Source organism: Chiloscyllium plagiosum, unplaced genomic scaffold (genome assembly GCF_037043375.1).
Source record: "Chiloscyllium plagiosum isolate Xiang-an unplaced genomic scaffold, Cpla_swu_hap1 HiC_scaffold_46, whole genome shotgun sequence".
Lineage (NCBI taxonomy): Eukaryota > Metazoa > Chordata > Chondrichthyes > Orectolobiformes > Hemiscylliidae > Chiloscyllium > Chiloscyllium plagiosum.
The window spans coordinates 23,512,628-23,652,088 of record NW_028270184.1 but is presented as its reverse complement, the minus strand read 5'-3'; the positions used below and the strand labels follow the sequence as shown (position 1 = coordinate 23,652,088).

General features: G+C 51.3%; 1 long non-coding RNA gene across 1 annotated transcript; it reads left to right on the top strand.

Annotated features, from left to right (window-relative positions):
• Window positions 1–24,479: 24,479 nt before the first annotated feature.
• Window positions 24,480–117,721, top strand: LOC148136300 (uncharacterized). Its single transcript, XR_015754539.1, has 3 exons — window positions 24,480–24,610; window positions 115,284–115,940; window positions 117,247–117,721. It is a non-coding gene; the product is annotated as an uncharacterized LOC148136300 (long non-coding RNA).
• Window positions 117,722–139,461: the final 21,740 nt, after the last annotated feature.

The window sequence follows — 139,461 nt, the reverse complement described above, 5'->3', positions numbered from 1 at the left end:
GGAGAGGCTGAACAGGCTGGGGCTGTTTTCACTGGAGTGTCGGAGGCTGAGGGGTGATCTTATAGAAGTTTATAAAATCGTGAAGGGGCATGGATGGGATCAATCGACAAAGTATTTTCCCTGGGGTGGGAGAGTCCAGAACTAGAGGACATAGGTTTAGGGTGAGAGGGGAAAGATAAAAAAGGGACCTAAGGGGCAGCGTTTTCACACAGAGGGTGGTGCTTGTATGGAATAAGCTACCAGAGGATGCGGTGGAGTCTGGTACAACTACAGCATTTAAAATGCATCTGGAATGGGTACATGACTAAGAAGGGTTCAGAGGGATATGGACCAAGGTGCTGGCAAGTGGAACTAGATTAGGTTAGGATATCTGGTTGGCATAGATGAGATGGACCAAAGGATCTGTTTCCATGCTGTACATCTCTATGACTCTGAGTAGCCAAAGAGTGTGGTACAGATTGGTATGAATAATATAGGCAACCCCTCTGGGGTTCACATCTCGGGATTACTCCACGTGCCAGTGAGGCGAGGAATAGGAAGATAGTGCAGTGAAAAACATTGCTAAAAGGCTGTCGGATGGAGGGCTTCCAATATGTGGATCGTTGGAATGTCCTCCAGGGCAATTGGGACCTCAACAAGAAGGAAGGATTTAACGCAAATTGGAGAGGCGCCAATATCCTGGCAGGGAGGTTTGCTGGTGTCACTCGGTAGGTGTTTAAAGCAGGTGGGAGAAAGGGAGGACTGCAGATGCTGGAGATCAGAGTCGACTGTGGTGCTGGAAAAGCACAGCAGGTCAGGTAGCATCTGAGGAGTAAGAGAGTCAACGTTTCAGTCATAAGCTCTTTATCAGGAATGGGGCTTGTGGGCCAGGGGTCTGAGAGATAAATGGGAGAAGGCTGGGGCTGGGGGGAAATGTAACTGGAAATGTGTTAGGTAGGTGAAAGTGGCAGGGAAAGGTGATAGGGTGGGGTGGATAGGTGGGAAGGAAAATGGACAGGTCAAGAGGGTGGTGCTGAGTTAGAGGCATGGGATTGGGATAAGATGGAGGGAGAGGAAATGAGGAAACTGGTGAAATCCATATTGATCCTGTGTGGTTGCAGGGTCCCAAAGTGGAAGATGAGGTGTTCTTCCTCCAGGTGTCGGGTGGTTTGGGTTTGGTGATGGAGGAGGCCCAGGACCTGCTTGTCCTTGGTGGAGTGAGAGGGGGAGTTAAAGTGTTCGGGGGGGGTGGAGTTGGTTGGCGCTGGTGTCCCAGAGATATTCTCTGAAACAATCAGCAAGTTGGCGTCCTGTCTCCCCAATGTCAAGGAGACCACATCGGATGCAACGGATACAGTCGATGACGTGTGTGGAAGTACAGGTAAATCTCTGTCAGATGTGGAAGGATCCGTTGGGGCCTGGGATAGAGGTGGGGGGGGAGGTGTACGTGGGATCGATGTGGATTTCACCAGTTTCCGCATTTCCCCTCCCCTGCACATTATCACAGTCTCAACCCTCCAACTCGGCACCACCCTCCTGATCTGTCCATCTTCCTTTTCACCTATCTGCTCCATCCTCCTCTCCGACTATTACCTTCCCCCACCCCCCCCCACATTCACCTACTTATCATATTCCCCCATTCCCCCCAGCCCCACACCCCTCCCATTTATCTCTCAGCCCCCCTGAACTACAAGCCTGATTCTTGATGGAGGGCTTTTGCCTGAAACATCGAGTCTCCTGCTCTTCGGATGCTGCCTGACCTGCTGTTCTTTTCCAGCAGCGCACTTTCAGTGAAGTAGAAGAACAAACAGGAAGAGGTTACTGAACACTGCAGGACTGGCGATCTGAAGTGAATTTGTTCTAATGCAAGGATTATGACACATTAAACAGATGAACTTAGGGCTTGGATTCATGCATATAACTATGACATTGTAGCTATTACTTGGTTCAAAGAAGGAAAAGAATGGTAGCTTAATGTTCTATATTTTATCATGCAAAATAGAGAGAGATATAAAAGATGTTGAGGATTATTGATTAGGGAGAATATCACAGGTTTACTGAGGGAGGACATCTTGGAGGGCTTATCCAGTGAGTTCATATGGGTAGAGCTCAGGAATAAGAGGGCTGAAAACCTTTTCAATGGGTTTGTATTACAGGCTTCCCAACAGCCAGTGGGAGACAGAGGAACATATCCATGGAGAGTCAATGGAAAAATGTGAAAACACCAGGTTTGTGGTGATGTGTGATTTTAACATTCTAGAAATTGACAAGGACTCTCTTAAGGAAAGGAGCTTTTGTGTGGGTAGGGGTAGAATGTGTTAGTTGAGTCCAAGAGGATTTCTTGAAGCAATATGTCTCTAGTCCAATTGAGGAAGGGAAATACTTCACCCGGCATTAAGGAGTGAGCCCAGTCACGTGATCAAAGTTTCAGTGGAAGAACATTTTGGGAACACTGACCATAATTCTGCAAGTTATACATTACTTATGATGAGGATAAAAGTGGTTCCTGGCAAAATTGGGAGAAGCTAGTGATGGCGATATTAGTCACAAACTGGAGCATATAGATGGGAGTAGCTGTTTGCAGATAATATGAGACTCTTTTAAAGGCTCGTGAATTCCAGACCAACGTTTCCTGTGAAAGTGAAGGATAATGATGGCTAGATTCAAGTGCTTTGGATGACAATTGGTTAAGCTACTTTTGGAATACTGTGTGCAATTCTGGTCTCTCTCAATATGTTGTGAAACTTCAAAGGGTGCAGTAAAGATTTACAAGGATGTTGTTAGGGTTGGAGGCTTTGAGCTACAGGGAGAAGCTGAATAAACGGAAGCTATTTTCCCTCTAGCATTGGAGGCTGAGGGGTGGCTTTATAGAGTTTTATGAAATCATAAGGTACATGTATAGGGTGAATAGTCAATGTCTTTTTCCCAGGGTATGAGAGTCCAATGTCAGAAGGCATAGGTTTAAGATGAGAGAGGAAAGGTATAAAAGGGACCTCAGGGGCAATGCTTTCACACAGAGGGTGGTGCATGTCTGGAATGAACTGCCATTGGAAGGGATGGAGGCTGGGACAATTAGAACATTTAAAAGGCATCTGGATAGGTACGTGTATAGGAAGGGTTTAGAGGGATATTGGCCAAAGCTGAAAAATGTGTTGCTGGAAAAGCGCAGTAAGTCAGGCAGCATCCAAGGAACAGGAGAATCGACGTTTCGGGCATAAGCTCTTCTTCAGGAATGAGGAGGGTGTGCCAAGCAGGCTAAGATAAAAGGTAGGGAGGAGGGACTTGGGGGAGGGCGGAGGGAATGCAATAGGTGGAAGGAGGTTAAGGTGAGAGTGATAGGCCGGAGAGGGGGTGGGGGCGGAGGCGGAGAGGTCGGGAAGAAGATTGCAGGTCAAGAAGGTGGTGCTGAGTCCGAGGGTTGGGACTGAGATAAGGTGGGGGAGGGGAAATGAGAAAGCTGGAGAAATCTGCATTCATCCCTTGTGGTTGGAGGGTTCCTAGGCGAAAGATGAGGCGCTCTTCCTCCAGGCATCGTGTTGCCATGGTCTGGCGATGGAGGAGGCCAAGGACCTGCATGGCCTTGGCGGAGTGGGAGAGGGAGTTAAGGTGTTCAGCCACGGGGCGGTTGGGTTGGTTGGTTGGTGTGGGTGAGGGAAAAGCCAGGTCCAGTTGAGGACAAAGAAGGAAATTTCTGCATGAAGCCAGAGGATGTGGGTGAGGACCTTAGTGAATAGTTTGCATGGGTATTCAAAAGAAGTGGACATGGTGAATCTAGACAAGAGTATGTTGATAATTCTAGGGCATGTCTATAAAAAGAAATAAGGAAGTGTTGGGCTTTTCAAAAATCCATGAGGTTACAAGTTCCCAGGAGCTGATGGTGGCTATACTAGGGAGGAAATTTCTGGGTCCTTGTACAAAATCTTTAAATCCTCTTTAGTTACAGGAGAGATCCAAGAGGACTGGAGAATAGCCAGTGTTCTTCCCTTGTTTCAGAAGGGCAACACAGATAATATGGGAAATGCAGTGAACCTTATGTCAGTGGTAATTTAACATACCTGGTCAGTATGGATGGGTTGGACCGAAGGGCCTGTTTCCTTGCTGTACAACTCCATGACTCTATACCGCCAAGCCAAGAGATCTTGGAGAAGATTCTTAGGGCCAGGATTTACTCACATTTGGAAAAAAAAAGGACTAATTAGTGACAGGCAGCAAGGCTTTGTGTGGAGAAGGTCATGTCTCACAAACTTGATTGAGATTTTTGAGGAAGTGGCAAAGATCCCTGAAGAGAGCAGAGTGGCAGATATTGTCTCACTGGATTTTAGCAAGGCCTTTGTCAAGGTCTGTCATGGTAAGCAGATACTGGGGGTGAAGTCATATGGCCATATGACCAGTATTGTTGCACAGGGATCAGTATTGAGACCCCTCATTTGTTTATAAATAATTTGGAGGAGAATGTCCATCGTCTGATCAGTAAGTTTGCCGATAACACAAACATTGGGGGCGCTGCGGATAATGTGGAGGATTGCCAGAGGATACAGGAGGATTATAGATAATCTGGAGATTTGGGTGAAGAAATGGCAGATGGACTTTAATCTGGAAAAATATGAGCTGATACATTTGGAATTCCAATGCATAAGGGAAGTTACACAGTAATTGGCAGAACCCTTAGAAGCTTTAAAGTACAGGGGCTTGAAGCATACAGGTCCACAGTTCCCAGAAAGGGACAATGTCAGTGGATGAGGTAGTCTCGAAGGCATATGGCATGCTTGCCTTCATTGTTTAGGACACAGAGTATAAAAATTGGCAAGCCATGTTGCAGAGCGTTAGCAAGGTTGCATTTGGAATATTGTGTACAGTTCTGGTCATTGCATCATGACCAGAAACATGTGAGAGCATTGGAGAGGGTACAGAAAATGTTCTCCAGGATTTTGTCTGGTTTGGGAGGTATTATCTGTGAAGGAGATTGGACAAGATTGGTTTTTACTTGAACACCAGAGGCTGAAAGGCGGCCTGATAGAGATTTACAAAATTATGAAAGGCATGGATAGAATGCAGTTTTTTTTTTCCCCAGGATAGAAATCTCAATTACTAGCGGACATCGATTTAAAGGTAAAGGGGGAATGATTAAAGGAGGTGGGAGGGGCTATTTCTTTTTCCACAGAGGGAACTTCCTGAGGAAGTGGTGGATGTGGGTGTAATTACAATGTTTAGAAAGAGATGAGAGAAGTACATGAATAGGAAAGGTTTGGAGAGTTGTAGGCCAGGAGCAGGCAGGTGGGGCTAGTTTACTTTGGGATTATGCTCGGCATGGACGGGTTGGACTGAAGGGTCTGTTTCCGTGCTGTATGACAATATGACTGACTCAATGTGCCTGGAATGCGCTTTCAGAGAAAGTGGTCGAAGCAGACATTATAGCAACGTCTATTTGACAGACATGATTGGCAGGAAATAAAAGGATACAGACAATACAATATACAATACTGTTCACCTCCATCAACATCGACCTGGCAAAGGAAACACTTACCACACTTTTAGAAGAGACCATCTCATACACCGCAACCACCATCCAATCACATTACCAACGAAAACATGATGAAGCTCGTGGACGTGTGCCTCACCACCCACTTCACCTTCAACAACATAATCTACAAACAAACCAGCGGCACACCCATGGGATCTCCGCTATCAGGATTCATAGCGGAAGCGGTAATGCAAAGACTACAACAAACAGCCCTACCAACCATCGAACCAAAAATCTGGGTCCGCTACACAGGTGACACCTTTGTCATCACAAAATGAAACAAGATAGAAGAGACATTTAACATCATCAACAACACCCTCACAGGAATAAAGTTCACCAAGGAGGAAGAAACCAACAACAAACTCGCATTCCTGGACGTCACAGTCGAAAGAAAGGACAACAGAGAACTACAAACCTGCGTATACAGAAAACCGACAAACACTGACCAAATACTTAACTACACCAGCAACCATCCCAACACACACAAACGAAACTGTATCAGAACACTATTCCAACGAGCCGCCACACACTGTAGCACAGACGAACTTTGGAAAACAGAGGAGAACCACCTATACAATGTATTCAAGAAGAACAGATACTCAAAAAATACAGTCCGCAGATTCCTCGAACAAACCACGACAAGCAGACCAAATACAGCCAGAAACCCTAACCACCTTACCATACATCAAAGAAGTTTCAGAAATGACAGCCAGACTACTAAGACCCTTCGGAATCCTAGTAGCACACAAACCCACCAACACTCTCAAACAAAAACTAACAAACTTAAAAGACCCAGTACAACCCATGGACAAAACCAACGTCATCTACAAAATTCCATGCAAGGACTGCCACAAACACTACGTAGGACAAACAGGAAGAAAGTTAGCCACCAGGATACACGAACACCAGCTAGTCACAAAAAGACACGACCCTCTCTCCCTCGTAGCCCTACACACAGATGAAAAAACCACCAATTCCACTGGGACAAAACATCTATCCTGGGACAGGCTAAGCAAAGACATGCCAGAGAATTCCTAGAAGCCTGGCACTCCAACCACAACGCCATAAACAAACACACAGATCTAGATACCATCTATCAACCCCTCAGAAAAAGAACAGGAAATGACATCACCACAAATGTCAGGAACCCCATCCAGGACAAACATATAAATAGAAAGCAGGAGACAACAGCTTCGCTTCACTTGGAGGTCACCACTGATGATGTTACCGAGCCAGGTAATGCAACGTTTGGATATCAAACCTACAGCTCAGCGAGCAAACCTACACCTCAACCTGAACTACAAACCTTCACAAACCTTGCACATACAATACTAGTCCGATTAAAACACCCCTAATTAAGATTTACAAAAAAAAAACCAAAACTTCTTATCTCAAAATCAGACAGCTTTTGTTCTTCTCTGTATTTCAGTCTTCTTTCAGTCTCCTTGGGGATATTGCGTCACAGGTTACTGATCGATAAAGGGACCTTTGAAGAGAGCTATTTTGCTGGGCAGTGTGCAGATGCTGTAGCAGTTGAGAAGATGCTCCTCCCAACTGTTCAAATTTCCCTGGTCTTATACCCCGAAAGCACTGGATTGTATCATTTTAAGGTTGTCAATATACCAAATTCAAACTGGATTGGAGTTTGGTATTTTTTTGGGGTATAATTTAAACTGATTGGCCTAATTCGATTCTGTTTTGTCGTTTCCTGGCAACCAGCTACCCTAGCTACACCAGTAGCTGGGGCACGTTACATTATCTTCTTTCTGTCAGGTAGTTCTGTAGCTTTTAACTCTCTTAAAGTATAGTACACCCCACATCTTCACAACACTCACCCAAAATTAACTTGTTGGATAAATTAATTTTGTACTTATGGATGCTTCTTAAACTCGCATTCAGATGCGTTGTGGCACAGCTCTGAAGTAGATGGGTTTTAAACAGAGGCCTCTGGGCTAGGGGAAGCAATGGCCTAGTGGTATTGTCACTAAACTGTTAACCAGGGATGCTGGTAATGAGCCTGGTCCCCAAGTTCAAATTCTACCGTGGCAGCTGGTGGAGTTTGCATTCTGTACAAAATCAGGAATGAAGAGTCTCACAATGACTGTGAATCTATTGTTGACTTTTGGGAAAAGCCCTCCTGGTTCACTGATGTTCTTTAGGGAAGGAAACTGCCATCCTTACCTGGTTTGGCCTACATGTGACTCCAGACCACCTGGTTGAAACTTTATTGCTGGAACAGCACAGCAGGTCAGGCAGCATCCAGGGAACAGGAGATTCGACGTTTCGGGCACAGGCCCTTCTTCCTGAAGAAGGGCCTGTGCCCGAAACGTCGAATCTCCTGTTCCCTGGATGCTGCCTGACCTGCTGTGCTGTTCCAGCAATAAAGTTTCAACTTTGATCTCCAGCATCTGCAGACCTCACTTTCTCCTCCAGACCACCTGGCTAATGTGACTCAATCACAACTGGCCTCTGGGCAATTAGGGAGGTGAATTAAATGCTTCCTGAGCCAGCAAAGCCTTTCTCCTGTGAATGAATACAAAAACCCAGCCAAAAGAGTCTCTAAATATTTCAATCAATCTGTTCAGACCCATCATTAGAGAAGCTGGGTCTTGAACCCAGGGCTCCTGGGCCAGAGGTAGAAGTATCGCAAGAGCCCAATTTTGCTCCCGTGTTGAATATTGGGAGTAGCAATCTAAATTATTCACAAGTACTTAAAGGGTGAGGTGCAATGTTACTAAGCGTAATGTGCCTTCAGAGGCATATTGTGCAGTGGTAATGTCCCCATCTCTGAGTCAGGTGGCCAGAGTCAGAGTCTTGCCTGCTCCAGAGGTACGCAATAATATTTCTGAAAAGTTGCTTTGCGGAAAGTAAAATGAACAGAATGGTTAGTTTTCAACCATCATTTATTGGTGCCCTGTTGCTCAGAAATTGAAATGCCCATTTTTAGGATGGTGCTTTTGCCTCCAAGGCAGAAACATATGGGATCCTGCTCCCAAGACCTGCTCCAGGTGGATGCTTGTTTTATAATAATAATGGAAAGTCACTCATCATCTGCGACATTCTCTGGAAATTTAAAACTCCATTACAGGAGCCAGATGAGTGCCATGTCTCTAGGAATTCCCTGGCTGTTCTCTGTTTGGCTTGTCCTATAATAGTAGTGTTGTCCGAGTTGAATTCATGTTGCTTGTCATCTGCGTGTGTGGCTACTAAGGATAGCTGGTTGTAACGTTTCGTGGCTAGTTGGTGTTCATGGATGCGGATCGTTAGCTGTCTTTCTGTTTGTCCTATGTAGTATTTTGTGCAGTCCTTGCATGGGATTTTGTACACTACATAGACAGCTAATGATCCGCATCCATGAACACCAACTAGCCACGAAACGACACGACCAGCTATCCTTGGTAGCCAAACGCAGATGACAAGCAACATGAATTCAACTCGGACAACACTACTATTATAGGACAAGCCAAACAGAGAACAGCCAGGGAATTCCTAGAGACATGGCACTCATCCACAGATTCAATCAATATGCACATTGACCTGGACCCAATATACCGACCACTGCAGCGGACAGCTGGAACTGACAATCGGAAGCGGCAGATTCAAACCACTACAAATGTCAGAGGAAAGATCACAGAAGCGCTTCACAGGAGGCTCCCAAGCACTGAGGATGTCACCTAGACAGGGGACGAAAAGTCTGCAACACAAATTCCCAGCTCGGCGAACAGAACCACAACAATGTGAAAGGATACTCAAATAGTGTCGTGTTTAGGGATGACAAAAGATTAGGTATAGCAGCTTAGGATTTGGGTTTTGTTTGGCTTAATGGCAAATAGAAGTGCCGTGGCAATGTATGCTCCAACTGCAGTCATGTTTATAATTGTTTGAAGTAGTCACTATCAAATAAAAATTGAAAGAACCAGGGATGCTGGAAATCAGAAACAAAAACAGAAATTGCTGGAAAAGCTCAGCAGGCCTGGTCACATCTGTGGAGCGAAATCAGACAATGTTTGGGATTCAGTGACCTGTCCTCAGAACTATTCTCTACTTCTCTTTGTTACAATAATTTCAAAAGGATCCCCTATACAGTGTAAAACATTCTGAGGGAGGATCACTAGACCCGAACCGTTAACTCTGATTTCTCTGCACAGTTGTTGCCAGACCTGCTGAGCTTTTCTAGCAATTTCTGTTTGTTTCAGTCACTATCAAATATCCTTCCATTTAACACTGAGACTCTGGTAATAGCTGCAGATTCAACCACATCAATATCTGGCTTGGGAAATTAATGTGATCAATTTTCCATCTTCTCTGCTGAGCTTTTTCTGACAACTTGCTTAGGAAGGAGGCTGCAAAGAGCAGAGGACAAGTCTGACCGTCTGTGAAAATACCCGAAATAGATAACACTCCCATTTATTCTTATTTCGAAACAAAGTGACGCAGTAATCAGACTGATACCTCAAGCTGTTGTTTTTTACTCAAATTAGTGGGACAAGTAGAGTTTTACTGGAATGGTGGTGTTTAGAGCCATGCTTCATTGATTTTGTTCCTACCTCATAACGAGCACTGTGCAAAGTGACACAATTGGATGTATACAGTATCATGTTAACCACACAGCCTAACCAAAGGCCACTGATTGAGAGTCTTCCTCCCGTCCTTACAGTCAATTTGTCTCACTCTCTGGTCAAAGTTGAGACTCCGATTACAATTACCAAGGGTGACTCAATCTGATAAGCACTAGTTTTTATTGATTTGTAATTAAAATTGTTGATAGGAAGCCATCAGTTTACGATCTATCATTGCAAGTCCCGAACAAAGGTTACACAAACGGGCTTCAATCTTTCAACTTTGAGGGCAGGTTACATGCAAAGGAAAAAGTTTAATGATTGATCAGGTCACGTGAGAAGGCTGTGGTGACAACTATTTTTCCTCAGTCAAGAATTATTTCTAGATACCTGTAACGGTTACGGACAGTTAAAAACAAATGTTTCTGTGGCAGCAATCGAGACACCAAAGTGGTGTGTTGCCTTCCTGGTGCCAGGGTCAGGGACATCCCTGAGTGGTTGCATGAAATTCTTAAGGGAAGCGTGAGCAGTCATTGTACATATTGGTACCAACTGCATGGGTAGGAAAAGGGATTAGGTCCTGAACAGTGATAGTAGGGAGTCAGGCAGAAGGTTAAAATGTGGGACCTCGAGGGCAGTAATTTCTGGACTACTTCCGGTGCCATGTGGAAGCGGGAGTAGGAATAGGAGGATTTGGCTGATGAGTGCGTGGCTTGAGAGATGGGGCAGGTATTCAGGTACTTGGATCATTGGGATCTCTTCTGGCATAGAGATGATCGGAACTGGAGGTTGGGAGACCTGCTGGAGCCACAAGAGATGGATGAGATCCTAAATGAATATGTCTTGTCAGTATTTACTGTTGAGAAAGGCATGGATGCGAGGGAATTTGGGGAAATAAATTGTGATGTCTTAAAGACAGTCCAAAGTACAGAAGAGTAGGTGCTTGAAGTCTTAACGTGAATTAAGGTTCAATCCCCAGGACCTGATGAAATGTCTTCCTGGACTGTGAGAGGCTAGGGAGGATACTGAGAGATCCCTGGTGGAGATATTTGTATCATCGACTGCCAGGGATGGAATGCCCGAAGATTGAAGAGTTACTAATGTTGTACTATTATTTAAGAAAGGTTGCAGGGAAATGCGTGGGAACTTTCCACCATTGAGCTTACCATCTGTGTAAGTTGCTACAGGGGATTCTGAGAGACAGGATTGAAGGTATTTGGAAAGGCAACGATAGTCTGGGATAGTCAGCATAGCTTTTTGCATAGGAAATCGTGTCTCATGAATTTGACTGAGTTTTCGAAGAGGTGATCAAGAAAGTAAATGAGGGCAATGTAGGAGATGTTGTTTATGTGGACTTTAGTGAGGCTTTTGACAAAGTACCACCTGGTAGATTGTTGAGTAAGGTTAAAGCTCCTGCGATTCAGGGAGAGCTAGCCAACTGGATCCAAAATTGGTTTGACAGAGGGTGGTGGAGGTTGTGTGTCTACTGTTATTCATCATTTATTTAAATGATTTGGATGTGAATTTAGTAGGAATGGTTAACCAATTTGTGAATAAGACCAAAATCGATGATATAGTGAATGGTAAAGAATGTTATCTGGGAATACAGCGAGATCTTGATGAACTGGTCCACTGGACCAAGGAATGGCAGATGGAGTTTAATTTAGACAGGTGCAAGATATTGCATCTTGGTAGGGCAAACTGGGGCAGGAGTTACAGTCATGGGCCTCTGGGGAGCGTTATATAACAACAAGATCTGGGGATACAGGTTCATAGTTCCTTGAAAGTGGAGTCACAGGTAGACAGGGTGGTAAAGAAAGCTTTCGACATGCTAGCTTTCATTGGTCAGAACACTGAATACAGGGATTGGGGCGTTTTGTTGCAGCTGTACAAGACATTGGTGAGGCCACATTTGGAGTACTCCATGCCGTTCTGGTCACCCTGCTATAGAAAGGATATTATTAAACTAGAAAGAGTGCAGAAAAGATTTACGAGGATGCGACCTGGACTGGAAAGTTTGAGTTATACAGAAAAACTGGATAAGCTCGAACTTTTCCTTGAGGCGTCGGAGAAGGAGGGGTCCCCTTATAGAGGTCTATAAAATGAGAGGCACAGATAAGGTAGATAGCCAACTGCTTTTCCTCACGGTTGGGGAGTCTAAAACTAGACAGCATAAGTATAAGGTGAGAGGGGGAGAGATACTAAAGGATCCAGCGGGGCAAATTTTTTTCACACCGAGGATGGTGTCAGGAAGGAGCTGTCAGAGGTCGTGGTGGAAGTGAGGGCAATTTCATTATTTGAGAAACATTTGGCAGGTACGTGAATGGGATAGGTATGGAGGGATATGGACTAAACGGCCTGTTTCTATGCTGTAAAACTCAGTAACTAGGAATGGCAGATGTGCACAATTTCCTCATGACTTTTCCTAACCATCCCATATTTTTTCCATATGACTTTATCCCAAATAATTGTTCCCCATAGTTAAACTGACAAGGTTGTAATCGCCAGGATTAGCCTTAGGTTTTCAACCCTTTTTAAAACAAAGCTGTAATGCTGGCAACCCTCCAGTCTCCTGACACTTCCTCCCAGTCCAGGGGAGACTGTAATGTTATAATGTTTATGGGCAGCACGGTGACACGGTAGTTAGCACTGCTGCCTCACAGCGCCAGAGACCCGGGTTCAATTCCCACCTCAGGTGACTGAATGTGTGAAGTTTTCACATTCTCCCCGTGTCTGCGTGGGTTTCCTCCCACAGTCCAAAAATGTGCAGGTTAGGTGAATTGGCCATGCTAAATTGCCCGTAGTGTTAGGGGCAGGGGTAAATGTAGGGGAATGGGTCTGGGTGGTTTGCGCTTCGGCGGGTCAATGTGGACTTGTTGGGCCGAAGGGCCTGTTTCCACACTGTAAGTAATCTAATCTAACCATAAGAAGTAGGAGTGGAAGTAAGGCCATTCGGCTCATCGAGGCCACTCCATCATTCAATCATGGCTGATGGGCATTTCAACACCACTTACCCGCACACTCCCTGTATCCCTAATTCCCTGCAAAATTAACAATTTATCAGTCTCTGTCTTGAAGACATTTAACGTCCCGGCCTCCACTGTGCTCCGTGGCAATGAATTCCACTGGCCCATCACTCTCTGGCTGAAGAAATGTCTCCTCATTTCCGTTCTAAATTGACCCTCTCTAATTTTAAGGCGGTGCCCATGAGTCCTAGTATCCCTGCCTGACAGAAACAATTTCCCAGCATCCACCCTTTCGAAGCCATGCATTATTTTGTAAGTTTCCATTAGATCTCCCTTCAACCTTCTAAATACTAATGAATACAATACCAGAATCCTCACCCATTCATCGTACATTAGGCCTACCATTCCAGGGATTATCTGTGTGAATCTCCACTGGACACGCTGCAGTGTCAGTATGTCCTTCCTGAGGTGTGGGGCCCAAACCTGGACATAGTATTCTAAATCAGGCCGAACCAGAGCTTTATAAAGTCTCAGTAGCACATCACTGCTTTTACATTCCAACCCTCTTGAGATAAATCACAACATTACATACTTTCTTAACCACGGACTCAACCTGCAAGTCAACCTTTAGAGAATCCTAAACTAGCACTCTCAGATCCCTTTGTACTTTGGCTTTATGAATTTTCTCACTGTTTAGAAAATAGTCCGTGCCTGTGTTCTTTTTCCCAAAGTGCAAGACCTCACATTTGCTCAGATTGAATTTCATCAGCCATTTCTTGGACCATTCACCTAAACTGTCTAAATCTTTCTGTAGCCTCCCCACCTCCTCAGAACTACCTGCCTGTCCACCTAACTTCATATCATCGGCAAACTTCACCAGAATGCCCCCAATCTCTTTGTCCGGATCATTTGTGTAGGAAGTGAACAGCTACAGCCCCAACACTGAACCCTGCGGGACACCACTTGTCACCAATTGCCATTCTGAAAAAGAACCTTTTATCCCAACTCTCTGCCTTCTGTCAGACAGTCAATCCTCAATCCATGCCACTAGCTCACCTTGAACACCATGGGCCCTCACCTTACTCAGCAGCCTCCTGTGAGGTACCTTATTAAAGGTCTTTTGGAAGTCTAGGCAGATAACATCCACTGGGTTTCCCTGGTCTAACCTGCTTGTTACCTCTTCAAAGAATTCTAACAGGTTTGTCAGGCATGACCTCCCCTTACTAAATCCATGCTGACTTATTCTAATTGATACTACACTTCCAAGAATTTAGAAATCTCATCCTTAACGATGGATTCTAGAATTTTACCTGCAACCATGGTTAGGCTAATCATTTATAATTTTCCATCTTTAGTCTTGATTCTTTCTTGAACAAGGGGGTTACAACAGCGATTTTCCATTCACCTGGGACTTTCTCTGACTCCAGTGATTTTTGAAAGATTATAACCAATGCTTCCACTATTTCTTCAGCCACCTCCCTCAGAACTCTAGGATGTAGCCCATCCTAGCCAGGAGATTTATCACTTTTTAGACCTTTTAGCTTTTCAAGTATTTTCTCTTTTGTAATGGCTACCATACTCAACTCTGCCCCTTGACTATTGTTGGGATATTACTCATGTCTTCCACTGTGAAGACTGACACAAAGTATTTGTTAGGTTGTTCAGCTATTTCCTTATCTCCCAGCACTCGCCTTCCTGCATCAATTTGGAGCAGCCCAATCTCTAATTTTGCCTCTCATTTGTTTCTTATGTATTGAAAGAAACTTTCATTCACATTTCTAATATTACTGGCTAGCTTACCTTCATATTTGATCCTCTCCTTCATTATTTTTCTCTTTGTTATCCTGTTTGTTTTTGTAGTCTTCCCAATCTTCTGATTTCCCTGTGCTCTCAGCCACTTTATAGGCTCTCTCTTTTTCTGAGTTCCTTCATCAGCCATGGATGTCTAATGTTGAGGGCAGAGGTGCAGGACATGGCTGAAATACATTGGAGGGCATTTTCAACCACACGGGAGGAGACATCACGGTCTTTAAAGAAGGAGGCCATCTGGTGTCTTCTCTGGTGGAATTGGTTTCTATTTCCCCTCCCCAAACTTTACTCCAGTTCCAACCTTCCAGTCAGCACTGTCCCCATGACCTGTCCTACCTGTCAATCTTCCTTCCCACCTACCTGCTCCACCCTTCTCTCTGACCTATCACCTTTATCCTCACCTCCATCCACCGATTACACTCTCAGCTACCCACCCCTCTTCCATTTATCTCTCCATCCCCGAGGCTCCCAGCCTCATTCCTGACGAAGGGCTCCTGCTCGAAAGGTCGATTTTCCTGCTCCTCGGATGCTGCCTGACCTGCTGTGCTTTTCCAGCACCACTCTAATCTTGACACCGTGAGAGTCCTCAGGGCGGGCCTTGGTTCTCCATCCCACTCTGATTGGTTAGAAAGTCTGTCCATCTCGAGCTTATAGCCAACAGGAAGTGCGGTCCCACCTTGGGAATGTCGTCTGGATGTGAATGTGAATGAAAAGAGAAATCACTTGAGAAACTCAGCAGGTTTGGCAGATTCTGTTGAGTTAAAGCAGAGTTAACGTTTCAGATCCAGTAATCCTTCATGGTAACTGATAGGAGCGAGGAAAAGGTGCAGATGGGGGGGGTTGGGGGGTGAGGCATCTCACTGCTGCAATAGGTGGAGATGGAGCCCAGAAAGAGACAGAAGAGCAGTCAGACAGATAAAGGGGCAGGGAGAAAGGAAAAGCTGATGAGGCGGTGACAGATGAAAATGGGGTTGACTGAGCCTCCATTTTGACAGAGCGGCAAGGAGAGAAGGTGGAGTGAAGCGAGGGCTGCCTGGAAGATAAGGGCTTAATTTATATTTGGGCAGTGGTTAAACCCGAGATACTACACGTGTAGTATCTCCCTCCTGCACATCCCCCCACCCCCCCCACCTTGAACCGGAAGAAAAAGATTCTGTAAGATAAAGCTTTTATTTTTCCTTTATCTTTCTTTTTCATATATTTAAGGGCATTGTTTGGATTTAGTTAGTTGATATAAAGCTAAGCCTACAATGGCAGGGGACCTCAGACCCATGCCCCTTGCTTGATGAGGGAGCTCAGGGATGTGTCTGACATTCCTGACCCTTACACTTACAAGAATTATGTCCAGCTGCAGCTCTTGTTTGACCGTACAACGGCTCTGGAGCTGCAGATAGACTCACAGTGGAGCATCCGCGGTGCTGGGGAGGTCGTGGATAGCACGTTTAGTGAACTGGTCACATGCAGGTTAGGATTGCTGAGGGAGACCAAAAGGCAGAGAAAGAGTAGGAAGGCAGTGCAGGTGTCCTCTGAGCTCATCTCCCTCCAAAACAGGTATATCATTTTGGATACTGTTGGGGGAGATGGCCGACCAGGGTAAGGCAGCAGTTGCCAGGATCACGGCACCGTGGTGGGCACTGCTGTTCAGAATGGCGGGAAAAAGACTCATAGGGCCATAGTCATTGGGGATTCTACTGTGAGGGGAGTAGATCTGCAGTTCTGTGGCCGAAAACGGGACTCCCGGATGGTATGTTGCCTCCCAGGTGCTCGGGTCAGGGAAGTTACCGATCGGCTGCAGAGCATTCTAAAAGGGGAGGGTGAAAGCCAGTTGTCTTGGTGCATACAAGCACCAATGATATAAGTAAAAAACAAGATGAGGTCCTGAAAGCAGAATTCAGGGAGCTAGGAGAGAAGTTAAAGAGAAGGACCTCAAAGATAGTGATCTCGGGATTACTACCAGTGCCACGTGCTAGCCAGCGTAGAAATGAAAAAATAGGCAGGATGAACATGTGGCTTGAGAGATGGTGTAGGAGGGAGGGGTTCAGATTTGTTGGACATTGGGACCGGTTCTGGGGAAGGTAGGACTATTACAAAATAGACGGTCTACGTCTGAACCAGACTGGAACCAATGTCCTTGGGGGAGGTTTTGCTACCGCTGTTGGGGAGGTTTTAAACTAATGTGACAGGGGACTGGGAACAAGGAGGCAGTGAGGTGGAGACTGGAGACGGTAAGAATAATGAAGATAACATTAATAAAGGGAAGAGTAGGCAGAGACCAGATGAATGCAAAAAAAACTGGTGGCCTGAAATGTATCGAATTTAATGCAAGGAATATTTTGTATAAGGCAGATGAACTTAAGGGCTTGGATTGGAGCCTGGGAGTATGACATTATTGTGATCACAGAGACTTGGTTGAAGAAAGGGCATGATTGGCATGTTCCAGGATATAGATGCATCAGACAAGACAGCAAGGGAAGTCAAAGTGGGGGTGGGGTCGAGTTGCATTGTTGGTCAGGGATGATACCACGGCTGTGCTAAAGGAGGACACTATGGAGGGCTTGGGTAGTGAGGCAAGATGGGTGGAGCTGAGAAATAAGAAGGGTGCAGTTACATTGTTGGGGCTGTATTACAGGCCTCCCAACAGTGAGCGTGAGGTAGAAAACAAATAAGTAAACAGATTATAGAAAGATGTAGAGGCAATAGGGTAGTGGTGATGGGAGATTTTAATTTCCCCAACATTGACTGGGATACACTTAGCGTCAGAGGTCTAGATGGAGTAGAATTTGTACAAAGCGTCCAGGAGAGTTTTCTAGAGCAGTATGTTAATAGTCCGACGATGGAAGGGGCCATATTGGACCTGGTACTGGGCACTAAGCCAGGACAGGTGGTAGAAGTTGCAGTGGGGGATTTCTTTGGGAACAGTGACCACAATTCTGTAAGTTTTAGAATACTTGTAGATAAAGATGAGAGTCGTCCTAAGGAATGAGGACTAAACTGGGCCAAGGCCAAGTAGATCAAAATTAGACAGGAGCTGGGAAATGTGGATTGGACACAGCTATTTGAAGAGAAATCCACATTTGAGGTGTGGGAGGCTTTCAAAGAGAGGTTAAAGATGGTGCAGGGTAGGCACGTCCTATTGAAGGCAAAGGATAGGAAGGGCAAGATTGGTGAACCATGGATGACAGGAGAAATTGTACAACTAGCCAGGAAAAGGGAAGTGTACATAAGGTCTAGGCAGCTAAGAACAGAATGGGCCCTGGAAGAATATCGGAAGAGTAAGACCAGTCTTAAACGAGGAATCAAGCCGGCTAAAAGGGGTCATGAAATAGCTTTAGCGAGCAGAATTAAAGAGAATCCCAAAGCATTTTATTCTTATATGAAAAGCAAGTGGGTAACTAGAGAAAGGATTGATCCACTAAAAGATAATGAAGGAAGGCTGTGTGTCGAACCTGAGAGAATGGGTGAGATTCTGAATGATTACTTTACATCAGTGTTCACTGAGGAGAGGGACATGATGAATGTTGAGATTAGAGATAGAAGTTTGATTAGTCTGGATCACGTTGACATAAGTAAGGAAGATATGCTGGGTAGGCTAGAGGTTAGTAAGGTGGACAAATCCCCAGGACCAGATGGGATTTATCCCACGTTGCTGAGGGAGGTGAGACAGGAAATAGCTGGGGCCTGACAGATATCTTTGCAGCATCCTTAAACACAGGTGAGGTGCCAGAGGACTGGAAGGTTGCTTAAGTTGTCCTCCTGTACAAGAAAGGTAGAAGGGATATTCCAGGTAACTACAGACCAGTGAGCCTGACATCAGTGGTGGGAACGTTGCTGGAGAAGGTGCTGAGGGATAGGATCTATTTATATTTAGAAAAGAATAGGCTTATCAGTGATAGGCAACATGGTTTTGTGCAGTGGATGTCGTTAGATGAAGGAAGGCCTGTTGATGTCATATACATGGAGTTTAATAAGGCATTTGATAAGATTTCCCATGGTAAACCAATAAAGAAAGTGAAGTCACATGGTGTGCAGGGTGTTCTAGCGAGGTGGATAAAGAACTGGTTGAATAACAGGAGACAGAGAGTAGGAGTTGAAGGGAGTTTCCCGAAATGGAGAAAGGTGACAGTGGTGGTCCACAGGGGTCAGTGTTGGGGCCACTGTTGTTTGTAATATACATAAATGATCTGGAAGAGGGCACTGTTGGTATGATCAGCAAGTTTGCAGATGACACGAAGATTGTTGGAGTAGCAGAAAGCATAAGATACTGTCAAAGAATACAGGAGAATATGGATAGACTGGAGAGTTGAGTGGAAAAGTGGCAGATGGAGTTCAATCCAGACAAATGTGAGTTGATGCATTTAGGCAAGACTAATTCTAGAGTGAATTATACAATGAATGGAAGAGCCTTAGGAAACGTTGATGAGCAGAGAGATCTGGGAGTGCAGGTCCATTGTGCCCTGAAGGTTGCTGCACAGGTGGATAGAGTGGTCAAGAAGGCATATGGTATGTTTGCCTTCATCAGACGGGGTATTGAGTATAAGAACTGGCAAGTCATGTTAAAATTGTACAAGACATTGGTTCAGCTGCATTTAGAATACTGTGTACAGTTCTGGTTGCCACATTACCAAAAGGATGTGGACGCTTTGGAGAGGGTGCAGAGAAGGTTTACGAGGATGTTGCCTAATATGGAAGGTGCTAGCTATGAAGAGAGGTTCAGTAGGTTAGGTTTATTTTCATTAGAAAAAAGGAGATTGGGGGGGGACCTGATTGACGTTTACAAAATCATGAAGGGTACAGACAGGGTGGATAGAGACGAGCTTCTTCCCAGGGTGAAGGATTCAATAATAAGAGGTCGTGCTTTGAAGGTGAGAGGTGAAAAGTTTAATGGGGATACACACAGCAAGTACTTCGCACAGAGGGTGGTGGGTGTCTGGAATGTGTTGCCAGCAGAGGTGGTAGAGACAGGCACGATAGATTCATTTCAGATGCATGAGTAGGTGGGGAGCAGAGGGATACAGATGCTTATCAATTGGGCGACAGGTTTAGACAGTGGATTTGTATCGGCTCAGGCTTGGACGGCTGAAGGGCCTGGTCCTGGGCTGTAAATTTTCTTTGTTCTTTGACTTTGAAATGTGTCTGCAAGAAGTTAAAAATCACACTACACCAGGTTATAGTCCAACAGAATTGTTTGGAAGCACTACCTTTTGAAGTGCTGCTCCTTTATCACAACCACCTGATCAGGAACAGTGCTTCGAAAGCTAGTGCTTCCAAATAAACCTGTTGGACTATAAACTGGTGTTATGCGATTTTTAATTTTGTCCACTCCACCCCAGTCCAACACCGGTACCTCCAAATCATGTCTGCAGGATGAGATTCAAGAGAGAGTGCAGATTTTCAAATCCACAGCGACTCCCATCCAACTAAATCACAAATCTCAAGATTAAATCAAACATCTTTTTTAAAGCTAATGAGGAGTATTGGGCACCATGGCCACATGCTGAGAATTGTTCGCATCTCTGCAAGCTCTTGAGATTGGCACCCTTGGCAATGTTGGTGGAATTGAGGGTAATGATGATGTGAAGCAGGGCATCATCTCTCCACAATGCCTTCCCCTCTAATCCTCACCATCAGACTCCTCTCCTGCCCTACTCTCTCACAGGGAGCTCCACTTCAATCAATCTCTCTCCAACTCAATTTCTGACCCGTCTTCCTCCCAGTCACATGCATTGAGGGCTCTCATTAAACTGTTGGCACATCAGTTCTCTACTGAACAATTTTTACTACCCTTAGTGCTTTTCTAAACGATGAACAGAGGGATTGGCCTAGGTACGAGGAGAAGGGTGGCATTTGGGACAGTTTCTGTCCCTCATTAAGAATCAGTTCTGTGTATCTCACCGGTTTCAATAAGCCCGAAGCTTTCTCAGAATAAATCTCTAGAGCATTACTCCCCAGTTACCCCCAAATCCTCAGTCAGTGCAAGAGGAAGAATTTTACACTAACCTTTTTTAGGGCAGCACGGTGACTCAGTGGTCAGCACTGCTGCCTCACAGCACCAGGTCCCAGGTTCGATTCTAGCCTCGGGTGACTGTCTGTGTGGAGTTTGCACATTCTCCCAGTGTCTGCGTGGGTTTCCTTCAGGTGCTGCGGTTTACTCCCACAGTCCAAAGATGTGTGGGTCAGGTGAATTGGCCACGCTAAATTGCCTGTAGTGTTAGGTGCATTAGTTAGAGGGAAATGAGACTGGGTGGGTTACTCTCCAGAGGGTCGGTGTGGACTTATTGGACCGAAGGGCCTGTTTCCACACTGTAGGGAATCTAATCTAATATCTAAAAAAAACTTTCAAACTTCCCCATCTTCTGCCTGATCAGATTGCTGATGGTGTTTTCAAAGCTTTGTTTTCTCTTTGTAAAGTCCAGCTGTTTTGATGATCTCTCTGATCATATTCACTCCCAGACAGATCAGCCCGAGACACGGTCAGTGCAGTGACCTAGCCTTCCCTGTGTTTCCTGACACAGCCTCGTATCTCAGTTGAAGCCAGTTTACAAACCAGTTGTGATGTCAGAACTCTCTCTGTGATGTACATGGTGAGGTCACACTTGTTCTGTGAGGTCACACTTTGACCTGTCCAGTTCAAGTGGCCTCACTGCGATCAAACAGGGAGTAAGCCGGGGAGGACCGAAACCCTCACCTTTCTTAGGTTACAATGTGTTCATATTCCAGAATATACAAAGCAATTCTAGACATAGACATTAGGGTGTACAGGTGATGCTCAATGACACGGAGTCAGAGACACACAGATACAGATTGAAACTGCCCTGGAGATGTCTCAGAGCTGACTCTGAGACACACACGATCTGTACGGCAGCAGCTGGGGATGAATCATTCTTTGTTCCCTGCAGTGTACTGGGCATGCTCAGTGAAGAAACCCAAAACAGCTGACTGATGATGGAGCAGTTTGAAGGGGGATGGAGGGGTGAGGCCAGGGAGGGTATGGGTCTGGGCCCACTATATAGAGAGGTGTGGGTTTCACTCCTTGTCTGTCATATCCTCTTGCCTTCACTGTCTACATCAGTCTGCAGCCTTGTCCACTGTGGCATTTCAAAATATCATTCATATAATTCTGAATTGTCTTCAGGGTTCACACCTCTACCACTCATTTAGACTGCGCTTTCCAGCTCTTTCTCTTATCCTCCAGCCATTTAGTTGTTGACACGCTACTCCTCCTTCAACTAAAGGGTTCCATTTCCTTCACTTAAATCTATGCCCCGGTCCTTAATCCCTCCATCCATGGGAAATGTTCTCTTCCTGTATACCCTACGCCCATCATAGTTTTATACATCTCAGTCCTGTCTCCTCTCCATTGCCTCTGCTTTAATGAAAACAATCCCAGTCTGTCCAAACTCTCTTCAGAACGAAAACTCTCCAAGCCCAGGGATCATCCTGGTCAATCCCCTCTGCACCCTCTCCACTGCACTCGCATCCCTTCTAGAATGTACAGAACTCTGTTGGCCAATATTTCAAGTGAGTTTGAGAACGGTTATGTCGAACCTTAGACATCGCTGGTAGCATCATGGACAGTTCTAGAGTGTTCTGTTCTGGATGGAATTCAATTGGTCAGAATGTTGAGCTTTCCACAAAACACACTTAATTCTTACACCACAATTAAAATGCAAACAATGAAAAAAAACACAACTTGAACCTGTTGGAATACAGAACAAAATAATATATTATTTAATTCTACCCATCAACTGTTCCAATACAGCCACATCCTATAAAGAGACCTATAGTAAAGGCAAATTCAGCAAAACAGATTTCCCTCACTTACTATCTCCTCCAATCCAAAAGATGGGAACACCAAAACAAACAATCTCACAGCAGGGAGAGAGTTCAAGCTTTTTTCCTACAGCAGAGAGAGGTGACAGCTGTGACTAATAGCTTCAACACCAAATAATGCAACTTCAGTAACTGAAAGCAGCACTGAGCCCCTGGATCAGTGAGAGCCAGAGTCCACTTCCTCATGCTGCTTTGGTCATAATTTAAGAAAACCCAAAGTTATTTACTCTGCTTTCCATGGAACATACACCTTGGCACCAGGTTGATAACATCCCTCATCAAGAAAAACAGAACACATCCTCCTTAAAGGGACAAGGTATCAGTCTGCTCTCCTTAGATTACTTACAGTGTGGAAACAGGCCGTTCGGCCCAACAAGTCCACACCGACCTGCCGAACACAACCCACCCAGACCCATTCCGCTATATTTACTCCTGCACCTAACACTACGGGCAATTTAGCATGGCCAATTCACCTGACCTGCACATTTTTGCACATCCTTGGAGTCAGTGATACAGACACAGTGGGGTCAGCCTTCCCTCCCTGGGGACAGTGACACAGACACAGTGGGGTCAGCCTTCCCTCCCTGGGGTCAGTGATACACAGTGGGGTCAGCCTTTCCTCCCTGGGGTCAGTGACACAGACACAGTGGGGTCAGCCTTCCCTCCCTGGGGTCAGTTTAACAGATACACAGTGGGGTCAGTCTGCTCTCCCCTATGTCAGTGACACATAGTGGGGTCAGTCTGCTGTTGCCTGGGTCAGTGACACAGACACAGTGGGGTCAGTCTGCTTTCCACTGAATCACTTCCATCTAGAAGGACAAGGGCAGCAGATACATGGGAACACCACCCCTGCAAGTTCCCCTCCAAACCACTCACAATCCTGACTTGGAAATATATCGCCGTTCCTTCAGTGACAATGGGTCAAAGTCCTGGAATTCCCTCCCTGAGGGGCACATTGTGGGTCTACCTACATCACATGGAGTGCACTGAGTTCAAGAAGACAGCTCACCATCACCTTCTCAAGGGGCAACAAGGGACGGGCAAATAACACTGGCCCAGCCAGTGCTGCCCATATCCCACGGGTCAATGAAAAATATCATTCCACAGTCTGGGAACAATGGGACCATCCCTTTGGCTTCAATGAAGAGTTTTATTTATTCAGAAGGTAATGAATCATGTAGCCAGAGGTTTTACTGTGTTACTGATCTTCCCTCTGAACGTAGACAGCGTTGCTGCATAAATAAATCTGTTTGTACAACAACGTAACCTCTGCAGCATGTAACCAACAACACTGAACACTAACAGAAACGGTAGATAATCATCAGGATTGATGTCTCGAATGACATAATCTCAGAAATCTACAACATTGATGAACCACGGGAGGGTGAAGCTCCCAGAGATGGTGAAGAGCAGAATCACAGCCTTCCTTCTGCTCTCCATCTCTGGGTCTCTGCGGGTCTCTCCTTTGCTCTCACCCTTCAGCCTTTTAGTGATCAGCTGGTCGCTAAAATAGAACATCATACATTACAGCACAGTACAGACCCTTTGGCCCTCACTGTTGCGTCGACCTGTGGAACAAATCTGAAGCCCATCGATCTTACACTATTCCATTTTCATCCATATGTTTATCCAATCACCATTCAAATGCCCGTAAAGTTGGTGAGTCTCTAACTGTTGTAGGCAGGGTGTTCCATGCCCCAACTACTCTGACATCAGTCCTATATCTATCACCCCTCAATTTAAAGCTATGTCCCCTCGTGCAAGCCATCATCATCCGAAGAAAAAGGCTCTCACTGTCCACCCTATCGAACTCCCTGATTATCTTGTATGTCTCAATTAAGTCACCTGTCAGCCTTCTCTCTAGGATTGTGACAGAGGGATACCAAAGGAATTGCACAATTCAAAAGGCTATTCTGTCTTGGAGAGAGGGAGAGAGACAACTGATGGTGAGTTTAACCAAAGTACCACCTCCCCTTTCTATATCTCACACCAACCATCCAGCTAACTGAGCCCCTGCAGCAGTGGGGGCTGGACGGCTGGTTTGTGATGTAGAGTGATACCAACATCCAATGTTGGATTTGGTGCTGGGCAACGAACCAGGCCAGGTGTCAGATCTCTCAGTGGGAAAGCATTTTGGTGATAATGATCATAACTCCATGACCTTCACTATAACCATGGAGAGGGATAGGAGCAGATGGTCTGGGAAAGTATTTAATTGGGGGAGGGGGAATTAAAATGCTATCAGGCAGGAACTGGGGCATCTAAATTGGGAACAGATGTTCTCAGGGAAATGCACGACAGAAATGTGGAGATTGTTTAGGAAGCACTTGCTGATAGTCCTGGACAGGTTTGTCCCACTGAGGCAAAGACAGGATGGTGGGGTGAAAGAACCTTGGGTGACAAGGGATATGAGGAGAAAGTGAGGTCTGCAGATGCTAGAGATCAGAGCTGAAAATGTGTTGCTGGAAAAGCGCAGCAGGTCAGGCAGCATCCAGGGAACAGGAGAATCGACGTTTCGGGCATAAGCACTTCTTCAGGAGAAGAAGGGTTTATGCCCGAAACGTCGATTCTCCTGTTCCCTGGATGCTGCCTGACCTGCTGCGCTTTTCCAGCAACACATTTTCAGCTCTGACAAGGGATATGGAACATCTAGTCAAGAGGAAGAAGGAAGCTTATTTAAGGTTGAGGAGGCAAGCATCAGAAGGGCTCTAGAGAGTTACAAGGTAGCTGGTAAGGTACTGAAGAATGGACTTAGAACATCTCGGAGGGTGCATGTAAAGGCTTTAGGAGGCAGGATGAAGGAAAACCCTAAGGCGTTCTACACTGATGTGAGGAAAAAGAGGATGGTCAGAGTGAGGGTAGGGCCAAACAGGGACAGTGGAGGGAACTTGTGCCTGGAGTCGGAGGAGGAGGTAGTGTTGGTCCTCAATGAATACTTTGCTTCATTATTCACTACTGAGAGGGAACTTGATGTTTGTGAAGATAGAATGAAACAGGCTGACATGCTCAAACAGGTTGGTGTTAAAAAGGAGAATGTGCTGAAAGTTTTAAGAATAGCTAACTCCCCCCGGCAGGAAGGAATATGCGCAAGGTTACTACAGGAAGCGAGGGAAGAGATTGCTGTGCCTTTGACGTAGTGCCAAATAATTGGAGGGTGGCAAATATTATTCCCTTATTCATGATAGGGAATAGGGTCATCTTAGGAATTACAGACCAGTCAGTTTTATGTATGCGTTGGGCAAATTATTGGAGAGGATTCTGAGAGACAGGATTTATGATTAATTGGAAAACCACATCTTTTTTTTTAGATTACTTACAGTGTGGAAACAGGCCATTCGGCCCAACAAGTCCACACCAACCCGCTGAAGCGCAACCCACCCATACCCCTACACTTACCCCTTACCTAACACTACGGGCAATTTAGCATGGCCAATTCACCTGACCCTGCACATCTTTGGACTGTGGGAGGAAACCAGAGCACCCGGAGGAAACCCACGGAGAGAATGTGCAAACTCCACACAGTCAGTTGCCTGAGGTGGGAATTGAACCCGGGTCTCTGACGCTGTGAGGCAGCAGTGCTAACCACTGTGCCACCGTGCTCCCACATCTTGGTTAGAGATAGTCAGCATGGCTTTGTGAGGGCAGATCATGCCTCAAAAAACCTTATTGACTCCTTTGAGGATGTGACAAAATGCACATCTTGAGGAAGGTAGAGCAGTGGATGTGGTGCACATGGATAAATCCCATTCAACCCAAGGGACTTATCTATTTTCACACTTTCCAGAATTGCTAACATTTCCTCCTTATGAACCTCAATCACGTCTTGTCTAATAATCTGGATCTCAGTATTCTCCTCGACAACATTGTCTTTTTCCAGTGTGAATACGAATGAGAAGTATTCATTTAGCACCTTTCCTATCTCCTCGGACTCCACACACAACTGCCCATTATTGTCCTTGACTGGTCCTAATCTTACTTTAGTCATTTTTTATTCCTGATATACTGATAGAAAGCTTTCAGGTTTTTCTTGATGCGACCTGCCAAAAACTTCTCATGTCCCCTCCTGGCCCTTCTTTGCTTTCTCTTTTGGTCCTTCCTGGCAAATTTGTAACTCTCAAGCACCTAACTGAGCCTTCATGTCTCATCTTTACATAAGCAGCATCCAAGGAGCAGGAGAATCGACGTTTCGGGCATAAGCACTGCTTCAGGAATCCTGCTCCTTGGATGCTGCCTGACCTGCTGCGCTTATCCAGCAACACATTTTCAGCTCTGATCTCCAGCATCTGCAGTCCTCACTTTCTCCTCGAAGATTTTAACCTACTGCGAATCCTCTTGCAAGGATGCCTTCCTTGAAGAAGCTCTCTTCCTCAAACTAAAGCTTCTTGGATGCTGCCTGACCTGCTGCGCTTTTCCAGCAATACATTTTCAGCTCTGATCTCCAGCATCTGCAGTCCTCACTTTTTCCTCATCTTTACATAAGCCTTCTTTCTCTTGACAAGATATTCAACTTCTTTAGTAAACCACGGTTCCCTCGTTCCACCACCTCCTCGCTGCCTGACAGGTACGTACTTATCAAGGACATGCAGTAGCTGATCCTTGAAAAAGCTCCACATTTCAATTGTGCCCATTCCCTGCAGTTTCCTTCCCATCCTATGCATCCTAAATCTTGCCGAATCACGGCATAATTGCCTTTCCCCCAACTATATCTTTTTCCCTGTGATATCCCTATCCCTATCCCTGTCCATTGCTAAAGTAAATGTAACTGAATTGGGGTCACTATCCCCAAAGTGCTCCGTCCTTCCAAATCAAACACCTGCCTGAGTTCATGACCCAGTACCAAATCCAATGTGGCCTCGCCCCTTGTTGGCCTGTCTATATACTGTGTCAAGAAATACTCCTGCACACATTGGACAAAAACTGACCCATCTAAAGTACTCGAACTACAGTGTTTCCAGTCAAAATTTGGAAAGTTAAAGGCCCCCAGAACAACGACCCTGTTACTTTCTCTCCTATCAAGAATCATCTTTGCAATCCTTTCCTCTATATCTCTGGAAGGCTACAGAAAACTCCCAACAGGGTGACCTCTGCTTTCCTGTTTCTAACCTCAGCCCATTCTACCTCAGTGGACCAGTCCTTATCAAATGTCCTTTCTGCCACCATAATACTGTCCTTGACTAACATAGCCCCACCTCCCCCTCTTTTACCACCTTCCCTGTTCTTACTGAAACATCTAAACCTCGGAACTTGCAACAGCCATTCCTGTCCTTGCTCGATCCAGGTCTCTGAAATGGCCACAACATCGAAGTCCCAACCCATGCTGCAAGGTCACCCACCTTATTCTGGATGCTGCTGGCGTTGAAGTAGACACACTTGAAACCAACTTGCTGCCTGCCGCTGCATTCCTGCAACCTTGAAACCCTATTCAGGACCTCATTGCTCTCAACCTCCTGTGCACTGATGCTACAATTCAGGTTCCCATCTCCTGCTGAATTAGTTTAAACCCTCCCAAAAAGCATTAGCAAACCTGCCCCCAGGTTAGTGTACCTCTCTGGTTCAGGTGTAGACCATCCTGTTTGTAGAAGACCTACCTACCCCAGAATAAGCCCCAATTATCCAGGTATCTAAATCCCTCCCTCCTGCATCATCCCTGTAGCCACATGTTCAACTGTTCTCTCTCCCTATTCCTTGCTAGCATGTGGCATAGGTAACAAACCAGAGTTGAACATCTGTTTGTTCCAACTCTAAACTGCCAGAATATCTGCTTTAAAACCCCATCCCTTTTCCTACCCATGTCGTTGGTGCCGATGTGGACCAGGACTTGGGGCTGCTCCCCCTCCACCTCAAGGATCCCGAAAACACGATCTGAGACGTCATGAATCCTGGCACCTGGGAGGCAGTACATCAACCCTGATTCTCTAGCGTTCCCACAGAAACTCCCATCTGTCCCCTCACTGTGCACCTCCTATCTGTCCCCCTCACTGTGCCCCTCTGATCTGTCCCCTCACTGTGCCCCTCTGATCTGTCCCCTCACTGTGAACCTCTGATCTGCCCCCTCACTGTGAGCCTTCTATCTGTCCCCTCACTGTAAACCTCCTATTCGTCTCCCTCACTGTGAACCACCTATCTGTCCCCTCACTGTGAACCTCCTATCCGTCTCCCTCACTGTGAACCTCCTATCTGTCCCCTCACTGTGAACCTCCTATCTGTCCCCTCACTGTGAACCCCCTATCTGTCCCCTCACTGTGACCCTCCTATCTGTCCCCCTCACTGTGACCCTCCTATCTGTCCCCCTCACTGTGAACCCCCTATCCGGCCCCTCACTCTGACCCTCCTACCTGTCCCCTCTCTGTGAACCTCCTATCTGTCCCCTCACTGTGACCCTCCTATCTGTCCCCTCACTGTGACCCTCCTATCTGTCCCCCTCACTGTGACCCTGCTATCTGTCCCCTCACTGTGACCCTGCTATCTGTCCCCTCACTGTAAACCTCCTATCTGTCCCCTCACTGTGAACCTCCTATCTGTCCCCCTCACTGTGAACCTCCAATCTGTCCCCTCACCATGAATCTCCTATCTGTCCCCTCACCGTGACCCTCCTATCTGTCCCCCTCACTGTAAACCTCCTATCTGTCCCCACACTGTGAGCCTCCTATCTGTCCCCTCACTGTGAACCCCCTATCTGTCCCCTCACTGTGACCCTCCTATCTGTCCCCCTCACTGTGACCCTCCTATCTGTCCCCCTCACTGTGAACCCCCTATCCGGCCCCTCACTCTGACCCTCCTATCTGTCCCCTCTCTGTGAACCTCCTATCTGTCCCCTCACTGTGACCCTCCTATCTGTCCCCTCACTGTGACCCTCCTATCTGTCCCCCTCACTGTGACCCTGCTATCTGTCCCCTCACTGTGACCCTGCTATCTGTCCCCTCACTGTGACCCTGCTATCTGTCCCCTCACTGTAAACCTCCTATCTGTCCCCTCACTGTGAACCTCCTATCTGTCCCCCTCACTGTGAACCTCCAATCTGTCCCCTCACCATGAATCTCCTATCTGTCCCCTCACCGTGACCCTCCTATCTGTCCCCCTCACTGTAAACCTCCTATCTGTCCCCACACTGTGAGCCTCCTAACTGTCCATTCACTGTGAACCCCCAATCTGTCCCCTCACTGTGAACCCTCCTATCTGTCCCCTCACTGTGACCCTCCTATCTGTCCCCCTAACTGTGAAGCTCCTATCTCTCCCCTCACTGTGCACCTCCTATCTGTCCCCTCACCGTGACCCTCCTATCTCCCCCCTCACTGTGAACCTCCTATCTGTCCCCTCACCGTGACCCTCCTATCTGTCCCCCTCACTGTGACCCTCCTATCTGTCCCCTCACTGTGACCCTCCTATCTGTCCCCTCACTGTGAACCTCCTATCTGTCCCCCTCACTGTGAACCTCCTATCTGTCCGCACACTGTGAACCCATTATCTGTCCCCTCACTGTGAACCTCCTTTCTGTCCCCCTCACTGTGAACCTCCTATCTGTCCCCCTCACTGTGAACCTTTTATCTGTCCCCTCACTGTGAACCTTTTATCTGTCCCCTCACTGTGACCCTCCTATCTGTCCCCCTCACTGTGACCCTCCTATCTGTCCCCCTCACTGTGACCCTGCTATCCGTCCCCTCACTGTAAACCTCCTATCTGTCCCCCTCACCATGGCCCTCCTATCTGTCCACCTCGCTGTGAGCCTCCTATCTGTCCCCCTCGCTGTGAGCCTCCTATCTGTCCCCTCACCGTGACCCTCCTGTCTGTCCCCCTCACTGTGAACCTCCTATCTGTCCCCTCACCGTGACTCTCCTATCTGTCCCCCTGACTGTGAACCTCCAATCTGACCCCTCACTGTGAGCCTCCTATCTGTCCCCACACTGAGCCCCTCTGATCTGTCCCCTCACTGTGAACCTCCGATCTGTCCCCTCACTGTGAGCCTTCTATCTGTCCCCTCACTGTGAACCCCCTATCTGTCCCCTCACTGTGAACCCCCTATCTGTCCCCCTCACTGTGACCCTCCGATCTGTCCCCCTCACTGTGAACCCCCTATCTGTCCCCTCACTCTGACCCTCCTATCTGTCCCCTCACTGTGAACCCCCTATCTGTCCCCTCACTGTGACCCTCCTATCTGTCCCCTCACTGTGAACACCCTATCTGTCCCCTCACTGTGACCCTCCTATCTGTCCCCCTCACTGTGACCCTGCTATCTGTCCCCCTCACTGTGAACCTCCAATCTGTCCCCTCACCATGAATCTCCTATCTGTCCCCTCACCGTGACCCTGCTATCTGTCCCCTCACTGTAAACCTCCTATCTGTCCCCTCACCGTGACCCTCCTATCTGTCCCCCTCACTGTAACCCTCCTATCTATCCCCACACTGTGAGCCTCCTATCTGTCCCCTCACTGTGAGCCTCCGAACTGACCCCTCACTGTGAACCCTCCTGTTAACCTCCTATCTGTCCCCTCACTGTGAACCCACCTATCTGTCCCCTCACTGTGACCCTCCTATCTGTCCCCCTAACTGTGAACCCCCTATCTATTCCCTCACTGTGAACCCCCAATCCGTCCCCTCACTGTGAACCCCCTATCTATGCCCTCACTGAAACTCCTATCTGCCCCCTCACTGTGCACCTCCTATCTGTCCCCTCACTGTGCACCTCCTATCTGTCCCCTCACTGTGCACCTCCTATCTGTCCCCTCACCGTGACCCTCCTATCTGTCCCCCTCACTGTGAACCTCCTATCTCCCCCCTCACTGTGAACCTCCTATCTGTCCCCTCACTGTGAACCTCCTATCTGTCCCCTCACCGTGACCCTCCTATCTGTCCCCCTCACTGTAAACCTCCTATCTGTCCCCTCACTCTGACCCTCATATCTGTCCCCCTCACCGTGAACCCCCTATCTGCCCCCTCACTGTGACCCTCCTATCTGTGCCCCTCACTGTGACCCTCCTATCTGTCCCCCTCACTGTGACCCTCCTATCTGTCCCCCTCACTGTGAACCTCCTATCTGTCCCCTCACAGTGACTCTCCTATCTGTCCCCTTCACTTTAAACCTCCTATCTGACCCCTCACAGTGACCCTCCTATCTATCCCCTCACTGAACCTCCTATCTGTCCCCTCACTGTGACCCTCCTATCTGTCCCCCTCACTGTAAACCTCCTATCTGTCCCCTCACTGTGAACCCCCTATCTGTCTTCTCACTGTGAACCTCCTTTCTGTCCCCCTCACTGTGAACCTCCTATCTGTCCCCCTCACTGTGAACATCCTATCTGCCCCATCACTGTGACCCTTTTATCTGTCCCCTCACTGTGACCCTCCTATGTGTCCCCCTCACTGTGACCCTGCTATCCGTCCCCTCACTGTAAACCTCCTATCTGTCCCCCTCACCATGGCCCTCCTATCTGTCCCCCTCACTGTGACCCTTCTATCTGTCCCCCTCACTGTGAGCCTCCTATCTGTCCCCTCACCGTGACCCACCTATCTGTCCCCCTCACTGTGAACCTCCTGTCTGTCCCCTCACTGTGAACTTCCTATCTGTCCCCTCAACGTGACTCTCCTATCTGTCCCCCTCACTGTGAACCTCCTATCTGACCCCTCACTGTGAGCCTCCTATGTGTCCCCACACTGTGAACACCCTATCTGTCCCCTCACTGTGACCCTCCTATCTGTCCCCTCACTGTGACCCTCCTAATTGACCCCTCACTGTGAACCTCCTGTCTCCTCTCACCGTGAGCCTTCTATCTGTTCCCCCTCACTGTGAACCTCCTATCTGTCCCCTCACTGTGAACCTCCTATCTGTCCCCTCACTGTGAACCTCCTATCTGTCCTCTCACCATGACCCTCCTATCTGTCCCCCTCACTGTGAACCTCGTATCTGTCCCCCTCACTGTGAACCTCGTATCTGTCCCCCTCACTGTGAACCTCGTATCTGTCCCCTCACTGTGAACCTCCTATCTGACCCCTCACTGTGAGCCTCCTATCTGTCCCCACACTGTGAACCTTCTATCTGTCCCCCTCACTGTGAACGGCCTATGTGTCCCCTCACCGTGACCCTCCTATCTGTCTCCCTCACTGTGAACCTCCTATCTGTCCCCTCACTGTGAACCTCCTATCTGTCACCCTCACTGTGAACCTCCTATCTGTCCCCCTCACTGTGAACCTCGTATCTGTCCCCTCACTGTGAACCTCCTATCTGTCCCCACACTGTGAACATCCTGTCTCCTCTCACCGTGAGCCTCCAATCCGTCCCCCTCACTGTGAACCTCCTATCTCTCCCCTCAATGTGATCCTCCTATCTGACCCCTCACTGTGACCATCCTAACTGACCCCTCACTGTGAACCTCCTAACTGACCCCTCACTGTGAACCTCCTGTCTCCTCTCACCGTGAGCCTCCTATCTGTCCCCCTCACTGTGAACCTCCTATCTGATCCCTCACTGTGAACCTCCTATCTCTCCCCTCAATGTGATCCTCCTATCTGACCCCTCACTGTGACCATCCTATCTGTCCCCCTCACTGTGAACCTCCTATCTGATCCCTCACTGTGAACTTCCTATCTGTCCCCTCACCGTGACCCTGCTATCTGTCCGCCACACTGTGAACCCCCTATCTGTCCCCTCACTGTGAACCCCCTATCTGTCCCCTCACTGTGAACCCCCTATATGTCCCCTCACTGTGAACCCCCTATCTGTCCCCTCACTGTGAACCCCCTATCTGTCCCCTCACTGTGAACCCCCTATCTGTCCCCTCACTGTGAACCCCCTACCTGTCCCCTCACTGTGAACCCCCTACCTGTCCCCTCACTGTGAACCTCCTATCTGTCCCCCTCACTGTGAACCTCCTATCTGTCCCCCTCACTGTGAACCTCCTATCTGTCCCTTCACGGTGACTCTCCTATCTGTTCCCTTCACTGTGAACCTCCTATCTGTCCCTTCACGGTGACTCTCCTATCTGTCCCCTCACTGTGAACATCCTATCTGTCCCCTCACTGTGACCCTCCTATCTGTCACCTCACTGTGACCCTCCTATCTGCCCCCTCTCCGTGAGCCTCCTATCTGTCCCCCTCACTGTGAACGTCCTATCTATCCCCTCACTGTGACCCTCCTATCTGTCCGGGGAGAAAGTGAGGTCTGCAGATGCTGGAGATCAAAGTTGAAACTTTATTGCTGGAACAGCACAGCAGGTCAGGCAGCATCCAGGGAACAGGAGTTCTCCCCTCCTCCAAGTCCCTCCTCCCTACCTTTTATCTTCTCCTGCTGAACACTCTCTGCTCATTCCTGAAGAAGGGCCTGTGCCCGAAACGTCGAATCTCCTGTTCCCTGGATGCTGCCTGACCTGCTGTGCTGTTCCAGCAATAAAGTTTCAACCCTCCTATCTGTCCCCCTCACTGTGAACATCCTGTCTGTATCCCTCACTGTGAGCCTCCTATCTTCCACCTCACTGTGATCCTCCTATCTGTCCCCCTCACTGTCACCCTCCTATCTGTCCCCCTCACTGTGACCCTCCTATCTGTCCCCCTCACTGTGAACCTCCTATCTGTCCCCCTCACTGTGAACCTCCTATCTGTCCCCTCACCGTGACCCTCCTATCTGTCCCCCTCACTGTAAACCTTGTATCTGTCCCTTCACTGTGACCCTCCTATCTGTCCCCTCACTGTGAACCTCCTATCTGTCCCCCTCACTGTGACGCTCCTATCTGTCCCCCTCACTGTGACGCTCCTATCTGTCCCCCTCACTGTGACGCTTCTATCTGTCCCCCTCACTGTGAAACTTCCTATCTATCCCCCTCACTGTGACCCTCCATCTGTCCCCTCACTGTGAGCCTCCTACCTGTCCCCTCACTGTGACCCTCCTAACTGACCCCTCACTGTGAACCTCCTTTCTCCCTCACTGTGAACCTCCTATCTGTCCTCTCACCATGAGCCTCCTATCTGTCCCCCGCACTGTAAACCTCCTATCTGTCCTCCTCACTGTGACCGTCCTATCTGTCCTCCTCACTGTGACCCTCCTATCTGTCCCCCTCACTGTGAACCTCCTATCTGTCCCCCTCACTGTGAACCTCCTATCTGTCCCCCTCACTTAGAACCTCCTATCTGTCCCCCTCACTGTGAACCTCCTACCTCTCCCCCTCACTGTGACCCTCCTATCTGTCCCCCGCACTGTGACCCTCCTATCTGTCCCCCGCACTGTGACCCTCCTATCTGTCCCCCTCACTGTCAACCTCCTATCTGTCCCCTCACTGTGAACCTCCTATCTGTCCCCCTCACTGTCAACCTCCTATCTGTCACCACACTGTCAAACACCTATCTGTCCCCCTCACCGTGACCCTCCTATCTGTCCCCCTCACCGTAACCCTCCTATCTGTCCCCTCACCGTGACCCTCCTATCTGTCCCCCTCACCATGACCCTCCTATCTGTCCCCCTCACCATGACCCTCCTATCTGTCCCCCTCACCGTAACCCTCCTATCTGTCCTCTCACTGTGAACCTCCTATCTCTCCCCTTCACTGTGACCCTCCTATCTGTCCCCCTCACCATGACCCTCCTATCTGTCCCCTCACCGTGAACCTCCTATCTGTCCCCCTCACTGTGAACCTCCTATCTGTCCCCCTCACTGTGAACCTCCTATCTGTCCCCTCACCGTGAACCTCCTATCTGTCCCCTCAGCATGACCCTCCTATCTCTCCCCTCACCGTGAACCTCCTATCTGTCCCCCTCACTGTGAACCTCCTACCTCTCCCCCTCACTGTGACCCTCCCATCTGTCCCCCGCACTGTGAACCTCCTATCTGTCCCCTCACCGTGACCCTCCTATCTGTCCCCCTCACTGTAAACCTCCTATCTGTCACCACACTGTCAAACTCCTATCTGTCCCCTCACCGTGACCCTCCTATCTGTCCCCCTCACCGTAACCCTCCTATCTGTCCCCTCACCGTGAACCTCCTATCTGTCCCCCTCACTGTGACTCTCCAATCTGTCCCCCTCACTGTGAACCTCCTATCTGTCACCCTCACTGTGACCCTCCTATCTGACCCCTCACTGTGACCCTCCTAACTGACCCCTCACTGTGAACCTCCTTTCTCCCTCACTGTGAACCTCCTATCTGTCCTCTCACCATGAGCCTCCTATCTGTCCCCCGCACTGTGACCCTCCTATCTGTCCCCCTCACCATGACCCTCCTATCTGTCCCCCTCACTGTGAACCTCCTATCTGTCTCCTCACTGTGACCCTCCTATCTGTCCCCTCACTGTGACCCTCCTATCTGTCCCCTCACTGTGACCCTCCTATCTGTCCCCTCACTGTGACCCTCCTATCTGTCCCCTCACTGTGAACCTCCTATCTGTCTCCTCACTGTGACCCTCCTATCTGTCCCCTCACCGTGATTCTCCTATATGTCCCACTCTCTGTAAACCTCCTATCTGTCCCCTCACCGTGACTCTCCCATCTGTCCCCCTCACTGTGAACCTCCTATCTGTCCCCCTCACTGTGAACCTCCTATCTGTCCCCCTCAGTGTGAACCTCCTATCTGTCCCGCTCACTGTGAACCTCCTATCTGTCCCGTCACTGTGACCCTCCTAACTGACCTCTTACTGTGAACCTCCTGTCTCCCTCACTGTGAACTTCCTATCTGTCCCCTCACCGTGGCCCTTCTATCTCTCCCCCACACTGTAAACCTCCTATCTGTCCCCACACTCTGAACCTCCTATCTGTCCCCCTCACCGTGACCCTCCTATCTGTCCCCCTCGCTGTGAACCTCCTATCTGTCCCCTCTCTGTGAACCTCCTATCTGTCCCCTCACTGTGAGCCTCCTATCTGTCCCCCTCACTATGAACTTCCTATCTGACCCCTCACTGTGAACCTCCTGTCCCCCTCACTGTGAACCTCCTATCTGTCCCCTCACTGTGACCATGCTATCTGACCGCTCACTGTGAGCCTCCTATCTGTCCCCAAACTGTGAACCCCCTATCTGTCGCCTCACTGTGAACCTCCTATCTGACCCCTCACTATGACCCTCCTATCTGTCCCCCTCTCTGTAAACCTCCTATCTGTCCCCACACTGTGAACATCCATTTGTCCCCCTCACCGTGACCGTCCTATCTGTCCCCCTCACTGTGACCCTCCTGTCTTTCCCCTCACTTTGAACCTCCTATCTGTCCCCCTCACTGTGACCCTCCTATCTATCCCCCTCAGTGTGAACCTCCTATCTGTCCCGCTCACTGTGAACCTCCTATCTGTCCCCTCACTGTGAACCTCCTATCTGTCCCCCTCACTGTGAGCCTCCTGTCTATCCCCCTCACTGTAAACCTCCTATCTGTCCCCTCACTGTGACCCTCCTAACTGACCCCTTACTGTGAACCTCCTGCCTTCCTCACTGTGAACTTCCTATTTGTCCTCTCACCATTAGCCTCCTATCTGTCCCCCTCACTGTGAACCTCCTATTTGTCCCCTCAATATGAAGCTCCTATCTGTCCCCTCACTGCGACCCTGCTATCTGACCCCTCACTGTGAGCCTCCTATCTGTCCCCACACTGTGAACCCCCTATCTGTCCCCTCACTGTGAACCTCTTATCTGTCCCCTCACTGTGACCCTCCTAACTGATCCCTCACTGTGAACCTTCAATCTGTCCCCTCACTGTGACCCTCCAATCTGTCCCCTCACTGTGACCCTCCAATCTGTCCCCCTCACTCTGAACCTCCTATCTGTCCCCTCACTGTGACCCTCCAATCTGTCCCCTCACTGTGACCCTCCAATCTGTCCCCCTCACTGTGAACCTCCTAACTGTCCCCTCACTGTGAGCCTCCTATCTGTCCCCTTCACTGTGAGCCTCCTATCTATCCCCCCTCACTATGAACCTCCTATCTGACCCCTCAATGTGAACCTCCTGTGCCCCTCACTGTGAACCTCCTATCTGTCCCCTCACTGTGACCATGCTATCTGACCGCTCACTGTGAGCCTCCTATCTGTCCCCACACTGTGAACCCCCTATCTGTCGCCTCACTGTGAACCTTCTATCTGACCCCTCACTGTGACCCTCCTTACTGACCCCTCACCATGAGCCTCCTATTCGTCCCCCTCACTGTGAACCTCCTATCTGTCCCCGCACTGTGAACCTCCTAACTGATTCCTCACTGTGAACCTCCTATCTGTCCCCTCACTGTGAACCTCCTATCTGTCCCCTCACCGAGACCCTCCTATCTGTCCCCACACTGTGAACCCCCTATCTGTCCCCACACTGTGAACCCCCTATCTGTCCCCTCTCTGTGACCCTCCTATCTGACCCCTCACTGTGACCCTCCTAACTGACCCCTCACTGTGACCCTCCAATCTGTCCCCTCACTGTGATTCTCCAATCTGTCCCCCTCACTGTCAACCTCCTATCTGTCCCCTCACTGTGAACCTCCTACTTGTCCCCTCACTGTGACCCTCCTATCTGACCCCTCACTGTGAACCTCAATCTGTCCCCCTCACTGTGAACCTCCCATCTGTCCCCTCACTGTGAACCTCATATCTGAACCCTCACTGTGACCCTCCTATCTGTCCCCTCACTGTGACTCTCCTAACTGATCGCTCACTGTGAGCCTCCTATCTGTCCCCAGACTGTGACACTCCTAACTGACCCCTCACTGTGAACCTCCTGTCTCCTCTCACCATGAGGCTCCTATCTGTCCCCCTCACTGTGAACCTCCTATCTGTCCCCTCACTGTGACCCTCCTATCTGACCCCTCACTGTGAGCCTCCTATCTGTCCCCTCACTGTGACCCTCCTATCTGTCCCCTCACTGTGACCCTCCTATCTGTCCCCTCACTGTGACCCTCCTACCTGTCCCCTCACTGTGAACCTCCTATCTGTCTCCTCACTGTGACCCTTCTATTTATCCCCTCACTGTGACCGTCCTATCTGTTCCCTCACCGTGAGCCTCCTATCTGACCCCCTCACTGTGACCCTTCTATCTGTCCCCCTCACTGTGACCCATCTATCTGTCCCCTCATTGTGACCCTGCTATCTGTCCCCTCACTGTAAACCTCCTATCTATACCCCTCACTGTGAACCTCGTATCTGTCCCTTCACTGTGACCCTCCTATCTGTCCCCCTCACTGTAAACCTCCTATCTGTCCCCACACTGTGAACCTCCTATCTGTCCTCCTCACTGTGACCGTCCTATCTGTCCTCCTCACTGTGACCCTCCTATCTGTCCCCCTCACTGTGAACCTCCTATCTGTCCCCCTCACTGTGAACCTCCTATCTGTCCCCCTCACTGTGAACCTCCTATCTGTCCCCCTCACTGTGAACCTCCTATCTGTCCCCCTCACTTAGAACATCCTATCTGTCCCCCTCACTGTGAACCTCCTACCTCTCCCCCTCACTGTGACCCTCCTATCTGTCCCCCGCACTGTGACCCTCCTATCTGTCCCCCTCACTGTGAACCTCCTATCTGTCCCCCTCACTGTCAACCTCCTATCTGTCCCCTCACTGTGAACCTCCTATCTGTCCCCCTCACTGTCAACCTCCTATCTGTCCCCTCACTGTGACCCTCCTATCTGACCCCACATTGTGAACCCCCTATTTGTCCCCACACTGTGAACCCCGTATCTGTCCCCTCACTGTAACCCTCCTATCTGACCCCTCACTGTGACCCTCCTAACTGACCCCTCACTGTGAACCTCCTGTCTCCTCTCACCATGAACCTCCTATTTGTCCCCCTCACTGTGACCCTCCTATCTGACCCCTCACTGTGAACTCCTATCTGTCCCCACACTGTGAACCCCCTATTTGTCCCCTCACTATTACCTACCTATCTGACCCCTCACTGTGACCCTCCGAACTGACCCCTCACTGTGAACCTCCTGTCTCCTCTCACCGTGAGCCTCCTATCTGTCCCCCTCACTGTGAACCTCCTATCTGTGCCCTCACTATGAACCTCTTATCTGTCCTCTCACCATGACCCTCCTATCTGTCCCACCCACTGTTAATCTCCTATCTGTCCCCTCACTGTGAACCTCCTATCTGTCCCCTCACCGTGACCCTCCTATCTGTCCCCCTTACTGTGACCCTCCTATCTGTCCCCCTCACTGTGATCCTCCTATCTGTCCCCTCACTGTGATCCTCCTATCTGTCCCCTCACCGTGACCCTCCTAACTGACCCCACACTGTGATCCTCCTATCTGTCCCCTCACTGTAAACCTCCTATCTGTCCCCTCACTGTAAACCTCCTATCTGTCCGCCTCACTGTGAACCTCCTATTTGTCACCTCACTGTGACCCTCCTATCTGACCCCTCACTGTGAACCTCCAATCTGTCCCTCTCACTGTGAACCTCCCATCTGTCCCCTCACTGTGAACCTCATATCTGCCCCCTCACTGTGTACCTCCTATCTGTCCCCTCACTGTGACCCTCCTATCTGTCCCCTCACTGTGACTCTGCTATCTGTCCCCCTCACTGTGAACCTCCTATCTGTCCCCTCACTGTGAACCTCCTATCTGTCCCCCTCACTGTGAACCCCCTATCTTTCCCCCTCACTGTGAACGTCCTGTCTGTCTCCTCACTGTGACCCTCCTATCTGTCCCCCTCACTGTGACCCTCCTATCTATCCCCCTCACTGTGAACTTCCTGTCTGTCCCTTCCCTGTGAGCCTCCTATCTGTCCCCTCACTGTGACCCTCCAATCTGTCCCCTCACTGTGACCCTCCAATCTGTCCCCCTCACTGTGAACCTCCTATCTGTCCCCTCACTGTGAACCTCCTATCTGTCCCCCTCACTGTGACCCTCCTATCTGTCCCCCTCACTGTGACCCTCCTATCTGTCCCCTCACTGTGACCCTCCTATCTGACCCCTCACTGTGGACCTCCAATCTGTCCCCTCACTGTGAACATCCTGTCTGTCCCCCTCACTGTGAACCCCCTGTCTGTCCCTTCACTGTGAGCCTCGTATCTGTCCCCTCACTGTCAGCCTCCTATCTGTCCCCTCACCGTGAGCCTACTATCTGTCCCCCTCACTGTGAAACCCCAATGTGTCCCCTTACTGTTAACCCCCTATCTGTCCCCTCACTGTGAACCCCCTATCTATCCCCTCACAGTGAGCCTCCTATCTGTTCCCCTCACTTTGAACCCCCTATCAGTCCCCTCACTGTGAACCTCCTATCTGTCCCCCTCACTGTGAACTTCCTGTCTGTCCCCTCACTGTGAGCCTACTATCTGTCCCCTCACTGTGACCCTCCTAATTGACCCCTCATTTTGAACCTCCTGTCTCCCTCAATGTGAACCTCCCATCTGTTATCTCACCATGAGCCTCCTATCTGTCCGCCTCACTGTGAACGCCCTATCTGTCCCCTCACTGTGACCCTCCTATCTGACCCCTCACTGTGACCCTCCTAACTGACCCCTCACTGTGACCCTCCAATCTGTCCCCTCACTGTGACCCTCCAATCTGTCCCCCTCACTGTGAACCTCCTATCTGTCCCCTCACTGTGAACCTCCTATCTGTCCCCTCACTGTAAACCTCCTATCTGTCCCCTCACTGTGACCCTGCTATCTGTCCGCCTCACTGTGAACCTCCTATTTATCCCCTCACTGTGACCCTCCTATCTGTCCCCTCACTGTGACTCTCCTAACTGATCGCTCACTGTGAGCCTCCTATCTGTCCCCAGACTGTGACACTCCTAACTGACCCCTCACTGTGAACCTCCTGTCTCCTCTCACCATGAGGCTCCTATCTGTCCCCCTCACTGTGAATCTCCTATCTGTCCCCTCACTGTGACCCTCCTAACTGACCCCTCACTGTGTACCTCCTGTCTCCTCTCACCGTGAGCCTCCTATCTGTCCCCCTCACTGTGACCCTCCTATCTGACCCCTCACTGTGAACTCCTATCTGTCCCCACACTGTGAACCCCCTATTTGTTCCCTCACTGTTACCTACCTATCTGACCCATCACTGTGACCCTCCTAACTGACCCCTCACTGTGAACCTCCTGTCTCCTCTCACCGTGAGCCTCCAATCTGTCCCCCTCACTGTGAACCTCCTATCTGTGCCCTCACTATGAACCTCCTATCTGTCCTCTCACCATGACCCTCCTATCTGTCCCACTCACTGTTAACCTCCTATCTGTCCCCTCACTGTGAACCTCCTATCTGTCCCCTCACCGTGACCCTCATATCTGTCCCCCTTACTGTGACCCTCCTATCTGTCCCCCTCACAGTGAACCTCCTATCTGTCCCCTCACTTTGAACCTCCTATCTGTCCCCTCACTGTGACCCTCCGAACTGACCCCTCACTGTGACCCTCCTAACTGACCCCTCACTGTGAACCTCCTATCTGTCCCCGCACTGTGAACCTCCTATCTGTCCCCGCACTGTGACCCTCCTATCTGTCCCCCTCACTGTGAACCCCCTATCTGTCCCCTCACTGTGAACCTCCTATCTGTCCCCTCACTGTGAACCCCCAATCTATCCCCTCACTGTGAACCTCCTATCGGTCCCCTCACTGTGAACCTCCTATCGGTCCCCTCACTGTGACCCTCCTAACTGATTCCTCACTGTGAACCTCCGAACTGACCCCTCACTGTGAACCTCCTATCTGTCCCCTCACCGAGACCCTCCAATCTGTCCCCTCACTGTGACCCTCCAATCTGTCCCCCTCACTGTGACCCTCCTATCTGTCCCCTCACTGTGAACCTCCTATCTGTCCCCTCACTGTAAACCTCCTATCTGTCCCCTCACTGTAAACCTCCTATCTGTCCGCCTCACTGTGAACCTCCTATTTGTCCCCTCACTGTGACCCTCCAATCTGTCCCTCTCACTGTGAACCTCCAATCTGTCCCTCTCACTGTGAACCTCCCATCTGTCCCCTCACTGTGAACCTCATATCTGCCCCCTCACTGTGAACCTCATATCTGCCCCCTCACTGTGAACCTCCTATCTGTCCCCTCACTGTGACCCTCCTATCTGTCCCCTCACTGTGACTCTGCTATCTGTCCCCCTCACTGTGAACCTCCTATCTGTCCACTCACTGTGAACCTCCTATCTGTCCCCTCACTGTGAACCCCCAATCTATCCCCTCACTGTGAACCCCCTATCTGTCCCTTAAAAATGAGCCTCCTATCTGTCCCCCTCACTGTGAACCCCCTATCTGTCCCCCTCACTGTGAACGTCCTGTCTGTCTCCTCACTGTGACCCTCCTATCTGTCCCCCTCACTGTGACCCTCCTATCTATCCCCCTCACTATGAACTTCCTTTCTGTCCCTTCCCTGTGAGCCTCCCATCTGTCCCCTCACTGTCAGCCTCCTATCTGTCCCCTCACTATGACCCTCCTATCTGACCCCTCACTGTGACCCTCCTAACTGACCACTCACTGTGACCCTCCAATCTGTCCCCTCACTGTGACCCTCCAATCTGTCCCCCTCACTGTGAACCTCCTATCTGTCCCCTCACTGTGAACCTCCTATCTGTCCCCTCACTGTGACCCTCCTATCTGTCCCCCTCACTGTGACCCTCCTATCTGACCCCTCACTGTGGACCTCCAATCTGTCCCCTCACTGTGAACATCCTGTCTGTCCCCCTCACTGTGAACCCCCTGTCTGTCCCTTCACTGTGAGCCTCGTATCTGTCCCCTCACTGTCAGCCACCTATCTGTCCCCTCACCGTGAGCCTACTATCTGTCCCCCTCACTGTGAAACCCCAATGTGTCCCCTTACTGTTAACCCCCTATCTGTCCCCTCACTGTGAACCCCCTATCTATCCCCTCACAGTGAGCCTCCTATCTGTCCCCCTCACTTTGAACCCCCTATCAGTCCCCTCACTGTGAACCTCCTATCTGTCCCCCTCACTGTGAACTTCCTGTCTGTCCCCTCACTGTGAACTTCCTGTCTGTCCCCTCACTGTGAGCCTACTATCTGTCCCCTCACTGTGAACCTCCTATCTGTCCCCTCACTGTGAACATCCTGTCTGTCCCCCTCACTGTGAAACTCCTATCTGTCCCCTCACTGTGACCCTCCTAATTGACCCCTCATTTTAAACCTCCTGTCTCCCTCAATGTGAACCTCCCATCTGTTATCTCACCATGAGCCTCCTATCTGTCCCCTCACTGTGAACATCCTGTCTGTCCCCCTCACTGTGACCCTCCTATCTGACCCCTCACTGTGACCCTCCTAACTGACCCCACACTGTGACCCTCCAATCTGTCCCCTCACTGTGACCCTCCAATCTGTCCCCCTCGCTGTGAACCTCCTATCTGTCCCCTCACTGTGAACCTCCTATCTGTCCCCTCACTGTGAACCTCCTATCTGTCCCCTCACTGTAAACCTCCTATCTGTCCCCTCACTGTGACCCTGCTATCTGTCCGCCTCACTGTGAACCTCCTATTTGTCCCCTCACTGTGACCCTCCTATCTGTCCCCTCACTGTGACTCTCCTAACTGATCGCTCACTGTGAGCCTCCTATCTGTCCCCAGACTGTGACACTCCTAACTGACCCCTCACTGTGAACATCCTGTCTCCTCTCACCATGAGGCTCCTATCTGTCCCCCTCACTGTGAACCTCCTATCTGTCCCCTCACTGTGACCCTCCTATCTGACCCCACATTGTGAACCCCCTATTTGTCCCCACACTGTGAACCCCGTATCTGTCCCCTCACTGTAACCCTCCTATCTGACCCCTCACTGTGACCCTCCTAACTGACCCCTGTGAACCTCCTGTCTCCTCTCACCGTGAGCCTCCTATCTGTCCCCCTCACTGTGACCCTCCTATCTGACCCCTCACTGTGAACTCCTATCTGTCCCCACACTGTGAACCCCCTATTTGTTCCCTCACTGTTACCTACCTATCTGACCCATCACTGTGACCCTCCTAACTGACCCCTCACTGTGAACATCCTGTCTCCTCTCACCGTGAGCCCCCAATCTGTCCCCCTCACTGTGAACCTCCTATCTGTGCCCTCACTATGAACCTCCTATCTGTGCCCTCACCATGACCCTCCTATCTGTCCCACTCACTGTTAAACTCCTATCTGTCCCCTCACTGTGAACCTCCTATCTGTCCCCTCACCGTGACCCTCATATCTGTCCCCCTTACTGTGACCCTCCTATCTGTCCCCATCACAGTGAACCTCCTATCTGTCCCCTCACTGTGACCCTCCTATCTGTTCCCCTCACTGTGACCCTCCTATCTGTCCCCTCACTGTGAACCTCCTATATGTCCCCTCACCGTGACCCTCCTAACTGACCCCTCACTGTGACCCTCCTAACTGACCCCTCACTGTGAACCTCCTATCTGTCCCCGCACTGTGACCCTCCTATCTGTCCCCCACACTGTGACCCTCCTATCTGTCCCCATCACTGTGACCCTCCTATCTGTCCCCCTCACTGTGACCCTCCTATCTGTCCCCCTCACTGTGACCCTCCTATCTGTCCCCCTCACTGTGAACCCCCTATCTGTCCCCTCACTGTGAACCTCCTATCTGTCCCCTCACTGTGAACCCCCAATCTATCCCCTCACTGTGAACCCCCTATCTGTCCCCTCACTGTGAACCTCCTATCTGTCCCCTCACTGTGACCCTCCTAACTGATTCCTCACTGTGAACCTCTTATCTGTCCCCTCACTGTGACCCTCCTAACTGATTCCTCACTGTGAACCTCCTATCTGTCCCCTCACTGTGAACCTCCTATCTGTCCCCACACTGTGAACCTCCTATCTGACCCCTCACTGTGACCCTCCAAACTGACCCCTCACTGTGACCCTCCAATCTGTCCCCTCACTGTGAACCTCCTATTTGTCCCCTCACTGTGACCCTCCTATCTGACCCCTCACTGTGAACCTCCAATCTGTCCCCCTCACTGTGAACCTCCCATCTGTCCCCTCACTGTGAACCTCATATCTGCCCCCTCACTGTGACCCTCCTATCTGTCCCCTCACTGTGACCCTCCTATCTGTCCCCTCACTGTGACTCTGCTATCTGTCCCCCTCACTGTGAACCTCCTATCTGTCCCCTCACTGTGAACCTCCTATCTGTCCCCTCACTGTGAACCCCCAATCTATCCCCTCACTGTGAACCCCCTATCTGTCCCCTCACAGTGAGCCTCCTATCTGTCCCCCTCACTGTGAACCCCCTATCTGTCCCCCTCACTGTGAACGTCCTGTCTGTCTCCTCACTGTGACCCTCCTATCTGTCCCCCTCACTGTGAACTTCCTGTCTGTCCCTTCCCTGTGAGCCTCCTATCTGTCCCCTCACTGTCAGCCTCCTATCTGTCCCCTCACTGTGACCCTCCTATCTGACCCCTCACTGTGACCCTCCTAACTGACCACTCACTGTGACCCTCCAATCTGTCCCCTCACTGTGACCCTCCAATCTGTCCCCCTCACTGTGAACCTCCTATCTGTCCCCTCACTGTGAACCTCCTATCTGTCCCCTCAATGTGACCCTGGTATCTGTCCCCCTCACTGTGACCCTCCTATCTGTCCCCTCACTGTGACCCTCCTATCTGACCCCTCACTGTGAACCCCCTGTCTGTCCCCTCACTGTCAGTCTCCTATCTGTCCCCTCACTGTCAGTCTCCTATCTGTCCCCTCACCGTGAGCCTACTATCTGTCCCCCTCACTGTGAAACCCCAATGTGTCCCCTTACTGTTAACCCCCTATCTGTCCCCTCACTGTGAACCCCCTATCTATCCCCTCACAGTGAGCCTCCTATCTGTCTCCCTCACTTTGAACCCCCTATCAGTCCCCTCACTGTGAACCTCCTATCTGTCCCCCTCACTGTGAACTTCCTGTCTGTCCCCTCACTGTGAACCTCCTATCTGTCCCCTCACTGTGAACATCCTGTCTGTCCCCCTCACTGTGAAACTTCTATCTGTCCCCTCACTGTAAACCTCCCATCTGTTCTCTCACCATGAGCCTCCTATCTGTCCGCCTCACTGTGAACCTCCTATCTGTCCACTCACTGTGACCCTCCTATCTGTCCCCTCAATGTAAACCTCCTATCTGTCCCCCTCACTGTGAACCTCCTATCTGTCCCCCTCACTGTGACCCTCCTATCTGTCCCCCTCACTGTGACCCTCCTATCTGTCCCCCTCACTGTGAACCTCCTATCTGTACCCTTCACTGTGAGCCTCCTATCTGTCCCCCTCACTGTGAACCTCCTATCTGACCCCTCACTGTGAACCTCCTGTCTCCCTCACTGTGAACCTCCTGTCCGTCCCCTCACTGTGAGCCTCCTATCTGTCCCCTTACTTTGAACCTCCTCTGTCCCCACACTGAACCTTGTATCTGTACCCTCACTGTGACCCTCCTATCTGACCCCTCACCGTGAGCCTCCATTCTGTCCCCACACTGTGAACCCCCTATCTGTCCCCTCACCGTGAGCCTCCTATCTGTCCCCCTCACTGTGACCCTCCTATCTGTCCCCCTCACTGTGACACTCCTATCTGTCTCCCTCACTGTGAGCCTCCTAACTGACCCTCACTGTGAACCTCCTGTCTCCTCTCACCGTGACCCTCCTATCTGTCTCCCTCACCGTGACCCTCCTATCTGTCCCCCTCACTGTGACACTCCTATCTGTCTTGGTTGAAACTTTATTGCTGGAACAGCACAGCAGGTCAGGCAGCATCCAGGGAACAGGAGATTCGACGTTTCGGGCACAGGCCCTTCTTCAGGCATTCCTGAAGAACCTCCTGTCTCCTCTCACCGTGAGCCTTCTATCTGTCCCCCTCACTATGAACCTCCTATCTGTCCCTTCACTGTGACCCTGCTATCTGACCCCTCACTGTGAGCCTCCTATCTGTCCCCACACTGTGAACCCCCTATCTGTCTCCTCACTGTGAACCTCCTATCTGACCCCTCACTGTGACCTCCTTACTGACCCCTCACTGTGAACCTCCTGTCTCCTCTCACCGTGAGCCTTCTATCTGTCCCCCTCACTGTGAAATTCCTATCTGTCCCCTCACTGTGACCCTCCTATATGTCCCCTCACTGTCAACCTCCTAACTGACCCCTCACTTTGAACCTCCTGTCTCCCTCACACTGAACCTCCTATCTGTCCCCCTCACCATGAGCCTCCTATCTGTTCCCTCACCGTGACCCTCCTAACTGTCCCCCTCACCGTGACCCTCCTATCTGTCCCCATCACCGTGACCCTCCTATCTGTCCCCATCACCGTGACCCTCCTATCTGTCCCCCTCACTGTGACCCTCCTATCTGTCCCCCTCACTGTGACCCACCTATCTGTCCCCCTCACTGTGAACCTCCTATTCGTCCCCCTCACTGTGACCCTCCTATCTGTCCCGCTCACTGTGAGCCTCCTATCTGTCTCCTCACTGTGAGCCTCCTATCTGTCCCCCTCACTATGAACCTCCTATCTGTCCCGTCATTGTGAACCTCCTATCTGTCCCGTCATTGTGAACCTCCTATCTGTCCCCTCACTGTGAACCCCCAATCTGTCCCCTCACTTTGAACCCCCTATCTATCCCCTCACTGAACCTCCTATCTATCCCCTCACTGTGAACCTCCTATCTGTCCCCCTCACTGTGAACCTGCTATCTGTCGGCACACTGTGAACCTCCTATCTGTCCCCTCACCGTGAGCCTCCTATCTGTCCCCCTCACTGTGACCCTCCTATCTGACCCCTCACTCTGAGCCTCCTATCTGTCCCCACACTGTGAACCCCCTATCTGTCCCCTCATCGTGAGACTCCTATCTGTCCCCTCACCGTGAGACTCCTATCTGTGCCCCTCACTGTGAACCTTCTATCTGTCCCCTCACTGTGACCCTCCTGTCTGACCCCTCACTGTGACCCTCCTGTCTGACCCCTCACTGTGACCCTCCTGTCTGACCCCTCACTGTGAGCCTCCTAACTGACCCCTCACTGTGAACCTCCTGTCTCCTCTCACCGTGAGCCTCCTATGTGCCCCCTCACTGTGACCCTTCTATCTGTCCCCCTCACTGTGACCCTTCTATCTGTCCCCCTCACTGTGAGCCTCCTATCTGACCCCCTCACTATGATCCTCCTATCTGACCCCTCACTGTGAACCCACAATCTGTCCCCTCACTTTGAACCCCCTATCTACCCCTCGCTGAACCTCCTATCCGTCCCCTCACTGTGAACCTCCTATCTGTCCCCCTCACTGTGAACCTGCGATCTCTCCGCACGCTGTGAACCTCCTATCTGACCCCTCACTGTGAGCCTCCTAACTGTCTCTCACTGTGAACCTCCTGTCTCCTCTCACCATGTCCCTCCTATCTGCCCCCCTCACTGTGATGCTTCTATCTGTCCCCTCACTGTGACCCTCCTATCTGTCCCTTCAGTGTGAACCTCCTATCTGTCCCCTCACTGTGAACCTCCTGTCGCCCTCACTGTGAGCCTCCTATCTGTCCCCCTCACTGTGACCCTCCTATCTGTCCCCCTCACTGTGAATCTCCTATCTGTCCCTTCACTGTGAACCTCCTATCTGTCCCCTTCACTGTGAGCCTCCTATCTGTCCCCTCACTGTGAGCCTCCTATCTGTCCCCTCACTCTGAACCCCCTTTCTATCCCCTCACTGTGAACCCCCAATCTGTCCCCTCACTGTGAACCACCTATCTATGCGCTCACTGAACCTCCTATCTGTCCCCCTCACTGTAAACCTCCTATCTGTCCCCTCACTGTGAACCCCCTATCTGTCTTCTCACTGTGAACCTCCTATCTGTCCCCTTCACTGTGAGCCTCCTCTCTGTCCCCTCACTGTGAGCCTCCTATCTGTCCCCTCACTCTGAACCCCCTTTCTATCCCCTCACTGTGAACCACCTATCTATGCGCTCACTGAACCTCCTATCTGTCCCCCTCACTGTAAACCTCCTATCTGTCCCCTCACTGTGAACCCCCTATCTGTCCCCCTCACTGTGAGCCTCCTATCTGTCCCCTCACTGTGAGCCTCCTATCTGACCCCTCACTGTGAGCCTCCTATCTGTCCCCACACTGTGAAGCCGCTATCTGTCCCCTCACTGTGAAGCCCCTATCTGTCCCCCTCACTGTGACCCTCCTATCTGACCCCTCACTGTGACCCTCCTAACTGACCCCTCACTTTGAACCTCCTATCTGTCCCCCTCACCATGACCCTCCTATCTGTCCCCCTCACTGTGAACCTCCTACCTGTCCCCTCACTGTGAACCTCCTATCTGTCCCCTCACCATGACCCTCCTATCTGTCCCCCTCACTGTGAACCTCCTATGTCTCCCCTCACCGAGACCCTCCTATCTGTCCCCCTCACTGTGAACCTCCTATCTGTCCGCTCACTGTGACCGTCCAATCTGTCCCGCTCACTGTGAACGTCCTGTCTGTCCCCTCACTGTGACCCTCCTATCTGTCCCCTCATCGTGACCCTCATCTCTGTCCCCCTCACTGTGAACCTCCTATCTGTCCCCTCACCATGACCCTCCTATCTGTCCCCCTCACTGTGAACCTCCTATGTCTCCCCTCACCGAGACCCTCCTATCTGTCCCCCTCACTGTGAACCTCCTATCTGTCCGCTCACTGTGACCGTCCAATCTGTCCCGCTCACTGTGAACGTCCTGTCTGTCCCCTCACTGTGACCCTCCTATCTGTCCCCTCATCGTGACCCTCATCTCTGTCCCCCTCACTGTGAACCTCCTATCTGTCCCCTCACTGTGAACCTCCTATCTGTCCCCTCACTGTGAACCTCCTATCTGTCCCCTCACCGTGAGCCTCCTCTCTTTCTCCCTCACTGTGATCCTCCTGACCCCTCACTGTGAACCTCCTAACTGACCCCTCACTGTGAACCTCCTAACTGACCCCTCACTGTGAACCTCCTGTCTCCTCTCACCGTGAGCCTCCTATCTGTCCCCCTCACCGTGATCTTCCTATCTGACCCCTCACTGTGACCCTCCTGACGCCTCACTGTGAACCTCCTAACTGACCTCTCACTGTGAATCTCCTATCTGTCCCCTCACTGTGAGCCTCCTTTCTGTCCCCACACTGTGAACCTCCTATCTGTCCCCTCACCGTGACCCTGCTATCTGTCCCCCTCACTGTGAACCTCCTATCTGTCCCACCACTGTGAACCTCCTATCTGTCCCCCTCACTGTGAGCCTCCTCTCTGCCTCCCTCACTGTGAACCTCCTATCTGTCCCCTCACCATGACCCTCCTATCTGTCCCCCTCACTGTGAACCTCCTATCTGTCCCCTCACTGTGATCCTCCTATCTGATCCCTCACTGTGACCCTCCTATCTGTCCCCTCACTGTGAACCTGCTATCTGTCCGCCTCACTGTGAACCTCCTATTTGTCCCCTCACTGTGACCCTCCTATCTGTCCCCTCACTGTGACTCTCCTAACTGATCGCTCACTGTGAGCCTCCTATCTGTCCCCAGACTGTGACACTCCTAACTGACCCCTCACTGTGAACCTCCTGTCTCCTCTCACCGTGAGCCTCCTATGTGCCCCCTCACTGTGACCCTCCTATCTGTCCCCCTCACTGTGACCCTCCTATCTGTCCCCTCACTGTGAACCTGCTATCTGTCCGCCTCACTGTGAACCTCCTATTTGTCCCCTCACTGTGAACCTCCTATCTGTCCCCTCACTGTGAACCTCCTATCTGTCCCCTCACTGTGAACCCCCAATCTATCCCTTCACTGTGAACCCCCTATCTGTCCCCTCACAGTGAGCCTCCTATCTGTCCCCCTCACTGTGAACCCCCTATCAGTCCCCTCACTGTGACCCTCCTATCTGTCCCCCTCACTGTGACCCTCCTATCTATCCCCCTCACTGTGAACTTCCAGTCTGTCCCTTCCCTGTGAGCCTCCTATCTGTCCCCTCACTGTCAGCCTCCTATCTGTCCCCTCACTGTGACCCTCCTATCTGACCCCTCACTGTGACCCTCCTAACTGACCACTCACTGTGACCCTCCAATCTGTCCCCTCACTGTGACCCTCAAATCTGTCCCCCTCACTATGAACCTCCTATCTGTCCCCTCACTGTGAACCTCCTAACTGTCCCCGCAATGTGACCCTGGTATCTGTCCCCCTCACTGTGACCCTCCTATCTGTCCCCTCACTGTGACCCTCCTATCTGTCCCCTCACTGTGACCCTCCTATCTGTCCCCTCACTGTGACCCTCCTATCTGACCCGTCACTGTGGACCTCCAATCTGTGCCCCTCACTGTGAACCTCCCATCTGTCCCCTCACTGTGAACCTCATATCTGTCCGCTCACTGTGAACCTCCTATCTGTCCCCTCACTGTGAACATCCTGTCTGTCCCCCTCACTGTGAACCTCCTGTCTGTCCCTTCACTGTGAGCCTCCTATCTGTCCCTTCACTGTCAGCCTCCTATCTGTCCCCTCACCGTGAGCCTACTATCTGTCCCCCTCACTGTGAAACCCCAATGTGTCCCCTTACTGTTAACCCCCTATCTGTCCCCTCACTGTGAACCCCCTATCTGTCCCCACACTGTGAACCTCCTATCTGTCCGCTCACTGTGAACCCCCTATCTGTCCCCTCACTGTGAAACCCCTATCTATCCCCTCACAGTGAGCCTCCTATCTGTCCCCCTCACTGTGAACTTCCTGTCTGTCCCCTCACTGTGAGCCTACTATCTGTCCCCTCACTGTGAACCTCCTATCTGTCCCCTCACTGTGAACATCCTGTCTGTCCCCCTCACTGGGAACCTCCTATCTGTCCCCTCACTGTGACCCTCCTAATTGACCCCTCATTTTGAACCTCCTGTCTCCCTCACTGTGAACCTCCCATCTGTTCTCTCACCATGAGCCTCCTATCTGTCCGCCTCACTGTGAACATCCTGTCTGTCCCCCTCACTGTGAACCTCCTATCTGTCCACTCACCGTGACCCTCCTATCTGTCCACTCACCGTGACCCTCCTATCTGTCCCCTCACTGTAAACCTCCTATCTGTCCCCCTCACTATGAACCTCCTATCTGTCCCGTCATTGTGAACCTCCTATCTGTCCCGTCATTGTGAACCTCCTATCTGTCCCCTCACTGTGAACCCCCAATCTGTCCCCTCACTTTGAACCCCCTATCTATCCCCTCACTGAACCTCCTATCTATCCCCTCACTGTGAACCTCCTATCTGTCCCCCTCACTGTGAACCTGCTATCTGTCGGCACACTGTGAACCTCCTATCTGTCCCCTCACCGTGAGCCTCCTATCTGTCCCCCTCACTGTGACCCTCCTATCTGACCCCTCACTCTGAGCATCCTATCTGTCCCCACACTGTGAACCTCCTATCTGTCCCCTCACTGTGACCCTCCTATCTGACCCCTCACTCTGAGCCTCCTATCTGTCCCCACACTGTGAACCCCCTATCTGTCCCCTCACCGTGAGACTCCTATCTGTCCCCTCACCGTGAGACTCCTATCTGTGCCCCTCACTGTGAACCTTCTATCTGTCCCCTCACTGTGACCCTCCTGTCTGACCCCTCACTGTGACCCTCCTGTCTGACCCCTCACTGTGACCCTCCTGTCTGACCCCTCACTGTGACCCTCCTGTCTGACCCCTCACTGTGAGCCTCCTAACTGACCCCTCACTGTGAACCTCCTGTCTCCTCTCACCGTGAGCCTCCTATGTGCCCCCTCACTGTGACCCTTCTATCTGTCCCCCTCACTGTGACCCTTCTATCTGTCCCCCTCACTGTGACCCTTCTATCTGTCCCCCTCACTGTGAGCCTCCTATCTGACCCCCTCACTATGATCCTCCTATCTGACCCCTCACTGTGAACCCACAATCTGTCCCCTCACTTTGAACCCCCTATCTATCCCCTCGCTGAACCTCCTATCCGTCCCCTCACTGTGAACCTCCTATCTGTCCCCCTCACTGTGAACCTGCGATCTCTCCGCACGCTGTGAACCTCCTATCTGACCCCTCACTGTGAGCCTCCTAACTGTCTCTCACTGTGAACCTCCTGTCTCCTCTCACCATGTCCCTCCTATCTGCCCCCCTCACTGTGATGCTTCTATCTGTCCCCTCACTGTGACCCTCCTATCTGTCCCTTCAGTGTGAACCTCCTATCTGTCCCCTCACTGTGAACCTCCTGTCGCCCTCACTGTGAGCCTCCTATCTGTCCCCCTCACTGTGACCCTCCTATCTGTCCCCCTCACTGTGAATCTCCTATCTGTCCCTTCACTGTGAACCTCCTATCTGTCCCCTTCACTGTGAGCCTCCTATCTGTCCCCTCACTGTGAGCCTCCTATCTGTCCCCTCACTGTGAGCCTCCTATCTGTCCCCTCACTGTGAGCCTCCTATCTGTCCCCTCACTCTGAACCCCCTTTCTATCCCCTCACTGTGAACCCCCAATCTGTCCCCTCACTGTGAACCACCTATCTATGCGCTCACTGAACCTCCTATCTGTCCCCCTCACTGTAAACCTCCTATCTGTCCCCTCACTGTGAACCCCCTATCTGTCCCCCTCACTGTGAACCTCCTATCTGACCCCTCACTGTGAGCCTCCTATCTGTCCCCACACTGTGAAGCCGCTATCTGTCCCCCTCACTGTGAAGCCCCTATCTGTCCCCCTCACTGTGACCCTCCTATCTGACCCCTCACTGTGACCCTCCTAACTGACCCCTCACTTTGAACCTCCTATCAGTCCCCTCACCATGACCCTCCTATCTGTCCCCCTCACTGTGAACCTCCTACCTGTCCCCTCACTGTGAACCTCCTATCTGTCCCCTCACCATGACCCTCCTATCTGTCCCCCTCACTGTGAACCTCCTATGTCTCCCCTCACCGAGACCCTCCTATCTGTCCCCCTCACTGTGAACCTCCTATCTGTCCGCTCACTGTGACCGTCCAATCTGTCCCGCTCACTGTGAACGTCCTGTCTGTCCCCTCACTGTGACCCTCCTATCTGTCCCCTCATCGTGACCCTCATCTCTGTCCCCCTCACTGTGAACCTCCTATCTGTCCCCTCACTGTGAACCTCCTATCTGTCCCCTCACCGTGAGCCTCCTCTCTTTCTCCCTCACTGTGATCCTCCTGACCCCTCACTGTGAACCTCCTAACTGACCCCTCACTGTGAACCTCCTAACTGACCCCTCACTGTGAACCTCCTGTCTCCTCTCACCGTGAGCCTCCTGTCTGTCCCCCTCACCGTGATCTTCCTATCTGACCCCTCACTGTGACCCTCCTGACGCCTCACTGTGAACCTCCTAACTGACCTCTCACTGTGAATCTCCTATCTGTCCCCTCACTGTGAGCCTCCTTTCTGTCCCCACACTGTGAACCTCCTATCTGTCCCCTCACCGTGACCCTGCTATCTGTCCCCCTCACTGTGAACCTCCTATCTGTCCCACCACTGTGAACCTCCTATCTGTCCCCTCACCGTGAGCCTCCTCTCTGCCTCCCTCACTGTGAACCTCCTATCTGTCCCCTCACCATGACCCTCCTATCTGTCCCCCTCACTGTGAACCTCCTATCTGTCCCCTCACTGTGATCCTCCTATCTGATCCCTCACTGTGACCCTCCTATCTGTCCCCTCACTGTGAACCTGCTATCTGTCCGCCTCACTGTGAACCTCCTATTTGTCCCCTCACTGTGACCCTCCTATCTGTCCCCTCACTGTGACTCTCCTAACTGATCGCTCACTGTGAGCCTCCTATCTGTCCCCAGACTGTGACACTCCTAACTGACCCCTCACTGTGAACCTCCTGTCTCCTCTCACCGTGAGCCTCCTATGTGCCCCCTCACTGTGACCCTCCTATCTGTCCCCTCACTGTGAACCTGCTATCTGTCCGCCTCACTGTGAACCTCCTATTTGTCCCCACACTGTGAACCTCCTATCTGTCCGCTCACTGTGAACCCCCTATCTGTCCCCTCACTGTGAAACCCCTATCTATCCCCTCACAGTGAGCCTCCTATCTGTCCCCCTCACTTTGAACCCCCTATCAGTCCCCTCACTGTGAACCTCCTATCTGTCCCCCTCACTGTGAGCCTACTATCTGTCCCCTCACTGTGAAGCCCCTATCTGTCCCCCTCACTGTGACCCTCCTATCTGACCCCTCACTGTGACCCTCCTAACTGACCCCTCACTTTGAACCTCCTATCAGTCCCCTCACCATGACCCTCCTATCTGTCCCCCTCACTGTGAACCTCCTACCTGTCCCCTCACTGTGAACCTCCTATCTGTCCCCTCACCATGACCCTCCTATCTGTCCCCCTCACTGTGAACCTCCTATGTCTCCCCTCACCGAGACCCTCCTATCTGTCCCCCTCACTGTGAACCTCCTATCTGTCCGCTCACTGTGACCGTCCAATCTGTCCCGCTCACTGTGAACGTCCTGTCTGTCCCCTCACTGTGACCCTCCTATCTGTCCCCTCATCGTGACCCTCATCTCTGTCCCCCTCACTGTGAACCTCCTATCTGTCCCCTCACTGTGAACCTCCTATCTGTCCCCTCACCGTGAGCCTCCTCTCTTTCTCCCTCACTGTGATCCTCCTGACCCCTCACTGTGAACCTCCTAACTGACCCCTCACTGTGAACCTCCTAACTGACCCCTCACTGTGAACCTCCTGTCTCCTCTCACCGTGAGCCTCCTATCTGTCCCCCTCACCGTGATCTTCCTATCTGACCCCTCACTGTGACCCTCCTGACGCCTCACTGTGAACCTCCTAACTGACCTCTCACTGTGAATCTCCTATCTGTCCCCTCACTGTGAGCCTGCTATCTGTCCCCCTCACTGTGAACCTCCTATCTGTCCCACCACTGTGAACCTCCTATCTGTCCCCTCACCGTGAGCCTCCTCTCTGCCTCCCTCACTGTGAACCTCCTATCTGTCCCCTCACCATGACCCTCCTATCTGTCCCCCTCACTGTGAACCTCCTATCTGTCCCCTCACTATGATCCTCCTATCTGATCCCTCACTGTGACCCTCCTATCTGTCCCCTCACTGTGAACCTGCTATCTGTCCGCCTCACTGTGAACCTCCTATTTGTCCCCTCACTGTGACCCTCCTATCTGTCCCCTCACTGTGACTCTCCTAACTGATCGCTCACTGTGAGCCTCCTATCTGTCCCCAGACTGTGACACTCCTAACTGACCCCTCACTGTGAACCTCCTGTCTCCTCTCACCGTGAGCCTCCTATGTGCCCCCTCACTGTGACCCTCCTATCTGTCCCCTCACTGTGAACCTGCTATCTGTCCGCCTCACTGTGAACCTCCTATTTGTCCCCACACTGTGAACCTCCTATCTGTCCGCTCACTGTGAACCCCCTATCTGTCCCCTCACTGTGAAACCCCTATCTATCCCCTCACAGTGAGCCTCCTATCTGTCCCCCTCACTTTGAACCCCCTATCAGTCCCCTCACTGTGAACCTCCTATCTGTCCCCCTCACTGTGAGCCTACTATCTGTCCCCTCACTGTGAACCTCCTATCTGTCCCCTCACTGTGAACATCCTGTCTGTCCCCCTCACTGTGACCCTCCTAACTGTCCCCTCACTGTGACCCTCCTAATTGACCCCTCATTTTGAACCTCCTGTCTCCCTCACTGTGAACCTCCCATCTGTTCTCTCACCATGAGCCTCCTATCTGTCCGCCTCACTGTGAACATCCTGTCTGTCCCCCTCACTGTGAACCTCCTATCTGTCCACTCACCGTGACCCTCCTATCTGTCCCCTCACTGTAAACCTCCTATCTGTCCCCCTCACTGTGAACCTCCTATCTGTCCCCCTCACCATGACCATCCTATCTGTCCCCCTCACTGTGAACCTCCTATCTGTCCCCCTCACTGTGAACCTCCTATCTGTCCCCTTCACTGTGAGCCTCCTATCTGTCCCCCTCACTGTGAACCTCCTGTCTCCCTCACTGTGAACCTCCTGTCCGTCCCCTCACTGTGATCCCCCAATCTGTCCCCTTACTTTGAACCTCCTCTCTGTCCCCACACTGAACCTTCTATCTGTACCCTCACTGTGACCCTCCTATCTGACCCCTCACCGTGAGCCTCCATTCTGTCCCCACACTGTGAACCCCCTATCTGTCCCCTCACCGTGAGCCTCCTATCTGTCCCCCTCACTGTGACCCTCCTATCTGTCCCCCTCACTGTGACACTCCTATCTGTCTCCCTCACTGTGAGCCTCCTAACTGACCCTCACTGTGAACCTCCTGTCTCCTCTCACCGTGACCCTCCTATCTGTCTCCCTCACCGTGACCCTCCTATCTGTCCCCCTCACTGTGACACTCCTATCTGTTTCCCTCACTGTGAACCTCCTATCTGTCCCCTCACTGTGACCCCCCTCATGGATCCCTCACTGTGAACCTCCTATCTGTCCCCTCACTGTGAACCTCCTAACTGTCCCCTCACTGTGACCCTCCTATCTGTCCCCCTCAATGTGACCCTCCTATATGTCCCCTCACTGTGAACCTCCTATCTGTCCTCTCACCGTGAGCCTCGTATCTATTCCCTGTCACTGTGAACCTCCGATCTGTCCCCTCATCGTGACCCTCCTATCTGTCCCCCTCACCGTGACCCTCCTATATGTCCCCTCACCGTGACCCTCCTTTCTGTCCCCTCACTGTGAACCTCCTATCTGTCCCCTCACCATGACCCTCCTATCTGTCCCCCTCACTGAGAACCTCCTATCTGTCCCCTCACCGTGACCCTCCTATCTGTCCCCCTCACTATGAACCTCCGATCTGTCCCTTCACTGTGACCCTGCTATCTGACCCCTCACTGTGAGCCTCCTATCAGTCCCCACACTGTGAACCCCCTATCTGTCCCCTCACTGTGAACCTCCTATCTGACCCCTCACTGTGACCTCCTTACTGACCCCTCACTGTGAACCTCCTGTCTCCTCTCACCATGAGCCTTCTATCTGTCCCCCTCACTGTGAAATTCCTATCTGTCCCCTCACTGTGACTCTCCTATATGTCCCCTCACTGTCACCCTCCTAACTGACCCCTCACTTTGAACCTCCTGTCTCCCTCACTCTGAACCTCCTATCTGTCCTCTCGCCATGAGCCTCCTATCTGTTCCCTCACTGTGACCCTCCTATCTGTCCCCCTCACCGTGACCCACCTATCTGTCCCCCTCACTGTGAACCTCCTATCCGTCCCCCTCACTGTGACCCTCCTATCTGTCCCGCTCACTGTGAGCCTCCTATCTGTCTCCTCACTGTGAACCTCCTATCTGTCCCCCTTCACTGTGAGCCTCCTATCTGTCCCCCTCACTGTGACCCTCCTATCTGTCCCGCTCACTGTGAGCCTCCTATCTGTCCCGCTCACTGTGAGCCTCCTATCTGTCCCCTCATTGTGAACCTCCTATCTGTCCCCTCACTGTGAACCCCCAATCTGTCCCCTCACTTTGAACCCCCTATCTATCCCCTCACTGAACCTCCTATCTATCCCCTCACTGTGAACCTGCTATCTGTCCCCTCACTGTGACCCTCCTATCTGACCCCTCACTCTGAGCCTCCTATCTGTCCCCACACTGTGAACCCCCTATCTGTCCTCTCATCGTGAGACTCCTATCTGTCCCCTCACCGTGAGACTCCTATCTGTGCCCCTCACTGTGAACCTTCTATCTGTCCCCTCACTGTGACCCTCCTGTCTGACCCCTCACTGTGACCCTCCTGTCTGACCCCTCACTGTGACCCTCCTGTCTGACCCCTCACTGTGAGCCTCCTAACTGACCCCTCACTGTGAACCTCCTCTCTCCTCTCACCGTGAGCCTCCTATGTGCCCCCTCACTGTGAGCCTCCTATGTGCCCCCTCACTATGAACCTCCTATCTGTCCCCTCACTGTGAATCTCCTATCTGTCCTCTCACCATGAGCCTCCTATCTGTCCCACTCACTGTGAACCTCCTATCTGTCCCCTCACCGTGACCCTCCTATCTGTCCCCCTCACTGTGAACCTACTATCTGTCCCCTCACTGTGACCCTCCTATCTGTCCCTCTCACTGTGAACCTCCTATCTGTCCCCTCACTGTGAATCTCCTAACTGACGCCTCACTGTGAACCTCCTGTCTCCCTTCACTGTGAAACTCCTATCTGTCCTCTCACCGTGACCCTCCTATCTGTCCCCCTCACTGTGAACCTCTTATCTGTCCCCTCACCGTGACCCTCCTATCTGTCCCCCTCACTGTGAACCTCCTATCTGTCCCCCTCACTGTGAACCTCCTATCTGTCCCCCTCACTGTGAACCTACTATCTGTCCCCTCACTGTGACCCTCCTATCTGTCCCTCTCACTGTGAACCCCCTATCAGTCCCCTCACTGTGAACCTCCTATCTGTCCCCCTCACTGTGAACGTCCTGTCTGTCTCCTCACTGTGAACCTCCTATCTGTCCCCTCACTGTGAACCTCCTATCTGTCCCCTCACAGTGAGCCTCCTATCTGTCCCTCTCACTGTGAACCCCCTATCAGTCCCCTCACTGTGAACTTCCTGTCTGTCCCTTCCCTGTGAGCCTCCTATCTGTCCCCTCACTGTCAGCCTCCTATCTGTCCCCTCACTGTGACCCTCCTATCTGACCCCTCACTGTGACTGTCCTAACTGACCACTCACTGTGACCCTCCAATCTGTCCCCTCACTGTGACCCTCCAATCTGTCCCCCTCACTGTGAACCTCCTATCTGTCCCCTCACTGTGAACCTCCTATCTGTCCCCTCAATGTGACCCTGGTATCTGTCCCCCTCACTGTGACCCTCCTATCTGTCCCCTCACTGTGACCCTCCTATCTGACCCCTCACTGTGGACCTCCAATCTGTGCCCCTCACTGTGAACCTCCCATCTGTCCCCTCACTGTGAACCTCATATCTGTCCGCTCACTGTGAACCTCCTATCTGTCCCCTCACTGTGAACATCCTGTCTGTCCCCCTCACTGTGAACCTCCTGTCTGTCCCTTCACTGTGAGCCTCCTATCTGTCCCCTCACTGTCAGCCTCCTATCTGTCCCCTCACCGTGAGCCTACTATCTGTGCCCCTCACTGTGAAACCCCAATGTGTCCCCTTACTGTTAACCCCCTATCTGTCCCCTCACTCTGAACCCCCTATCTGTCCCCACACTGTGAACCTCCTATCTGTCCGCTCACTGTGAACCCCCTATCTGTCCCCTCACTGTGAAACCCCTATCAATCCCCTCACAGTGAGCCTCCTATCTGTCCCCCTCACTTTGAACCCCCTATCAGTCCCCTCACTGTGAACCTCCTATCTGTCCCCCTCACTGTGAACTTCCGGTCTGTCCCCTCACTGTGAGCCTCCTATCTGTCCCCCTCACTTTGAACCCCCTATCAGTCCCCTCACTGTGAACCCCCTATCAGTCCCCTCACTGTGAACCTCCTATCTGTCCCCCTCACTTTGAACCCCCTATCAGTCCCCTCACTGTGAACCTCCTATCTGTCCCCCTCACTGTGAACGTCCTGTCTGTCCCCTCACTGTGAACCTCCTATCTGTCCCCTCACTGTGACCCTCCTGTCTGACCCCTCACTGTGACCCTCCTGTCTGACCCCTCACTGTGAGCCTCCTAACTGACCCCTCACTGTGAACCTCCTGTCTCCCTCACCGTGAGCCTCCTCTGTGCCCCCTCACTGTGACCCTCCTATCTGTCCCCCTCACTGTGACCCTTCTATCTGTCCCACTCACTGTGAACCTCCTATCTGTCCCCTCACTGTGAATCTCCTATCTGTCCTCTCACCATGAGCCTCCTATCTGTCCCACTCACTGTGAACCTCTTATCTGTCCCCTCACCGTGACCCTCCTATCTGTCCCCCTCACTGTGAACCTCCTATCTGTCCCCCTCACTGTGACCCTCCTATCTGTCCCCCTCACTGTGAACCTACTATCTGTCCCCTCACTGTGAACCCCCAATCTATCCCCTCACTGTTAACCCCCTATCTGTCCCCCTCACTGTGAACGTCCTGTCTGTCTCCTCACTGTGACCCTCCTATCTGTCTCCCTCACTGTGACCCTCCTATCTATCCCCCTCACTGTGAACTTCCTGTCTGTCCCTTCCCTGTGAGCCTCCTATCTGTCCCCTCACTGTCAGCCTCCTATCTGTCCCCTCACTGTGACCCTCCTATCTCACCCCTCACTGTGACCGTCCTAACTGACCACTCACTGTGACCCTCCAATCTGTCCCCTCACTGTGACCCTCCAATCTGTCCCCCTCACTCTGAACCTCCAATCTGTCCCCCTCACTGTGAACCTCCTATCTGTCCCCTCACTGTGAACCTCCTATCTGTCCCCTCAATGTGACCCTGGTATCTGTCCCCCTCACTGTGACCCTCCTATCTGTCCCCTCACTGTGACCCTCCTATCTGTCCCCTCACTGTGACCCTCCTATCTGACCCCTCACTGTGGACCTCCAATCTGTGCCCCTCACTGTGAACCTCCCATCTGTCCCCTCACTGTGAACATCCTGTCTGTCCCCCTCACTGTGAACCTCATGTCTGTCCCTTCACTGTGAGCCTCCTATCTGTCCCCTCACCGTGAGCCTACTATCTGTCCCCCTCACTGTGAAACCCCAATGTGTCCCCTTACTGTTAACCCCCTATCTGTCCCCTCACTGTGAACCCCCTATCTGTCCTCCTCACTGTGAACCTCCTATCTGTCCCCCTCACCATGACCATCCTATCTGTCCCCCTCACTGTGAACCTCCTATCTGACCCCTCACTGTGAACCTCCTGTCTCCCTCACTGTGAACCTCCTGTCCGTCCCCTCACTGTGAACCCCCAATCTGTCCCCTTACTTTGAACCTCCTCTCTGTCCCCACACTGAACCTTCTATCTGTACCCTCACTGTGACACTCCTATCTGACCCCTCACCGTGAGCCTCCATTCTGTCCCCACACTGTGAACCCCCTATCTGTCCCCTCACCGTGACCCTCCTATCTGTCCCCCTCACTGTGACCCTCCTATCTGTCCCCCTCACTGTGACCCTCCTATCTGTCCCCCTCACTGTGACACTCCTATCTGTCTCCCTCACTGTGAGCCTCCTAACTGACCCTCAGTGAACCTCCTGTCTCCCCTCACTGTGACCCTCCTATCTGTCTCCCTCACTGTGACCCTCCTATCTGTCTCCCTCACTGTGACCCTCCTATCTGTCCCCCTCACTGTGACCCTCCTATCTGTCCCCCTCACTATGAACCTTCTATCTGTCCCCTCACTGTGACCCTCCTGTCTGACCCCTCACTGTGAGCCTCCTAACTGACCCCTCACTGTGAACCTCCTGTCTCCTCTCACCGTGAGCCTCCTATGTGCCCCCTCACTGTGACCCTCCTATCTGTCACCCTCACTGTGAACCTCCTATCTGACCCCTCACTGTGACCGCCCTCACGGATCCCTCACTGTGAACCTCCTATCTGTCCCCTCACTGTGAACCTCCTATCTGTCCTCTCACCACGAGCCTCCTATCTGTCCCACTCACTGTGAACCTCCTAACTGTCCCTCTCAATGTGACCCTCCTATATGTCCCCTCACTGTGAACCTCCTATCTGTCCTCTCACCGTGAGCCTCGTATCTATTCCCTGTCACTGTGAACCTCCGATCTGTCCCCTAATCGTGACCCTCCTATCTGTCCCCCTCACTATGACCCTCCTATATGTTCCCTCACCCTGACCCTCCTATCTGTCCCCCTCACTGAGAGGAGAAAGTGAGGTCTGCAGATGCTGGAGATCAAAGTTGAAACTTTATTGCTGGAACAGCACAGCAGGTCAGGCAGCATCCAGGGAACAGGAGATTCGACGTTTCGGGCACAGGCCCTTCTTCAGGAATGAGCAGAGAGTGTTCAGCAGGAGAAGATAAAAGGTAGGGAGGAGGGACTTGGAGGAGGGGAGTTGGAAATGTGATAGGTGGAAAGAGGTCAAGGTGAGGGTGATAGGTCGGAGTAGGATGGAGGCGGAGAGGTCAAGAAGAAGACTGCAGGTCAGGAAGGCGGTGCCGGGCTGGAGGGATCCGGCTGAGACAAGGTGGGGGGAGGGGGGATGAAGAAACTGGTGAAGTCCAAGTTCATCCCCTGCGGTTGGAGGGTTCCCAGTCGGAAGATAAGACGCTCCTCCTCCGACCGTCGGGTTGTTGTGGTTTGGCGGTGGATGAGTCCAATGACCTGCATATCCTCGGTGGAGTGGGAGGGGGAGTTGAAATGCTGTGCCACAGGTTGGTTGGGTTGGTTCGTCCGGGTGGCCCAGAGGTGCTCTCTGAATCGCTCCGCAAGTAGGCGGCCTGTCTCCCCAATATAGAGGAGGCCACACCGGCTGCAGCGGATGCAGTAGATGATGTGGGTGGAGGTGCAGGTGAATCTGTGGCGGATATGGAAGTTTCCCTTGGGGCCTTGGAGAGAAGTGAGGGGGGAGGTGTGGGCGCAAGTGTTGCACCTCCTGCGGTTGCAAGGGAAGGTGCCGGGAGTGGAGGTTGGGTCGGTGGGGGGTGTGGATCTGACAAGGGAGTCGCGGAGGGAGTGGTCTCTACGGAAAGCTGATAGGGGAGGGGAGGGAAATATATCCTTGGTGCTGGGGTCTGTTTGGAGGTGGCGGAAGTGACGGCGGATGATGCGCTGTACATGGAGATTGGTGGGGTGGTAGGTGAGGACCAGTGGGGTTCTGTCCTGGTGGCGGTTGGAGGGGCGGGGCTCAAGGGCGGAGGAGCGGGAAATGGAGGAGATGCGGTGGAGGGCACCGTCGACCACGTCGGGGGGGAAATTGCGGTCCTTGAAGAAGGAGGCCATCTGTGTTGTACGTATTTTGAACTGGTCCTCCTGGGAGCAGATGCGGCGGAGACGAAGGAATTGGGAGAATGGGATGGCGTTTTTACAGGGGGCAGGATGGGAGGAGGTGCAGTCCAGGTAGCTGTGGGAGTCGGTAGGTTTGTAGTAGATGTCCGTGTTGATTCGGTCGCCTGAGATAGAAACAGAAAGGTCTAGGAAGGGGAGGGAGGAGTCCGAGACTGTCCAGGTGAATTTGAGGTCGGGGTGGAAGGTGTTAGTGTAGTGGATGAACTGTTCAACCTCCTCGTGGGAGCACGAGGTAGCGCCGATACAGTCATCAATGTAGCGAAGAAAAAGATGGGGGGTGGGGCCAGTGTAGTTGCGGAAGATGGATTGTTCCACATACCCTACGAAGAGGCAGGCATAGCTGGGGCCCATGCGGGTGCCCATGGCTACTCCTTTTGTTTGGAGAAAGTGGGAGGATTGGAAAGAAAAGTTGTTCAGGGTGAGGACCAGTTCGGTCAGTCGAAGGAGGGTGTCGGTGGAAAGGTACTGGGTGGTACGGCGGGAAAGGAAGAAGCGGAGTGCTTTGAGTCCTTCGTGATGGGGGATGGAGGTGTACAGGGACTGGATGTCCATGGTGAAGATGAGGCGCCTCACTGAGAACCTCCTATCTGTCCCCTCACCGTGACCCTCCTATCTGTCCCCCTCACTATGAACCTCCTATCTGTCCCCTCACTGTGAGCCTCCTATCTGTCCCCACACTCTGAACCCCCTATCTGTCCCCTCACTGTGACCCTCCTATCTGTCCCCCTCACTGAGAACCTCCTATCTGTCCCCTGACCGTGACCCTCCTATCTGTCCCCCTCACTGAGAACCTCCTATCTGTCCCCTCACCGTGACCCTCCTATCTGTCCCCCTCACTATGAACCTCCTATCTGTCCCTTCACTGTGACCCTGCTATCTGACCCCCTCACTGTGAGCCTCCTATCTGTCCCCACACTGTGAACCCCCTATCTGTCCCCTCACCGTGACCCTCCTATCTGTCCCCCTCACTATGAACCTCCTATCTGTCCCCTCACCGTGACCCTCCTATCTGTCCCCCTCACTATTAACCTCCTATCTGTCCCTTCACTGTGACCCTGCTATCTGACCCCTCACTGTGAGCCTCCTATCTGTCCCCACACTGTGAACCCCCTATCTGTCCCCTCACTGTGAACCTCCTATCTGACCCCTCACTGTGACCTCCTTACTGACCCCTCACTGTGAACCTCCTGTCTCCTCTGACCGTGAGCCTTCTATCTGTCCCCCTCACTGTGAAATTCCTATCTGTCCCCTCACTGTGACCCTCCTATATGTCCCCTCACTGTCACCTTCCTAACTGACCCCTCACTTTGAACCTCCTGTCTCCCTCACTCTGAACCTCCTATCTGTCCTCTCACCATGAGCCTCCTATCTGTTCCCTCACAGTGAACCTCCTATCTGCCCCTCACCGTGACCCTCCTATCTGTCCCCCTCACCATGACCCACCTATCTGTCCCCCTCACTGTGAACCTCCTATCCGTCCCCCTCACTGTGACCCTCCTATCTGTCCCGCTCACTGTGAGCCTCCTATCTGTCTCCTCAATGTGAACCTCCTATCTGTCCCCCTTCACTGTGAGCCTCCTATCTGTCCCCCTCACTTTGAACCCCCTATCTATCCCCTCACTGAACCTCCTATCTATCCCCTCACTGTGAACCTCCTATCTGTCCCCCTCACTGTGACCCTCCTATCTGACCCCTCACTCTGAGCCTCCTATCTGTCCCCACACTGTGAAGCTCCTATCGGTCCCCTCACTGTGACCCTCCTATCTGACCCCTCACTCTGAGCCTCCTATCTGTCCCCACACTGTGAACCCCCTATCTGTCCCCTCATCGTGAGACTCCTATCTGTCCCCTCACCATGAGACTCCTATCTGTGCCCCTCACTGTGAACCTTCTATCTGTCCCCTCAGTGTGACCCTCCTGTCTGACCCCTCACTGTGAGCCTCCTAACTGACCCCTCACTGTGAACCTCCTGTCTCCTCTCACCGTGAGCCTCCTATGTGCCCCCTCACTGTGACCCTCCTATCTGTCCCCCTCACTGTGACCCTCCTATCTGTCCCCCTCACTGTGAACCTTCTATCTGTCCCCTCACTGTGACCCTCCTGTCTGACCCCTCACTGTGAGCCTCCTAACTGACCCCTCACTGTGAACCTCCTGTCTCCTCTCACCGTGAGCCTCCTATGTGCCCCCTCACTGTGACCCTCCTATCTGTCCCCCTCACTGTGAACCTCCTATCTGACCCCTCACTGTGAACCTCCTGTCTCCCTCACTGTGAACCTCCCATCTGTCCCCTCACTGTGAACCCCCAATCTGTCCCCTTACTTTGAATCTCCTATCTATCCCCACACAGAACCTTCTATCTGTCCCCTCACTGTGACCCTCCTATCTGACCCCTCACCGTGAGCCTCCTATCTGTCCCCACACTGTGAACCCCCTATCTGTCCCCTCTCCGTGAGGCTCCTATCTGTCCCCCTCACTGTGAACCTCCTATCTGTCCCCTCACTGTGACCGTCCTATCTGACCGCTCACTGTGAGCCTCCTAACTGACCCTCACTGTGAACCTCCTGTCTCCTCTCACCGTGACCCTCCTATCTGTCTCCCTCTCCGTGACCCTCCTATCTGTCTCCCTCTCCGTGACCCTCCTATCTGTCCCCCTCACTGTGACACTCCTATCTGTCTCCCTCACTGTGAACCTCCTATCTGTCCCCTCACTGTGACCCCCCTAACGGATCCCTCACTGTGAACCTCCTATCTGTCCCCTCACTGTGAAACTCCTATCTGTCCTCTCACCATGAGCCTCCTATCTGTCCCACTCACTGCGAACCTCCTATCCGTCCCCTCACTGTGAACCTCCTAACTGTCCCCTCACTGTGACCCTCCTAACTGACGCCTCACTGTTAACCTCCTGTCTCCCTCACTGTGAACCTCCTATCTGTCCTCTCACCGTGAGCCTCGTATCTGTTCCCTGTCACTGTGAACCTCCTATCTGTCCCCTCATCGTGACCCTCCTATCTGTCCCCCTCAGTGAGAACCTCCTATCTGTCCCCTCACCGTGACCCTCCTATCTGTCCCCTCACTGTGACCCTGCTATCTGACCCCTCACTGTGAGCCTCCTATCTGTCCCCTCACTGTGACCCTGCTATCTGACCCCTCACTGTGAGCCTCCTATCTGTCCCCACACTGTGAATCCCCTATCTGTCCCCTCACTGTGAACCTCCTTACTGACCCCTCACTGTGACATCCTTACTGACCCCTCACTGTGAACCTCCTGTCTCCTCTCACCGTGAGCCTTCTATCTGTCCCCCTCACTGTGACCCTCCTATCTGTCCCCTCACTGTGACCCTCCTAACTGACCCCTCACTTTGAACCTCCTGTCTCCCTCACTGTGAACTTCCTATCTGTCCCCTCACCGTGACCCTCCTATCTGTCCCCCTCACCGTGACCCTCCTATCTGTCCCCCTCACCGTGAACCTCCTATCCGTCCCCTCACTGTGAACCTCCTATCTGTCCCTCTCACTGTGAATCTCCTATCTATCCCTCTCACTGTGAATCTCCTATCTGTCCCCTCACTGTGAACCTCCTATCTGTCCCCTGACCGTGACCCTCCTATCTGTCCCCCTCACTATGAACCTCCTATCTGTACCCTCACTGTGACCCTCCTATCTGACCCCTCACTCTGAGCCTCCTATCTGTCCCCACACTGTGAACCCCCTATCTGTCCCCTCACCGTGAGACTCCTATCTGTGCCCCTCACTGTGAACCTTCTCTCTGTCCCCTCACTGTGACCCTCCTGTCTGACCCCTCACTGTGAGCCTCCTAACTGACCCCTCACTGTGAACCTTCTGTCTCCTCTCACCGTGAGCCTCCTACGTGCCCCCTCACTGTGATCCTCCTATCTGCCCCCCTCACTGTGACCCGTCAATCTGTCCCCCTCACTGTGACCCTCCTGTCTGACCCCTCACTATGAGCCTCCTTTCTGTCCCCACACTGTGAACCTCTTATCAGTCCCTTCACTGTGACCCTTCTATCTGTCCCCCTCACAGTGAACCTCCTATCTGTCCCCTCACTGTGAACCTCCTATCTGTCCTCTCACCATGAGCCTCCTAACTGACGCCTCACTGTGAACCTCCTGTCTCCCTCACTGTGAACCTCCTATCTGTCCACTCACCGTGACCCTCCTATCTGTCCCCCTCACTGTGAACCTCCCATCTGTCCCCTCACTGTGAACCTCATATCTATCCTCTCACTGTGACCCTCCTATATGTCCCCTCACTGTGACTCTCCTAACTGATCGCTCACTGTGAGCCTCCTATCTGTCCCCACACTGTGACCCTCCAAACTGACCCCTCACTGTGAACCTCCTGTCTCCTCTCACCATGAGCCTCCTATCTGTCCCCCTCACTGTGAGCCTCCTATCTGTCCCCCTCACTGTGAACCTCCTTTCTGTCCGCTCACTATGAACCTCCTATCTGTCCTCTCACCATGAGCCTCCTATCTGTCCCACTCACTGTTAACCTACTATCTGTCCCCTCACCGTGACTCTCCTATCTGTCCCCCTCACTGTGACCCTCCTATCTGTCCCCCTCACAGTGAACCTCCTATCTGTCCCCCTCACAGTGATCCTCCTATCTGTCCCCCCACTGTGAACCTCCTATCTGTCCCCTCACCGTGACCCTCATCTCTGTCCCCCTCACTGTGAACCTCCTATCTGTCCCCTCACTGTGACCCTCCTAACTGACCCCTCACTGTGAACCTCCTATCTGTCCCCACACTGTGAACCTCCTATCTGTCCCCGCACTGTGACCCTCCAATCTGTCCCCCTCACTGTTAACCTCCTATCTGTCCCCTCACCGTGAGCCTCCTATCTGTCCCCCTCACTGTGAACCTCCTGTGTCTCCCCTCACCGTGACCCTCCTATCTGTCCCCCTCTCTGTTAACCTCCTGTCTGTCCCCTCACCGTGAGCCTCCTATCTGTCCCCCTCATTGTGAACCCCCAATCTGTCCCCTTACTGTGATCCTCCTATCTGTCCCCTCACTGTGAACCTCCTATCTGTCCCCCTCACTGTGAACCTATATCTGTCCCCCTCACTGTGAACCTCCTCTCTGTCCCCCTCACTGTGAACCCCCGATCTGTCCCCTCACTGTGAACCTCCTGTCTGTTCCCTCACTGTGAACCCCCAATCTATCCCCTCACTGTGAACCCCCTATCTGTCCCCTCACAGTGAGCCTCGTATCTGTCCCCTCACTGTGATCCACTATCAGTCGCCTCACTGTGAGCCTCCTATCTGTCCCCCTCACTGTGAACGTCCTGTCTGTCCCTTCACTGTGACCCTATCTGTCCCCTGACTGTGACCCTCCTATCTGTCCCCTGACTGTGACCCTCCTATCTGTCCCCTGACTGTGACCCTCCTATCTGTCCCCCTCACTGTGACCCTCCTATCTGTCCCCCTCACTGTGAGCCTCCTATCTGTCCCCCTCACTGTGAACCTCCTATCTGTCCCCTAACTGTGAGCCTCCTATCTGTCCCCTCATTGTGAACCCCCTATCAGTCCCCTATCTGTCCCCCTCACTGTGAACGTCCTGTCTGTCCCCTCACTGTGACCCTCCTATCTGTCCCCCTCACTGTGAACTTCCTGTCTGTCCCTTCACTGTGACCCTCCTATCTGTCCCCTCCCTGTCAGCCTCCTATCTGTCCCCTCACCGTGAGCCTCCTATCTGTCCCCCTCACTGTGAAGCTCCTAACTGTCCCCTAAATGTGAGCCTCCTATCTGACCCCTCACTGTGAACATCCTGTCCGTCTTCCTCACTGTGAACCTCCTATCTGTCCCCCTCACTGTGATCCTCCTGTCTGTCCCCTCACTGTCACCCTCCTAACTGATCCCTCACTGTGAACCTCCTATTTGTCCCCTCACTATGAACCTCCTATCTGTCCTCTCACCATGAGCCTCCTATCTGTCCCACTCACTGTTAACCTACTATCTGTCCCCTCACTGTGAACCTCCTATCTGTCCCCTGACCGTGACCCTCCTATCTGTCCTCCTCACTGTGACCCTCCTATCTGTTCTCCTCAATGTGACGCTCCTATCTGTCCCCCTCACAGTGAACCTCCTATCTGTCCCCTCACTGTGAACCTCCTATCTGTCCCCCTCACTGTGACCCTCCTAACTGACCCCTCACTGTGAACCTCCTATCTGTCCCCTCACCGTGACCCTCATCTCTTTCCCCCTCACTGTGAATCTCCTATCTGTCCCCTCACTGTGACCCTCCTAACTGACCCCTCACTGTGAACCTCCTATCTGTCCCCCTCACTGTTAACCTCCTATCTGTCACCTCACCGTGAGCCTACTATCTGTCCCCCTCACTGTGAACCCCAAATGTGTCCCCTGACTGTTTACCCCCTATCTGTCCCCACACTGTTAACCTCCTATCTGTCCCCTCACTGTGAACCCCCTATGTGTCCCCTCACTGTGAACCCCCTATCTGTCCCCACACATTGAGCCTCCTATCTGTCCCCCTCACATTGAGCCCCCTATCAGTCCCCTCACTGTCAGCCTCCTATCTGTCCCCTCACCGTGAGCCTCCGATCTGTCCCCCTCACTGTGAACCTCCTATGTGTCCCCTAACTGTGAGCCTCCTATCTGTCCCCTCACTGTGAACATCCTGTCTGTCTCCCTCACTGTGAACCTCCTATCTGCCCCTCACCGTGACCCTCCTATCTGTCCCCCTCACCATGACCCACCTATCTGTCCCCCTCACTGTGAACCTCCTATCCGTCCCCCTCACTGTGACCCACCTATCTGTCCCCCTCACTGTGAACCTCCTATCCGTCCCCCTCACTGTGACCCTCCTATCTGTCCCGCTCACTGTGACCCTCCTATCTGTCCCGCTCACTGTGAGCCTCCTATCTGTCTCCTCACTGTGAACATCCTATCTGTCCCCCTTCACTGTGAGCCTCCTATCTGTCCCCCTCACTATAAACCTCCTATCTGTCCCCTCATTGTGAACCTCCTATCTGTCCCCTCACTGTGAACCCCCAATCTGTCCCCTCACTTTGAACCCCCTATCTATCCCCTCACTGAACCTCCTATCTATCCCCTCACTGTGAACCTCCTATCTGTCCCCCTCACTGTGATCCTCCTATCTGACCCCTCACTCTGAGCCTCCTATCTGTCCCCACACTGTGAAGCTCCTATCTGTCCCCTCACTGTGACCCTCCTATCTGACCCCTCACTCTGAGCCTCCTATCTGTCCCCACACTGTGAACCCCCTATCTGTCCCCTCATCGTGAGACTCCTATCTGTCCCCTCACCATGAGACTCCTATCTGTGCCCCTCACTGTGAACCTTCTATCTGTCCCCTCACTGTGACCCTCCTGTCTGACCCCTCACTGTGAGCCTCCTAACTGACCCCTCACTGTGAACCTCCTGTCTCCTCTCACCGTGAGCCTCCTATGTGCCCCCTCACTGTGACCCTCCTATCTGTCCCCCTCACTGTGACCCTCCTATCTGTCCCCCTCACTGTGAACCTTCTATCTGTCCCCTCACTGTGACCCTCCTGTCTGACCCCTCACTGTGAGCCTCCTAACTGACCCCTCACTGTGAAACTCCTGTCTCCTCTCACCGTGAGCCTCCTATGTGCCCCCTCAGTGTGACCCTCCTATCTTTCCCCCTCACTGTGAACCTCCTATCTGACCCCTCACTGTGAACCTCCTGTCTCCCTCACTGTGAACCTCCTATCTGTCCCCTCACTGTGAACCCCCAATCTGTCCCCTTACTTTGAATCTCCTATCTATCCCCACACAGAACCTTCTATCTGTCCCCTCACTGTGACCCTCCTATCTGACCCCTCACCGTGAGCCTCCTATCTGTCCCCACACTGTGAACCCCCTATCTGTCCCCTCACCGTGAGGCTCCTATCTGTCCCCCTCACTGTGAACCTCCTATCTGTCCCCTCACTGTGACCGTCCTATCTGACCCCTCACTGTGAGCCTCCTAACTGACCCTCACTGTGAACCTCCTGTCTCCTCTCACCGTGACCCTCCTATCTGTCTCCCTCTCCGTGACCCTCCTATCTGTCTCCCTCTCCGTGACCCTCCTATCTGTCCCCCTCACTGTGACACTCCTATCTGTCTCCCTCACTGTGAACCTCCTATCTGTCCCCTCACTGTGACCCCCCTAACGGATCCCTCACTGTGAACCTCCTATCTGTCCCCTCACTGTGAAACTCCTATCTGTCCTCTCACCATGAGCCTCCTATCTGTCCCACTCACTGCGAACCTCCTATCCGTCCCCTCACTGTGAACCTCCTAACTGTCCCCTCACTGTGACCCTCCTAACTGACGCCTCACTGTTAACCTCCTGTCTCCCTCACTGTGAACCTCCTATCTGTCCTCTCACCGTGAGCCTCGTATCTGTTCCCTGTCACTGTGAACCTCCTATCTGTCCCCTCATCGTGACCCTCCTATCTGTCCCCCTCAGTGAGAACCTCCTATCTGTCCCCTCACCGTGACCCTCCTATCTGTCCCCCTCACTGTGAACCTCCTATCTGTCCCCTCACTGTGACCCTGCTATCTGACCCCTCACTGTGAGCCTCCTATCTGTCCCCACACTGTGAATCCCCTATCTGTCCCCTCACTGTGAACCTCCTTACTGACCCCTCACTGTGACATCCTTACTGACCCCTCACTGTGAACCTCCTGTCTCCTCTCACCGTGAGCCTTCTATCTGTCCCCCTCACTGTGACCCTCCTATCTGTCCCCTCACTGTGACCCTCCTAACTGACCCCTCACTTTGAACCTCCTGTCTCCCTCACTGTGAACGTCCTATCTGTCCCCTCACCGTGACCCTCCTATCTGTCCCCCTCACCGTGACCCTCCTATCTGTCCGCCTCACCGTGACCCTCCTATCCGTCCCCTCACTGTGAACCTCCTATCTGTCCCTCTCACTGTGAATCTCCTATCTATCCCTCTCACTGTGAATCTCCTATCTGTCCCCTCACTGTGAACCTCCTATCTGTCCCCTGACCGTGACCCTCCTATCTGTCCCCCTCACTATGAACCTCCTATCTGTACCCTCACTGTGACCCTCCTATCTGACCCCTCACTCTGAGCCTCCTATCTGACCCCTCACTCTGAGCCTCCTATCTGTCCCCACACTGTGAACCCCCTATCTGTCCCCTCACCGTGAGACTCCTATCTGTGCCCCTCACTGTGAACCTTCTCTCTGTCCCCTCACTGTGACCCTCCTGTCTGACCCCTCACTGTGAGCCTCCTAACTGACCCCTCACTGTGAACCTTCTGTCTCCTCTCACCGTGAGCCTCCTACGTGCCCCCTCACTGTGATCCTCCTATCTGCCCCCCTCACTGTGACCCGTCAATCTGTCCCCCTCACTGTGACCCTCCTGTCTGACCCCTCACTATGAGCCTCCTTTCTGTCCCCACACTGTGAACCTCTTATCTGTCCCTTCACTGTGACCCTTCTATCTGTCCCCCTCACAGTGAACCTCCTATCTGTCCCCTCACTGTGAACCTCCTATCTGTCCCCTCACTGTGACCCTCCTATCTGTCCCCCTCACTGTGAGCCTCCTATCTGTCCCCCTCACTGTGAACCTCCTATCTGTCCCCTAACTGTGAGCCTCCTATCTGACCCCTCATTGTGAACCCCCTATCAGTCCCCTATCTGTCCCCCTCACTGTGAACGTCCTGTCTGTCCCCTCACTGTGACCCTCCTATCTGTCCCCCTCACTGTGAACGTCCTGTCTGTCCCTCACTGTGACCCTCCTATCTATCCCCCTCACTGTGAACTTCCTGTCTGTCCCTTCACTGTGACCCTCCTATCTGTCCCCTCCCTGTCAGCCTCCTATCTGTCCCCTCACCGTGAGCCTCCTATCTGTCCCCCTCACTGTGAAGCTCCTAACTCTCCCCTAAATGTGAGCCTCCTATCTGACCCCTCACTGTGAACATCCTGTCCGTCTTCCTCACTGTGAACCTCCTATCTGTCCCCCTCACTGTGATCCTCCTATCTGTCCCCTCACTGTCACCCTCCTAACTGATCCCTCACTGTGAACCTCCTATTTGTCCCCTCACTATGAACCTCCTATCTGTCCTCTCACCATGAGCCTCCTATCTGTCCCACTCACTGTTAACCTCCTATCTGTCCCCTCACTGTGAACCTCCTATCTGTCCCCTGACCGTGACCCTCCTATCTGTCCTCCTCACTGTGACCCTCCTATCTGTCCTCCTCACTGTGACCCTCCTATCTGTTCTCCTCAATGTGACACTCCTATCTGTCCCCCTCACAGTGAACCTCCTATCTGTCCCCTCACTGTGAACCTCCTATCTGTCCCCCTCACTGTGACCCTCCTAACTGACCCCTCACTGTGAACCTCCTATCTGTCCCCTCACCGTGACCCTCATCTCTGTCCCCCTCACTGTGAATCTCCTATCTGTCCCCTCACTGTGACCCTCCTAACTGACCCCTCACTGTGAACCTCCTATCTGTCCCCCTCACTGTTAACCTCCTATCTGTCCCCTCACCGTGAGCCTACTATCTGTCCCCCTCACTGTGAACCCCAAATGTGTCCCCTTACTGTTTACCCCCTATCTGTCCCCACACTGTTAACCTCCTATCTGTCCCCTCACTGTGAACCCCCTATGTGTCCCCTCACTGTGAACCCCCTATCTGTCCCCCTCACATTGAGCCCCCTATCAGTCCCCTCACTGTCAGCCTCCTATCTGTCCCCTCACCGTGAGCCTCCGATCTGTCCCCCTCACTGTGAACCTCCTATGTGTCCCCTAACTGTGAGCCTCCTATCTGTCCCCTCATTGTGAACATCCTGTCTGTCTCCCTCACTGTGAACCTCCTATCTGTCCTCCTCACTGAGATCCTCCTATCAGTCCCCTCACTGTCAGCCTCCTCTCTGTCCCCCTCACTGTGAACCTCCTCTCTGTCCCCCTCACTGTGAAGCTCCTATCTGTCCCCCTCACTGTGAACCTATATCTGTCCCCCTCACTGTGAACCTCCTCTCTGTCTCCCTCACTGTAAACCTCCTATCTGTCCTCCTCACTGTGATCCTCCTATCTGTCCCCTCACTGTGAACCCCCGATCAGTCCCCTCACTGTGTACCTCCTATCTGTCCCCCTCACTGTGACTCTCCGATCTATCCTCCTCACTGTGAACTTCCTGTCTGTCCCCTGACTGTGAGCCTCCTATCTGTCCCCTGACTGTGACCCTCCTATCTGTCCCCTCACTGTGAGCCTCCTATCTGTCCCCCTCACTGTGAACCTCCTATCTGTCCCCTCACTGTGAGCCTCCTATCTGTCCCCTCATTGTGCACCTCCTATCTGTCCCCTCACTGTGAACATCCTGTCTGTCCCCCTCACTGTGAACCTCCTGTCTGTCCCTTCACTATGAGCCTCCTATGTGTCCCCTCACTGTCAGCCTCCTATCTGTCCCCTCACCATGAGCCTCCTATCTGTGCCCCTCACTGTGAAGCTCCTAACTGTCCCCTAAATGTGAGCCTCCTATCTGTCCCCTCACTGTGAACCTCCTATCTGTCCCCCTCACTGTTAACCTCCCATCTGTCCCCCTCACTGTTAACCTCCCATCTGTCCCCCTCACTGTGACCCTCCTATCAGTCCCCTCACTGTGACCCTCCTATCAGTCCCCTCACTGTGAACCTCCTTACTGACCCCTCACTGTGAACCTCCTGTCTCCTCTCACCATGAGCCTCCTATCTGTCCCCCTCACTGTGAGCCTCCTATCTGTCCCCCTCACTGTGAACCTCCTATCTGTCCCCTCACCGTGAGCCTACTATCTGTCCCCCTCACTGTGAACCCCAAATGTGTTCCCTTACTGTTTACCCCCTATCTGTCCCCTCACATTGAGCCTCCTATCTGTCCCCCTCACATTGAGCCCCCTATCAGTCCCCTCACTGTCAGCCTCCTATCTGTCCCCCTCACCGTGAGCCTCCGATCTGTCCCCCTCACTGTGAACCTCCTATCTGTCCCCCTCACTGTGAACCTATATCTGTCCCCCTCACTGTGAACCTCCTCTCTGTCTCCCTCACTGTGAACCTCCTCTCTGTCTCCCTCACTGTGAACCTCCTATCTGTCCTCCTCACTGTGATCCTATATCTGTCCCCCTCACTGTGAACCTCCTCTCTGTCCCCCTCACTGTGAACCTCCTCTCTGTCCCCCTCACTGTGAGCCTCCTATCTGTCCCCTCACTGTGAACCTCCTATCTGTCCCCCTCACTGTTAACCTCCTGTCTGTCCCCTCACCGTGAGCCTCCTATCTGTCCCCTCACTGTGAACCTCCTATCTGTCCCCCTCACTGTTAACCTCCCATCTGTCCCCCTCACTGTGAACCTCTTATCTGTCCCCTCACTGTGACCCTCCTATCAGTCCCCTCACTGTGACCCTCCTATCAGTCCCCTCACTGTGAACCTCCTCTCTGTCCCCCTCACTGTGAACCTCCTGTCTCCTCTCACCATGAGCCTCCTATCTGTCCCCCTCACTGTGAACCTCCTATCTGTCCCCTCACTGTGAACCTCCTATCTGACCCGTCACTCTGACCTTCCTATCTGACCCCTCACTGTGAACCTCCTATCTCTCCCCACACTGTGAACCCACTATTTGTCCCCTCACTGTTACCTACCTATCTGACCCCTCACTGTGACCCTCCTAACTGACACCTCACTGTGAACCTCCTGTCCCCTCTCACCGTGAGCCTCCAAACTGTCCCCCTCACTGTGAGCCTCCTATCTGTCCCCCTCACTGTGAACCTCCTATCTGTCCCCTCACTGTGAGCCTCCTATCTGTCCCCTCATTGTGCACCTCCTATCTGTCCCCTCACTGTGAACATCCTGTCTGTCCCCCTCACTGTGAACCTCCTGTCTGTCCCTTCACTGAGCCTCCTATGTGTCCCCTCACTGTCAGCCTCCTATCTGTCCCCTCACCATGAGCCTCCTATCTGTCCCCCTCACTGTGAACCCCCTATCTGTCCCCTCACTGTGAACCCCCTATCTGTCCCCACACTGTGAACCCCCTATCTGTCCCCACACTGTGAACCCCCTATCTGTCCCCACACTGTGAACCCCCTATCTGTCCCCTCACTGTGAACCCCCTATCTGTCCCCTCACAGTGAGCCTCCTATCTGTCCCCCTCACATTGAACCCCCTATCAGTCCCCTCACTGTCAGCCTCCTATCTGTCCCCTCACTGTGAACCCCCTATCTGTCCCCCTCACTGTGAACCTCCTATCTGTCCCCTAACTGTGAGCCTCCTATCTGTCCCCTCATTGTAAACCCCCTATCAGTCCCCTATCTGTCCCCCTCACTGTGAACGTCCTGTCTGTCCCCTCACTGTGACCCTCCTATCTGTCCCCCTCACTGTGATCCTAATATCTATCCCCCTCACTGTGAACTTCCTGTCTGTCCCTTCACTGTGACCCTCCTATCTGTCCCCTCACTGTCAGCCTCCTATCTGTCCCCTCACCGTGAGCTTCCTATCTGTCCCCCTCACTGTGACCCTCCTATCTGTCCCCTCACTGTCAGCCTCCTATCTGTCCCCTCACCGTGAGCCTCCTATCTGTCCCCCTCACTGTGAAGCTCCTATCTGTCCCCTAACTGTGAGCCTCCTATCTGTCCCCTCACTGTGAACATCCTGTCTGTCTCCCTCACTGTGAACCTCCTATCTGTTCTCCTCACTGTGATCCTCCTATCAGTCCCCTCACTGTCAGCCTCCTATCTGTCCCCTCACTGTGAACCTCCTCTCTGTCCCCCTCACTGTGAACCTCCTATCTGTCCCCCTCACTGTGAACCTATATCTGTCCCCCTCACTGTGAACCTCCTCTCTGTCTCCCTCACTGTGAACCTCCTATCTTTCCTCCTCACTGTGATCCTATATCTGTCCCCCTCACTGTGAACATCCTGTCCGTCTTCCTCACTGTGAACCTCCTATCTGTCCCCCTCACTGTGATCCTCCTATCTGTCCCCTCACTGTCACCCTCCTAACTGATCCCTCACTGTGAACCTCCTATTTGTCCCCTCACTATGAACCTCCTATCTGTCCTCTCACCATGAGCCTCCTATCTGTCCCACTCACTGTCAACCTACTATCTGTCCCCACACTGTGAACCTCCTATCTATCCCCTCACCGTGACCCTCCTATCTGTCCTCCTCACTGTGACCCTCCTATCTGTCCTCCTCAATGTGACGCTCCTATCTGTCCCCCTCACTGTGAACCTCCTATCTGTCCCCTCACTATGAACCTCCTATCTGTCCTCTCACCATGAGCCTCCTATCTGTCCCACTCACTGTCAACCTACTATCTGTCCCCACACTGTGAACCTCCTATCTGTCCCCTCACCGTGACCCTCCTATCTGTCCTCCTCAATGTGACGCTCCTATCTGTCCCCCTCACTGTGAACCTCCTATCTGTCCCCTCACTATGAACCTCCTCTCTGTCCTCTCACCATGAGCCTCCTATCTGTCCCACTCACTGTCAACCTACTATCTGTCCCCACACTGTGAACCTCCTATCTGTCCCCTCACCGTGACCCTCCTATCTGTCCTCCTCACTGTGACCCTCCTATCTGTCCTCCTCAATGTGACGCTCCTATCTGTCACCCTCACTGTGAACCTCCGATCTGTCCCCTCACTGTGAACCTCCTATCTGTCCCCCTCACCGTGACCCTCATCTCTGTCCCCCTCACTGTGAATCTCCTATCTGTCCCCTCACTGTGACCCTCCTAACTGACCCCTCACTGTGAACCTCCTATCTGTCCCCACTCTGTGAACCTCCTATCTGTCCCCGCACTATGACCCTCCTATCTGTCCCCCTCACTGTTAACCTCCTATCTGTCCCCTCACCGTGAGCCTCCTATCTGTCCCCTCACTGTGAACCTCCTATGTGTCCCCTCACCGTGACCCTCCTGTCTGTCCCCTCACTGTTAACCTCCTGTCTGCCCCCTCACCGTGAGCCTCCTATCTGTTCCCCTCACTGTGAACCCCCTATCTGTCCCCTCACTGTGAACCCCCTATCTGTCCCCTCACTGTGAACCCCCAATCTATCCCCTCACTGTGAACCCCCTATCTGTCCCCTCACAGTGAGCCTCCTATCTGTCCCCCTCACTGTGAACCCCCTATCAGTCCCCTCAATGTGTACCTGCTATCTGTCCCCCTCACTGTGACCCTCCGATCTATCCTCCTCACTGTGAACGTCCTGTCTGTCCCTTCACTGTGAGCCTCCTATCTGTCCCCTCACAGTGAGCCACCTATCTGTCCCCCTCACATTGAGCCCCCTATCAGTCCCCTCACTGTCAGCCTCCTATCTGTCCCCTCACCGTGAGCCTCCGATCTGTCCCCCTCACTGTGAACCTCCTATCTGTCCCCTAACTGTGAGCCTCCTATCTGTTCCCTCACTGTGAACATCCTGTCTGTCTCCCTCACTGTGAACCTCCTATCTGTCCTCCTCATTGTGATCCTCCTATCTGTCCCCTCACTGTGAACCTCCTATCTGTCCCCCTCACTGTGAACCTATATCTGTCCCCCTCACTGTGAACCTATATCTGTCCCCCTCACTGTGAACCTATATCTGTCCCCCTCACTGTGAACCTCCTCTCTGTCTCCCTCACTGTGAACCTCCTATCTGTCCTCCTCACTGTGATCCTCCTATCTGTCCTCCTCACTGTGATCCTCCTATCTGTCCCCTCACTGTGAACCTCCTATCTGTCCTCCTCACTGTGAACCTATATCTGCCCCCCTCACTGTGAACCTCCTCTCTGTCCCCCTCACTGTGAACCTCCTGTCAGTCCCCTCACTCTGACCTTCCTATCTGACCCCACTGTGAACCTCCTATCTCTCCCCACACTGTGAACCCACTATTTGTCCCCTCACTGTTACCTACCTATCTGACCCCTCACTGTGACCCTCCTAACTGACACCTCACTGTGAACCTCCTGTCCCCTCTCACCGTGAGTCTCCAATCTGTCCCCCTCACTGTGAGCCTCCTATCTGTCCCCCTCACTGTGAACCTCCTATCTGTCCCCTCACTGTGAGCCTCCTATCTGTCCCCTCATTGTGCACTTCCTATCTATCCCCTCACTGTGAACATCCTGTCTGTCCCCCTCACTGTGAACCTCCTGTCTGTCCCTTCACTATGAGCCTCCTATGTGTCCCCTCACTGTCAGTCTCCTATCTGTCCCCTCACCATGAGCCTCCTATCTGTCCCCCTCACTGTGAACCCCCTATCTGTCCCCACACTGTGAACCCCCTATCTGTCCCCACACTGTGAACCCCCTATCTGTCCCCACACTGTGAACCCCCTATCTGTCCCCTCACTGTGAACCCCCTATCTGTCCCCTCACTGTGAACCCCCTATCTGTCCCCTCACTGTGAACCCCCTATCTGTCCCCTCACAGTGAGCCACCTATCTGTCCCCCTCACATTGAGCCCCCTATCAGTCCCCTCACTGTCAGCCTCCTATCTGTTCCCTCACTGTGAACCTCCTATCTGTCCTCCTCATTGTGATCCTCCTATCTGTCCCCTCACTGTGAACCTCCTATCTGTCCCCCTCACTGTGAACCTATATCTGTCCCCCTCACTGTGAACCTATATCTGTCCCCCTCACTGTGAACCTCCTCTCTGTCTCCCTCACTGTGAACCTCCTATCTGTCCTCCTCACTGTGATCCTCCTATCTGTCCCCTCACTGTGAACCTCCTATCTGTCCTCCTCACTGTGAACCTATATCTGCCCCCCTCATTGTGAACCTCCTATCTATCCCCGAACTGTGAGCCTCCTATCTGTCCCCTCACTGTGAACATCCTGTGTGTCTCCCTCACTGTGAACCTCCTATCTGTCCCCCTCACTGTGAACCTATATCTGTCCCCCTCACTGTGAACCTATATCTGTCCCCCTCACTGTGAACCTCCTCTCTGTCCCCCTCACTGTGAGCCTCCTATCTGTCCCCCTCACCATGAACCTCCTCTCTGTCCCCCTCACTGTGAACCCCCGATCTGTCCCCTCACTGTGAACCTCCTGTCTGTTCCCTCACTGTGAACCCCCAATCTATCCCCTCACTGTGAACCCCCTATCTGTCCCCTCACAGTGAGCCTCGTATCTGTCCCCTCACTGTGATCCACTATCAGTCGCCTCACTGTGAACCTCCTATCTGTCCCCCTCACTGTGAACGTCCTGTCTGTCCCTTCACTGTGACCCTATCTGTCCCCCTCACTGTGAACCTCCTATCTGTTCCCTAACTGTGAGCCTCCTATCTGTCCCCTCATTGTAAACCCCCTATCAGTCCCCTATCTGTCCCCCTCACTGTGAACGTCCTGTCTGTCCCCTCACTGTGACCCTCCTATCTGTCCCCCTCACTGTGATCCTCCTATCTATCCCCCTCACTGTGAACTTCCTGTCTGTCCCTTCACTGTGACCCTCCTATCTGTCCCCCTCACTGTGACCCTCCTATCTGTCCCCTCACTGTCAGCCTCCTATCTGTCCCCTCACCGTGAGCCTCCTATCTGTCCCCCTCACTGTGAAGCTCCTAACTGTCCCCTAAATGTGAGCCTCCTATCTGACCCCTCACTGTGAACATCCTGTCCGTCTTCCTCACTGTGAACCTCCTATCTGTCCCCCTCACTGTGATCCTCCTATCTGTCCCCTCACTGTCACCCTCCTAACTGATCCGTCAATGTGAACCTCCTATTTGTCCCCTCACTATGAACCTCCTATCTGTCCTCTCACCATGAGCCTCCTATCTGTCCCACTCACTGTCAACCTCCTATCTGTCCCCTCACTGTGAACCTCCTATCTGTCCTCCTCACTGTGACCCTCCTATCTGTCCTCCTCAATGTGACGCTCCTATCTGTCCCCCTCACTGTGAACCTCCTATCTGTCCTCTCACCATGAGCCTCCTATCTGTCCCACTCACTGTCAACCTACTATCTGTCCCCTCACTGTGAACCTCCTATCTGTCCCCTCACCGTGACCCTCCTATCTGTCCTCCTCACTGTGACCGTCCTATCTGTCCTCCTCAATGTGACGCTCCTATCTGTCCCCCTCACTGTGAACCTCCTATCTGTCCTCTCACCATGAGCCTCCTATCTGTCCCACTCACTGTCAACCTACTATCTGTCCCCTCACTGTGAACCTCCTATCTGTCCCCTCACCGTGACCCTCCTATCTGTCCTCCTCACTGTGACCCTCCTATCTGTCCTCCTCAATATGACGCTCCTATCTGTCCCCCTCACTGTGAACCTCCTATCTGTCCCCTCACTGTGAACCTCCTATCTGTCCCCCTCACTGTGATCCTCCTATCTGTCCCCTCACTGTGAACCTCCTATCTGTCCCCTCACCGTGACCCTCATCTCTGTCCCCCTCACTGTGAATCTCCTATCTGTCCCCTCACTGTGACCCTCCTAACTGACCCCTCACTGTGAACCTCCTATCTGTCCCCACTCTGTGAACCTCCTATCTGTCCCCGCACTATGACCCTCCTATCTGTCCCCCTCACTGTTAACCTCCTATCTGTCCCCTCACCGTGAGCCTCCTATCTGTCCCCTCACCGTGAGCCTCCTATCTGTCCCCTCACTGTGAACCTCCTATGTGTCCCCTCACCGTGACCCTCCTATCTGTCCCCTCACTGTTAACCTCCTGTCTGTCCCCTCACCGTGAGCCTCCTATCTGTTCCCCTCACTGTGAACCCACTATCTGTCCCCTCACTGTGAACCCCCTATCTGTCCCCTCACTGTGAACCCCCTATCTGTCCCCTCACTGTGAACCTCCTATCTGTCCCCTCACTGTGAACCCCCAATCTATCCCCTCACTGTGAACCCCCTATCTGTCCCCTCACAGTGAGCCTCCTATCTGTCCCCCTCACTGTGAACCCCCTATCAGTCCCCTCACTGTGTACCTGCTATCTGTCCCCTTCACTGTGACCCTCCGATCTATCCTCCTCACTGTGAACTTCCTGTCTGTCCCTTCACTGTGAGCCTCCTATCTGTCCCCTGACTGTGACCCTCCTATCTGTCCCCTCACAGTGAGCCACCTATCTGTCCCCCTCACATTGAGCCCCCTATCAGTCCCCTCACTGTCAGCCTCCTATCTGTCCCCTCACCGTGAGCCTCCGATCTGTCCCCCTCACTGTGAACCTCCTATCTGTCCCCTAACTGTGAGCCTCCTATCTGTCCCCTCACTGTGAACATCCTGTCTGTCTCCCTCACTGTGAACCTTCTATCTGTCCTCCTCATTGTGATCCTCCTATCAGTCCCCTCACTGTCAGCCTCCTATCTGTCCCCTCACTGTGAACCTCCTCTCTGTCCCCCTCACTGTGAACCTCCTATCTGTCCTCCTCACTGTGATCCTCCTATCTGTCCCCTCACTGTGAACCTCCTATCTGTCCCCCTCACTGTGAACCTATATCTGTCCCCTCACTGTGAACCTATATCTGTCCCCCTCACTGTGAACCTCCTCTCTGTCTCCCTCACTGTGAACCTCCTATCTGTCCTCCTCACTGTGATCCTCCTATCTGTCCCCTCACTGTGAACCTCCTATCTGTCCTCCTCACTGTGAACCTATATCTGCCCCCCTCACTGTGAACCTCCTCTCTGTCCCCCTCACTGTGAACCTCCTGTCAGTCCCCTCACTCTGACCTTCCTATCTGTCCCCCTCACTGTGATCCTCCTATCTGTCCCCTCACTGTGAACCTCCTATCTGTCCCCTCACTGTGACCCTCATCTCTGTCCCCCTCACTGTGACCCTCCTATCTGTCCCCTCACTGTGACCCTCCTAACTGACCCCTCACTGTGAACCTCCTATCTGTCCCCACTCTGTGAACCTCCTATCTGTCCCCGCACTATGACGCTCCTATCTGTCCCCCTCACTGTTAACCTCCTATCTGTCCCCTCACCGTGAGCCTCCTATCTGTCCCCTCACCGTGAACCTCCTATGTGTCCCCTCACCGTGACCCTCCTATCTGTCCCCTCACTGTTAACCTCTTGTCTGTCCCCTCACCGTGAGCCTCCTATCTGTTCCCCTCACTGTGAACCCACTATCTGTCCCCTCACTGTGAACCCCCTATCTGTCCCCTCACTGTGAACCTCCTATCTGTCCCCTCACTGTGAACCCCCAATCTATCCCCTCACTGTGAACCCCCTATCTGTCCCCTCACAGTGAGCCTCCTATCTGTCCCCCTTACATTGAGCCCCCTATCAGTCCCCTCACTGTCAGCCTCCTATCTGTCCCCTCACCGTGAGCCTCCGATCTGTCCCCCTCACTGTGAACATCCTGTCTGTCTGCCTCACTGTGAACCTCCTATCTGTCCTCCTCACTGTGATCCTCCTATCAGTCCCCTCACTGTCAGCCTCCTCTCTGTCCTCCTCACTGTGATCCTCCTATCTGTCCCCTCACTGTGAACCTCCTATCTGTCCCCCTCACTGTGAACCTATATCTGTCCCCCTCACTGTGAACCTCCTCTCTGTCCCCCTCACTGTGAGCCTCCTATCTGTCCCCCTCACCATGAACCTCCTATCTGTCCCCCTCACTGTGAACCCCCTATCTGTCCCCTCACAGTGAGCCTCCTATCTGTCCCCCTCACTGTGAACCCCCTATCAGTCCCCTCACTATGTACCTGCTATCTGCCCCCCTCACTGTGACCCTTCGATCTATCCTCCTCACTGTGAACTTCCTGTCTGTCCCTTCACTGTGAGCCTCCTATCTGTCCCCTGACTGTGACCCTCCTATCTGTCCCCTCACAGTGAGCCACCTATCTGTCCCCCTCACATTGAGCCCCCTATCAGTCCCCTCACTGTCAGCCTCCTATCTGTCCCCTCACCGTGAGCCTCCGATCTGTCCCCCTCACTGTGAACCTCCTATCTGTCCACTAACTGTGAGCCTCCTATCTGTCCCCTCACTGTGAACATCCTGTCTGTCTCCCTCACTGTGAACCTCCTATCTGTCCTCCTCATTGTGATCCTCCTATCAGTCCCCTCACTGTCAGCCTCCTATCTGTCCCCCTCACTGTGAACGTCCTCTCTGTCCCCCTCACTGTGAACCTCCTATCTGTCCCCCTCACTGTGAACCTATATCTGTCCCCCTCACTGTGAACCTATATCTGTCCCCCTCACTGTGAACCTCCTCTCTGTCTCCCTCACTGTGAACCTCCTATCTGTCCTCCTCACTGTGATCCTCCTATCTGCCCCCTCACTGTGAACATCCTATCTGTCCTCCTCACTGTGAACCTATATCTGTCCCCCTCACTGTGAACCTCCTCTCTGTCCCCCTCACTGTGAGCCTCCTATCTGTCCCCCTCACCATGAGCCTCCTATCTGTACCCTCACTGTGAACCTCCTATCTGTCCCCTCACTGTGAACCTCCCATCTGTCCCCTCACCGTGACCCTCATCTCTGTCCCCCTCACTGTGAACCTCCTATCTGTCCCCTCACTGTGAACCTCCTATCTGTCCCCTCACCGTGACCCTGCTATCTGTCCCACTCACTGTGAACCTCCTATCTGTCCCCTCACTGTGACCCTCCTATCTGACCCCTCACTGTGAAACTCCTATCTGTCCGCCTCACTGTGAACCTCCTATCTGTCCCCTCACCGTGACCCTGCTATCTGTCCCCCTCACTGTCAGCCTCCTATCTGTCCCCTCACCGTGAGCCTCCGATCAGTCCCCCTCACTGTGAACCTCCTATCTGTCCCCTAACTGTGAGCCTCCTATCTGTCCCCTCACTGTGAACATCCTGTCTGTCTCCCTAACTGTGAACCTCCTATCTGTCCTCCTCACTGTGATCCTCCTATCAGTCCCCTCACTGTCAGCCTCCTATCTGTCCCCTCACTGTGAACCTCCTCTCAGTCCCCCTCACTGTGAACCTCCTATCTGTCCCCCTCACTGTGAACCTATATCTGTCCCCCTCACTGTGAACCTCCTCTCTGTCCCCCTCACTGTGAGCCTCCTATCTGTCCCCTCACTGTGAACCTCCTATCTGTCCCCCTCACTGTGAGCCTCCTATCTGTCCCCTCACTGTGAACCTCATATCTGTCCCCCTCACTGTTAACCTCCTGTCTGTCCCCTCACCGTGAGCCTCCTATCTAACCCCTCACTGTGAACCTCCTATCTGTCCCCTCACTGTGAACCTCCCATCTGTCCCCTCACCGTGCCCCTCATCTCTGTCCCCCTCACTGTGAACCTCCTATCTGTCCCCTCACCGTGACCCTGCTATCTGTCCCCCTCACTGTGAACCTCCTATCTGTCCCCTCACTGTGAACCTCCTATCTGTCCCCCTCACTGTGAACCTCCAATCTGTCCCCTCACTGTGACCCTCCTATCTGTCCCCTCACTGTGAACCTCCCATCTGTCCCCTCACTGTGAACCTCCTGTCAGTACCCTCACTCTGACCTTCCTATCTGACCCCTCACTGTGAACCTCCTATCTCTCCCCACACTGTGAACCCACTATTTGTCCCCTCACTGTTACCTACCTATCTGACCCCTCACTGTGACCCTCCTAATTGACACCTCACTGTGAACCTCCTGTCCCCTCTCACCGTGAGCCTCCAATCTGTCCCCCTCACTGTGAGCCTCCTATCTGTCCCCTCATTGTGCACCTCCTATCTGTCCCCCTCACTGTGAACCTCCTGTCTGTCCCTTCACTATGAGCCTCCTATCTGTCCCCTCACCGTGAGCCTCCTATCTGTCCCCTCACTGTGAACTTCCTATGTGTCCCCTCACCGTGACCCTCCTATCTGTCCCCTCACTGTTAACTTCCTGTCTGTACCCTCACCGTGAGCCTCCTATCTGTTCCCCTCACTGTGAACCCCCTATCTGTCCCCTCACTGTGAACCCCCTATCTGTCCCCTCACTGTGAACCCCCTATCTGTCCCCTCACAGTGAGCCTCCTATCTGTCCCCCTCACTGTGAACCCCCTATCAGTCCCCTCACTGTGTACCTCCTATCTGTCCCCTCACTGTGACCCTCCTATCTGTCCCCCTCACTGTGACCCTCCGATCTATCCTCCTCACTGTGAACTTCCTGTCTGTCCCTTCACTGTGAGCCTCCTATCTGTCCCCTCATTGTGCACCTCCTATCTGTCCCCTCACTGTGAACATCCTGTCTGTCCCCCTCACTGTGAACATCCTGTCTGTCCCCCTCACTGTGAACCTCCTGTCTGTCCCTTCACTATGAGCCTCCTATGTGTCCCCTCACTGTCAGCCTCCTATCTGTCCCCTCACCATGAGCCTCCTATCTGTGCCCCTCACTGTGAAGCTCCTATCTGTCCCCTAACTGTGAGCCTCCTATCTGTCCCCTCACTGTGAACATCCTGTCCGTCTCCCTCACTGTGAACCTCCTATCTGTCCCCCTCACTGTGATTCTCCTATCTGTCCCCCTCACTGTTAACCTCCTATCTGTCCCCTCACCGTGAGCCTACTATCTGTCCCCTTCACTGTGAACCCCAAATGTGTCCCCTTACTGTTTACCCCCTATCTTTCCCCATACTGTGAACCCCCTATCTGTCCCCACACTGTGAACCTCCTATCTGTCCCCTCACTGTGAACCCCCTATCTGTCCCCTCACAGTGAGCCTCCTATCTGTCCCCCTTACATTGAGCCCTCTATCAGTCCCCTCACTGTCAGCCTCCTATCTGTCCCCTCACCGTGAGCCTCCGATCTGTCCCCCTCACTGTGAACATCCTGTCTGTCTCCCTCACTGTGAACCTCCTATCTGTCCTCCTCACTGTGATCCTCCTATCAGTCCCCTCACTGTCAGCCTCCTATCTGTCCCCTCACTGTGAACCTCCTCTCTGTCCCCCTCACTGTGAACCTCCTATCTGTTCCCCTCACTGTGAACCTATATCTGTCCCCCTCACTGTGAACCTCCTCTCTGTCTCCCTCACTGTGAACCTCCTCTCTGTCCTCCTCACTGTGATCCTCCTATCTGTCCCCTCACTGTGAACCTCCTATCTGTCCCCCTCACTGTGAACCTCCTATCTGTCCCCCTCACCATGAACCTCCTCTCTGTCCCCCTCACTGTTAACCTCCTGTCTGTCCCCTCACCGTGACCCTCCTATCCGTCCCCTCACTGTGAACCTCCTATCCGTCCCCTCACTGTGAACCTCCCATCTGTCCCCTCACCGTGACCCTGCTATCTGTCCCCCTCACTGTGATCCTCCTATCTGTCCCCTCACTGTGAACCTCCTATCTGTCCCCCTCAATGTGAACCTATATCTGTCCCCCTCACCATGAACCTCCTCTCTGTCCCCCTCACTGTGAGCCTCCTATTTGTCCCCCTCACTGTGAACCTCCTCTCTGTCCCCCTCACTGAGCCTCCTATCTGTCCCCCTCACTGTGAACCTCCTTTCTGTCCCCCTCACTGTGAACCTCCTATCTGACCCCTCACTGTGACCCTCCTATCTGTCCCCTCACTGTGAACCCCCTATGTGTCCCCTCACTGTGAACCCCCTATCTGTCCCCTCACAGTGAGCCTCCTATCTGTCCCCCTCACATTGATCCCCCTATCAGTCCCCTCACTGTCAGCCTCCTATCTGTCCCCTCACCGTGAGCCTACGATCTGTCCCGCTCACTGTGAACCTCCTATCTGTCCTCCTCACTGTGAGCCTCCTATCAGTCCCCTCACTGTCAGCCTGCTATCTGTCCCCTCACTGTGAACCTCTTCTCTGTCCCCCTCACTGTGAACCTCCTATCTGTTCCCCTCACTGTGAACCTATATCTGTCCCCCTCACTGTGAACCTATATCTGTCCCCCTAACTGTGAACCTCCTCTCTGTCCCCCTCACTGTGAGCCTCCTATCTGTCCCCCTCACCATGAACCTCCTCTCTGTCCCCCTCACTGTGAGCCTCCTATCTGTCCCCCTCACTGTGAGCCTCCTATCTGTCCCCTCACTGTGAACCTCCTATCTGTCCTCCTCACTGTTAACCTCCTGTCTGTCCCCTCACCATGAGCCTCCTATCTGTCCCCTCACTGTGAACCTCCTATCTGTCCCCTCACTGTGAACCTCCCATCTGTCCCCTCACCGTGACCCTCATCTCGGTCCCCCTCACTCTGAACCTCCTATCTGTCCCCTCACTGTGAACCTCCTATCTGTCCCCTCACTGTGAACCTCCTATCTGTCCCCCTCACTGTGAACATCCTGTCTGTCTCCCTCACTGTGAACCTCCTATCTGTCCTCCTCACTGTGATCCTCCTATCAGTCCCCTCACTGTCAGCCTCCTATCTGTCCCCTCACTGTGAACCTCCTCTCTGTCCCCCTCACTGTGAACCTCCTATCTGTTCCCCTCACTGTGAACCTATATCTGTCCCCCTCACTGTGAACCTCCTCTCTGTCTCCCTCACTGTGAACCTCCTCTCTGTCCTCCTCACTGTGATCCTCCTATCTGTCCCCTCACTGTGAACCTCCTCTCTGTCCCCCTCACTGTTAACCTCCTGTCTGTCCCCTCACCGTGACCCTCCTATCCGTCCCCTCACTGTGAACCTCCTATCCGTCCCCTCACTGTGAACCTCCCATCTGTCCCCTCACCGTGACCCTGCTATCTGTCCCCCTCACTGTGATCCTCCTATCTGTCCCCTCACTGTGAACCTCCTATCTGTCCCCCTCACTGTGAACCTATATCTGTCCCCCTCACTGTGAACCTCCTCTCTGTCTCCCTCACTGTGAACCTCCTATCTGTCCTCCTCACTGTGATCCTCCTATCTGTCCCCCTCACTGTGAACCTCCTATCTGTTCCCCTCACTGTGAACCTATATCTGTCCCCCTCACTGTGAACCTCCTCTCTGTCCCCCTCACTGTGAGCCTCCTATCTGTCCCCCTCACCATGAACCTCCTCTCTGTCCCCCTCACTGTGAGCCTCCTATCTGTCCCCTCACTGTGAACCTCCTATCTGTCCCCCTCACTGTTAACCTCCTGTCTGTCCCCTCACCGTGAGCCTCCTATCTGTCCCCTCACTGTGAACCTCCTATCTGTCCCCTCACTGTGAACCTCCCATCTGTTCCCTCACCGTGACCCTCATCTCTGTCCCCCTCACTGTGAACCTCCTATCTGTCCCCTCACTGTGACCCTGCTATCTGTCCCCCTCACTGTGAACCTCCTATCTGTCCCCCTCACTGTGAACCTCCTATCTGTCCCCTCACTGTGAGCCTCCTATCTGTCCACTCACTGTGAACCGCCTTACTGACCCCTCACTGTGAACCTCCTGTCTCCTCTCACCATGAGCCTCCTATCTGTCCCGCTCACTGTGAACCTCCTGTCAGTCCCCTCACTCTGACCTTCCTATCTGACCCCTCACTGTGAACCTCCTATCTCTCCCCACACTGTGAACCCACTATTTGTCCCCTCACTGTTACCTACCTATCTGTCCCCTCACTGTGAACCTCTTATCTGTCCCCTCACTGTGACCCTCCTATCAGTCCCCTCACTGTCAGCCTCCTATCTTTCCCCTCACTGTGAACCTCCTCTCTGTCCCCCTCACTGTGAACCTCCTATCTGTCCCCCTCACTGTGAACCTATATCTGTCCCCCTCACTGTGAACCTATATCTGTCCCCCTCACTGTGAACCTCCTCTCTGTCTCCCTCACTGTGAACCTCCTATCTGTCCCCCTCACTGTGAACCTATATCTGTCCCCCTCACTGTGAGCCTCTTCTCTGTCCCCCTCACTGTGAGCCTCCTATCTGTCCCCCTCACCATGAACCTCCTCTCTGTCCCCCTCACTGAGAGCCTCCTATCTGTCCCCTCACTGTGAACCTCCTATCTGTCCCCCTCACTGTTAACCTCCTGTCTGTCCCCTCACCGTGAGCCTCCCATCTGTCCCCTCACTGTGAGCCTCCCATCTGTCCCCTCACCGTGACCCTCATCTCTGTCCCCCTCACTGTGAACCTCCTATCTGTCCCCTCACTGTGAGCCTCCTATCTGTCCACTCACTGTGAACCGCCTTACTGACCCCTCACTGTGAACCTCCTGTCTCCTCTCACTGTGAGCCTCCTATCTGTCCCCCTCACTGTGAGCCTCCTATCTGTCCCCCTCACTGTGAGCCTCCTATCTGTCCCCGTCACATTGAACCCCCTATCAGTCCCCTCACTGTCAGCCTCCTGTCTGTCCCCTCACCGTGAGCCTCCGATCTGTCCCCTCACTGTGAACATCCTGTCTGTCTCCCTCACTGTGAACCTCCTATCTGTCCTCCTCACTGTGATCCTCCTATCTGTCCCCTCACTGTGAACCTCCTATCTGTCCCCCTCACTGTGAACCTTTATCTGTCCCCCTCACTGTGAACCTCCTATCTGTCCCCCTCACTGTGAGCCTCCTATCTGTCCCCCTCACCATGAACCTCCTCTCTGTCCCCCTCACTGTGAGCCTCCTATCTGTCCCCTCACTGTGAACCTCCTATCTGTCCCCCTCACTGTTAACCTCCTGTCTGTCCCCTCACCGTGAGCCTCCTATCTGTCCCCTCACTGTGAATCTCCGATCTGTCCCCTCACTGTGAACCTCCCATCTGTCCCCTCACTGTGAACCTCCCATCTGTCCCCTCACCGTGACCCTCATCTCTGTCCCCCTCGCTGTCAACCTCCTATCTGTCCCCTCACTGTGAACCTCCTATCTGTCCCCTCACTGTGAGCCTCCTATCTGTCCCCTCACTGTGACCCTCCTATCTGTCCCCCTCACTGTGAACCTCCCATCTGTCCCCCTCACTGTGAACCTCTTATCTGTCCCCCTCACTGTGACCCTCCTATCAGTCCCCTCACTGTGACCCTCCTATCACTCCCCTCACTGTGAACCTCCTTACTGACCCCTCACTGTGAACCTCCTGTCTCCTCTCACCATGAGCCTCCTATCTGTCCCCCTCACTGTGAACCTCCTATCTGTCCCCTCACTGTGACCCTCCTATCTGACCAGTCACTGTGATCCTCCCATCTGTCCCCTCACTGTGAACCTCCTGTCAGTCCCCTCACTCTGACCTTCCTATCTGACCCCTCACTGTGAACCTCCTATCTCTCCCCACACTGTGAACCCACTATTTGTCCCCTCACTGTTACCTACCTATCTGACCCCTCACTGTGACCCTCCTAACTGACACCTCACTGTGAACCTCCTGTCCCCTCTCACCGTGAGCCTCCAATCTGTCCCCCTCACTGTGAGCCTCCTATCTGTCCCCTCACTGTGAGCCTCCTATCTGTCCCCTCATTGTGCACCTCCTATCTGTCCCCTCACTGTGAACATCCTGTCTGTCCCCCTCATTGTGAACCTCCTGTCTGTCCCTTCACTATGAGCCTCCTATGTGTCCCCTCACTGTCAGCCTCCTATCTGTCCCCTCACCATGAGCCTCCTATCTGTCCCCCTCACTGTGAACTCCCTATCTGTCCCCACACTGTGAATCCCCTATCTGTCCCCACACTGTGAACCTCCTATCTGTCCCCTCACTGTGAACCCCCTATGTGTCCCCTCACTGTGAACCCCCTATCTGTCCCCTCACAGTGAGCCTCCTATCTGTCCCTCTCACATTGAACCCACTATCAGTCCCCTCACTGTCAGCCTCCTATCTGTCCCCCTCACCGTGAGCCTCCGATCTGTCCCCCTCACTGTGAACCTCCTATCTGTCCTCCTCACTGTGATCCTCCTATCTGTCCCCTCACTGTGAACCTCCTATCTGTCCCCCTCACTGTGAACCTATATCTGTCCCCCTCACTGTGAACCTCCTCTCTGTCCCCCTCACTGTGAGCCTCCTATCTGTCCCCCTCACCATGAACCTCCTCTCTGTCCCCCTCACTGTGAGCCTCCTATCTGTCCCCTCACTGTGAACCTCCGATCTGTCCCCCTCACTGTTAACCTCCTGTCTGTCCCGTCACCGTGAGCCTCCTATCTGTCCCCTCACTGTGAACCTCCTATCTGTCCCCTCACCGTGACCCTCCTATCTGCCCGCCTCACAGTGAACCTCCTATCTGTCCCCCTCACTGTGTCCCTCCTATCTGCCCGCCTCACAGTGAACCTCCTATCTGTCCCCTCACTGTGACCCTCATCTCTGTCCCCCTCACTGTGAACCTCCTATCTGTCCCTTCACTGTGAACCTCCTATCTGTCCCCTCACCGTGACCCTGCTATCTGTCCCCCTCACTGTGAACCTCCTATCTGTCCCCTCACTGTGACCCTCCTATCTGACCCCTCACTGTGAACCTCCTATCTGTCCGCCTCACTGTGAACCTCCTATCTGTCCCCTCACCGTGACCCTGCTATCTGTCCCCCTCACTGTGAGCCTCCTATCTGTCCCCTCACTGTGACCCTCCTATCTGACCCCTCACTGTGAACCTCCTATCTGTCCCCCTCACTGTGAACCTCCCATTTGTCCCCCTCACTGTGAACCTCCTATCTGTCCCCTCACCGTGACCCTGCTATCTGTCCCCCTCACTGTGAGACTCCTATCTGTCCCCTCACTGTGACCCTCCTATCTGACCCCTCACTGTGACCCTCCTATCTGTCCCCTCACTGTGACCCTCCTATCAGTCCCCTCACTGTGACCCTCCTATCAGTCCCCTCACTGTGAACCTCCTTACTGACCCCTCATTGTGAACCTCCTGTCTCCACTCACCATGAGCCTCCTATCTGTCCCCCTCACTGTGAGCCTCCTATCTGTCCCCCTCACTGTGAACCTCCTATCTGTCCCCTCACTATGAACCTCCTATCTGTTCTCTCACCGTGACCCTCCTATCTGTCCTCCTCACTGTGACCCTCATCTCTGTCCCCCTCACTGTGACCCTCCTAACTGACCCCTCACTGTGACCCTCCTAACTGACCCCTCACTGTGAACCTCCTATCTGTCCCCACACTGTGAACCTCCTATCTGTCCCCGCACTGTGACCCGCCTATCTGTCCCCCTCACTGTTAACCTCCTATCTGTCCCCTCGCCGTAAGCCTCCTATCTGTCCCCCTCACTGTGAACCTCCTATGTGTCCCCTCACCGTGACCCTGCTATCTGTCCCCCTCACTGTTAACCTCCTGTCTGTCCCCACACCGTGCGCCTCCTATCTGTCCCCCTCACTGTGAACCCCCAATCTGTTCCCTTTCTGTGAACCCCCTATCTGTCCCCTCACTGTGAACCCCCTATCTGTCCCCTCACTGTGAACCTCCTATCTGTCCCCTCACTGTGAACCCCCAATCTATCCCCTCACTGTGAACCCCCTATCTGTCACCTCACAGTGAGCCTCCTATCTGTCCCCTTCACTGTGACCCTCCTATCTATCCTCCTCACTGTGAACTTCCTGTCTGTCCCTTCACTGTGAGCCTCCTATCTGTCCCCTGACTGTGACCCTCCTATCTGTCCCCTGACTGTGACCCTCCTATCTGTCCCCTGACTCTGACCCTCCTATCTGTCCCCCTCACTGTGAACTTTCTGTCTGTCCCCTCACTGTGAACCTCTTATCTGTCCCCTCACTGTGACCCTCCTATCAGTCCCCTCACTGTGACCCTCCTATCAGTCCCCTCACTGTGAACCTCCTTACTAACCCCTCACTGTGAACCTCCTGTCTCCTCTCACCATGAGCCTCCTATCTGTACCCCTCACTGTGAACCTCCTATCTGTCCCCGCACTGTGACCCTCCTAACTGACCCCTCACTGTGAACCTCCTATCTGTCCCCGCACTGTGACCCGCCTATCTGTCCCCCTCACTGTGAACCTCCTATGTGTCCCCTCACCGTGACCCTGCTATATGTCCCCCTCACTGTTAACCTCCTGTCTGTCCCCTCACCGTGAGCCTCCTATCTGTACCCCTCACTGTGAACCCCCAATCTGTTCCCTTTCTGTGAACCCACTATCTGTCCCCTCACTGTGAACCCCCTATCTGTCCCCTCACTGTGAACCTCCTATCTGTCCCCTCACTGTGTCCCTCCTATCTGTCCCCCTCACTGTGACCCTCCTATCTATCCTCCTCATTGTGAACTTCCTGTCTGTCCCTTCACTGTGAGCCTCCTATCTGTCCCCTGACTGTGACCCTCCTATCTGTCCCCTCATTGTGAGCCTCCTATCTGTCCCCCTCACTGTGAACCTCCTATCTGTCCCCTCATTGTGAACCTCCGATCTGTCCCCTCACTGTGAACATCCTGTCTGTCCCCCTCACTGTGAATCTCCTGTCTGTCCTCTCACTTTGAACCCCCTATCAGTCCCCTCACTGTCAGCCTCCTATCTGTCCCCTCACCGTGAGCCTCCTATCTGTCCCCCTCACTTTGAACCTCCTATCTGTCCCCTAACTGTGAGCCTCCTATCTGTCCGCCTCACTGTGAACCACCTATCTGTCCCCTAACTGTGAGCCTCCTATCTGTCCCCTCACTGTGAACATCCTGTCTGTCCCCCTCACTGTGAATCTCCTGTCTGTCCCTTCACTGTTAACCTCCTATCTGTCCCCTCACTGTCAGCCTCCTATCTGTCCCCTCACCGTGAGCCTCCTATCTGTCCCCCTCACTGTGAAGCTCCTATCTGTCCCCTACTCTGAGCCTTCTATCTGTCCCCTCACCGTGACCCTGCTATCTGTCCCCCTCACTGTGAGCCTCCTATCTGTCCCCTCACTGTGACCCTCCTATCTGACCCCTCACTGTGAACCTCCTATCTGTCCCCTGACTGTGAACCTCCTATCTGCCCCCCTCACTGTTAATCTCCTATCTGACCCCTCACCGTGAGCCTCCAATCTGTCCCCCTCACTGTGAACCTCCTATGTGTCCCCTCACCGTGACCCTCCTATCTGTCCCCCTCACTGTTAACCTCCTGTCTGTCCCGTCACCGTGAGCCTCCTATCTGTCCCCCTCACTGTTAACCTCCTGTCTGTCCCGTCACCGTGAGCCTCCTATCTGTCCCCCTTACTGTGAACCCCCAATCTGTCCCCTTACTGTGAATCCCCTATCTGTCCCCTCACTGTGAACCTCCTATCTGTCCCCCTCACTGTGAACCTCCTATCTATCCACTCATTGTGAACCGCCAATCTATCCCCTCACTGTGAACCCCCTATCTGTCCCCTCACTGTGAGCCTCCTATCTGTCCCCCTCACTGTGAACCTCCTATCTGTCCCCGCACTGTGACCCGCCTATCTGTCCCCCTCACTGTGAACCTCCTATGTGTCCCCTCACCGTGACCCTGCTATATGTCCCCCTCACTGTTAACCTCCTGTCTGTCCCCTCACTGTGACCCTCCTATCTGACCCCTCACTGTGAACCTCCTATCTGTCCCCCTCACTGTGAACCTCCCATCTGTCCCCCTCACTGTGAACCCCCAATGTGTCCCTTTACTGTTAACCCCTATCTGTCCCCTCACTGTGAACCCCCTATCTGTCCCCACACTGTGAACCTCCTATCTGTCCCCTCACTGTGAACCCCCTATCTGTCCCCTCCCTGTGAACCCTCTATCTGTCCCCTCACAGTGAGCCTCCTATCTGTCCCCCTCATTTTGAACCCCCTATCAGTCCCCTCACTGTCAGCCTCCTATCTGTCCCCTCACCGTGAACCTCCTATCTGTCCCCTAACTGTGAGCCTCCTATCTGTCCCCTCACTGTGAACATCCTGTCTGTCCCCCTCACTGTGAGCCTCCTCTCTGTCCCCCTCACTGTGAGCCTCCTATCTGTCCCCCTCACTGTGAACGTCCTGTCTGTCCCCTCACTGTGACCCTCCTATCTGTCCCCCTCACTGTTAACCTCCTATCTGTCCGCCTCACCATGAACCTCCCATCTGTCCCCTCACTGTGAACCTCCCATCTGTCCCCTCACCGTGACCCTCATCTCTGTCCCCTAAATGTGAACCTCCTATCTGTCCCCTCACTGTTACCCTCCTAACTGACCCCTCACTGTGAGCCTCCTATCTGTCCCCATACTGTGAACCTCCTATCTGCCCCCCTCACTGTTAACCTCCTATCTGACCCCTCAACGTGAGCCTCCAATCTGTCCCCCTCACCGTGACCCTCCTATCTGTCCCCCTCACTGTTAACCTCCTGTCTGTCCCGTCACCGTGAGCCTCCTATCTGTCCCCCTTACTGTGAACCCCCAATCTGTCCCCTTACTGTGAACCTCCTATCTGTGCCCTCACTGTGAACCTCCTATCTATCCACTCATTGTGAACCGCCAATCTATCCCCTCACTGTGAACCCCCTATCTGTCCCCTCACTGTGAGCCTTCTATCTGTCCCCTCACTGTGAACCTCCTATCTGTGCCCTCACTGTGAACATCCTGTCTGTCCCCCTCACTGTGAACCTCCTGTCTGTCCCTTCACTGTAAGCCTCCTATCTGTCCCCTCACTGTCAGCCTCCTATCCGTCCCCACACCGTGAGCCTCCCATCTGTCCCCCTCACTGTGAACCTCCTATCTGTCCCCGCACTGTGACCCGCCTATCTGTCCCCCTCACTGTGAACCTCCTATGTGTCCCCTCACCGTGACCCTGCTATATGTCCCCCTCACTGTTAACCTCCTGTCTGTCCCCTCACCGTGAGCCTCCTATCTGTCCCCCTCACTGTGAACCCCCAATCTGTTCCCTTTCTGTGAACCCCCTATCTGTCCCCTCACTGTGAACCCCCTATCTGTCCTCTCACTGTGAACCTCCTATCTGTCCCCTCACTGTGAACCTCCAATCTGTCCCCTCACAGTGAACCTCCTATCTGTCCCCCTCACTGTGAACGTCCTGTCTGTCCCCTCACTGTGTCCCTCCTATCTGTCCCCCTCACTGTGACCCTCCTATCTATCCTCCTCATTGTGAACTTCCTGTCTGTCCCTTCACTGTGAGCCTCCTATCTGTCCCCTGACTGTGACCCTCCTATCATCCCCTCATTGTGAGCCTCCTATCTGTCCCCCTCACTGTGAACCTCCTATCTGTCCCCGAACTGTGAGCCTCCTATCTGTCCCCTCATTGTGAACCTCCTATCTGTCCCCTCACTGTGAACATCCTGTCTGTCCCCCTCACTGTGAATCTCCTGTCTGTCCTCTCACTTTGAACCCCCTATCAGTCCCCTCACTGTCAGCCTCCTATCTGTCCCCTCACCGTGAGCCTCCTATCTGTCCGCCTCACTTTGAACCTCCTATCTGTCCCCTAACTGTGAGCCTCCTATCTGTCCCCTCACTGTGAACATCCTGTCTGTCCCCCTCACTGTGAATCTCCTGTCTGTCCCTTCACTGTTAACCTCCTATCTGTCCCCTCACTGTCAGCCTCCTATCTGTCCCCTCACCGTGAGCCTCCTATCTGTCCCCCTCACTGTGAAGCTCCTATCTGTCCCCTACTCTGAGCCTTCTATCTGTCCCCCTCACTGTGAACATCCTGTCCGTCTCCCTCACTGTGAACCTCCTATCTGTCCCCCTCACTGTGATCCTCCTAGCTGTCCCCCTCACTGTTAACGTCCTATCTGTCCCCTCACCGTGAGCCTACTATCTGTCCCCCTCACTGTGAACCCCCAATGTGTCCCCTTACTGTTAACCCCTATCTGTCCCCTCACTGTGAACCCCCTATCTGTCCCCACACTGTGAACCTCCTATCTGTCCCCTCACTGTGAACCCCCTATCTGTCCCCTCCCTGTGAACCCTCTATCTGTCCCCTCACAGTGAGCCTCCTATCTGTCCCCCTCATTTTGAACCCCCTATCAGTCCCCTCACTGTCAGCCTCCTATCTGTCCCCTCACCGTGAACCTCCTATCTGTCCCCTAACTGTGAGCCTCCTATCTGTCCCCTCACTGTGAACATCCTGTCTGTCCCCCTCACTGTGAGCCTCCTCTCTGTCCCCCTCACTGTGAGCCTCCTATCTGTCCCCCTCACTGTGAACGTCCTGTCTGTCCCCTCACTGTGACCCTCCTATCTGTCCCCCTCACTGTTAACCTCCTATCTGTCCGCCTCACCATGAACCTCCCATCTGTCCCCTCACTGTGAACCTCCCATCTGTCCCCTCACCGTGACCCTCATCTCTGTCCCCTAAATGTGAACCTCCTATCTGTCCCCTCACTGTTACCCTCCTAACTGACCCCTCACTGTGAGCCTCCTATCTGTCCCCATACTGTGAACCTCCTATCTGCCCCCCTCACTGTTAACCTCCTATCTGACCCCTCAACGTGAGCCTCCAATCTGTCCCCCTCACCGTGACCCTCCTATCTGTCCCCCTCACTGTTAACCTCCTGTCTGTCCCGTCACCGTGAGCCTCCTATCTGTCCCCCTTACTGTGAACCCCCAATCTGTCCCCTTACTGTGAACCTCCTATCTGTGCCCTCACTGTGAACCTCCTATCTATCCACTCATTGTGAACCGCCAATCTATCCCCTCACTGTGAACCCCCTATCTGTCCCCTCACTGTGAGCCTTCTATCTGTCCCCTCACTGTGAACCTCCTATCTGTGCCCTCACTGTGAACATCCTGTCTGTCCCCCTCACTGTGAACCTCCTGTCTGTCCCTTCACTGTAAGCCTCCTATCTGTCCCCTCACTGTCAGCCTCCTATCCGTCCCCACACCGTGAGCCTCCCATCTGTCCCCCTCACTGTGAACCTCCTATCTGTCCCCGCACTGTGACCCGCCTATCTGTCCCCCTCACTGTGAACCTCCTATGTGTCCCCTCACCGTGACCCTGCTATATGTCCCCCTCACTGTTAACCTCCTGTCTGTCCCCTCACCGTGAGCCTCCTATCTGTCCCCCTCACTGTGAACCCCCAATCTGTTCCCTTTCTGTGAACCCCCTATCTGTCCCCTCACTGTGAACCCCCTATCTGTCCTCTCACTGTGAACCTCCTATCTGTCCCCTCACTGTGAACCTCCAATCTGTCCCCTCACAGTGAACCTCCTATCTGTCCCCCTCACTGTGAACGTCCTGTCTGTCCCCTCACTGTGTCCCTCCTATCTGTCCCCCTCACTGTGACCCTCCTATCTATCCTCCTCATTGTGAACTTCCTGTCTGTCCCTTCACTGTGAGCCTCCTATCTGTCCCCTGACTGTGACCCTCCTATCATCCCCTCATTGTGAGCCTCCTATCTGTCCCCCTCACTGTGAACCTCCTATCTGTCCCCGAACTGTGAGCCTCCTATCTGTCCCCTCATTGTGAACCTCCTATCTGTCCCCTCACTGTGAACATCCTGTCTGTCCCCCTCACTGTGAATCTCCTGTCTGTCCTCTCACTTTGAACCCCCTATCAGTCCCCTCACTGTCAGCCTCCTATCTGTCCCCTCACCGTGAGCCTCCTATCTGTCCGCCTCACTTTGAACCTCCTATCTGTCCCCTAACTGTGAGCCTCCTATCTGTCCCCTCACTGTGAACATCCTGTCTGTCCCCCTCACTGTGAATCTCCTGTCTGTCCCTTCACTGTTAACCTCCTATCTGTCCCCTCACTGTCAGCCTCCTATCTGTCCCCTCACCGTGAGCCTCCTATCTGTCCCCCTCACTGTGAAGCTCCTATCTGTCCCCTACTCTGAGCCTTCTATCTGTCCCCCTCACTGTGAACATCCTGTCCGTCTCCCTCACTGTGAACCTCCTATCTGTCCCCCTCACTGTGATCCTCCTAGCTGTCCCCCTCACTGTTAACGTCCTATCTGTCCCCTCACCGTGAGCCTACTATCTGTCCCCCTCACTGTGAACCCCCAATGTGTCCCCTTACTGTTAACCCCTATCTGTCCCCTCACTGTGAACCCCCTATCTGTCCCCACACTGTGAACCTCCTATCTGTCCCCTCACTGTGAACCCCCTATCTGTCCCCTCCCTGTGAACCCTCTATCTGTCCCCTCACAGTGAGCCTCCTATCTGTCCCCCTCATTTTGAACCCCCTATCAGTCCCCTCACTGTCAGCCTCCTATCTGTCCCCTCACCGTGAACCTCCTATCTGTCCCCTAACTGTGAGCCTCCTATCTGTCCCCTCACTGTGAACATCCTGTCTGTCCCCCTCACTGTGAGCCTCCTCTCTGTCCCCCTCACTGTGAGCCTCCTATCTGTCCCCCTCACTGTGAACGTCCTGTCTGTCCCCTCACTGTGACCCTCCTATCTGTCCCCCTCACTGTTAACCTCCTATCTGTCCGCCTCACCATGAACCTCCCATCTGTCCCCTCACTGTGAACCTCCCATCTGTCCCCTCACCGTGACCCTCATCTCTGTCCCCCTCACTGTGAACCTCCTATCTGTCCCCTCACTGTTACCCTCCTAACTGACCCCTCACTGTGAGCCTCCAATCTGTCCCCATACTGTGAACCTCCTATCTGCCCCCCTCACTGTTAACCTCCTATCTGACCCCTCACTGTGAGCCTCCAATCTGTCCCCCTCACTGTGAACCTCCTATCTGTCCCCCTCACTGTTAACCTCCTGTCTGTCCCGTCACCGTGAGCCTCCTATCTGTCCCCCTTACTGTGAACCCCCAATCTGTCCCCTTACTGTGAACCCCCTATCTGTCCCCTCACTGTTAACCTCCTATCTGTCCCCTCACTGTGAACCTCCTATCTATCCCCTCACTGTGAACCGCCAATCTATCCCCTCACTGTGAACCCCCTATCTGTCCCCTCACTGTGAGCCTTCTATCTGTCCCCTCACTGTGAACCTCCTATCTGTGCCCTCACTGTGAACATCCTGTCTGTCCCCCTCACTGTGAACCTCCTGTCTGTCCCTTCACTGTAAGCCTCCTATCTGTCCCCTCACTGTCAGCCTCCTATCCATCCCCACACCGTGAGCCTCCTATCTGTCCCCCTCACTGTGAAGCTCCTATATGTCCCCTAACTGTGAGCCTCCTATCTGTCTCCTCACTGTGAACCTCCTGTCCGTCTCCCTCACTGTGAACCTCCTATCTGTCCCCCTCACTGTGATCCTCCTATCTGTCCCCCTCACTGTGCACCTCCTATCTGTCCCCCTCACTGTGAACCCCCAATGTATCTCCCTCACCGTGAACCTACTATCTGTCCCCCTCACTGTGATCCTCCTATCTGTCCCCCTCACCGTGAACCTACTATCTGTCCCCCTCACTGTGAATCCCCAATGTGTCCCCTTACTGTTAACCCCCTATTTGTCCCCTCACTGTGAACCTCCTATCTATCCCCCTCACTGTGAACCTCCTATCTATCTCCCTCACTGTGAGCCTCCTATCTGTCCCCCTCACTGTGAACCTCCTATCTATCTCCCTCACTGTGAGCCTCCTATCTGTCCCCTCACTGTCAGCCTCCTATCTGTCCCCTCACCGTCAGCCTCCTATCTGTCCCCCTCACTGTGAAGCTCCTATCTGTCCCCTACTCTGAGCCTTCTATCTGTCCCCTCACTGTGAACATCCTGTCCGTCTCCCTCACTGTGAACCTCCTATCTGCCCCCCTCACTGTCATCCTCCTAGCTGTCCCCCTCACTGTTAACGTCCTATCTGTCCCCTCACCGTGAGCCTACTATCTGTCCCCCTCACTGTGAACTCCCTATCTGTCCCCACACTGTGAACCTCCTATCTGTCCCCTCACTGTGAACCCCCTATCTGTCCCCTCCCTGTGAACCCTCTATCTGTCCCCTCACAGTGAGCCTCCTATCTGTCCCCCTCATTTTGAACCCCCTATCTGTCCCCTCACTGTCAGCCTCCTATCTGTCCCCTCACCGTGAACCTCCTATCTGTCCCCTAACTGTGAGCCTCCTATCTGTCCCCTCACTGTGAACATCCTGTCGGTCTCACTCACTGTGAACCTCCTCGCTGTCCCCCTCACTGTGAGCCTCCTATCTGTCCTCCTCGCCATGAACCTCCTATCTGTCCCCTCACTGTGAACCTCCCATCTGTCCCCTCACCGTGACCCTCATCTCTGTCCCCCTCACTGTGAACCTCCTAACTGACCCCTCACTGTGAGCCTCCTATCTGTCCCCGCACTGTGAACCTCCTATCTGTCCCCGCACTGTGACCCTCCTATCTGCCCCCCTCACTGTTAACCTCCTATCTGTCCCCTCACCGTGAGCCTCCAATCTGTCCCCCTCACTGTGAACCTCCTATGTGTCCCCTCACCGTGACCCTCCTATCTGTCCCCCTCACTTTAACCTCCAGTCTGTCCCGTCACCGTGAGCCTCCTATCACTGGTCCTCACCTACCACCCCACCAATCTCCATGTACAGCGCATCATCCGCCGTCACTTCCGCCACCTCCAAACAGACCCCAGCACCAAGGATATATTTCCCTCCCCTCTCCTATCAGCTTTCCGTAGAGACCACTCCCTCCGCGACTCCCTTGTCAGATCCACACCCCCCACCGACCCAACCTCCACTCCCGGCACCTTCCCTTGCAACCGCAGGAGGTGCAACACTTGCGCCCACACCTCCCCCCTCACTTCTCTCCAAGGCCCCAAAGGAAACTTCCATATCCGCCACAGATTCACCTGCACCTCCACCCACATCATCTACTGCATCCGCTGCAGCCGGTGTGGCCTCCTCTATATTGGGGAGATAGGCCGCCTACTTGCGGAGCGATTCAGAGAGCACCTCTGGGCCACCCGGACGAACCAACCCAACCAACCTGTAGCACAGCATTTCAACTCCCCCTCCCACTCCACCGAGGATATGCAGGTCATTGGACTCATCCACCGCCAAACCACAACAACCCGACGGTCGGAGGAGGAGCGTCTTATCTTCCGACTGGGAACTCTCCAACCGCAGGGGATGAACTTGGACTTCACCAGTTTCTTCATCCCCCCTCCCCCCACCTTGTCTCAGCCGGATCCCTCCAGCCCGGCACCGCCTTCCTGACCTGCAGTCTTCTTCTTGACCTCTCCGCCTCCATCCTACTCCGACCTATCACCCTCACCTTGACCTCTTTCCACCTATCACATTTCCAACGCCCCTCCTCCAAGTCCCTCCTCCCTACCTTTTATCTTCTCCTGCTGAACACTCTCTGCTCATTCCTGAAGAAGGGCCTGTGCCGGAAAGTCGAATCTCCTGTTCCCTGGATGCTGCCTGACCTGCTGTGCTGTTCCAGCAATAAAGTTTCAACTTTGATCTCCAGCATCTGCAGACCTCACTTTCTCCTCCTATCTGTCCCCCTTACTGTGAACACCCAATCTGTCCCCTCACTGTGAGCCTCCTATCTGTCCCCTCCCTGTGAACCTCCTATCTGTGCCCTCACTGTGAACATCCTGTCTGTCCCCCTCACTGTGAACCTCCTGTCTGTCCCTTCACTGTAAGCCTCCTATCTGTCCCCTCACTGTCAGCCTCCTATCCGTCCCCACACCGTGAGCCTCCTATCTGTCCCCCTCACTTTGAACCCCCTATGAGTCCCCTCACTGTCAGCCTCCTATCTGTCCCCTCACCGTGAGCCTCCTATCTGTCCCCTAACTGTGAGCCTCCTGTCTGTCCCATCACTGTGAACATCCTGTCTGTCCCCCTCACTGTGAACCTCGTATCTGTCCCCCTCACTGTGAACCTCGTATCTGTCCCCCTCACTGTGAACCTCCTCTCTGTCCCCCTCACTGTTAGCCTCCTATCTGTCCCCCTCACCATGAACCTCCTATCTGTCCCCCTCACTGTTAACCTCCTGTCTGTCCCCTCACTGTGAGCCTCCTATCTGTCCCCTCACTGTGAACCTCCTATCTGTCCCCCTCACTGTGACCCTCCTATCTGCCCGCCTCACAGTGAACCTCCTATCTGTCCCCTCACTGTGAACCTCCCATCTGTCCCCTCACCGTGACCCTCATCTCTGTCCCCCTCACTGTGAACCTCCTATCTGTCCCCTCACTGTGACCCTCCTAACTGACCCCTCACTGTGAACCTCCTATCTGTCCGCCTCACTGTGAACCTCCTATCTGTCCCCTCACCGTGACCCTGCTATCTGTCCCCCTCACTGTGAACCTCCTATCTGTCCCCTCACTGTGACCCTCCTATCTGACCCCTCACTGTGAACCATCTATCAGTCCCCCTCACTGTGAACCTCCCATCTGTCCCCTCACTGTGAACCTCATATCTGTCCCCTCACTGTGACCCTCCTATCACACCCCTCACTGTGAACCTCCTTACTGACCCCTCACTGTGAACCTCCTGTCTCCTCTCACCATGAGCCTCCTATCTGTCCCCCTCACTGTGAACCTCCTATCTGTCCCCTCACTGTGACCCTCCTATCTGACCCCTCACTGTGACCCTCCTAACTGACCCCTCACTGTGAACCTCCTGTCTCCTCTCACCGTGAGCCTCCTATGTGTCCCCCTCACCGTGAGCCTCCTATCTGTCCCCTCACCGTGACCCTGCTCTCTGTCCCCCTCACTGTGAACCTCCTATCTGTCCCCTCACTGTGACCCTCCTATCTGACCCCTCACTGTGAACCTCCCATCTGTCCCCTCACTGTGAACCTCATATCTGTCCCCTCACTGTGACCCTCCTATCACACCCCTCACTGTGAACCTCCTTACTGACCCCTCACTGTGAACCTCCTGTCTCCTCTCACCATGAGCCTCCTGTCTGTCCCCCTCACTGTGAACCTCCTATCTGTCCCCTCACTGTGACTCTCCTATCTGACCCCTCACTGTGACCCTCCTAACTGACCCCTCACTGTGAACCTCCTGTCTCCTCTCACCGTGAGCCTCCTATGTGTCCCCCTCACCGTGAGCCTCCTATCTGTCCCCCTCACTGTGAACCTCCTATCTGTCCCCTCACTATGAACCTCCTATCTGTCCCCTCACCATGACCCTCCTATTTGTCCCCTCACCGTGACCCTCCTATCTGTCCCCTCACCGTGACCCTCCTATCTGTCCTCCTCACTGTGACCCTCCTATCTGTCCCCCTCACAGTGAACCTCCTGCCTGTCCCCCTCACTGTGAACCTCCTATCTGTCCCCTCACTGTGACCCTCATCTCTGTCCCCCTCACTTTGACCCTCCTAACTGACCACTCACTTTGACCCTCCTAACTGACCCCTCACTGTGAACCTCCTATCTGTCCCCACACTGTGAACCTCCTAACTGTCCCCGCACTGTGACCCTCCTATCTGTCCCCTCACCGTAAGCCTCCTAGCTGTCCACCTCACTGTGAACCTCCTATGTGTCCCCTCTTCGTGACCCTCCTATCTGTCCCCCTCACTGTTAACCTCCTGTCTGTCCTCTCACCGTGAGCCTCCTATCTGTCCCCCTCACTGAGAACCCCCTATCTGTCCCCTCACTGTGAACCCCCAATCTATCCCCTCACTGTGAACCCCCTACCTGTCCCCTCACAGTGAGCCTCCTATCTGTCCCCCTCGCTGTGAACCCCCCATCAGTCCCCTCACTTTGAACCTCCTATATGTCCCCCTCACTGTGACCCTCCTATCTGTCCCCCTCACTGTGACCCTCCTATCTATCCTCCTCACTGTGAACTTCCTGTCTGTCTCTTCACTGTGAGCCTCCTATCTGTCCCCTGCCTGTGACCCTCCTATCTGTCCCCTGCCTGTGACCCTCCTATCTGTCCCCTCACTGTGAGCCTCCTATCCGTCCCCCTCACTGTGAACCTCCAATCTGTCCCCTAACTGTGAGCCTCCTATCTGTCCCCTCACTGTGAACATCCTGTCTGTCCCCCTCACTGTGAACCTCCTGTCTGTCCCTTCACTGTGAGCCTCCTCTCTGTCCCCCTTACTGTGAGCCTCCTATCTGTCCCCTCATTGTGAACCTCCTATCTGTCTCCCTCACTGTGACCCTCCTATCTGTCCCCCTCACTGTTAACCTCCTGTCTGTCCCCTCACTGTGACCCTCCTATCTGTCCCCCTCACTGTGACCCTCCTTTCTGTCCCCCTCACTGTGACCCTCCTATCTGTCCCCCTCACTGTGAACTTCCTGTCTGTCCCTTCACTGTGAACTTCCTGTCTGTCCCTTCACTGTGAGCCTCCTATCTGTCCCCTCACTGTGAGCCTCCTATCTGTCCCCTCACTGTGAGCCTCCTATCTGTCCCCTCACACTGAGCCTCCTATCTGTCCCCTCACTGTGAACATCCTGTCTGTCCCCCTCACTGTGAACCTCCTGTCTGTCCCTTCACTGTGAGCCTCCGATCTGTCCCCTCACTGTCAGCCTCCTATCCGTCCCCTCACCGTGAGCCTCCTATCTGTCCCCCTCACTGTGAACATCCTGTCCGTCTCCCTCAGTGTGAACCTCCTATCTGTCCCCCTCACTGTGCGCCTCCTATCTGTCCCCCTCACTGTTAACCTCCTATCTGTCCCCTCACCGTGAACCTACTATCTGTCCCCCTCACTGTGAACCCCCAATGTGTCCCCTTACTGTTAACTCCCTATCTGTCCCCTCACTGTGAACCCCCTATCAGTCCCCTCACTGTGAACCCCCTATCAGTCCCCTCACTGTGAACCTCCGATCTGTCCCCCTCACTGTGAACCTCCTGTCTGTTCCTTCACTGTGAGCCTCCTATCTGTCCCCTCACTGTCAGCCTCCTATCTGTCCCCTCACCGTGAGCCTCCTATCTGTCCCCCTCACTGTGAACCTCCTATCTGTCCCCTAACTGTGAGCCTCCTATCTGTCCCCTCACTGTGAACATCCTGTCTGTCTCCCTCACTGTGAACCTCCTATCTGTCCCCTTCACTGTGAGCCTCCTATCTGTCCCCCTCACTGTGAACCTCCTATCTGTCCCCTCATTGTGAACCTCCTATCTGTCCCCTCACCGAGACCCACCTGTCTGTCCCTTCACTGTGAACCTCCTATCTGTCCCCTCACTGTGAACATCCTGTCTGTCCCCCTCACTGTGAACCCCCTATCCGTCCCCTCACTGTGAACCCCCTATCCGTCCCCACACTGTGAACCTCCTATCTGTCCCCCTCACTGTGAACGTCCTGTCTGTCCACTCACTGTGACCCTCCTATCTGTCCCCCTCACTGTGAACTTCCTGTATGTCCCCTCACTGTGAACCTCCTATCTGTCCCCCTCACTGTGAACGTCCTGTCTGTCCACTCACTGTGACCCTCCTATCTGTCCCCCTCACTGTGAACGTCCTGTCTGTCCACTCACTGTGACCCTCCTATCTGTCCCCCTCACTGTGAACTTCCTGTATGTCCCCTCACTGTGAGCCTTCTATCTGTCCCCTCACTGTGAACCTCCTATCTGTGCCCTCACTGTGAACATCCTGTCTGTCCCCCTCACTGTGAACTTCCTGTCTGTCCCCTCACTGTGAGCCTCCTATCTGTCCCCTCACTCTGAGCCTCCTATCTGTCCCCTCACCGTGAGCCTCCTATCTGTCCCCCTCACTGTGAAGCTCCTATCTGTCCCCTAACTGTGAGCCTCCTATCTGTCCCCTCACTGTGAACATCCTGTCCGTCTCCCTCACTGTGAACCTCCCATCTGTCCCCCTCACTGTGAGCCTCCTATCTGTCCCCCTCACTGTTAACCTCCTATCTGTCCCCTCACCGTGAACCTACTATCTGTCCCCCTCACTGTGAACCCCCAATGTGTCCCCTTACTGTTAACTCCCTATCTGTCCCCTCACTGTGAACCCCCTCTCTGTCCCCACACAGTGAACCTCCTATCTGTACCCTCACTGTGAACCCCCTAACTGTCCCCTCATTGTGAACCCCCTATCAGTCCCCTCACTGTGAACCTCCGATCTGTCCCCCTCACTGTGAACCTCCTGTCTGTTCCTTCACTGTGAGCCTCCTATCTGTCCCCTCACTGTCAGCCTCCTATCTGTCCCCTCACTGTCAGCCTCCTATCTGTCCCCTCACCGTGAGCCTCCTATCTGTCCCCCTCACTGTGAACCTCCTATCTGTCCCCTAACTGTGAGCCTCCTATCTGTCCCCTCACTGTGAACCTCCTATCCGTCCCCCTCACTGTGAACCTCCTATCTGTCCCCTTCACTGTGAGCCTCCTATCTGTCCCCCTCACTGTGAGCCTCCTATCTGTCCCCTCACTGTGAACGTCCTGTCTGTCCCCCTCACTGTGACCCTCCTTTCTGTGCCCTTACTGTGAACCTCCTATCTGTCCCCTCATTGTGAACCTCCTATCTGTCCCCTCACTGTGAACATCCTGTCTGTCCCCCTCACTGTGAACCTCCTGTCTGTCCCTTCACTGTGAGCCTCCTATCTGTCCCCTCACTGTCAGCCTCCTATCTGTCCCCTCACCATGAGTCTCCTATCTGTCCCCCTCACTGTGAAGCTCCTATCTGTCCCCTAACTGTGAGCCTCCTATCTGTCCCCTCACTGTGAACATCCTGTCCGTCTCCCTCACTGTGACCCTCCTATCTGTCCCCCTCACTGTGATCCTCCTATCTGTCCCCCTCACTGTTAACCTCCAATCTGTCCCCTCACCGTGAGCCTACTATCTGTCCCCCTCACTGTGAACCCCCAATGTGTCCCCTTACTGTGAACCCCCTATCTGTCCCCACACTGTGAACCTCCTATCTGTCCCCCTCACTGTGAACTTCCTGTCTGTCCCTTCACTGTGAGCCTCCTATCTGTCCCCTCACTGTGAGCCTCCTATCTGTCCCCTCACTCTGAGCCTCCTATCTGTCCCCTCACTGTGAACATTGTGTCTGTCCCCCTCACTGTGAACCTCCTGTCTGTCCCTTCACTGTGAGCCTCCTATCTGTCCCCCTCACTGTGAACGTCCTGTCTGTCCCCTCACTGTGATCCTCCTATCTGTCCCCCTCACTGTGATCCTCCTATCTGTCCCCCTCACTGTGAACTTCCTGTCTGTCCCTTCACTGTGAGCCTCCTATCTGTCCCCTCACTGTGTACCTCCTATCTGTCCCCTCACCGAGACCCTCCTATCTGTCCCCTCACTGTGAACCTCCTATCTGTCCCCTCACTGTGAACCTCCTATCTGTCCCCCTCACTGTGAACTTCCTATCTGTCCCCTTCACTGTGCGCCTCCTATCTGTCCCCCTCACTGTGAACCTCCTATCTGTCTCCCTCACTGTGAGCCTCCTATCTGTCCCCTCACTGTGAACGTCCTGTCTGTCCCCCTCACTGTGACCCTCCTTTCTGTGCCCTTACTGTGAACCTCCTATCTGTCCCCTCATTGTGAACCTCCTATCTGTCCCCTCACTGTGAACATCCTGTCTGTCCCCCTCACTGTGAACCACCTGTCTGTCCCTTCACTGTGAGCCTCCTATCTGTCCCCTCACTGTCAGCCTCCTATCTGTCCCCTCACCATGAGTCTCCTATCTGTCCCCCTCACTGTGAAGCTCCTATCTGTCCCCTAACTGAGCCTCCTATCTGTCCCCTCACTGTGAACCCCCAATGTGTCCCCTTACTGTGAACCCCCTATCTGTCCCCACACTGTGAACCTCCTATCTGTCCCCTCACTGTGAACCCCCTATCTATCCCCTCACTGTGAACCCTCTATCTGTCCCCTCACAGTGAGCCTCCTATCTGTCCCCCTCACTTTGAACCCCCTATCAGTCCCCTCACTGTCAGCCTCCTATCTGTCCCCTCACCGTGACCCTCCTATCTGTCCCCCTCACTGTGAACCTCCTATCTGTCCCCTAACTGTGAGCCTCCTATCTGTCCCCTCACTGTGAACCTCCTGTCCGTCTCCCTCACTGTGACCCTCCTATCTGTCCCCCTCACTGTGATCCTCCTATCTGTCCCCCTCACTGTTAACCTCCTATCTGTCCTCTCACCGTGAGCCTACTATCTGTCCCCCTCACTGTGAACCCCCAATGTGTCCCCTTACTGTGAACCCCCTATCTGTCCCCACACTGTGAACCTCCTATCTGTCCCCTCACTGTGAACCCCCTATCTATCCCCTCACTGTGAACCCTCTATCTGTCCCCTCACAGTGAGCCTCCTATCTGTCCCCCTCACTTTGAACCCCCTATCAGTCCCCTCACTGTCAGCCTCATATCTGTCCCCTCACCGTGAGCCTCCTATCCGTCCCCCTCACTGTGAACCTCCTATCTGTCCCCTTCACTGTGAGCCTCCTATCTGTCCCCTCACTGTCAGCCTCCTATCTGTCCCCTCACCGTGAGCCTCCTATCTGTCCCCCTCACTGTGAACCTCCTATCTGTCCCCTAACTGTGAGCCTCCTATCTGTCCCCTCACTGTGAACATCCTGTCTGTCTCCCTCACTGTGAACCTCCTATCCGTCCCCGTCACTGTGAACCTCCTATCTGTCCCCTTCACTGTGAGCCTCCTATCTGTCCCCCTCACTGTGAACCTCCTATCTGTCTCCCTCACTGTGAGCCTCCTATCTGTCCCCTCACTGTGAACGTCCTGTCTGTCCCCCTCACTGTGACCCTCCTTTCTGTGCCCTTACTGTGAACCTCCTATCTGTGTCCCTCACTGTAAGCCTCCTATCTATTCCCTCACTGTGAGCCACCTATCTGTCCCCCTCACTGTGAGCCTCCTATCTGTCCCCTCACTGTGAACGTCCTGTCAGTCCCTCTCACTGTGACCCTCCTTTCTGTGCCCTTACTGTGAACCTCCTATCTGTGTCCCTCACTGTGAGCCTCCTATCTATTCCCTCACTGTGCGCCTCCTATCTGTCCCCCTCACTGTGAACCCCCAATCAGTTCCCTTTCTGTGAACCCCCTATCTGTCCCCTCAATGTGAACCCCCTATCTGTCCCCTCACTGTGAACCCCCAATCTATCCCCTCACTGTGAACCCCCTATCTGTGCGCCACCTATCTGTGAGCCTCCTATCTGTCCCCTCACTGTGATCCTACTATCTGTCTCCCTCACTGTGAACCTCCTATCTGGCCCCTCACTGTGAGCCTCCTATATGTCCCCTCACTGTGAGCCTCCTATATGTCCCCTCACTGTGAGTCTCCTATGTGAACCCTCGGACCCATGACATTCTGCCTGAGGGAAGGTCAGTTATACAGTCACTAAAGATCATTAGGGCTAGGACACAATCTTGAGGACCTCCTGCTGTGAGGGCCTGGAGCTTAGATGGCTGACCTCCACCAACCGCACCAATTGCTGTGGGTCTGGAGTCACACGTAGCCCAGACAAGACAAGGACAGCTCTAATCTCTAAAGGGCATTAGAGAACCAGATGGGTTTTAACAACAATTGACAAAGGTTTCATAGTCAATATTAGAGTCATAATTCCACGTGTTTCAAATGAAGTTCTGCCATCTGTCATTGCTAGGATTTGACCCAGGTCCACGATAAGAGTTGGGGAGTATCTGAATTTGAGCCAGTTCGATGGCTGGCCTCCTGGCTGATTTAGAATCCAACTTGACATTTCTGTCCCAGTTACAAAATAAAGGTTGAAGTTTTATTACTTCTCATTGAGTGTCATATTAATTTGTCAATATTTGGTTCCGAGAAAACAGAATACAGGCAGACTTAGTGAGGGCTGCCAACTACATTAATCTGAATCCTATTTGAACAAGTGTGAGATCACCCAATCTGACTCTGATTGAAATAGTTTCGCATATTCACTCCGTTTAAAGTTTGAAGGAACTGTAGATGCGCAGAGTGAATGGTTTTCCTGTGCAAAGGAAGGTGTTATGTGGAAAGGCAGAAACATTGTTTACATGCGTGTAATAAATGTGTGTGTCCAACTCATCCATGCTGACCAAATATCACAAATTAATCTAAGCCCATTTGCCAGCACTTGGCCCATATCCCTCTAAGCCCTTCCTATTCAGACACACATCCAGATGGCTTTTAAATGTTGTAATTGTACCAGCCTTCACCACTTCCTCTGGCAGCTCATTCCATACCCACACCAAACTTTGCTTGAAAATGTTGCCCTTGAGTCCCTTTGAAATCTTTCCCCTCTCATCCTGAATCTATGCCCCCGAGCTCTTGATTCCCCCAACCCAGGGAAAAGATCTTGTCTATTTACCCTATCCAGGCCCCTCATGTTTTTATAAATCTCTATAAGGTCACCCCTCAGCCTCCAACATTCCAGGGAAAACAGCCCAACCTATTCAGCCTCTCCCTACGGCATGGACGAGTTGGTTTGAAGAGTCTGTTTCCGTGCTGTACATCTCAATGAATCTGTGACTCTTTGAACACATTTTGCCCTAACCTCGGATGGGAATAACATTGGGAAGGAAATCTCCAAAATAAACATCGCTCTCAGCTTCTCTTCAGCAGATTTATATATGATGTAAGCAGATATCCTCAGTTTGGGAAGCTTAAAAGTAGACAGACTCCAAGGTCTAGAGGAGTTGTATCCAAGGAGACAAGGGAGGAATTTACAGGGACGCTGACCCAAATCTTTAATTCCTCTCCAGCCACAGGGAAGGTGCCAGGGGATTGGAGGGCAGTTGATGTGTTTCCACTTTTCAAGAACAGTGGTAGGGATTGACCAGGAATAACAGAGCAGTGAGTGTTCATCAGTGTCTGGGCAACTATGAGAGAAAATTCTGAAACAAAGAATTAATCTCCATTCTGAGAGGCAAGGTTTGATCATGAAATAAAAACTGAACGAACTGCAGATGCTGTTTATGATAGACATTGGTGTCCAGTCTATCCCATGAAATAGAAACAGAGATGTCAAGGAAGGGAAGCGAGAAGTCAGAGAGTCAGGATGTGTGTGTGTGACTACTTGTGTGTGAGGGTGTGTCTGTGTGTCTGTCTCTATCTGTGTCAGACTACGTGTGTGTGTGTGTGAATCTGTGTGTGTGTCTGTGTGGGTATGTGTCTGTGTGTATGTCTGTGTGTGTGAGTATGTCTATGTGTGTGTCAGTGTGTGTGTGAATGTATGTCAGTGTGTGTGTGTGTGTGTCTATGTATGTGTCTCTGTGTGGGTGTGTCTGTGTGTGTGTCTGTGTGTGTGTGCCTATGTGTGTGAATGTCTGTGTGTGTGTGTGTCTGTATGTCTGTGTATGTGTGTGTGTGTGTGTGTGTGTGTGTTGTGAGGAGGGGTAGGGCAGGAGGGACTTGGGAATGATAATTTTACAGACATCACAAATACTGATCAAGTCATTGACAGTGAGTAAGAAAGTCTCAGGTTATTGGAAGAAATAGACAGATTGGTCCGATGGACAGATCAATGATGGATGAAATGTAACTCTAATAAACGAGAGGTGATGTGCACTGGCAGAAGTTACACGACAAGACAGGACTCAATGAATGGGAGGATACGAGGAAGCTCAGAGGAAGAGAAAGATCTTGAGGCGCTTGTTAACAGATCCCTGAAGGCAGCAGGACAGGCATCAAGCCTCAGTGCAGAGGGCAGTGAGGGCAATCGAGTCCCAGTTCAGAGGCCAGTGAGGGGAATCGAGTCCCAGTTCAGAGGCCAGTGAGTGGAATCGAGTCCCAGTGCAGAGGCCAGTGAGTGGAATCGAGTCCCAGTGCAGAGGCCAGTGAGTGGAATCGAGTCCCAGTGCGGAGGCCAGTGAGGGGAATCGAGTCCCAGTGCAGAGGCCAGTGAGGGGAATCGAGTCCCAGTGCAGAGGCCAGTGAGTTAAGTGGGCAGTTATGAAGGCAGATAGGAAACGTGCCTTTACCCTTTGAGGCAGAGATTATCAGAGCAGGGAGGGTCCTGTGGGAGCTCGACAGCCATTTGGATAGGTCACAGTTGGAGTATTGTGTGCAGTTCTGGTCACTGTACCATGGGATGGATGTGATTGCACTGGAGGGAGGGTAAAGGACATTCACCAGAACATGGCTTGGGCTGCAGCAGTTTCGCTGTGAAGGGGGAGACTGGATAAGCTCAGGCTGCTTTCTTTAGAGCAGAGATCGAGGTATATAAGACCAAAGGGGATGTGGACAGGATGAATGTTAAGCGGTTTTCCCCCTTAATCAGAGGGCAATTATCAAGGTGGTGTAATTTTAAGCTGAAAAGCTAAGGGTTTAGAGGGGACATGCCACCCAGAGGATGGTAGGGGCCTGTGCTGCATTGTCCAGGAGGGAATTGTGGGAGAAATCCTCAAAACCTTCACAAAGTACTTGGACAAATACTGAAAGGTCATAACATTCAAGACCATGGACTAAGTGCTGGGGACTGAGACTTGTGTTGCTTTTAGTGTAATGTTGGAGCAAAGGGGACATTTATCCTGTTTGATGCCATCACTTTATTAATTTGAATGTAAGGTTCTGATTTTTGTTTTGTCTTTGTTTTGAGAAAATGTGACCGAGTGAAAGTTCCAGCTGTTGGTGTGGTCGGTGTCAGCTTCAGGTTCTGTGTTAGAGTGCTCATTCACCGAGAGACTTTCCCAAATCAGTCGTGTAACTGGATTAACAAGGAAAGCAGTGGGATAACAGTGTGCAGTAGAACAGCTCTCAAGGAGCTCGACAACATGAGATATTGAATGTCTGAATAACCTCAGCAGAATGAAGGTCATCACTGAAAAGAATATCGAAACATATTTAGATGCTGATGGGACTGATAGTGAGTGAAATATTGCAAGTATTATTGTTGAAGACAAACTGGAATGAACATTTGAGACCTAACAGGATCAGATTAATCCAGTCTTTGGGGTATTCAAATACAGACTTAAATCTCAATGCTATCACTTCATTAAAATAAACCTGTTGTCGTTAATTGTTTGTTCAAAATGATATAAAAAGATGTAATCTCCGTTTCCCAGTGGAGATACCACACAATATAAAATAAAGTCTCTGAAACTGTGTCAGCTGCATCTCCGAGAGAATTCTCCGATTCCGACAGATTGCCAGCAGCAGGAAGGGAAACGTTGTGTCACAAATAGCGAAATGCATCTTCTCAGGGAAAGGGTGGATCAGGTGTTTGACACCATCCTTGCTGTCGTTGGTGTTCCTGGTAAGTCTTGTAACAACTTAGCTCATATAAAACTCTGCATTGAATCATCCTTATTTCTATCAACAACTGATAATAGTATATTTCCATTTAGCAAGGCTAATCCCACTGTCAGACAATAGTGTCCTCACTGACTGAGTTTAAAATGAATAGATCCTCAGTAATGTGCAGCATTGTGTGTTTCCCTATACTGTGCAGAATGGGTTTACACTGAGGCCACATTGATGGGGTTTGGCTGAGCACCGCCCCTGGCTGGTCTAGAAAGTGTTTCGGAAGACCACCCTCTCTCTGTGGTAGTTCACAGCCTGCTATCGGTCAGATGGGTTTTGTAACAACCCACCTCTCAGTGACACCTGGTGTTTCCCATTCCTTGATGGAAAGGGATTGTGTTGGTGGATCTTGAGATACAGCAGGGTAATGGGTGGGTTCAGCCGGTCATTAGGAATGAGGAGACAATGGGAGCTGCAGATAGAGCGTGGTGATGGAAAAGGCACAGCAGGTCAGGCAGCATATCAGGAGGAAGAGAGTCAAGGTTTCAAGCAGGACTCTTCTTCAGGACAGTTACAGTGACCAATGTTGCATGAATTCAGGTTTTATTTGCTGAAGGCTGTGCTGTACAAACGTGGACAGGTGGGGAATGGGGGGAGTGGGTGGGGAGTTAGGTCAAATGTTGAAGCTTTTCTGATTGTACCAGGTTGGATACTTACCACAATGTGATTGGATTCACTGCTGAATACCTTCATGGTTCAGAGCATCAGGATGTTCAATCCTGTGCATGAGAGAGGGACACAGTGCCCTCTCATTTGTTCATCCTATCATTGTGAAGGCCATCCATTCTGGGACACTGTGGTTCAATGCCCTGAGCTGTAGATCATACAGTGGGGATATAGAATTCTGGAGGCAAACTGAACTGTGGAGACTCCAAAACCAAATACAATAATTTTGCGATCAATGTCCATGCTCGGTGTCTCCTATTCTTTGTTTCACTGATCCCAGGTGTCTTTGTGTGGATGCTGTGGGCTTATGGGAAATGCCAGCTAGTCAGAGTAACCTGGAAAGCAGGTGAAATCGACTGCTGCTGAACCAAAAAACACCTTGAATATATGACTGTGTTTCTGTGAGTAATCTACTGCTTATGTTAAAAATGCAAATGTTCGTTTTAGAGAGAGTTTGCTGCTGTGGTTAAGATTCTTTAAACTTTATATAACATGGAACAAAAATTATCTTTGTGTCATTACTTACAGTCTGGGCTCAGGCACAGAGAACATTTGATCAATGACCTCAAGTCTCTTTTTCCATTCTTTTACAGTTAGTCTTGTGGTAACTGTAATCCTCGCTCGGGGAAAATGTGGCCTTTCTACATGCAGCACTCGCGATCTGGTGGCCATGACAGTGTCAGATCTACTGTTCATTGTTTTTTGTATCATTCTTCGCCGATTTCAACGTTATTATTATCCACCATGTTTCCTGCACATCACTCCTGTTTGTACTGTTATCTTTGTTATCAGCTGCTTGACCATTGATTGTTCTGCGTGGTTCACTGTTGCTTTTTCCTTTGATCGATTTGTCGCCATTTGCTTTCATGAGATGAAAACTAAGTATTGCACAGGGAAAACTGCAACAAAGGTTCTCGCAACAATCTGCATCTTTTTTTGTTTAAAGAACATTCCCAACTCCTTTGTATATAAACCTGGAAAGATGATCAACAATGTTCCATGGTACTGTTATATCAGGTCTGGTTATTATTATGACCCTCAGTGGACAAGTTTTAAATATTTTGAAAGATTCTTAACACCATTGTTCCCATTCACTTTTATTCTCTTTATCAACATTCTGACTGTCAGACATATCTTCGAGGCCATTAAGGTGCGGAAGGAACTGAGAGGTCAGAGAAAAACAGAGAATGATCCAGAGGTAGAGAGCAGGAAGAATTCTGTGATTGTACTCTTTGCCATATCTGCCAGTTTCATACTTCTCTGGTTGTTGCATATTTTATATTTTTTTAATGCCGGTTATTCCTTGGATTCTGTTTCTTTGAGACTCTTTGCTCAGATTGGATACATGCTGAGGAACTTCAGTTGCTGCACAAATGCCCTTATTTATGTGGTGACACAGAAACATTTCAGTGACCAGTTAAAGTACACCATGACATATCCATTTATAAAAACAATTCAATTGATGAATAAATCCAAGTAACTGAGAGCCAACATTAGGTGCAGCAGAGAACGGAACGAGGAGTCCACGTGAGGAATGGACCGAAAGGAGAAGGAGGAGCAGCAACATGATAACACTCCTTTCCTCATGGGCAAGGAATGACTCCATCTGAGGAGCAAAATGAAAGAGAGCAATGTAGTGTAAAGTGCTGTTAGAAACAAGCAACAATTAGTAGGAAGTGAGACAACAAAAGCAAACCCAAAAGATGAATTAGATATGCACAAAAGCGACATTGATGTCAAGTAATCTGTTCTCAGTGAGTGAAGTGGGTAGAAAAATAAATGATATAGAGGAAGGTGAGTATTAGATGAGATGAGATTAGATTCCTCAGAGTATGGAAGCAGGCCATTTGGCCCAACAAGTTCACACTGACCCTCTGAAGAGTCACCCACCCAGACCCATTCCCCTATATTTACCGCTGACTAATGCACCTAACACTGTGGGCAATTTAGCATTACCAATTCACCTGACCCGCACATCTTTGGATTGTGGGAGGAAACTGAAGCACCCTGATGAAACCCACGCAGACACAGGGAGAATGTGCAAACCCCACACAGACAGTTACCTGAGGCAGGAATGTAATCTTTCACTGCAGGCCAGAGAGGGAAATGCAACGACAGGCTCCTGTCCACTCTTCCTCACTGAATTCTCTGAGCCACACATCTGGGCAAACTAACAAAAACATGAGAAGTTTAAAAGGGGAAATAACATAGTGTCAGGACTCTGTGTCTTTTGATTGCACATTTATTTTCAACAATAACATACTTTGTTTCCATTCAATTCCTCACACTAAACATAGAACACAGAACAATACAGCGCAGGACAGGTCCTTCAGCCCTCGATGTTGGTGAGTATACTATTATTGCAGGCAGGGTCTTCCATGCCCCTACTACTCTCTGAGTAAAGAAACTACCTCAGATATCTGTCCTGTATCTATCACCCCTCATTTTAGAGCTATGTCCCCTCGTATGAGCCATTGCCATCTGAGGAAAAAGGCTCTCACTGTCTACCTTATCTAACCCTCTGATTATCTTATACGTCTCAATTAGGTCACCTCGCAACCTTCTTGTGTCTAATGAAAACAACCTCAAGTCCCTCAGTCTTTCTTCATAAGACCTTCCCTCCATAGCAGGCAATCCTAGTAAATCTTCTCTGAAACCTTTCCAAAGGTTTCACATCCTTCCTATAATATGACGACCAGAACTGTACAGCATTCCAAGTACAGTCGCACCAGAGTTTTGTACAGCTGCAACATAACCTCGTGGCTCCAAAACCCAATCCCTCTACCAATAAAACCTTACACACCGTATGCCTTCTTTCCTCGACATCTTTCCTTTCCTTTCCTTGACATCTCTGGAATCATTCGGAGGCCTAAGGACAACACCCAACAGGGTGACCTCTCTTTTCCTGTTTCTAACCTCAGCCCATTCTACCTCTGTAGATGAGTCCTCAAATGTCCTTTCTGCCACCATAATACTGTCCTTGACTAACATCGCCACGCCTCCCCCTCTTTAACCATCTTCCCTGTTGTTACTGAAATATCTGAACCCCAGAACCTGCAACAAACGTTCCTGTGCCTGTTCTATCCATGTCTCCAAAACGGCCACAACATCGAAGTCTCCAGTACCAACCCATCCTGTAAGTTCACCCACTTTATTCCGGATGCTCCTCTCATTGAAACCATTTTCCTGCTGGCTGGTGCACTCTTGCGACCATGAAACCATATTTCTGCCATCACCATTCTCACCCTCCTGGACATTGTAACTACAATTTCAGTTCCCATCCCCTGGCTGAATTAGTTTCAACCCTCCCGAAGAGCAATATCAAAGTTCCCGACCAAGGTTATTGGAACCTCCCTGGTTCAGGTATAGACCATCCTGTTTGTAGAGGTCCCACCGACCCCAGAATGAGCCCCAATTATCTAGGTATCGGAAACCCTGCCTCCTGTATCATCCCTGTAGCCACGTGTTCAACTCCTCTCTCTCCCTATACCTTGCCTCGCCAGCATTTGGCAGGGGCAGCAAACCAGAGATAACAACTCTGTTCTAGCTCCAAGCTTCCACCCTAGCTCCCTGAATTTCTGCCTTAAATCCCCATCCCTTTTCCTACCCATGTCTTTAGTGCCTATGTGGACCACACCTTGGGGCTGCTCCCCGTCACCCTCAAGGGGCACAGTGACTTCGTGGTTAGCACTGTCACCTCACAGCACTCAGGGCCCGGGTTCGCTTCCAGCCTTGGGCGATGGTCTGTGTGGAGTTTGTACATTCTCTCGGTGTCTGCATGGGTTTCCTCCAGGTGCTCCAGTTTCCTCCCATAATCCAAACATGTGCAGGTTAGGTGAATTGGCCATGCTAATTTGGCCATAGTTTTCAGGGATGTGTAGGTTAGGTGCATTAGGCAGGGGTAAATATAGGATAATAGGGTAGGGGAATGGGTCTGGGTGGGTTACACTTTGGAGGATCGGTGTGGACGTGTTGAACAGAAGGGCCTGTTCCCACACTGTAGGAATTCTATGATTCGATGATTCCAAAAATATGATCCGAGACATCGTGAACCCTGGCACCTGGGAGGTAACACTCCAACCATGAGTCTCTCTCATTCCCACAGAACCTCCTGCCTTTCCCCCTAACAATGGAATCCCCAATGACTAATTCTCTGCTCATCTTCCCCCTCCCTTCTGAGCAACAGGGACAGACTCTGTGTCAGAGACTTGTTCCCCATGGCTTACCCCTGGTAAGTCCCCCCCCCCCCAACAGTATCCAAAATGGTCTGCTTGTTATTGAGGGGAACGGCTGCAGGGGATCCCTGCACTGCCTGCTAGTTCCCTTTCCATCCCCTGACTGTAACCCATCAGCCCTTTTGTTGTACCTGAGGTATAACTCCTCTCATTAACTCCCCCGCCTCCGGAATGATCCAAAGTTCATCCAGCTCCAGCTCCAGGTCCCTAAAGTGTTTTTCAAGGAGCTGCAGTTGGGTGCACTCCCGCAGATGGAGTCAGCAGGGTGTTATGACACGGGATACACCCCTCTGTTAATTTAAACCCAACACACAGAGGTGCTCACCTCTTGCTTTAACCTGGTTCAACTTGTTTTACCACATATTTTCCCACAATGCCTTTCTTCAACAACCAGCGCTGTGACTTTACATGTGTCACTTTCCCACAGTGGGAACACCTGAGGCCGTTCACCTCCTTTCCACCCTCTTGGGCTTGTTTTCTAACCTGTGGTAAATACTTACGTTTTCTCTACTTTCTGTGTCCTCGTGTAGGATGTCCCCTTCTCCCAACTTCTATCCCTCACAGGGCGAAATTCTGGCCGGAAGTTTCTCTTATGCACCAATATGTATTCATCTGCTAATCCTGCTGCACTTCTCACTTCCTGAACTTTCTGTTCCTCCACATGAATTCTGACCATCTCTGGAAATGAGTTTTTAAACTCCTCCAGCAGAATAATCTCTCAGAGCCTCATAGGTCTTATCTATCTTTAAGGCTCATCCATCTATCAAAATGATTATGTTTAATTCTTTCAAACTCAACATAAGTCTGACCTGGTTCCTTCTTTATATTTCTGAACCATTGTACGCTTTTGGGACTAATTCATAAGCACTCAAAATAACCTGTTTAACCTCATCATAATCTCTTGACCCCACATCTGACAGCGTGTCAAACACCTCACTAGCTCAGCCGACCAGTTTAGTCTGAACTAGCATCACCCATAAATTCTCAGACCAGTCCATCTGCCGAGACAATTTTTTAAATGAAATAAATAAGGCTTCAACATCTTTCTCATTAAAATGTGGCAGAGTTTGACATATTTATATGTATCTCTACCTTCTCCTTTAATCTCCATCCTGTTAACTTGACTTTGCTGACTAAGTCGCAACTTCTCAAGTTCAAATTCTCTCTCTGTTTGCTCAGGGAAGAACCTTCTCTCTCTTTTTCCTCTCTCTCTGTCTCTCTCTCTCTCTCTTCTCTCTCTTTCTCATGTGCTTCTCTCTCTTTTTCTTTCTCTTTCCCTTTCTTCTCTCTCTCTCTTTGTTAAGCTCAGAACCTTCTCTCTCTCTCTTTTCCTCTTTCTCTTTCTTTGTTTATCTTCTAACTCCATTTTTCTCAATTGTAATTGAAGTTTTTCTGACAGTACTACACTTGTCTGTTTCTCTGGTACACCTGAGTGTTTGAGTAATTCCCTTACAGTTTCAGCTTTGTTTTTGTCCTTGGTTAAACCCAATTCTAACCTCTTTGCTAAGTCTAAGAGTATGCTCATTCCTTTCTAAATTTCTTGGCCAATTTGGGAATCATTTCCAAACCCCAGAACCTCCTTAGCAGTTTTAAGAGCCATTTCTTTCACTTTTAATTTTACCAACCACAGATAACACAGTTAGCACTGCTGCCTCACAGCGCCAGAGACCCAGGTTCAATTCCCGCCTCAGGCGATTCTCTGTGGTGTGGACTTTTTGGGCTGAAGGGCCTGTTTCCACACTGTAACTAATCTAATCTAACCTAATAACCAAAATTAAACTAATTATCTCACCTATGAAAGATCTAGGACACTAATTGGCAAGTGGTTAAATCAACTGGGCTTTTTTTGTATCCCAAATCTATTCAAATCTGTCCAAGTCTCAGATTGGATCTATCTAAACACATTCAGATCATGACTTGGAGACTCAAACTACTCAAATCCTGGCGACGATCCCCCAAACTATTACGACACGGGGTAAACCTCTCTGCAAATTTAAACCTGAAACACAGAGATGCTCACCCCGTGCTGTAATCTGTTACATTTCAAAAGGCAAAGAACCATCCCAGATTCACTATTTAAAGTAAAAATTAACAATTGTATTCTTTAAGTTTAACAGAGAACATTCGACAACTATTTACAACTCCTTTCGCTTCTCGCCTAACTTTTACCGCCCACTCTACAATACTGGTCTGATAAAGAAAAGCTCCAACTAAGTTTACAAAAATAATCACATTTCAAATCCAGTCAGCTTTGTCGATTCTCCTTTGTAGACTTTCCTCTGTTTAGGTCAGTTTTCTTCGGTCTTCTCCTGCACAGCGTTTCTTACGGACAGGTACCTGTCAGAGAGCGATTCGATTAGCAATCTATTCTTGTTCGAGTTCATGGCAGTGCTCCCCTGAGCTGTTCAAAATGTCTGGTTTTATCCCCCAAAACATCATTGGTGTGATATTATCAAAACACTAAATTCAAATTCGATTGGAATTTTGGTATCTGGGGCAGAATATAAACTGATTGGTCGAATTTGAAATTGTTTTTGTTCCATGGCAATGCAACTCCAGCTATTTGTTTCAACCAAGTGTTACATTTTTAAATTGTTCAGGACACTCTGTGCTTTCAGTCAGGCCTTGCGAGGTTCTCTCTCTCTTAAAGGTACAGGACACACCTACACCTTCATAACAAGGGACACGAGTGGTGTCCCTTACCTCCCACATTCTGCAGGAGGAACATTCAACTGCCCTAACTGCTATTCCCAGTATTCTAAATTCCCAAAGAGGCTATTGAAAAATTTAAAAAAAGAAAAATTAGCTACCTTACCAATCCGGCACACAGAACCTTGTTTTGATGAGAGGAGGATGATGGGTAGAAGACATCACCTAAGTCAATCCTGAATCTGCACCCCCCCCCCCCCCCACCACAGATTTGGCCCCTGTCCCCCACCATGGCCCCTGTCCCCCTCCATGGCCCCTGTCTAATTGCCCTCCCCTGTGCAGCTCCATCTATCCTGAACTATCCCTTTGTAGTTCATCCATTATACACCCACTGCATATAAAAGCCCCTCAGTATCTCCGTCCATCAACAATATCTTTGCCCTGTGCTGTGTCCCAGCCTCTGGTCTGGAGGACAAAGTGAGCGTGTGCAGAGACTAATGTGTCTTTTGACTGCATACCATAATGTCATGGAGTCATAGAGTCATACAGCACAGAGACAGACCCTTCGGACCAACCAGGCCCCACCGACCATGTTCCAAAACTAAACTATTCCCACCTGGCTGTGCTTGGTCCATATCCCTCCAAACCTTACCTATTCATGAACTTATCCAAATGTATTTTAAATGTTGTAACTATACCTGCGTCCATCACTTCCTCTGGCAGTTCATTCTAAACCGAAACCACAAAAAGTTTTGGCCCTCATGTCGTTTTTCACTCTTTCTCCTCTCACCTTAAAAATATACCCCTTTGGTTTGAATGCCCCACCCGAGGGAAAAGACCCTTGTCATTCTCCTTATCTATGCACCTCAAGGTTTTTTAAACATCAATAAGGTCACTCCTCAACCTCCAATACAACAGTGAAAAAAGTCCTCACCTTTCCAGTCCATTTTTATATCTGAAACCCTCCATTCCTGGCAACATCTTGGTAAATATTTTCTGAACCCTCTCCAATTTAAAAATATCCTTCCTATCACAGGGTGATGAGACTTGCATATATTAAACCAGAAGACGCCTCACCAATCCCTGTAGAACTTCAATATAATTCAGTTCTGACATTACTCCTATACTCAAAGGTCTGTACAATGAAGGCAAGTGTGTGAAATACCTCCTTAACTACCCTGTCTACCTGTGATGCAAACTTCAAAGAAATATGTCCCTGATCCCCGAGGTCTTTTCGCTCTGCAACACTACCCAGGGCCCTACCAGTAAGTCCTGTCCTTGGTTGTATTACCACAATGCATTACCTCACCTGTATCCAAATTAAATTCCATCTGCCATCCCTCAGCCCTTTAGCCCAATTGATCAAGATCTCCTTGTAACCTCGGGTAACATTCTTCACTGTCTGTTTCACCAATTTTGGTGTCGTCCACAAACTTATTAACCATGCCTCCTCCATTCTCATCTAAATCCTTCATTTCAATGACTAACGGAAGTGGAGCCAGTACCGCTCCCTGTGGAACACCGCTGGTCACAGGCCTCCAGTCTGAAAAATAATGATCCACCATTACCTGCTGTCTTCTACCATCAAGCCAATTACATATCCGATTGGCAAGCCCACCCTGAATCCCATGTGATCAAGCTTTACTATTTAGTCTAACATGCAGAACCTTGTCAAAGTCTTTGCTCAAGGCCAAGCAAACACCATCTACCACTCTGTCCTCATTGGTTTTTGTTACTTCCAAAAAACAAACCTAACTAAGTGTGTCAGGCATGATTTCCCTCACACAAAACCATACTGACCATCTCTAATCAATCCTTTCCTCTCCACCCTGTAAATCCTATCTTTCAGAATCATCTCCAAAAACCTACCCACCACCGAAGTGAGACTCACGGGTCGATCGTTCCCAGGCTTCTCCTCACATCCCTTCTTAAACAATGGCACATTAGCCACACCCCAGTCCTCCAATTCTTCACCAGTGTTTATTGATGATACAAATATTTCTGCTAGGGACCCTGCAATTTTCTCCCTAACTTCCCACAGTGTCCTGGGACACACTTGATCAGGTCCTGGAGGTTTACCTATTTTTATGTTTTTTAAGATCTCCAGCACTTCCTCTTCTGTACTGTAAACTTTTCCCAAAACATCAGTATTTATTTCCCTGATTTCTCTCGCATCCAATTCCTTCCCAACAGTAAAACAGAAATATTCATTTATATCCCTCCCATTTCTTGAGGTTCAACACAAAGACAACCTCGTTGATCTTTAAGGGGTCCTATCTCTCTCCAGTTGCTCCCTCATTCTTAATGTATTTATAGAATCTCTTTGGATTATCTTTACCTTATCTACCAAGGCTATCTCCTATCTCCTCATTGCCTTCCTCATTTCCTTCTTAAGGATATCTCTTCACTCTTTATACTCTTCAAGACATTCAGTTCATCCCAATTGTCTCTCTGATAGTTTTTTTTTATTCTTGACTTGAACTTCAACATCTTTATTCATCCATTGTTCGCTCATCTTACCAGCCTTGCATTTCACTCTAACAGGAACAGAATGTTTCTGAACTCTTGTTATCACACTTTTGAAGACCTCCCACTTGTCGGTCATCCTTTTACCTATGAACAGAGTCGAGAGTGTTGTGCTGGAAAAGCGCAGCAAGTCAGGCAGCATCCCACGAGTAGGAAACCTGCTGTGCTTTTCCAACACCACACTTGCGTCTCTGATCTCCAGCATTTGCATCCTCACTTCCTCCTAGTTCCTTTTACCTGTGACCAGTCTACTCCAATCAACTTTTGAAAGTTCTTGTTTCATACTTTTAAAATTTGCCTGACTCTAATTGAGAAATTTAACTTTCATGGAAGACCTGTTCCTTTCCATAACTATTTTAAAACTGATAGTTTTATGATCACTGCTCCCAAAGTGTTCCCTGACTAACACTCAGTCACTTGGTCTGTCTTATTTCCCAAGAGAAGTTCGGTTTTGATCCTTCTCTAGTAGGAACATTTATATCTTGACAAAGGAAATTTTCTTGCAATTTAACAAATTCTTCACCATCAAAACTTTTAACACTCTGGCAATCTGAATCAATGTTTAGAAAATTTAAATCCCTTACTATTTCAAACTTATCATTCTTATATATATTTAAGATCTCTCTACATATTTGCTTCTCAATTGCCCTCTGACTATTGGGGAGCCGATAGTACAATCCCATTAAGGTGATCATCCTTTTCTTATTTCTAACTTCTACTCATATATTTTCATGAAATGGTCCCTCAGATATATTTTCTCAAATTACAGTCGTAATATTTTCCTTAATAAAAAACGCAACACTCCTCCTCCCTTGCCTCTCTTTATATCCTTCTGAGAAAACCCTAAAACAGAACATTGAACTGCCAGTCTTTTCCATTCCTCAAGAGAAAGTGAGGACTGCAGACGCTGGAGATCAAAACATGCGGTGCTGAAAAAGCACAGCCGGTTAGGCAGAGCCAACATTTCGAGTATAAGCTCTTCACCAGGAATGGGAGGATGGCCGAAGCGGGGCTGAGACTTAAATGGGAGGGGTCTGGGAATGTGATAGGTAGATGGAGGAGGGTGGAGCAATAGGTGGGAAGGAAGATGGACCGGTAGGACTGTTCAAGAGGGTGGTGCCTGATTGGACGTTTGGCGCTGTGATAAGGAATGGGGAGGTGAAATGAAGAAGCTGGTGGAATCTACATTGATCCCATGTGATTGGATGGTCCCAAGGTGGAAGATAACGTATTCTTCCTCCAGATGTCGGCTGGCTGGAGTTTGGCAGTGGAGGGGGTCCAGTACTGGCATGTCCTTAGCAGAGTAGGGGTCGGGTGGGGGGAGTTAAAGTGTTTGCCAAACTCTAACCACCTGGAGGTAGAAAGCCTCATCTTCTACCTTGGGCCCCTCCAACCATACAGAATCAATGTAGATTTCTTCGGTTTCTTCATTCCCCCCACCACCTTATCCCAGATCCAACATTCCAACTTGGCACACCCCTCTTGAACTGTCCTACCTGTCCATCTTCCATCCTACCTATCCCGCTCCATCCTCCTTTCTGACCTATCACCATTACCCCTCTCCTCCATCGACCTATCACATTCCCAGCTACCTTGCCCCCAGCCCGAGATCCCTTCCATTTATCTCTCCCTTGGGCCATCCCCTCATTTCTAGTGAAGAGCTACTTTCCTGCTCCTTGGACGCTGCCTGACCGGCAGTACTTTTCCAGCACCACACTTGTCAACTCTTCTCCATTCCTCAGCCAAGTTCTGTAATAGCGATGACATCCCAGTCCCAAGTTCCCTTACATGCCCTGAGTCCGTCAGCCTTATCAATAAGGCCTCTTACATTGAAATAAATGCAGTTTAAGTGTTCAGAGTTTCTCTGTTCTGACTTGTTCTTGTCTGTCTTTTCTAAATATATTGGTGTTTTCTGATTCAGAACCATTGCCATCTTTCTTTCCATTTTCAATGTTACTTATGAAGCCCCCACCCACCTCTCTAAATGTTTACAAGTTCCTAATATTGAACTGGCAAATCTCCCCACCAGCATATTGGTCCCCTTATAGTTCAGGCGAACCCCATCCTTTTTAAATCTCTTCTGTCTGAGAAGAGATCCTAACGATCCAAGAAACTGAATCCCTGTACATTACAGCACCTCTTCAACCATTGATTTATCTGCCCTGTCCTCTTATTCCTTCACTCATTAGAACTTGGCACCAGAAGTAAACTAGAGATTACTGCTTTACATAATCTGTTTATTAACCTTCTACCTAACCTCTTACACTCACTCTGTAATGCTTCAACCCTTTCTTGTACAATGTCATTCCTATCAATGTGTACAACAACTTCCGGCTTCTCACTCTCCCCTTTGACAATCTGCATCAAACATTTTGAGACATCCTTCACCCTGGCACCAGAAAAGCAACGTACTCTCCTAGATTCACACTCACTACCGCAGAATCTCCTGTCTGTGCCCCTCGCATGTGAGTTCCCCAAAAATATTAATCTTTCAAATCTTGACAAACCTATTTAACATAAAATTCATTCTTAGTGCCCAAGATCTGACAACCATTCCTATTTTCCCCATTCAATGATACCCAAAACGGAATATTGTTTGAGAGGGGAATATCCATAGGAGATTTCTAAACCATCTCCATACCCTTCCTGACGGGCAGTTATCGATCTGAATGATCGTGCTGTGATTATCACACCTCAATGTCATCACACCTTAATGTCTCTTGCAGGCTGTCAGTAACATTAATCCGAAAAAGAAGAAGCTCTCAGTAGCACCTTATATATAAAATTAAATACCTTTCCTTACCCAGAGATTTAAAATGAAGCATGCAAAAAAAAGTAAAAACATTAAAAAGAAATCAAACACTTCACTGAACAAATGAAAAAAACAATTCCTTCTCAATAATCCACCATTCAGTTTTAACCGTCCGCAGAGAAAAACAACTCTCCAGAGCCATCCATATGCAGGCCTCTCCATAAGCTCCATGTATAAACAACCTGTCCCTCTTCATCTACCTTTTTAACTTTTTTTTCTCAAAACTTACCCACCACTGACAGCAGACTCACAGATCGAGAGTTCCCCAGCTTTTCCCTACCACCTTCCTTAAATAATAGCACGATGGTAGCCACTGTTCAGTCTTCTGGCACCTCAGCCTTGGCTGTCAATTATACGAATATCTCAGCGAAAAGCCCAGCAATCTGTTCCCCAACTCCCTCACAGTCTGACATTTTACAAAATCACAGCATCATTTTATTCCAGAACGTGTGATGTGAAGTCAACAAACAGTCCGCCTTCCATCCACTTCTAACCTACATCATGGAGACAGCAGAAACTGATATGTGGGAGGGTCTGGTCAAACCACTAACCCTGCAGAGTCCTTCGAGAAGAATAAATCTTCCAGAAACAATGACCCAATAGGTTACATTTGTCTCTATGGGATTCGACCAGCCATGACTCTCCTGTGGTACACAATAGCATGAAACTACCTAACAGCACAGAGAAAGTGAGGACTGCAGATGCTGGAGATCAGTGCCGAGAGTGGGGTGCTGGAAAAGCACGGCAGGTCAGGCAGCATCTGAGGAGCAGGAGAATCAACATTTCGGACATAAGCCCTTCATCAGGAATGAGGCTTGTAGGCCGGGAGAGATAGATGGGAGGGGGCTGGGGGGTGGTGCTGGGGTGAAGGTAGCTGGGAAAGCGATAGGCAGATGAAGGTGAGGGAGAAGGTGATAGGTCAGGGGGTTGTAGGGTGGAGCAGACAGATGGGAAAGATGATGGACAGGTCAGGAGGCTTGGGACTGGGATAATGTGGGGGGAGGGTAAATGAGGAAACTGTTGAAATCCACATTTATCTAATATGGTTGCAGGGTCCCAAGGCAGAATATGATGCATTCATTCTCCAGGGAACACTTCCCCAGTTATAGCACTTGGAAAGCATCTGGATGGATATTTGAATAAGAAGGGTTTAGAGAGATAAGGGCCAAATACAGACACATGGGACCAGATCTGTTCAGGGCGGACGGCTTTAATGGAAGGGTCTGTTTCTGTGTTGTACACGTCTATGACTCTAAGTCATCAGTATAGAGAAAACCATTGAGGCATGGTCATTGGCAGGTCATTTGGCTAAATGTTGAAAAATGTTTAGGTCAGCCCTGTGCCAGTACTGAGTCAGTCTGCCCCATGCACTTCCCAGTTGTTATCGAATCATAGAGATGTACAGCATGGAAAAAGACCCTTCAGTTCAACCCATTCATGCTGAACAAATATCCGAAATTAATCTAGTCCCATTCACCAGCACTTGGCCCACATCCCTCTAAGCCCTTCCTATTAATATACCCATCCAGGTGCCTTTTAAATGTTGTAATTGTGCCTGCTTACACCACTTCCTCTGGCAGCTCATTCCATACACACATCACTCTCTGCAAGAAAAAAACTGCACTTTGGTCCCTTTGAAATATTTCCCCTCTAACCTGGAACCTATGACCTCTAGTTTTGGACTCCTATCACCTGGGAAATAGACATTGTCTATTTACTCTATCCTGGCCACTCCTGATTTTATAAATCCCTACAAGAGCACCCCTCAGTTTCTGACCTTCCAGGGAAAGTAGCCCCAGCCTATTCAGCCTCTCCCTATAGCTCAAACCCTGCAACCCTGGCAACATCCTTATAAATGTTTTCTGAACCATTTTCTCAACATCCTTCCTAGAGGAGGAAGACCAGATTCGAAAGCAGCATTCCAATAGTGGGCTAACCAATGTCCTTCACAGCCACAACATGATATCCCAACTCCTATACTCAATGCACTGACCAATAAAAGAAATACAGGAATGCTTTCCTTCTCAGTTTTTGTGTTTCTCCATGCACCTACGTCTTGTACTTAGGTCCTTCGTACCTGAGATGGCACCGTGCTTGATGACATTGTCACACATTTCACTGTTCCCCTGTCCTTGAGTACATGTGACAATAAAGCTTAAGTCTATATCTAAATACCAAACACCTTCTTCATTACCCTGTCTACCTGCCCTGCACCACCTCCTCTATAATGTGGAAATTTATCAAGATGTCACTATTTATTTCCCCAAGTTCTCTCAATTCCATCTTCTTCTTCACAATAAATACTTCTGTAAAACATTTGTTTAACATCGCCCATGTCTCCTGTAGTTCCACAGGTGGTCTTGCTGATCTTTAAAGGGCCCTATTCTCTCCTGAATTACCTTTTTTTCCTTAATGTAATCCCTTTGGATTCTCCTTAACCCTGCTTGCCAACGCTATCTCATGTCCCATTTTTGTCTTCCTGATTTCCCTCTTATGTACACTTCTACTGCCTTTATACTCTTCTTGGGATTCTCTCGATCCCTTCTGTCTACATCTGACATATACTTCTGACTTATTCTTGAGCAAAACCTCATTTTCTCTTGTCATTCAGCATTTCTTAAAGCTACCAGCCTTGCCCTTCACCCATATGGGAACATACTGTCTCTGGACTCTCATTGTCTCATTTTTGAAAGCTTCCCATTTTCCAGCTGTCCCTTACCTGCGAACATTTGTCCCCAGTCAACTTTTGAAAGTTCTTGCCTAATATCATGCAAATTGACCTTCCTATAAATTTAGAACTTTAGCTTTTAGATCCATTCTACCTTTCCAATCATTATTTTAAAACGAATAGAATTATGGTTCCTGGCCCCAAAGTGCTCTCCCACTGACACCTCAGTCACCTACCCTGCCTTATTTCCAAAGAGTAGATCAAATTTTGTTCCTTTCGAAAGGACATCCACATCCTGAATCAGAACATTTTCTTGTGCACACTTAACAAATTCCTCTCCAACCAAGTCATGAACACGATGGCAGTCTCAGTCTATGCTTTGGAAAGTTCAAATTCCCTAACATTACCAGCCTATTATTCCTACAGATAATTGAGATCACCTTACAAATTTGCTTTTCAATTTCCCCCAACTGTTTAGAATCTATAGTACAATCCTAATAAGGTGACTTTCCCTTTCTTATTTCTTGGTTCCAACCGAATAATTTCCCTGGATATACTCACAGGAATATCACCCCAAAGTACAACTGTAATATTATCCCTAATCGAAAATATACCTCTCTCTCCTCTCTTGCACCCCCCCTCCCTTTTCAATCCTTCCTCGAGCATCTATGCCCTGGAACATGAAGCTGCCAGTCCTGTCCATCCCTGAGCCTCGGTTCTGTAATTGCTATGATGTCCCAGGGTGTTTGACAGAGAGAGCTCGATTGTCCTGTGTTCCATGTCCTGAGTTCATCTGCCTTACCTGTTAGACCACTTGCATTGAAATAAATACAGTTTAATTTATCAGTCTTACCTCACTGTCTGCTTTTTTCCTGCCTGCCCTGGTGTAATTGACTTGCCCCTTTTCCCAACTCTACCAGTCTCAAACTGATCCCTCGGTGTCAATTCCATCCCCATTTCCCCCCAACCCAACCAGCTCGAGCAACTCTCCTCACCAGGATATCAGTCCCCTTGCAATTCAGGTGCAACCTTTCCTTCTGATACAGGTCTCTTCTACCCCAGAAGACATTCCTCTAGCCCCCTATTCCTACTCCCACTGGGACACGGCACTGGGAGTAATCCAGATATTACTGCTGTAGGAGTGACCGCTGTCTCTGAGGCAAGAAGACTCTGAAGGCCTGGGCAATTCATCAGGAACAGCAGTTTATTCCAGCGGGAATCGATTACAGCCAGGAGGGGAACTCCAGACCATCACACAGGACAATCCAGCTCTCTCTGTCAAACACCCGCACAATACCAATCTTACACTTTCTGACATCAAAGTTATGTCAGTCTACAAACTAACTGTTCGTGTGGAGTTGATCATATCAAGTCCACAAGTCAACCAACTGGGCGATGATTACATCAGGTCTGTAAATCAGTTGACGAGGAAGTTAATTCCATCAGGTCTGCAAATTAATTACATCCAATTAATAATCCAATTAACTCGGCATTTTGATGACATCAGGTCACTGTCTATTACATATCTACCGGTCAGATTCAAACACACGGTGCCTGTTCGCTGATGTGGTCACTTGTTTATCTTGTAACCTTTGTCCCTGAATATCCTGTGATCTGCTGAGGTTCTGCCCTGCTCACCCATATCAGTTAATCATTCCCAATGTCTCCGTGGGCGAGCTGGCGTGTCTTTACTGATGCAGAGAGTCAATCACCTTCAAACATCTTATTCTATGGTTGTGTGAGATATTGTACTATATGTTTCTTTATTTTTATATTAAGGTCCCTTTATTTGCCAACCCACTCACAATCGCTCGGTATTTACTCCTTCCGCATTTCATTCAGTCATTCATCAAACTGTGGTCTCCCCACTCCCCAGCGCACTATCTCACCTAAAACTATGAAAAGATGAGAATACTAATTCCTCTCAGAACCATCTACCGGAATTTGAACAGCTTGCAGGACATCAAACAAGTTGTCTCCATCAGCACGGACCTGTTAGATACAGATTGAATGGGGTCTCCGTCCCCTTTAAGAAATGATTTGGAGAGGCCAGTGTTGGACTGGGGTGTACAAAGTTAAAAATCACACGACACCAGGTTATAGTCCAACAGGTTTAATTGGAAGCACACTAGCTTTCGGAACGACGCTCTTTCATCGGGTGATAGTGGAGGGCTCATTCCTAACACAGAATTTATCGCAAACATTTACAGTGTGATGTAACTGAAATTATACATTGAAAAATTGATTGTCTGTTAAACCTTTCATCTGTTAGAATACAGTGATAGTTTCACTTCTTTCATGTGTAAATCACAAAACCATTTTTTTTAAAAGTTGCATTCTCGGGTTAGCTGTTAACAATGGTGATTACTAGACAATATGTTGAAGGTGTTAGCCCCCTGTGTTCTCTGTCTATGACCTGATGTTTAGATTGATTCTAGTCTAAAAAGTGAGATAACAGAGTTATACATAAATTCATGCAGTTTTTGAGCTCAGAGTTCCTCATGAATGTTTGCAGTTTTTGAGCAAAGTGCACTATAACTCTGCAAGTACAAATTCACCCCACAAAATATATGTGGGTCTTTGTCTGTGTGTGTGTCTGTCTGGGTTAGGGAAAGTGTATGTGTGTGTGTGTGTAGTGAGTGCAAAGTGTCTTAAGTCTGTGAGGGTGTGTGTGTGTGTGTGTGTATAGTGCAATGGTGGTCACCTGTAATGTGACATGACCCAAGGTCCTGGTTGAGGCCCTCCCTATGGGTACCGAGCTTAGCTATACGCATACACCGGATCTGCTCAGATGAGGAGGAACGTGACCGACACCTGGAAGTACTCAGGGATGCCCTCACAAGAACAGGGTACGATGCCAAACCCATCGACCGCCAGTTCCGATGTGCCACAGCAAGGAATCGTAATGACCTCCTCAGGAGACAGACATGTGCTGCAACCGACAGGGTACCCCTCGTTGTTCAGTATTTCCCAACTGCTGAAACATTACGCCATGTTCTTCGCAACACATTATCAATGAGGATGAGCACCTCATCAAGACCTTCCCCATACCTCCACTACTTGCGTTTAAACGACCACCAAACCTCAAACAGACCATTGTACGTATCAAGCTGCCTGGCTCTCAGAACAACTCCACACAACCCTGTCACGGTAAGTGCTGAAAGACGTGTCAGAGTGTGGACATAGATACCACCATTACACGTGGGGACACCTCCCACCTTGTACGTGGCAGGTACTCATGTGACTCAGCCAACGTTGTCTATCTTATACATTGCAGGCAAGGATGCCCTGAGGCAGAGAGCACCGCAAAACAATCAACAGACAGGAGGGTTCCCTCCCAGTTGGGGAACACTTCAGTGGTACAGGACATTCAACCTCGGACCTTCGGGTGACCATCCTCCAAGGTGGACTTCGGGACAGGCAGCAGAGAAAGGTGGCCGAGCAGAGGCTGATAGCCAAGTTCGGTACCCATAGGGAGGGCCTCAACCGGGACCTTGGGTTCATGTCACATTACAGGTGACCACCATTGCACTATACACACACACACACACACTCACACACACACAGAGGCACACCTATATACACATACACATGGACACACAGACACACACACAGACACCCACACACACCCTTATAGACACACACACTCCCACACTTACACATGCACCCCCTCACAGACTTAAGACACTCTGCACTCACTACACAAACACATACACTTTCTCACACTCACAGCCCCCAACCCAGACAGACACACACAGACAAAGACCCACATGCCCACATATATTTTGTGGGGTGAATTTGTACTTGCAGGGTTACATTGCACTTTGCTCAAAAACTGCATGAATCCATGTAAAACTCTGTTATCTCACTTTTTAGATTAGAATCAATCTAAACATCAGGTCATAGACAGAGAACACAGGGGGCTAACACCTTCAACATATTGTCTAGCTATCACCATTGTTAACAGCTAACCCGAGAATGCAACTTTTTAAAAAAAAGGTTTTCTGATTTACACATGAAAGAAGTGAAACTATCACTGTATTCTAACAGATGAAAGGCTTAACAGACAATCAATTTTTCAATGTATAATTTCAGTTACATCACACTGTAAATATTTACTATAAATTCTGTGTTAGGATTGAGCCCTCCACTATCACCTGATGAAGGAGCGTCGCTCCGAAAGCTAGTGTGCTTCCAATTAAACGTGTTGGACTATAAACAGGTGTTGTGTGATTTTTAACCCTTTAAGAAAGTTACTGTCAAATAGCGCCTCCGTGAAATGGAATGAATGAGGGAGTGAACCGGCAATAGGGAGTGAAATCTCAAAACCCAGCTGCGGGAATCCGTTTACTAACCCCTCTGCTTTTATAAAGAACATCTATAATTTCTGATTTGGTTAAATCATATAAGCCTGATATTCTTTCTCATACTCTCTACCCGAAAAGGACTCACACCCTCATTCCCCTCCTACAACTTCCCTCCGGGATCTACTTTTTAAGTTCCTGCCTAAATTCCTATTTTCTCTCCTCAGGACCTCGTCCTTTTCCCATCCTGTATCATGGGTTCCAATGTGTACAGCAACATCCTGCTGGTCCCTCTCCCCTTTGGGAATATTCTGCACCCTCCCTGAGATAGTTCTGAATTGTCTGTAGTGAGGGGATATTTGAATAACTGCCTGGATCCAGTTTGGAAGCTCTCTGGACAGATTTGAGATCCCATCATTGACTCACTCTTTATTGGAGGGACAGTGAGGTGCAGCAGCACTATATTTGAATTCAGGCCTTTCCGAAGCCATTTTCAATGTATTTGGTTGGGCAGTGTGTTGGGAAGGTGACCCAGCTGGTTACTGCAGTTACTGAATTGAGTTGTCTGCTTATTGAAGTGAAAAATAGTTAAATTGTCTTCAACTGAAAAAGATAGTTTGGTCCGGCTTGATTTTAAAATTGAAAGAAATCAAGACATGTTAACTCTTTATTGTAGAAAACATAAAACTGCCCTGCAGTATATTCCTCACAGACTAATCCAGCAACAATCGAACATAGTCACACTCACAGAATCCCACTTTACAGACAGTGTCCCAGACAACACAATGACCATCTCAGGGCAGGTCCTGTCCCACTGGCAGGACAGAGCCAGCAGAGGGAACAGCTCCGTGGGATACAGTCAAGAGGGTTGTGCTCTGGAAGTGCTCAGCATTGATGCCAGACCCCATGAAGCCTCATGACATCAGGTTAAACATGGACACAGAAACATTCTGTGTGTCTTAAAAAGTATTAAGGTAAATAAGTCCCTGGGTCCTGATGGGATCAATCCCAGAATATTGAGGGAGACAAGAGAACAAATTGCTGCAGCATTGACAGACATCTTTGTATTCTCTCTGGCCACAGGTGAGGTCCCAGAGGACTGGAGAATAGCTGATGTTGTCCCATTGTTGAAGAAGGGTAGCAGGGATAATCCTGGGAATTACAGAGCTGTGAGCCTTATGTCAGTGTAGGGAAATGATTGGAAAATATTCATACGGACAAGATCTATTTGCATTTCAAAGAAAATGAATTTATTAGTGATAGACAGCATGGTTTTGTGCGGGAGAGGTCGTGCCTTACTAACTTGACCACATTTTTGAGGAGATGATGAAGGTGATTGATGAGGGAAAACCAGTCGATATTGTCTCCATGGACTTCAGTAAAACCTTTGACAAGGCCCCTCATGGCAGACTGGTACAAAAGGTGAAGTCACATGGTGTCAGGGGTGAACTGGCAAGATGGATTTTCCTATTTAGAACTAACTCAATCATAGGAGACAGAGGGGAGTGGTGGAAGACGCTTTTCAGAATGGAGGGCTGTGACTAGTATTGTCCCACAGGGGTGAGAGCTGGGACGTCTACTATTCATGGTCTTTATAAATAATTTGGAGGAAAACGTACCTGGTCAAAGTTTGCAGATGGTAAAAAGATTGGGATGATACAAAGATTGATGGAGTTGTAGATATTGAGGAGAATTGTCAGAGGATACAACAGTATATAGATCAGTTGGAGGCATGGATAGAAACATGGCAGATGGAGCTTAATCCAGACAAATGTGAGGTGATGCATTTGGGAAGGTCAAGTACAGTTAGAAATTATACAGTGAATTGCAGAACCCTTCAGAGCATTAACATGCAGAGGGATCTGGGTGTGCAGGTCCACAGATCACTGAAGGTGGCAGTGCTGGTGGATAAGGGGGTAAAAAAGGCTTGTAGCAAGTTTGCCTTCATTGGAAGGAGCATTGAAAATATGGATAGTACAAAGATGTGCAGGTTAGGTGACATGGCCAAGCTAAATTGCCCATGGTGTTCAGGGATATGTAGGTTAGGCGCATTAGTCAGGGGAAATATAGAGTAATAGGGGAGGGGAGGGGAATGGGTCAGGGTGGAATACTCTTCACAGGATCGGTGTGGACATGTTGGGCCAAATGCTTGTTTCCACACTATAGGCATTCTCTGATTTCTATGTTAGGAAAGTTATGCTACAGCTTTATAGAACTTCAGTTAGACTGCACTTGGAATATTGTGTCCAGTTCTGATCACCACACTGCTAGAAGGATATTGATGCTTTGGAGGGGGTACAGAACAGGTTTCCCAGGATGTTGATCTAGTATGTGGGATTTTGAAGAAAGGTTAGATAGACTGGATTTGTTTTCACTGGAATGCAGGACATTGAGGGCTGACCCAGTAGAAGTTTATAAGATTGTGAATGGCATTGGGTGAAGTGGAAATATGAGACTTTTTCCCAGGGTGGAGGAACATAGAACATAGAAGAATACAGCGCAGTACAGGCCCTTGGGCCCTCGATGTTGCGCCGATCCAAGCCCACCTAAACTACACTAACCCACTATCCTCCATATACCTATCCAATGCCCTCTTAAATGCCCATAAAGAGGGAGAGTCCACCACTGTTACTGGCAGGGCATTCCATGAACTAACGACTCGCTGAGTGAAGAACCTACCCCTAACATCTGTCCTATATCTACCCCCCCTTAATTTAAAGCTATGCCCCCTTGTAATACCCGACTCAATACGCGGGAAAAGGTTCATACTGTCGACCCTATCTAACCCCCTAATCATCTTGTACACCTCAATCAAGTCACCCCTAAACCTTCTTTTCTCTAGTGAAAACAGCCCCAAGTGCCTCAGTCTTTCCTCATACGATTTTCCTTCCATACCAGGCAACATCCTGGTAAACCTCCTCTGCACCCGTTCCAATGCCTCCACATCCTTCCTATAGTATGGCGACCAAAACTGCACACAATATTCCAGATGCGGCCGTACCAGAGTCTTATACAACTGCATCATGACCTCAGGACTCCGGAACTCAATTCCTCTACCAATAAAAGCCAGTACGCCATATGCCTTCCTCACCGCACTATTTACCTGGGTGGCAACTTTCAGAGATCTGTGTACATGGACACCAAGATCCCTCTGCTCATCCACACTACCAAGTATCCGACCATTAGCCCAGTACCCCATCTTTTTGTTATTCTTCCCAAAGTGAATCACCTCGCACTTAGCTACATTGAATTCCATCTGCCACCTTTCTGCCCAGCTCTGCAGCTTCTCTATATCCTGCTGTAACCTGCCACATGCTTCCTCACTGTCAACAACTCCTCCGACTTTCGGAGTCAATTATGAAAGGCACAGGTTCAAACCACAAGGAGGGAAGTTTAAAAGAGATGTGCAAGGCCCGTTTTTCACACAAAGGGTGGTGAGTGCCTGGAATGTACTGCCAGAGGAAGTGATAGAAGCAGACACATTAGCAGCATTTAAGGGAATACCTGGACAAATACACAAATAGGAAGGGAATAGAGGGATACGGATCCTGGAAGTGAAGACAGTTTGAGGATGGAAGGGTAACATGTGTCAGCACAGGCTTGGAGGGCCGAAG